Source organism: Pezoporus occidentalis, unplaced genomic scaffold (assembly GCF_034315485.1).
Source record: "Pezoporus occidentalis ecotype Australia unplaced genomic scaffold, CSIRO_AGI_Poc_V1 ctg8, whole genome shotgun sequence".
Classification (NCBI taxonomy): domain Eukaryota; kingdom Metazoa; phylum Chordata; class Aves; order Psittaciformes; family Psittacidae; genus Pezoporus; species Pezoporus occidentalis.
Window position 1 is genome coordinate 9,331,684 of NW_026916158.1, and position 134,887 is coordinate 9,466,570.

At 44.2% G+C, this 134,887-nt stretch overlaps 1 protein-coding gene and 1 long non-coding RNA gene across 5 annotated transcripts; both read right to left on the reverse strand.

Moving 5' to 3' along the window:
• Positions 1-2,239: 2,239 nt before the first annotated feature.
• Positions 2,240-78,662, reverse strand: PLD1 (phospholipase D1). 3 transcript variants are annotated; one of them, XM_062603276.1, is made up of 28 exons: positions 78,496-78,662; positions 69,127-69,343; positions 49,481-49,666; positions 49,037-49,164; positions 48,610-48,755; positions 47,670-47,778; positions 46,032-46,097; positions 40,141-40,199; positions 39,568-39,660; positions 36,888-37,040; positions 35,968-36,117; positions 34,581-34,664; positions 32,771-32,852; positions 29,830-29,940; positions 27,945-28,151; positions 27,061-27,274; positions 26,029-26,142; positions 23,868-23,996; positions 23,407-23,525; positions 23,149-23,262; positions 17,337-17,447; positions 16,522-16,610; positions 13,304-13,417; positions 11,820-11,869; positions 10,731-10,865; positions 8,262-8,415; positions 7,749-7,863; positions 2,240-7,188 (listed from the first exon to the last, which is right to left on the reverse strand). In XM_062603276.1, exons 3-28 carry the CDS (start codon positions 49,632-49,634, stop codon positions 6,964-6,966), a joined length of 3,225 nt encoding a protein of 1,074 aa, XP_062459260.1. In that variant the 5' UTR covers positions 49,635-49,666; positions 69,127-69,343; positions 78,496-78,662; the 3' UTR covers positions 2,240-6,963. The 3 variants fall into 3 exon arrangements, with proteins under 3 accessions (XP_062459260.1, XP_062459262.1, XP_062459261.1); XM_062603278.1 differs by lacking the exons at positions 69,127-69,343; positions 78,496-78,662 and adding an exon at positions 66,849-67,016; XM_062603277.1 differs by lacking the exons at positions 26,029-26,142; positions 69,127-69,343; positions 78,496-78,662 and adding an exon at positions 66,849-66,983.
• A 6,830-nt stretch (positions 78,663-85,492) lies between these two features.
• LOC134155715 (uncharacterized) lies at positions 85,493-106,117 on the reverse strand. 2 transcript variants are annotated; one of them, XR_009961693.1, is made up of 4 exons: positions 106,025-106,117; positions 92,391-92,534; positions 88,223-88,319; positions 85,493-85,698 (listed from the first exon to the last, which is right to left on the reverse strand). It is a non-coding gene; the product is annotated as an uncharacterized LOC134155715 (long non-coding RNA). The 2 variants fall into 2 exon arrangements; XR_009961694.1 differs by lacking the exon at positions 106,025-106,117 and adding an exon at positions 94,761-95,474.
• Between the last annotated feature and the right edge of the window lie 28,770 nt (positions 106,118-134,887).

Below are 134,887 nucleotides of genomic sequence, written 5' to 3' on the forward strand. Positions count from 1 at the left end.
GCAGAGCACCACACAGCTCCTGAGCAGCAGGCAGACAGCTCCCTGGCTTTCGCTGAGCACCAGTAATCTCCAGGTAATAGAAACCTATGAAGCCATGATAACATTATCTCCCTGACCTCCTCTCCTTTGTCCTCAAATGGGAACTCACAAGATGTTTAATTATCGAGATCAGGCTGAATGTGGAAAGATTACTCATCAGTGATCCTGGATATAAACAGTTTCCTTTGCAGAATAATTTCTTCTCTAAGGACTTCCCCTCCTCCTCTCCAAATTAATTTCCATCCCAGCCATGAGCCTCAGTAGAAAATCTTGCCATCATAATTTTGAGCTAAATATTCTGAGTAATCAATCAAAGCAGTGGAACCAATTTTGAAACTGTCACTTTTAATTTTTCCAATGAAGAAAAAAAAAGGAGTATTTCACTCAGTGCAGTTATGACTTACTCTCTTAAAACCTTCGCTCCACTGCATCAGTGCTTCAGAGATGTACTTGAAAATCTGGAGGGCCGGCACAATTGCAGAGAAACTTAAACAGATTGATTTTTAGCAGTGATAAGAAACCTGTTTCTTCACATGCCCTTAGAGCTGTCTCACAAAACCTTTTCTTTCTTTTTTCCTTCCCTACTTTCCTCCTGTACAAAACCAACTATAGCATATTAGTAATTTCATACACGCAGAAGGCTGGCACTCACTAAAAAGTTGACATGTTATTGAGAGTTCAGTGCATAAATGCATGGCTAATGAAGGCCCAAAGAGTACATGTGCTCAGTGCTGGCATGGAGGAGAGGATTTCTCTATCCTCTGACAAGGATGCCTGTGGACACATCAGCAACAGAGAGGCTGAGCTGTGGTAGGAGGTAGGAGTAGCCTCCATACAAAATTTGCTGAAAAAAATCCCTCCTGGAAAGAACAGGTTTATTAAACACATCAGGAATTGCACTTTGTGTTCAGAGTACATGTGGGCTGCACCTCTGCTCAGCAAGGAGCCATCCAATTAGAGGCTTTGCAAGTAGTTCAAGTGAGTGCTTCGGCTACAGAAAAGTCAAAGGGAGTTCTGCCTTGGCCAGAGGCAGCATGGTCCCGCACTGGTTTGTGCCAGCTACACAGCCTGTAAGCTGCTGTGCACTTATGTTTTTAATGGGCTGATGGATGTGGATGAAGTTGTGCCTGGTAAAAGCACTGCATGCCTATGCATGGGAGAGGGAACACAGCAAAAGCAGCAACAGTGCCCTCAAGCTGAGCCCCAGCATTACATAGAAATGGAAAGGACCCTTTCTCCAAACTGATACCTACTTTCTAGATCAGGACCATTTCTAGTTTCACATTAATTTCACACCAAGATAAGCTTACATTGAGAGGCTATGGTCTCCTGCTCTGCTTGCATCAAAACCAAGTGATGCCAGCAAGCAGGAGACAGCCAGGGATGCCTGCCTCTGCTACAACTGTCACCCTCTCACTGGTCCTGCTGCCAGTGGCCTCTCTGCACACAGCAGTGCCTGGCAGGTCTCCGCATCCCTCCTGTTGCTGTTATCTCCCCTTGCAAGTCCTCGTGAGTGTGACGCAGTGAGCATGTAATTAGCTGTGAGATGTCGGAGCGGTAGCAGAAGCTGACAGTGTCAATCAGCAGCTCCCCGAGTTCTACCAGCACACCCCTGCCCTGAAGCTCCAGCTCTGTTATCTTGGTTTATTGTGTTTATCAAGAGCACAGATTGGATTTGGAAGTTCTGAAGATGCGGAGAGCCCTTTGGCATTTGAGGAAGGAGATGAGAAACCGAAGAAACACAGAAGTTAATATGTTTTCAGCTTGCAAGAGAGCTTGGAAATGCCACTGATGCGTTATTAATCTCTCTCACCCTGGAGGACAATAGTAATCTGCTTTTTCCTCTATGCTGAATTACCTTTACTGAAAGTTAAAGGGGACAGTGGCAAGTTAATTCTGTTTTGGAGACAGACAATTCTGTGCCTTTTATAGTGCTTTTGGATTACTAAAACTCCTTTAAAACAGGATTTTAAAAATCAAAGAAGTCCAATTTTCTCTTTCTGTGCTGTTTCATTCCAGCAATTTCTCTCTCCTAGGACAAATGACTCAAGTCTTGCCCTTTTCATTGCAATTCTGACTCCTTTTCCATCACGTCTTGTCTGCTCAGACAGCACTGCTAGTGCAAGATACAGAACTTGGCCCACAGGCAGAATGTGCCCACAGTCCCCAAAACAAGCAGAAATGAGAGCAAGGCTAAACATTTTGATATGATGATCAGTTGTATTTTCAGTCCATTAATACACATTCATTTACCAGATACAAATGGAGTGGAAAGAAAAGCAATTGTTAGCAGAAACAAGGACACAAAACTCAATTCCAGCAGCCTTCACAGAAGGAATATTCAGTGTTCACAACCGCACTCTTGGAAGGTAGAGACGCACAGAGACATATCTGAAGTGGAAGATCCTTTTTTGTTGATTAGTTTAGCTAGACACATGATTTAGAAAAAAAATCCAATCCCAACAATTCCCAGAACTGTGACTTTTGACATTTTTGCCATTTCCCATGTGTCAGGAAAGAGGTAAGTTGGAATTGTTTACATGGAGGAGATTTTAGGAAAACATACTGGGAGGGAAAAATAGAATAATCACAAATACTGGAAGATATAACAAGGAAACAGGGAAGGAAATTAAAAAAAAAATAAGGGAAAGAAAAGAAATTCCAAGAGGATCATGGCATTCAGTGGTCGATGGATAGTCTGCGGGTCTGTTCCACTTTGATATACCTTAGTTTTGCATGCTTAATTTGATTCACTGCTATGGTGTTACACTCCTGGTTCAAGGCTCGATTCTGCAAAGCTCCTGCTTTCAGCAGTACCTCAGCTGCACAGAAGGTGTTGCTGGTTTCAAGCCACAAAATGTGAGTGTATTCCCATCTTGCAGGCCAACCTCTGCTCCTGTACCTGGTCTGGAGCCCACTTGCTCTCCTCACCTTGGCCACCACTGCACTCTACAGACCAAGTCTTTTCTGCCAGAAAACCACTGCAGCAGCTCTGCAGCCGATGGACGTGTGTCAGTTTAGACCAGCAGGGATTTGGGTCTTTACATTCGGCAGGAGAAGGAGACGGCATTAACCTAAAGGACCATTCAGACTTTTATTTCAATGTTCCACAAACGCAATGCACAAAGGACTTGTTACATTAAAATAAAAATAGAAAACCACATCCGAGCTTGATTGTACATGGGTGTTTCCTTGGAAGGAAAAAAGATATTGTAAGTTATTAATATCAGGGTCCCAGTGAGGCAAAACCTACACTGAGGTCTCCCCTGAGGGACAGCACCAGGATTGCAAAACTACGTTCTGAAACCTCATCAAAAGAAATGAAAATGGAGCATTTCAGGTTTAATCTAGCCAAGCTCACATCAAGTCAAGTGACAAACTGAGACCAAGAGACCAGAAACTGAGCTGAGCGCTTAGCATCTGCCATGGAGCACTAGAGTAGTCTTTCTGCAAATCATTTTCCAGTGAAGTTCTAACATATGATGATATTTTATCCCTTGTTTTTTAAACCATCCACTAACTTTGCAGTGGAACACTTACCCAGTCCAGCAGCTGTACAACAAAACACATTTTAAAATATCAGACTATTAAAAAGACAAGGAGTATGAGTTCTCAAAGTGGCATGTGTTAAGGAATAAATTAAAAGGAGGTTATGAGGGAGGTGGTCTACTCAGGTTGAACTACAAAATAAAGACTGAGCCTGGGAGAAGTTCTCATTTCCTATAGATCTAACAAACAAATGCCACAAGAAACAGTTCATGTTCCTGGGTTTGCTAGTGCTTGAAACCACATTGCTTGTTACAGTACTGTATATTTGCGAGCGATCCTCTCCAGCTTGAAGGTATTAAACCCACACTGGTATTACAGACTAAGTAGTAGCGATTGTTTAGGTGCAGAAATTAACCCTGTCAAGGCGCTCAATCTCACAGGCTTCTTAATATAAGAAGTAAACCTCTAGCTGACAGGATGCAAGGAGCCAGCTTTGCACAGCACAGCCTATGTGTGCAAACAAGCGTGCCTTCACTGGAAATGGCTCTAGCCCCAGCATTTGTTTGAGGTGAGCAATGCCACAACCATGGGGGGCTTCAGTGGCCCCTTGAGCCCTGGGGGATGCCAGGCTCTCTGCACTGTGCCAAGGCTGCCTTGCACACCTTGCCAGCATTGGAACATTACTAAATTCTTGGTATCTGGAATTTAGCACCAACACATGGATGTTCAGTACAACTCCTCTGTTCCCACGGAGGGAAACCTCCTTCTGGACACAGAGCCAATGTGAGGCTTGTCTGCTATTTTAATAACAAAAAACCTTAATTAGCACCTTTTCATACATAATCAGCCAATTAAACCTCTCCTCCATGGCTCTGCCCTGTTGCTTGGGACCAGCATCCATCATGCTGTGGGTGGAGTGTTGCAGAACTTGGGTGTTTTTTTCCCCAAAGGAGCCTGGCAGAAGGGGACTTAATGCCACTGGAGTTATGAAGCCCCAGTAGTTATCTACCTACCACTTTAAGAGACAATATAAGGATAATTTAACACTTACAAAAGTCTTTGCTAATATGAGGATGGAGACAATAAGAGCACTTAGAAGATGACAGGAGTCTTGCACTTCAAGGTTCACATGTAGGGGTGGCAGGGTTGAATGCTTCCTTTTCAACTATGAATACAGATCTGTGTGACTTACAATGATTCTTTGACAGGCTGTAATTGTTTCAAGTTAGCAGCTTTGTTCAAACTAAAACAGCTAAAAACATATCAGGAGAGGAAAGCTCTGAACTTGCACTGATGTAAAATTACAAGAGAACTTTGATCTTTCTTGATTGCAAATGGTTGGAGCACATATTGCTCTGGTTCTGCAGGGGGTGACCCCAGGTCAATTTTTAAGGGAAAAATCAAAACTCAAGGGAACCTACTTATCTGCTAACAGGGCACTAGCTAAAAGCACCAACCCCTGGACCAAAGATCACCACATAAAATGCTGCGCATGCACTTCCATCACGCTAGCCAGACCACAGATGAACCGACCAGAAAGGAGTGTAATATGCAACTGTATCTACAAAACATAAGTGTAAAACAGTGGGAACTGTAGGAAAGGGCTGGAAGAATGCCTGGAGTTGTTACTTACTTGGGTGATGCAGTAGGTACAGAATTATCTGGTTCCTATTTACACATCTGAAGACACCAAAGGCAATCAGCTAAAATGTGCCAGCTGTGTTTTAGGAATAGCTAGGCAACTGGTGTGATTCTTTTCCAGTTAAAAAAATGAGTAAGACCATAGAAGAGGCAGGAGAGATAAAACCAAACTTGCTTGTGAATTAAATAGTTCACCTGGTCTTTTGACTAAGGATTGTTGGGCACAGGGTTAAATGCAGCTAGCAAAGGGTTTCCCCCATACACCACAGCAGCCGAGGAGCTCAGCCTCCCACTTTTCCAGGTACGACTCTTCACTAGGCATTTCTAACAGTCCAGTCTCTTAGTGTTTGACATGGCACTGCTGACTGCCAAGGAACACCTCTCCTGGGATTGCAGTTGGAGCTGGACATGAAATTGTGAGACATGGCTCACTGCAGGTAGAGCAAAGACCCAGGACAGCACCCACCACGTGAGGTCCTGAGTGGCGGCGTTTTGCCTAGGGATGCCGAGTGAAATTGCTGCTTCGCTGCACGGCGAGATGCAAAATATAGGTTTGGAAATTGTCTTATAGAAATGGAAAACAGGGATGGGCATGCCGAGTTTTCCCTGTGCTTAGGAAGACACATCCTGCATGGCTGAGCTCAAAGATTGTGGCTGGTCTAATAACAAAGTAGACCACAGCAAAGGCTTTGCTAACTGCTTCCCTTCCCCCATATATACATCCCACCTACGAAGCAACACGTCTGCTCAGTTTGAGCATGGCATCAGCTCTAGCTTAATGGCCTTTCTCTTCCTTAAAAGGGAAGAAAGGGATGGAAAGAAAAGCCTATCTATGTACTGCAAATTAAATGCATGAATGGAGGATGCAGAGCACAGAGCTTTGTTCGGCCCATGCTGAGTTTCGAGTTTCTGTCCCATTACAGGCAGTGGCTCGCTCTCTTTAAGCTCCAGAGATGATCTAAGGCTTGAGTTTAAACCTTGATCCTCTCCTGGAGAAAGCATTCACACTCAGTCTCAACAAACTGATGTATTACATGCCTGCAAAGGCCAGCAAACTCTGGTGATTTTCAGCAACTCCAGCTCCATTGAGGCTGCCTTTTACCAAGACCTAGGCAGTGCCATGCACTGCACGTGAGGACTGCTGATTGCTGTAGCTGTGATAGAAACATTTGGGGTTTTCCCCCCAAAGGGGAGGAAAGACTGAAATGCTGATTCTGATACAAGATTCTTAGTCCATTTCCATTTAAGAAGTGAAACACCTGCAAGTGGTAGGACAGCCCAAGGCAGCACCAAACAGCACTTCCTGACAGCATCAGAGTTGTATGACATGCTCTGACGGCATATGAAAGGGGCAAGATGGGGGACTCCAGCAAGCCAAGGCGCAGATACCCGAAAGCCTTAGAAGCACATGCAGCCCATCATTCCTGCACAGCCACAGCACAATCACAGTACGTATGCAACCACAGTATACAGCTGGCAGTAGTAACAACAGCAACTGGGATTTGTTTCTTATCCTAGGAAGTGGCCTGCATCCTTTAGGCACTCAGAACATGCCATAAGAAGTAACTCCTTCAGAGGTTAAACGTCTCATCTGCCATGATTTCTAAGTCTTTCTGCTCCTCTCCTTTGCTAGTGTTGACTTGCTTTGAGTTCCTCCACCAAAATCCTTAAGAAGGGCACGTTAGCTTGGTGGAGATCTGTCACCTCCCTCAGCAATAAAAGGCTTTCCAAAATCCTGTAATGTTCAACAACTTGTCTCTAGAGAACCAGAGTTTAAAACATAAAGCAGTCTTCTTAAGTCCAAACCTCCATGGGTACCATGGACTCCTTTGTTCCAACGGAGGGAAGCAAGTACTCTTCCTCCAGAAAACGAAAGGGGAATTGTACTAAAAACCCACGAATCTTTTTCAATTCTTCTGCTGCTTTTGCAGGATCATCATTTGCTAATTTGGGCTTGTTGATGAAATCACGCAGTTGGGTTAAATTATTCACCTGATCACTGGGAAGGCATCGAAAAACCTGATCAAAACAGAAAATGGTATGTCAGTGCAGGGGAAATACTGCAATGCAGAGCTCCTGAGAAGGACCAAAACATCTAATACAAATTCCCTGGGATGGTAGTGACTTAATTAAGAGCCTGGAGAACATGGAGGGAAGACGCATGTGCCTATCTGTGATACGGCTGGAGCAGGCAGAGGGGAAGCTCCAGGGCTTTTTCTTATCACTGCAAAAGCTCATTAAAAAACAGAAGTAAAATTTGCTTCTACTCCAGTTATGCCAAGTAGAAGCAGTAAGTACACCACAGCCACTCACTGGAACTACAGCTGATATAAGTAAAAGGAGAAATCAGAACTGCTGCCTTCTTGGGCTGCTGCCACATTTCAAGGATGCACAAACTCCAGTGCCTTGTTCACAGCTCTTCCATCTGACACTACTCATTCCTTGAAAACACCTCTGAAGGTCCCACCCCAGGAGCTGGACCTGCTGCACTTGCTCTCCCTGTGCTGCTTCTCCCATTGGCATCTGCTGCTGCTGCATGGGAAGGAGAGAAGGGAAAGGCATCATGTTCTGTTCCTCACCTTATCAAAGATGGTGGCATTGCGAGCTGCTGTAGAAATCCACACCTCCTTGAAAAATCTGTCACACACAGGATCCTGGTGTTCCGGACTGAGATCAGAGCCGCCAAGGACAACCCTGAGAAGATAAAGCAATTGATGCTCATGGAAGCTCAAGCACTGGGTATTCCCCCTCTTGAGAAATGCTAGGAGATGAAAAATTTCCTTGGGACTTGCCAAACCCTGTGTGCTCCCAGCAGTCTCCTGCTCCTGTCCCTGGCAATAGTCTGTCAGCTGTAATGCTGCTCAATTTTCTACTTCTTTTCCTGGGCAATAATTGTCCAGATGGAAAATGGGGAGGGAGAAGCTAAAAAAGAAACCCCAATGAAACAGCAGCAGAAGATCGGGCTAAATCCAGGGCAGGCAATGCTAAACCTGAGCAGGCAGCAACTCTTTTTGTCTGAAAGGCTACTGGCAGGCAAAAGCCTGAGCAAGCCTTGCCTGCATGCTGCTCACTGCCAGCCCTGTGCATCCCACCTGAAGCACCGCAGCCGGAGGGACTGGGCAAACTTCCCAGCGCTGTAGTCTTCCCCATCCATCACAGAGGGGACGGTCTCAGTGTCCTGCACGATGATGGCCATCTCGCTGTCCCTCTTTCCCAGCATGCTGCGGTCATTGATGTTGGCAGAGCCTGGCAAGGGGGAGAATAGAGCACCGGTAAGGCACCACAGCTGCATGGGATGCTCCTGCACACCCTTCATCACCACCCTTTGCATCTCTTGTCTCCATGGGGGACCATCTATGGCTTCACTAGGTAAAGCCCTCACTAGAGGTCTTCCTTGTGGAAACACAGACCTTGAGAGCCAGGATTTGGGGAAGGGGAAAAACCTCCAACTAATTTTTGCAGGCTTCAAATGCTCCAGGTTTGAAAGAAGATTAAATCATAGTCAAGCTCGGGCCCTCGTTTTTAAACGTTTACTCTCTCTGAAACTTCCCAGATACTTTTGCTGAAGGATGCCACAGCTTTCAAAGGGCTTAACTGCATTTGGTTTGGATACTAGGTTACCTGACACAGGATGGGCTTCATGGATAAATCTGCTCTCATCCTTAGTAATGTAAAGAAAGGAAGCTTTTCATTTTCATTTGTGAAGGTCATCTCCTTGCTGTGGGCTGCACATCTGCAAAGGCAGCCTCCTGTCCTGCCAGGACCACAGTTTGTGTCTGCAGACACAAGAACTCAGGCACCATCCCTGCTGATGCAGCAAGGCAGCAGAACACCCCAGGACTCTGCAGGACTTTCACACTACAAGAGATGTTTCTTCTCTACTCCTTGCCCTGTGCTTGCTACCGCATGCTGTGCAAGACCCAAATGCCAGGAAGTGGAGGTGTGCTTTCCAGAGGGTTGCAAAGGGGCCCCCTTCCCCAGTGCTGGAGACCCATGGGTGTCCTGTGCACAGTTCCTGGCTCACACCTTGAGAAACAACCACTTCTGTCCCCAGTGCTGCTGGAGGGCAGCAGACATTTGTTCTGTTGCATTTCTACTGCATGGCTCTGCCCATGCCTTTTGGGGGGGGGGGTGTCCCTCTCCAGAATGCATCACCATGCTCATGTAAAGGTTTGTATGTACTTGGCCCCGCGTGGTGGCTCCAGCCCTGACTCTGCACAGTGCCGAGAGCTCCCCTTGCAGGACCTGACACCCATAGCATTGCTCAAGAACAGGTGAGGCTTTATACCCAAACCAGTTTCTGCGTCTCATGTAACCATCAGAAAGAAAGGGACTGGGGACACCACAGCACTTGCTGGCTCCAAAGGAACCACAAGATGCAGCCAGCAATAGGAGTCATCAGGTCATTAACCCACAGAAATGACCAAACAGCCCCCAGCTCTAGAAGAGACCCTCAGGCACTAGGTAGCCATTTAGCCTTCCCAGTGACTGAACTGACTCAAGAGGACTTCACCCCTCCCAGAGGAAAAATGAGCTGAGCCTCTCTCTTGCACAGTGGTCCCATTAGCATTTTATTTCCATGCACAGTCTTTCATGAGTGTTAAAGGGATGACACTGCCTCCCCATCTTCTCATCAGCTGGCACAGATGCAAATGTTGCATAAAAATCCATCCTCAGGCTTATAGGTACAGAAAGCAGAAGACCTGTCTCAGCTCCCTCTCCCAGATCACAGTTGCAAAGCCACTGCTCCTGCTGCAACACTGAAACCACTTCTGAGCTGCTCTGTGTACCGGAGATGAGACCTGACCCCGCAACAACGGAGGAGCAGACCTAACCACAGGTCATCCGAGACTACAGCTGAACTGCTGCATTGAAGGAAGGAAGTATTCTGAGTCCTACAAAATCTGGTATTAAATTATTTTTTGGCAAAGTTCCTGTTGCTGACACAGCAGATAAAAAAAGGTTTCTTCAAAGGAACAGGCCAAAAAACTGCTTTTCTGCTGTGATATAGAGCTCTGAGCCTGAAGTCTCTTGTCTTTGCTGCATGGTCTCATAATAAATAGGGTAAAAAAAGAGAAAATGGATGAAATGTTATCTATTACTTGTTATAACATATTTCGCCATTCTTAGGAAATGGAGCTGATAAATGACACATGTTGCCCAAAGCTTCCAAGTTTTACGGCACATTCTGTTCTTTAAGGAACAGATGACAAGTCTAAAAAGTCTTCCTGTTAGAGCAGTTTGATACAAGACAGATGGACAATATTCCCTGCACTGGGATTCTCTTCACTGTTACACTGAGATTCAAAACCATTTTACAAAAACAAATTAAATGACAGTCCCACAGATCCTTTCCTCCCTCCTACCTACCTTCCTGATGAACTTACGCATCTGGGCTTTGGGTTGTTTTTTTAAACAACAAAATATTTCACAAGAAAGAAATCACAGCATAGAAAAGCACACAGCACCACAGCCTGCACTGATTACGGGGCAGAGAAACGAAGGGTCTAATGCAGATATAACTGAGTGTTCCAAACCCCTCCCACAGGCCCCCTGCTCACCGATTATAACTGTGTTGTCATCAGCAATAAGCAGCTTGCTGTGAACATAGATGAGCTCTGTGACTAGTTTTCCTTCCAACTCAGCATATGTTCGAAGTCCACAGAACGATATGTAGTTTATCCACTTATCTCCAACTGAAAATTAAACAAGATGAGGGATGAGGAAGGTGGAAAAGAGAAGAAAGATAAAAGACCCATATAAATAACAATTCACTTTTGACTTAAATAAGAAACAGATAATGGAAATTAGTTCATAAATAGACTTTACAAGCTGCCTGTGGGCTTCCTGCGCTGCTCTGATCCACTGCCTGCTTGAATACTTCCACTATGGCAAGAAATGACCCCCGATCTCCCTTGTGCAGCATGCCAAGTCCTCACAATTGATCCAAATGTCTTAAAATAACTGGACCATGCGACTGCCCTTCTGCAAATGCTGCAGAAAGGAAGCTGGAAGCAGGTGTTTTGTCCATGCACAGTATGGAAATATGTCCTAATGTACTTCTCTGCAGTTCAGATGTATGCAAACACCCAGAAGGAATGAGGCATTATGTACACCCCTGGTATTTGTGACATATAGGTTTTCATAGTGCTCTGATTTCAAGCTGGCACCCTCACAGCAAGGAAGCAGCTCAGAAACAGCATCCTGCTTAGGCAGGTTTTCCCTCTTTGTGTTTGACAACTGACAGAAACACACGCAGGGTGGGATTCACAGGGGAGGCTGAAGGCTTGTCACTCCCAAAAGCAGGCCCCCAGGACATTTTTCAAACAACATGATCCTGAGCAGCTGCAACCTCTGCTGTCTTCTCCCTGGGGTCCTCCCCTCCTCCAGATCAGGGCTGCATCCAAGCATGAAGTCTGACAACTGGCCACAGCTTGCATGTTCCAAAAGACCTTGCCATGGGATAACAGCAGAGGGAGGTCATTCACCAGCCCCATGAGCCCATAGCACATGACGCTATGAGATGCCCCAGTCACAGCAAGCCATGTTAATAAGAAGCTGGAGAATCTGATTTATGTGTCATAGACATAGACACTGAACAGCAGCATCCCAAGACTAAAAAACATAGAGGAGAAAAATAAAGTTCTTACCCTCTGTCTTCAACTGGCCCAGGATTGAGTTTTCTCCTCGGCACATGGTCCTGGAAAGAAGGTAGGCAGCCGTCAGCACCACCGTGACTCAAGGCAACAGCATATGCTGAAGCAGAACCAGGCAAGGTAAATCACAAACACAGATGCCTCTTAAATACCCTGTGCAAGCAGAAGAAACACGGTGCTTCCAGAACACACATTTTCCCTGAATGACTGTTGATGTATCATGGACTGCTCATTTCCTGTAAGAGCTCGTACCAATCTGCACAGGAGCTGGGGAGCATTTTTGCTTTCTAGAGCACACCTCGATGATAAATGTCTTACAAACAGGGCTGCTACTGTCTGTGCCACAGGTCTGGATGTGAAATTGCATTAAGAAAATAACATGTGCAGAACACCAGGTCAGGGAGTTTGCATGAGTATGGCTGGGCTGGAAAAGCCACAGCCTGCATCTCATTCAAAAGAGCCCAACCCATGGGCAATTTCTCAAGACTTGTGGCTGCCCTTGCAGAAGAAAGCTGAGGCAAAAGGGCCTAATTAGAGAGACATGCTGCTTTCCTTCTGCTTGTGTCTCCTGTCCCACTCATCCTTCTGGATGTCTGCTGGTCTGCAGGGATCCTACTGCACAAGGAAGATTTCTTCTGTCTCCACAGACATACCATAACACAGAAGCTTTCCAGTAAAACCATCTTGCCTTGGACCATTTTGCCTTTCTCTACAGCCCATTTCTAGCACAGGGCTACCTGGCACCACTGTGTCTCATTCCTTCCCATGAGGCTTGCAACTAGGCGTGCATGAGTCCCTCAGACACATCCATGCTGGAGCAGGGGAATGACATTGGGGAATATGCTGTTGCTAGCAGAGCCAGGCAAAGTATTGGCCAAAAAGGCAGATTTGGAGACAAAGCCTGCCTAAGGAACCTACAGAACTGCAAGCTCCATTCTGGCTCCAGTGGTGATGGGGATGCTGCCAGAAGGAACTGTAGCAAGCACCATGGGAAGTGCCTACAGGAGAGCATGACTGTAGAGTGGGAGGGTAAAGAGCTCAGAGATGAAGAGGTCCTGGTCTGATGAGCTAAAATGAAAATGTTATGCCACACATGGACAGTAACTGAGAGTCAGGAATTGGTGGGTTTGTGTAAAGGATTGGGGAACCCATTGTGCCAGGGCAGAGTGGGATTTCCCCAGATCTGTGAGGGTGTTTGCCTGCAGAAAGCGCTGGGTTTTACCCACCGCACTTCCCCAACTCAGCTAGCATTGCCTCACCTCCTGATGCGAACCCTAAGGCTGGCAAATGCATGAGCTATAAGTACTAAATGAAAGCTATAGTTTTCTGCTTTTCCAAACACTGTGTACATGGGGACAGCATCTAGTGTGATGCTGCGTGGATGGATGGTGGCTGGAGCCTTGGGCACCACCTGCAGCAAGCAGAGGTGACGAGGGAGGTCTCTGACAGCCTGCCTGCAGCAGGGCTGCCTGCAGTACCTGTAGTTGAAGTGCATTATGGCCTGCAGCGCACTCCCCCCACCAGTCGAGATGTCTCCTTCAAACCCAGGCAGCAGCGGGATCACCACGTACACTCGGAAACGCTTGTTTTCCCTGAAAAGAGAGTATGGGGGAATATTAGCCTGTAAATATTACAGCTTCCTGCAAGGTGAAGGCCTCCTGTTTTCACTTTCCTTGCACTAACCAACTTGGTTTTCATCCACAGCTACTATGCAAATTTTAAGAGAGCAAAAAAGTATGAAGTGTATTTCCAGTTACATATCTTCATCACCTGCCAGCAGTACTTCAGTGCGTGTTCAGGCTGCCAGGAGGAGAAGCAGATAGCAAAAGAAGCTAAAGGAAGAGAAACGCATTTTCACCAGAGTTCAAGGGCATAGTGATTGTTTTACAGATCATGTCTGTCACTCATTTGAGCACCCGGTAGCCCAGTCACGGCAATACTGCTTGAAACTGGTGTGTATAACTGCCTAAGATTACAAAGCTATCACAGGCAGAAAACCGAAATCTAACATGATGTTCTCACTTCATCCTGGTTTTTAGAAGCCAGAAACATCACAAAGGCTGGAAGAAGCTCAGGGCACAAGAAAAACATTTATCACTCAAGGAAGGCAAGTATATCACTAATACATCACAACCCGCAAAACTCATTCCCAGATTTCCTCCAGACTAAGCCGTACTCTATAACCATGATCTGATTCAGAACAAAGGCTGCAATTGTGGCACTGCTTGGGGCTTTTCTTAAAGCCCACCTTTGGGTTTTCTTTGCTGACAAAAGCTAGACGCATCTGCTCTGCCAGCGCTTTCCAGGCGCCCTGGGGTACTGGCAATCCCCTGCCCTGCGCATCGGAGGAGGATGCTCTACTGCAGGGTGCTGCCACTAGATGGCAAACACAGTTTAACCAGGACAAAACCATTTCAGCAGCAGACTGAAGATAAGCCAGTTTGCAGCTTTTGGTTAAAGTATAGCTTCGTCGGGCAAGTCGTGCCTGTGAATTTAAGGGCACGGGAATCATGAAGCACTGGGGTCTCATTTGAGCTAGGAGGGAGACAGCGAGGGCTTGTGTTTCTTTTATTTCAACCAGTGCTTCCTTATACTGCATGATGCACTGTAAACTAGCCTCAATTTGTCAGCTGACCCCAGGAACAGCTAATGAAGTCTTAACTGCACACAAGAGACTTTGAAATGAAGCCTGTTTGTATCATGAAAAAGATCTACCAACAAAAGCATTCCCCAAAAAGCAGCTTGTTTCTCCAAAGCCCAGTGTTTACTGAACTAGCTAGAGCTACCCATGGAAAAAAAACAATACCACAAAAACAAAAAAGAGGAAACCAAGAACAGAATATTACTAGCTACATCAGTAGCAAGTATTTGGTCTAGAAGAGTGAGAAGTATACAAGCTTTACTAAAGACCTTAATTTACAATTAAACATCTGTGTGTCACTTACCCTGTTTTCCCAGGGCAGTTGGAACATGAGCATGTTGATGATGACACAAACCATTTACGTCTGAGTTTACTTTTAATCTTGGGCAATACCAAGCACTCTGGAGCATGCAGAATTTGAATCTTATATTTAGTGAGATCACCAACATTATGCTGGCACAATACTGGCATAAAATTGGAGTAATACAGATGTGAGCATCACATCTGAAAATGGGTCACTGAAGAATTGGTGTGACTCCCTTTTGTGCCAGACTTTTTGACATCTGGACAGAAAGACACCCACTACATAAGCTTTACATAACAGGAAAATCTTAACAGATTACCTGAAGAATTTGCTGCTACCTCAGTAGCACTGTTAGAAGCAGGCAACAGATGCAAAGGGCCCATAGCATGAGCTCCCAAAGGCAGGAAAGGCAGTCAGGAGTGGCTTTCCAGGAGGACACCAACCAGCACAGAGATGCTGTATCCGGCTGCCTGCAAGGCTCCAGGTTGCAATAAAAACATCCACAGCACCATTTCCAGCAGCACTGGCACCACTCCTCATCTACCCTGTGTAAGAATATCCACCCCATCTTTTAATCCTTAGCTAATATCAATTATTTGGGCTATGCACTGCAGCTCAGATTACCAGCAACTCCACCCTGTTACTCTGCCCTGTTGTTAATGCCATAGCAGATAACACCCATGCTCTCCCAGTTTGAACAGTGCTCCTCTTTCCACAGTGCCTCTGAACAAAGCCTGGCTCATGGCAGCTCCTGTGGCCTTGAAGATTCTGCCTGTTCCCTGGTGACTGCATGTCCTGGGTTAGCTGCCTCTACCCAAGTGGGAATTTCCAAGCTCAAGTGTCAAAGAGAGAGAAATTTCTGTGACTCTGGAGAGAATACCTCTGGGAAAGCATTCCCTGCATAGCTCTGGACAATTACAATATGGAAAAAAACAACAGTTCCAAGAAATGTCTCCATGCATGGTGAAAAAGCATGTGAGAGATGAAAGAAGTTCTGTGTACCAGCCCAGCAAGGCCAGGATACAGGTTTAGACTATGACATCAATGTACCTTAAAGAGCAACCTCACACAAGGCTGTACAGGATGGAAACAAAAACAAGCTTTAATATAAATTAATTTTTATATTTTCATTAATTATTAATTGATAATTAACAAGTACCTGTGATAGTAATGTTAACAAGGGGTTAAGTGTGCTGAAGTAAAAGGAGTATCTAGAACATGGCTGGATCTGATCCACCCAGGAATAAATGATGGTTCCCTTGCAATGGGGGTTGTAAATACCCTCCAGCACTTACCAGAAAAAGTTGTTCAAACAATAGCTGAGCCCCACAGTCAAATCCTTGAAATGTGTTTGCTTCCTCTATCTGAAGCCAATCCTCTCCACAGATAATTTGAATAAACCACAAAACCTAGTTCAATCTTCTTACCCGATAACTTGCCTTACCACACACACAGAGTTCAAGACTGGCTGGCTATGAAGCAAAGGTGTGTCTGAACCAGAGTATAAAGGACTCGCTTTTAAGCACGTTCCATAGTTTAAAATGTACTTGCACCACGGTAAGTCCAGAAAAAACACTTTGTGGATGCAAAGAAACCACAAGAGTCTCACTGCCGCAAATGCAAGCAGATGTTGGACCACACTGGTTCTGCTCTGGGAAAGCTATTGTACAGTTATGTTCATTAAGATATTATTTTACACCACACCATATAAATACACCTGGAAGACTTCCACTGCCTTGTTAACAGGTTACCTGTGAGCTTTAAGAATCCTCTGTGCAATCGCATCCCCAATCTTGTTCCAGACAACTTTGTCATCAGCACAGCTAATAAAAAACTGGTTCTGCAGGAAAAGCAAGCAAAGTTACTGTCAGACACCTCAGCAAGGAACAAAAAGATATTTGCACGCTTTATTTCAGACCAAGAGCCACAAAAGATAGCTGGCTTGTGTGCCACTTCAGGGGATGCTTTTCAAAAATTATCATTAAACCATGTGTGCCTGTGCTCACTTAGAGAATTAATTAGTCCTTATTAATCACACTCCTTAGAAAACTCATGTAACAAGCAACCAAATAAGAGGCTTGGGGTGGAGGAAAAGACAGAGAAAAAGAGGAGAATAAGCATCTCCAGCCAGCCAGCTCTGAGAGTCACTCCAACATAGGAGATTCCTTCTGCTCAAGGCTGTACAGATGCAAGATCAGCTCTGTGAGTGAGATGTTTGGGCTTGAACAGGGGACACTGCAAAGCCATGGAGGGCACAGAAGACTATTGCACAGGCCATGAAAGTTGCTGGCAGTTTCACAAACAGGCTTATAAAACAGATGTCTACTTTTTTCCACCTTAAGGTCAGATGGCTGTCAGGGTACATACCCATCAGCCGGGTTCAAAGACCACTGAAGTTAATAGAAACAGATCCAAAAATTCAGAGCAGATGTTGTATTAATGTCCACGTGTGTCTAAATTCATAAAAAATTAAGACCAGACCTCAAGAAGTAGCATCACCCTCCTGATGGCTGCAAGCCATACCCAGAGCACCAGGACGCTCCTGCTTTCCCTCATTGCCACTCACTTCTATATATATGTAGTGCTTGCTGTTTTCTATCACACTGATATAGGCATTGTGGATAGACTCCTCGTGGTATTTAATGCCAGCCGACCAGTCAGCAGCAGAACGGATCACCTGGAAAGCAAGAGATGAACACCTTCAGCTCTGTCCCATCCAGGACACCATAGCATTGCAACTGAATTCTTTAAGAGGCAATGCTCTTCCCTTATACCATTTGCCTCTCAGGATTTCACTAGTAAGTTAATATGTACAACAGTTACCATTTATACTGCATTGGTAATAAAAAGAAAAGCTGCTCAAAAATAGTATTAATACTTAATAATGTGGTGATTAAAACTTAAGTACTCTGTTCCATTGCTGTGTTACTGCTGTCCCACCTAGGCAGCTCTAGATGAAACAGAAGTAGCACAGGAGTTCTGTTCTTGCTTAAGGTCTTATGACAAACTGCTTTTAAAACAACTACATTTTGAAGCTTTAGGCGTGCACATCCAGTGATCTCCTGTACAGTTTCCAGTTGGGGCAATGTCTTTTTCCCACAAAAAGGCTACATCATTACACAGTCTGATAAAGCAGGACGTGGCTTTGCCCTGAGCACTAGAGGTCACTTACTATTTCTGCCAAATTCTTGCATAAGCCATCCCATTTGCTATGATACAGCTTTAAAAATTCATGGCAGTTTGGCTGCTCATACTTAACCATTAATTTTCACTGTAAGTCCCCCTTCCAAGTAGATACTGCATGATGCCCAGGGCACATTCTCCCGTGCCTACTGCAGTTCTTGTGCAAGAGAGCCAAACCAGTATGAGAAAGAACCTTTGTTCATGCTCTCAGTCAGACTGAGCAAGCCCCACAGCAGACAACTTCCCATCCCCAACAGCCAGAGATGCCACAGCATCTCCCTCTCTGGTGCTTTGAGTCAAGAAGCAACCGCACTATGCCCCGAGTGACATTTTCCTAGATGGAAGTGTAGTTTTTAATTAAGTGAGACAGAGCACATGCTCAGGGAAACTATTACTCATTATTAGTGTCTGTCTTTAAACATCCTCAAGACAAAAATATTGAAACATTAGCCCTAAAAATAGCTTTCTACAGCCATTATACCAGCACTCAGAGCCAGTCACACACAGGACAAGATCCAAAGGCTGAGAGGATCTGTGAAACGCATGTGTCAGTATGTGCAAAATCCTGCCCTCTTTCAGGACGCAACATTTTTCCCTGGATATTTCTCCAATGGATTTCTTTTAATTCTCTGTGTCCAGCTTCTGCTTGGCTCCATGTTATTCTCCCTGTCCCCCTAACACCCTCACCCTGAGCTCTGCTGTCATATTGTCATCACCAGTAGCGTACCAATAGATAATAGCCCTTTGGTCCAGGTGCTGTATGCCTGAACCAAACCAATCTTCTTGTCTCCAGAGCATCTGTGGAGGAGGCACTGGGGGGCACTGCTGTCAAGTACCACACAGCTCTTGAGCCAATTCCTTTAACTGGACAGAAGGAGCTTTCTCCCACAGGTCACTGAAAAACAGATCCTGCTACTCTTGCCATTTAGCTGCTGCCTTGGCCAACAGAAGGGCACACGCTGCAGCCTCCCAAACTGAGCATCAGGCTCACAGATGCTCGAGGGAGGGAGCCAGCCCAAACACAAGGGCCTTCACAGCCTCTACTGGTCCCCAACAGCTGCCCTTTGCTTGCATAGACATATGCAAGATGATGCTGCTCATGCCTGTGTGGTTTTATTCACCTATTTGGTTTGTAAAGCCAAAGCTGCATTCTCCCACACACCTCAGGCTGGGCACTGCTGAAACCCCACCGAACACCACAGCAGATGGAGCTCCTGAACAGAATTCCACTGTGTGCATTAATAAAGACAGATAAACAGCTTTTCTGGGTAAAGAGCAGTCTAATTCTTCTATACACACAGCTCAGCGTGCAGCATGGACAGGAGCTTGCAGCCCTTACACCTTCACCAGCACAGCCAGCAATGAGCAGCTGCCTCCTACCTGCCTCTTCCTGCTGCAGTGAAAACCAGGGGCCATGAAGCATGTCCCTGTGGACTGGGTACCTCCAACAAATACAATCTGGAATTGTGCTTCAGAAAGCTTCCTAGCGTGCAAAGTACTGATATTTAATCCTTTTTGCTAGTTAACTTTGCACTCCAAAGAGCTGCTTCTCTTTTTTTAAGATAAGCTGCTGAGCCCTGCACTAAACAAAGTAACTTCCACACCCTCATTTACTGCAGCAAGAGCTGAAACTGCTGTGGATGAGGAATAAATGTACTTTTCTGAATTGGGACCTTTATAATACCAAAGCCCCTTGCTTTAAAAGACAACTTTACTGTGAGGAGACAAGTTTATTCTAAACCAGGGATGCCACCTGATGCAACAGGACTATCACTCAGGACCATCCCTTTCCAGCACTATGGCTTCCCAGCGTATCATCCACCTGCCCTTCCCTGCCTTCCTCTTCATCCCTCCACACATCAGCACCCCAACTGCTCTTCACACCAGGCTGCCTGGTCTTACAGGACCATCACACCACAACCATGTACCGTGGCTTGTCCTGAAAAGCTGGCTCAGCATCACCCAAACATCTTGCACCAGGTACAACAGATGGTGTCCCCATGTTCCTTCCTCTCCTCTTCCTCCGACCTCTCAATACCTCCGCGGAAGGCTGTGCCAAGCTTGTCACCTCTAACTTCTTTTACTGATACGACAGTAACAATTCTGATGTTTGCTGTGGGCTAGTGCATAACTCCTGAGCAGTGCAAGCTCTCATGCAGACTTCAAAGAGGTAAGGGCATTAGCCACTGCCAGAGCATTAAATTTTCATTGTATTTGCATCAGGAACTGGATATTGCCTCACATCACATCTTTTGCAGTGCTGGCTTTGGCCGATAATTGCAAACCCTGGAATGGAGATAGATGGAAAAACCCTGACATTGCCTTTAGCTATTTGACTCTTGCAAAAAATCAATGTGCAATCACTTTGCTATTGCGAGCAAAGCCCAGAAGTTCAAAGGAAAGAGGGTAAAAGACCATGTCTGACTAACCCACGGAGCTGCTAGGCTCCCTTCCTTCTTCCCAGCCTGTACCTCCACACTGTTTCCCATGCACACTGCACTCATCCTCCCTGCCCTTGTCAGGGCCACTCCTGTGGTCCTCACTTGCCTGAAAACGCTTTCCTGCTCCTCTTGTCTGATAGAGAGCAAAACCAGATGGTTCAATGAGGTCAAAATGTGCTGCTGACAAGTCAGTGGCTCAGTCATTGCAGCAGTGTTGCAATCTCCAGATACTTTGTGTTTTCCCTTCCTCTGATCTGCCCACAATTGAAGACAGATTCCAAACAAGCTCAGAAACAAGAAAAACAGCAGCCAGACTTTCTTCAATCACCCCACAGCCAGGGACAGGCACTATATGCTGGGTTTTGCTTCAGGACAGTAAATTCTACCTCTAAAGTCCCTACACAACACCAAAATGGGAATAACATGGGCACGGCTGTTGGCCAGCCAAGGGATTCAGTATCAAAACAATATTGTTCTAGTTTTTCTGGATAAAAAGTTAGTGAAAGGTTTTAGGGTATTTCTGATTTCTGCGTTGCACTGTACCACTGGAAGGAGACATGAGCACGAGCAGCCCTCTGGCCCAAAACTACCATATTGGACAGGCAAGAGGTTGATACTCCTGTGACTGCAGGAAAGGAGAAGATGCACAGGGACACCTTGATGCACACCCCAGGAGCTCCAGAAAGAGGCGAACCAGGAGAAGGAATATGTGTGTGTAGATCCAGTCTTTCCCTCTCACCACCTCCTGTGGCAACCAAATCTGAAACCTTCATCAGGAGAAGAGCTCGAGCCGCTCACTGACCTGCAACAGGGACTACAGGGATGCTTCAGGACACTTTCATCATCTGAGGACCGATGGAAACCAGGCCAGTGTGAACATTACGGAGAAGACTGCCAAAATTACAGTATGTGCAAGCAAAACCATGGCTCAGAGCTTGAGGAGATCATCCAGAAATCATAAGCAAGCAGCCCAGAGTCAAGGAACCTGTATCCAGTGTCAAGGAAGACTGTACTCGGGCAGGGTGCACCAGCCTAGACAGAGGAGCCACCCTCGCCATTTCCACCATGCTTGGTGCTGCAAATGCTCTTCTTTATTGTCTTCCCTCATACTGAGAAGGCTGGTACATTGCAGGGCAACATGTTTTCAGACTAATATCATATGGTTTTATTTATCTGTCTCTAAGCAGGACTGGGCTACCCTGACAAGTCTCTCAAAGCTGCAATTTGACATAAATTAGAAATGAGCAAGGCAGTTTCAAGTGAATAATCTACAAGACAAACCTGCTCTCTTTTTGCTTTTTATGGCATCACTGAAACAGCCCCTCATTTCTGGGAACATATCAGTTATTTGCATTACCCCAGCAATGCTGTGACAAGGCTAGTTTTCAACAACTCACCCACTACTCAGCACTGGTGTATGCAGCATTTAACAGTCATTGAGTTTCACCCTCCTTTTCCACAGGCTGATGCCCTGAGCCAGCAGCTTTGCAGTATAGACTAAAGGAAAGCTGGACCTAGACAGTGCTCAGTTCCATTTCTCCTTAAGGAACTGCTTCCAGTTCTTAATCAGTAGATCCTAACTTTTTGTTACAGCAAGCCCCACAATTTAGAAGCTGAGGCTTATGTTGTGGTTAGAGCATGCTATGGGGACACAAGCCTCCTCACATGCAGGAGAACAAAGTTTCCCAAAAAGCTGGTGTCACAGTCGCAGCTGGGTAGCCATTTACAGCCACAGAGAAGCACGAGGATGCCTGAAGTGAGACTATTTTTCAACAAGCTGTTTAACAAGGATTGTTTTGGAGGCCGGTGTAACACACCCAAGATCCACAACAAGATCCCTGGCCATTCCTCACATTACGCGGCTTGGAGCAGACAATGCCCTGGCAGCCCAGAAACCCAGAAAAATGTGTCTTATTACACCAAGCTTCCCCAAGTGTTGCTGATATCTGGGTAGACCACTTTTTACAAAGAGAAAAGGCAGGCATCTTGCCTGGTTTTGGTCTAATTGCTCTTATTTTGTACATCTTTCATCCACAGAGACACACAATTGTTTTGCTGCTTCAGCATAACTGTTTTGACTACATTCTTCCATGAGTCCATGTGTCTGCTGGGTAACAGTAGTATTCAATATATGCACTCAGTCTAGCTAGCTGTGTTTTTAGATATAGGTATCTCTGAAACTATGACTGTGAGGATGATTGTCACAAATGAGACTGTGGGCTGAGTGTGCAGAACTGCAAAGCACCCACAGGGCTGAATGGTTCCATGATAAAATGCAGATGAAGTTCAATGCAACATCTCTGAGATTCCACTTAATGCTGGGCTCTAGGTGACCACCAAATGTTCAACTGAAGCACTGGGGGCCTGGTTAGACTGCTCTAAGATTTGAGATAAATATTCAGTGGGCAACCTCAACCCATCAGGCCTTCCCAAAACATAAAATATAAATGTTAGGCATTAGAAGAGCAGCAGAAAACAAAATAGCAAATTACACAGCCATACAAAGTCATGGTGTTCCCATAGCTTGAGTACTGCTTACAGCTTGGTCCTCTTACCTCAAAGGTGGAGGTATAAATTAATGCATTTCTACTGAAAGTTGCATTATTTTTACTGTAATTTAGGACGTGACCACCTATGCTGTGTAATTTTATAATTTGAAGTTCTGCAGAGGGTCTGTCAGGCATCAACATTTCCTGCTGGAAAGATGCAAAACGGGCTGTCTTAGGAGAATGTGAGCAGACAATCAGCACCCACCTGGACTGTGGCATTAACAGCCTCGGGCACCTGATACTTCAACTCATTAGCAGTCTGCTGAGATTTTGGCAGCAAGAATGGGTAGGACAGGGATCGGTATTTGGGCTTCATAATCTGCCCGGGGAAAAAAGAAAACAAATGCAACTTGATGACACTGCAACACAGCAGGATAACATTAAAAATTAAAGTGGAGGGCACGTGGATGAGGCAGGGGCTGTATTCGTTTCTGTGTCTCCAGCAGTGACGCCCACACCTCACCTTGGTGAAGTTCCAGCGCTGGATGAAGTGTCGGGCAACATCCCGCGCTGCTTTGCCGTGTACCACGGAGGAGATGTCATGCCAGGGCATCCTTGGGGTGGTGTATCTGTCAATGAAGTCTACAGGATAGGACAGCATGTTTAGGCCTTCTCAGAAAAAAAAGACATGAATGTGGAAAAGCATGGCATGACCCCCTCAAACGGAAGCTTCTGGCACACAGCACTGAGGGCTGTGCAGAATACTCATCATGCAATCACCTGCAGTCCAAGTCCATGGACCGTAACGACATAATTGGCCCTAGAACCTCTCAAAGACAGTTCTGCTGCTTCCTCCTAGCAGCCAAATCAAAATTGTCTCATTACCTCTGTCTCAGTAAGAGCAAAAAATATGGTTTGAGGCTGAAAAGATGCAACAGAGGGTTAGGGGGAATGTAATGATTTCCACGGTGCAAAGCCACTTACCAGCAAAAGGTTTGTCAAGTTGAACCCAGTCTTTAAAGACAAAGTTGCAGTAGTCTTTTCCATGCCAGAACCTGGTTTCCCCAAGCAGCTCGCCAACACCTGTCTTCAAGCTGCGGATGGATCCTTTATCTGTCACAGGCAAACAAGACAACAAATCCACACTCCAAAGTTATGTCTGTCCATCTCACACTGCTGGTGAGAGATTCTCTGCGATGGAACAGCACTTGTAGGACCTCCCAGTCCCAGTCAGCTGAAGCCGATTTCGCCCTACTCTTCCTGATGCTTTCAAAAGATGTATATTAGTATTTTTTTCTTCCCTATTTTAGAATTTGTTATACCATCAGAACTGGTTATATATAGGAGTCTGTTATGGAAACAAGAAGCAGATGCTAAATTCTCCATACACTACACTGAAAAACTCACCCTATAATCATTTGTTTTTTCCACAGTCCAATGAATGACACCTAAATGTGGCAGTCCAGTCCCAGCTGTGACTGACCTCAGTGGATATATGTACAGAAACATCAAATAAATTATCCACTTAATATATCTTACAATAATAATGAAGTAATTCCAACTTCCCTGCTGGAGTATTTACAACTTTGCCTCTGTAGGAGGGTATATCTCATCTGACAGAAGCTAGTCTTTATTAACTAGAATGAAATTATTTAATCATGTTCCTTCACTAATGTTTTATTTTGTATTTCCAAGTAACAATGTCATCTTTTCATACAATTTTACATGTTAAACAAATGGATTCTGAATTCCAAACTGGTGATTAAAAATAGTCTAAAATATTCCGTCCTAACAGGATCCCTCTTCTACAGCGCATATCTTGGTGCAGAGTGAATTTTTTTTCCCCTCTATTTTTAAGGAAACCAAAAAACATTGGCCTAGACCATAAACATTTAACTAGCATTATTTCCTGACCCTGAGAGCAGTCTTCATCTACTGTACCAAATACTACTGAAATAATCACATAGTAACATGCTAGCAGCAGAAGCCTTCTAACTCAACCACATTAACAGGTAACCATGAAAACCCCTTACCACAACCCCCTTTCAACAGTCAACAAAATACACATTGGCAGCAGTGCAACAAGACTGGTTCACACAAAGCAAGCCCTGCCAGCACTGCTGTAACTCCGCTGAGCTAAGCCAAGCCATGCCAGAAACACCGTGCAGCAGGTAAGCATCACAGCTGCATCAGGAAGCTTGAGTTTCTAGTGAGAGTCCAGGTGGAGCTGGGGAATCACTGACTCAGCATGCTCAAATGGGAATGGGTGGGACAAGCTGTGTGGCTAAAACACACTTCATGTACTGAGCTTTGATGACTGTATGCTGACTCACGAATGAGCATGAGGTGACCGCAGGGGAGACCACAATTAATTTCCACAAAGCAAATGCTTCTCTTCCTTGTTACCTACCACTACTTTGTAACCAGTATTTTACAATTGGTAATTAAGGCCTTAGCAGAAAACGTTAGCATGAGGAACGCGTCAAGTAACTGCCCCTCACCCCATATCAGAACTCAAAGGGATCCCTATGAGGTACTGAAACAGGCCCTTTCAACATCAGTCCAGAGATCAGGACAGGACAGTAGTTAAGAGAAAATCCTTTCTCAGTTAAGTATGCTTTTATTGACTTTAATGAAGGACAAAAGGGAAGGCCCAAGTCTTCCAGCCAAACATAGGTCTGTCAGCAGACACTTTGCTGTGTCCTTTCTCTGCATGTCTTCCTGCATTAGGTTTAATTTGAAGTACCCATTACGGAAGTTCCAAATTCCAGTAACAAGCCCCTTCCTTTGCGGATGAGAGCTGCTGAAATAATCATAGGCCAGAATCAGAGCTATTTCCTTAACTGTTCCATGGTGTTATTGCAAATGTGTTGATTTGTTCGGGGTTTGTTGCTGTTGTGGGCGTTTTTTTTTGTTTTTGTTTGGTTGGTTGTTTTTTTTTGTAATTATTATTTATTTATGCTGCAGTTTTTGTAGCTTCTGGAGAAGACTTCTGCCAAGATGTCCTCAGAGGGGTGCTGAAGATGCTGGGAAGTCAACAAGCAGCAAAGGCTGATCCTGGCACTCAACCTAACTCTCACCATAGTTATAACACAAGCACATCAGCAGCTAAAGCCTGAAGGCACCTCTGCCTTCTTTCACTTACCCTCCCGAGGCTCTGTGAGCCCCTGTTTGGATTCACTGTGGTGATGGAAGATTTTCAGATGGGGCTTTAAACTCTGGATTATATTTGGTTGACTTCTAGTGGGGTTATAGTAACCTGCAGGAAGTCGAGATGCTCTATTCACGGCAAAAACACATGTCAACATTGGTGCCTGATCCTGTCTGAAGACACCTTGCATGTCAGGAGCTCAAACAAGATGTCAGTTTGCTGAAACTACAAGTGACCAATAGGCAAAGGACCAAATTCAAGACCTAGCTGGTTTTAAACCAGATATATTGAAGCAGTGAAGCCATTGATATGTCCTGAGCCAACTGCAACCAAGGCAAACAATGCTCCACCGAGGCTTCCTCTGGCCAGAGGCAGGAGGAAAATCTGCAGGGGTTGGTGGAAACTCAAGTAGGTCCCCATCACAACCAATATACAGCTTTAAGAATGGAGGACTTCAGGGAACAGATTTCAGGAAGTACTTCATGCTAGAACAAATGTCAATAGCAAAAAGTAATTTTAGCTCTGAAGTGGTTTTTAATGTGGAGAATTAAAAGCTGTGTTCAAATATTCAACTGTTGAATAGTATCTCCTCTCTAGTAAGCAGGTGAAGTGTGAATACTTCCATTTAAGTGAACTGATTTAAACCTAGGTAACAGTGGCCTATGAGAGATAATCATATTCAGAAACTGGTTTGCTTGTTATAATAAACACAAGTTGAAAAATTAAAGAGTGAATTTTCCAACAATATAAACATTAGGTGTCATGTACACTACATCATGTCATCTGATGATTTATGACAATTGCTAATTAATGAAACTCAAATCAAAACTTTCCCTGTACATTTTGCAGTGACACAAATTTATGTATTGACAACAGTTATTATTCGGATAGTTAAGAAATTCATCAGCTTTCCTTCCTTACAAAAGAACACGTTACCCTAGAAATTATGTGAATCTGCATGCACAGGCACCCACCCACCTCCACTCACGCTTTATTTATGTTGTTTAGTTAAAAAACATTACTTACTTGATTCACTGTCGATGCTGCTGACGCTGTCAGCATGGTGCATGCCGTGTTTATGGAGGTGCTTGTAAATACTGAACCTTGAAAACTTTTTGGGTTTTCCTACTCCTTTCATTTTTGATGTGTCTGGGGCATCATCAGCATTTCTCTGGAACAAGGGGCTTTCGGGGGACAGAGCTTGTGACTGCAGGGGAACATGTTCAGACTCTGCTGCAGACTTAAAAGACACAAAACATTGCTGCAGGTGATGTCTGGACAGGTTACCCTTTAATTACAGCTTATCATGTAATATCAATACTCGAACAACCATGAGCCAAATTTTGCCCTGTGACAAGGACGTATGTCAGTGGGAACTAGGAATGCTTGAGAGGGAGTCTGTACTGAGGAGGCACTCAACAGAACAACCCAGTATTACTAGCAGTATTTGATTCCATAAATTTACTCTAGATTACTACTCCCCTTAAAATTCTCATAAACCTAAACCTCTCTGAAATTTTAGAGATATGCTGTTACATACAGACCCAGGTTAGCAGAAAGTTCAGCAAGCATGGCACCTGCCAAGGGCTCAAGTATCCAGAAGTTCAGGGCACTCTGCAAATGCTTACCATGCATTTATAGCAGTTTGAGTATGAAAGCAGCCTTCAAACTGTAACTGCTACTCCAAGCCCCAGAAGCTCAGCTGTGTATGTGCCCTAGTAACAGCTGGCCAGCATCGAGCCCTCAGGAGTCATTCAATGCTCAGACACTTTCTCCTTCCCACTACTATGCCTCTTTAAATCTCCTAAACCCAGCCCTATGCTTAGAAGAGGAGAAGGCCTGTTCACTCCCACCGCAAACCTGACACGCAGATGTTGAGCATGGCCACCAGCTGGAGCAAGCTCACTTACTGTAAGGTTAGTTGCTGACACTGATTTCACTGCCACCATTCGCTTCACGCTGCCCACATCTGTCAGGCGGTGCTCGTCGTCATCCCACCTGCCATATGCCAAGTCAATGCCACCCACAAATGCCACAGACTGGTCAACAATGACAAGCTTCTCATGGTGGGCCCAGAGGTACACGGAGGAAGACACATGGTCTGGGTGTCTCATCACCTGGGGAGAAAAGTCAGCACTCAAGCTCGGTGTCACAACCCAATTTGCATCCCTCCAGCCAGAGCTGCCCAGCTTGGTTTTGGCTGCTCGGAATGATGGGGAGACACTGGAGTTTTTAAAGATGCATCCACACAGACTGCTTAATTACTGAAGATACATGACTCCCCCATTTCTTGGGCTCAGCCTTACTGGCAGGCAGGTGCTTCCTCATAATGTAGGTATTCCCGAGCAGCAATTGTCACTGATGTTGGGATAGCAATAGTGTTCATAAGAGGACAATGGTCAAGGGAACTTGACAGCAACAAATAAAATCATGCTTTCAGTAGAGCTGTAACAGCTGAGCTTTCAAACACAAGCCTGCTCCTAAAGAAAACAACATATTGGCAATCTGACTCACTACTTTGGTTGTTGCTGCTACATAAGTAAAATGAGAAGTTGGCTGTTTTTTTCCCCAGCAAGTTACTTGGCATTTCTTTATGAGATTCTTTTTGACACATTTATGACAAAGTGATTTCTGTGTCTAAGTATACAGTATATATATTTTGTTAGAGCCACTAGACCAGCTTCCTGGGAAAAAAGGTACAGAGTTTCACCTGGCTGCTCCCAAAACCTGTTACACAGCTAGTATGTATCTTCCAGTCTTGCTGAGAAGATGACAGTGAATAGATGCTTCCCTTCACTGTGACAACTGATCAAGTGACAATAAATCTATTATTCTAGCAGTTTGTTAGCCACCCTCATGCATAACATATACCTTATTGCTCATTAAAATGTACATCTCTGATTTCAAGAGACTAGATCTAGCCTTATTTACTGGTTTGTCTACCACAACTCATTTTCTGCTTGGTGGCAGCACAGCAGAGTAATAGCACAGGACAGTGAAATGCTGTTCATTTACAATTGTCCACACTGTTGACAGTATACGCTCATACCGTGTAGTCATCCATTCCCTGGCTGCCTGAACAAGTCCTCAGGTCCTCTGGGAAGAGCTGATCATCTTCCTGCACCTGCTCCAGTATGCATTTATGGTTCATAAGCTCCATCACGCAGCAGGACACAGTGCTGTGGGTGAGAGCTCACCTGGCCTGTTGGCATGACTCCTTAGCCATCACCTGTGTTGCTGTTCTTTGGAGTGCCTTTCTGTTAGTAGCACATGCAAAATGCTGAGCCCCCTTGGCCCCTGCCCAGCTGGACCTGGAGCCTGCTGGTACTGCCAGAGATCTGCTGGTACTGGGTATTTTCCTATGGATGTCCCTGCCCATGGCAGGGGGGTTGGAACTAGATGATCTTAAGGTCCTTTCCAACCCTAACTATTCTATGATTCTATGATGGGAACTCAAACATCCAGCGTTGACTCTTGTCATCTACATTTGAACAGAAATGCTGAAATGAGGCATTCTCAAATTGTAACTTTCCATTTGATGTAACCCTATTAGCTTCTCACATGAAATATGTTTCTTGTAAATTAGATGAATAACCGCTTTGGCAAGTCTAAACTAAGCAATTTTATGTTCAATTATAAACAAAAGAAATGAAGTCGCCAGATGTGGTAATCACTCTATGTCTTCTCAGACTATTACCACTGTACCAGTTCACACTCATTTCGGTGTGAAGGTCAGCACTATCAAGAACAAACAAATGCAAATGTCTTTCATACAGCTGCTCAATGCAGAATTACCTTAATGTTTGGATGGAGGTGCATAAGCGTCCGCTTGCTATATTCACTGTTGATACCTAGGGCAAGCTCCACCTCTTTGTACAGCATCACAAAAATCCTCACCCCTTGTTGCTGTCAGAAAAGAAGAGAAAAACATGCTATGCAGGTATATGAATGGATACAGTCCAATTCCAAAGTGAGGAGAAACCATGGTGACCCCACAGCATGCAAGGACCCATACTTCTCAGGAAAGCCTTCCAGCTCAGTAGCTGGATTCAAGAGCTGAGCTATGCCAAAACCCACAAGAGGTCATTCTTACAGTACCCCCTTTTAAACTTCCTTTGAGGTAAGATTTTGCAAACATGATTCACTCCGCATTTAATCATGTGGCACACATCCACTGAAGCTCAATTTTCTGCTGCTTCATGTTGCCCTGGGGTTTGCTTGCAGTTGAAAACCTCTGCAGGACATACCAGTGCAGTTATATGGACATCTCTCTCCTGAAGGGGATGCAACCGGCCCAATGCCAGTAAACAAGTTCTTTCTGCTGGTAGAGCTAAACAAGCTGCTGGAGTACAATGAGCAGTGCTACAAGGATGGTCTTTTAGTGACCAGAATGGTATCCACAGTAGGATTTCTAAGGACACTTTTAAAACTTCCAAGTACTTCCCAAACCTCAGCACGCGCTGGTCACACACTGGGACACTTTCAGTAGCCATAAATCAGCATGATTTAAAACCCTGCAGTGGAGTTTGCTAGCTGAAATTTCCCACAACCTTCTAAGTTCCTACTCCCATAAAGCTGCTTCTGAGAGCTTAGGCAGTCTCCAAATTATGGATGTTATTCTGCTCTCCGCTGCACCCAGAGAACTCCTAGGCAGCACCATATATACATAAAGGACAGCCTTACCACATACATAGACACTAACTTGCTGACCATCCTGTCAAGTCAAAGAAATGCCACAAGTGAAAGATCTGGTAAGTATTTCCAGAAATGAACCTTAAAACACTCCTCACTCTTACAAGGTATTTATAGGAAAATCATGTCAACATGACAAAGATAAATTCTTCCACCCAGTGGGCATGCCCCGTGGCCGTGTTTCATTTGCCAGAAAATGACTACTTCCAAATCAACAACAGGCACAAAAACATTGTATTTTTTAATAGGCATGTGGAGGGTTGAGGACTGTGCTGGTCTGGAAGGGCAGGGTGTCAAAGCCTAATTCAGCTTGTTCACCTGGAATCCTGCCCTTCTACCACACCAAGAGTTCAAGAGTCTTCCTGTCTGTGCTTTGCTTTCTGACTCACTGCTTACATGGAGCAAACTACCATTCCTAGCACTGGTGTTATCACAGGTCGGGTGAACAACTGAAGTACAGCTCACATTCATAAACACTTCACACTTGGATTCTCTGTCTGCCTCATTTGGCTCCATGAAACATGTTCTCTACAGTCTGGATCCAGATGCGTTATTGGAAAGCAGAGTACAACCAGCAACAAAATGAACTGTTCACTGAGATGAAAATGCTTAAAGAGAAACAGAGCTAGCAGATCCTTGCTTATACCTTAAAGTGCTGCGCAAGAAAGAAAAGCATGTAACAGCATAGAACTGACCAAGAGAAGCAGGAAAGGCATCAGGTCAACAGCAGGTCTGAGCTTTTTCTTGAGGAGGAACAGCAGAGGAAAAATTAAAACAGAAGAAAAAAGCCTTATCAAGTTTATACGGTAAGCATTTGCTTACTTAACACAAGCATGTATTAACTCAGATACACAGCAATGCAAGTGGAAGTCCTAGTCTCCGAACCATATTTATCACATTCCTGTTAATAAGCTGACCACCACAGTCCAGCTCTGGGGAACATGATGATGCCTGTATTTGTACATTTTCTTTTCCTCCTGCTTTGCTGAAGCCCTTTCCTCACTTTTCTTCTCCATAGTAATGCACCAGGGCCCTCATAACCAGTTGCCACCTGAGAAGGGACAGGGAGGGAGGACACAGCTGATCTGCCTCATCTTAGTGGCCACAAGAGCCATGAGAATACAGAAAGGGGTGGGTAGGAACAAAGAAAACCAGTAGACATACACATAGTAAAGAACAACTACCAAAAGAATAAAGTATTTTCTAACCAGAAGTTATCCCTCTAAATAAAAATAAGACAACATAAAAACCTTTCAGGCTTTGGCCTTATACGCTGCACTAAAATTTATTATTGATGGTAGCAAAGAGCTATAGCATGAAGAGCTTTGGGCAGCATGGCCCTGGCTGAACAAAAGCAAGAGGGGCTCCACCAGTGGTAATGGGGCTGGAAAACATCAGGATGATGTTTAATGTCAACAGGCACTTCTTTACTACAGCAAGGAACAATGGGTGAACAGGCAGAACATCAGTTCTTTGGTGTTTAGTTTTAGCAAGGACCTTTGCAATCTGTCAGCTATGGAAAACCCAATGAGGTAGCTATCACGAGATAGCATGAACCTCTGAATGAGGCCAAGTGACTTTTTGCTAATGACACCCTGATTTTCTTGTCGGGCTGACAGCTGCAGCACAGACACACAACACATGGTAACAACAGAAAGGATCTGCACAACACAGCAATGTACAAAACACCTACCAAGAACCACCACAAAGCGTTTAGTCTTTCCTGTACCTCTCAATTACATATGCCATGTGGAGAGCACCGGATAGCAACAGGAGCTGGGGCAGTCATAATGCAATACTGAAATGACCCAAACCTGAGGACCCAAAGGAGCAATCAGAGATCTACCCTATTGCCTCCAAGCTCTTCCAAACCCAAATAGGGGGAGCAAATTAAAACAGGCCATCTGAAATGAGGCTTGGCCAGCTTTAACTCTCATCTCCACCAAAATAAATGGTGAAAACACTCCAGTCCACTATGATCCTGTAACTGCATGGACACATGGGGTTTTCTGCAGGGTAAAGGTTGCAGCTGGAGCTCACTTACTGCTTTCCGCTTGAGGATACAGTCCAGCCGCCAGCGATTTCCTTCCACAACAGGTCGTTTCATGAAGATTTCTGGGCTGAGCCTAATAAAAAAAAGGGGTGGAAAATACCACGTCATGTGCAGTCTGCAAACAAAGCACTGGCCTAAATAATCATCTTGGGAAGCAAAGAAATCAAAGTTGATATAGAATGGATGCAAAGGCTCATGTCCCAGACTGATAGATTCTCCACACCATGCTCTTTGTATTTTAATAACAGAGCATTATAGAGGGCAGGGGGTGCGTCCAGCACATTCGCCTTAGTATTCAACACCACCTGAGACCAGGCTTAACACTGATATATAAATCAGGAAACTTGGACTCTATAAAAGAAAGATACAATGAAAGAAAACCCCAAGATAGATTTGAAAGAAATAATAGGCATAAAAAATAAGGTGGGATTTCACCTCTCCTGGCACTTAGGCTATCTGAGTAGCATAGCTTTGTGCTGGATTTTCCTGGCTGCCTAAAGACAAAGCAATATGATCTCTCAAAAGGACAATTTAGTGATTCATAGCTTTAAGGAATACAGGGTATAATTGAGCAATCTCCTCTAACTCCTGCAAAGCAAGGTGACAGAATTTCATTCCTTTACTTTTGTAGTGAGCATGAGAACTTGTGCTTGGATAGAGCATGTAGCTACACCCTAAAAACATGCTCTGACACCAGGATTTTTATCTTAAAATCCAAGTTTCAAATAAGTTTTGGAATTCTAAGATACATTAACAATTGTCTGAACAAAACATTAAGCAAAAGATGATGGGTCTGAAACACTGTGCTCTTGCATTGTGACCTGACGCTGCACATGGGGGTGCAGTAGCATTGGGTTTATATGTGGTCATGTTAGGAAACAGGTTTACCCATGTAAATGCTGACCTTGTGTTTAATTTTCACATAATAATTGGCACCTAAGAACTAATCCTCCCAGTTCCAATGGTCAGTGGCTTAGTAGCAAGAGGTTCATTTTACACGTGGACAAAGATGAGCACAGAAATGTGCCCAAAGTTAAAGAGGAGGTCTGAGCCATACTCTGGCAGCCTGCCCTACTATCCCATCCACAAGATCCAGCCTGGCTCAACCAAATTAACCTCCCCAAAGGCAAGGCACAGCCATCATCCAGCCAAGAAACTCTGCCCCAAGGCTATGAGTTCCTGCCTCAGACAGGAACCAGAGCACTGCACAAACATCCTGAATTGCTAGTTAAGAAGCAGGCAGAGCCATGTTCTTAAGCAGCCACATGCTCCAAAGGGGTGACAAAACTCCCCCTACATTGCATGGCTCATTTAAGAGCAAAGCAAAAATCACACCCCTCCCAAGATGCTGGTATAAGGCTTTCCAAGACAGCAAGGAGGTGCTGAAAGGAGGATCCCACGCAGGATCCTATGGGAAGAGCACTATCAGAGGTGTTCCAGTGTCTACATTCTGTTCCCTTACACACTGAAAAAAAAAACTGTGCCCCTGGGCTTTGCAGCAATTTACACTCCTGATGAGCACCTCAAGCCATAACATTTGCAATTCAGGTGGTGCCTTCATGCAGTTTCAGGCCTTTCCCTGGAAGGAGACAACCAAGCTGTTGATTTCAAGCATGCACTTTTGCTGCCAACCTTCCTGAAAAGGCCTTTGAATACAACACAAGGAGATGTTTGGGTGTGCTGCCAAACCATCTGGCCGCACGGCTAGTTGCCATACTGTAGGGCCTCCAAACAGTGCCGCATTGTTGGGAACATCCCAAGAGAGGCAGCCGGTCAACATCCAAATTACGTAAGTACAAACCACCAATCTGTGATGAAAATTTCTTCCTTAGCAGCTTCCATGGCATTTGCGACATCTTCAAAGTACCACTTAGCATTTACATACCTGTAAAAGCAAACAGCACATAGATTTGTTTCCCCCCACTCTGTTAAACAAAGTCCACAGCTGAAGACTGATGGGCTTCTGTGTAATGCCATTTATATTCTCTTCTCAGAAGAAAACACAAATTTAATTTCAAAAATCAGGACAGCATGCAGGGAGAGCTTCATGCTGCCTTAGTAGCTTAATGAAACAGCATAATAAGAGATTATTAAGTGCCAGTTGGTACTTCTGCGAACCGCAGACAATATTCTTGGGGTTTGCTTGATGTGTGAGCTAGGTAGGGCTCTCAGGAAAGGACGGTGGAGTGGTGTGTGTTTAGATTTACAGAAACAACTTGCGCAGTAGCTGCTGCAAGGCAGAAGCTGCAATGAGACCACCGCAAGGATTTGCGTATAGCTAGAATCCAGTTTTTGAGGTGATTCTGGGAATAGCTTAGTGCAAGCAGGTTACACTGTGGACGGATGGATTTCTTGTGTGATTGTTTTGGCATGAAGCCCAGTCACCCTTAGACTATACCCAAATTTGCTTTCGCTGATTCTCTTTCGTTGCAAAGCCAGTCTGCAAGACCAGACTCTGATTATGTTCTTTACCCAATGAGTGATGTTCACACTAGAACATTTGTGGTGCCTGGAAAGGCAATGCTGTGCTACAGAATGAGAATCAGCATTGTCAATGTAGCAAGAAGGACAAATCTTGCAATTTAGAGCATGAAGGACATGAAGCGATGATTGGTTACAGAGGAGCACAGGCAAGACAGGCTGCAGCACAGCAGCTTTGGGAAGGAGCTATGGAGAAGGGAGTGGCCAAAGAGGCAGAGGTTTTCAACAGCACCTATGTTACTCTGAGTTTATAACCCAGAGAACAAAAAACTCACCCCTTAGAAAGTAGGATTTCTAGAATTAGAAACTGTGATAAAATTGAAGCCAGGAATATCTTCTGATGAAATATCAATTCTGATAAGCATTCTGCCAATTATATGTGCATCAAGATACCACTTTTATCCTTACAATAACAAATGCCCAGATGTTCATATTCAAATGCAACCTGATGTTACAAAACGCATTTAGCTGCAATGCAAAGCTGTAACAGGATCAAAGCACTCCTGTCACCAGTACTGCTGTTCCATTCCTGGTGGAGGAAACCTCATTTTTTTTGCCACTTATCTAATTATCAGTCTCTACAGCTACTGAGCACTAACAGCTCTACCCATCGGGCAGATGGTACCACAGGCAGGTGTGTGCTGTTCCTGCTGCAGGTAACAGCACCCAAGGCACTGAGCTGGTCACAGCCTCGCCACAGTCCTCACCACTTGGCCAGTGTGTTCTCCCGCACGGCTGCGTAAGACCCGAAGCGGTGCTCTGTGAGGAAGTCCTTGCCGTGTTTCCGAATAAACTCGTCTATGCCTTGCCTCCACCACTGGGCATGTCTGTAGCTGTTACACTTCAAAATCAATGACCTGTAAAACAGATGACGCATAGGGCAGGATGATGAAGCCATAAATATTTAATTGGGCTGCTCCTCACTGCCTATACACATTGATAAACACACATGTAACAGTCATATTTTATTTAAGCAAAAAGGATTTTGATTTGTTGTTCTGTTTGTTGAAGAATACATCAGCACTGAGCTGCTCTGAGTGACTACCACAGGATTGCACTGCCAAGCATAAAATAAATAAAAACCAGATGAGATATAATTAACAGCATCATCTTAGCTCAGAGGGCAGCTGGATCTAGCTAATGCTGTATTTTTGAAAAGATGAATTTATACTGTACACTACCATAAAAATATTAAATATCACTTTATCCGAACTAGCATGTCTTTTCGGTAATACCCCAGCTGGGTTGTAGAACACATCCCTGCTTGAAGCATAAAGGGAACAGAGCACCTTGAAAATTATTGTACGTAATTGCTGCAAAACAAGACTGTGCAACTCAACAGGCACCGCACCCCCAGGCCTGAGAAATAACCATAAGGATGGACAAACAGCAGCTGAGGCTCCAAATGACTTATTAAGACATCGGAAATGATCTGCATTACAGGCTAAAGCCCCAGCAGGTGTAAACACACCAGCAGTGGCCTAGGCTCTGAGCCCTGCAGGAAGCTGAGCTGCACCATGTCAACCCAGCACACCTTGTTAACCCCTCTTGGAGAGCAGCATCGATTCCTATTTAACAAAAGCCAAAGCAAACTGAAAAGGGCCTAAATAAAGTCTGTGTTTCTTACCTAGAGAGATTGTCGATCTGCAACCCGTATTTTGTTTCCGTTTCTTTCTGGCCTATCTTAATGTTGAATTCCTTATCCACCAGCAGGACAAATGAAATGGCCCCCGAGTCTGGCTTCATGTACAGCAGGAAAGAGTCCTTCACCACCAGCCACCTGTATGGGCACAGTAACCAGGTAACTTGCATTCAGTGCGAGTCTTCAAAACATGAGCCGTAAAAAAAGGCCAAGTGCAAATAATTTATCAGGGAAAGGAAAGCATTCAACTAAATGGCAAAATTTTTTTCCAGGGGCTCCCTCAGTTTTCTAGAGCAGAAAAGTGCCTATTTTATGAACTTGGGTAATGAGTTTGAATTCAACAGAAGACTTTTAGAGTTATTTACACGATTCCTTTTTTACAGAAGTCTTTGAAAATACACATTTCCTTGTCTAACAAGAGCAGCGAGAACCTGCCTGCCCACAAACCTCCCAGTCAGGTACCCAGCACAGAGCAAGGTGCAACAGGAATCTTCCACCACAGATCTTTATTCAGCTTGCATGCTATACAGAAGCTGACATTTCTAACATTAAGTATGATGGCAGGATCACTTTCACTGCTATCAAAAGATACAGAAAAAGTCATTTTGGAAAGCTTTTATTGCCAAGCAACATGCATCCTGTTAGAAACACATGATGAGAGATGACCGGCAGGTTTTACGTAAATACTTTAGCCTGAAGGCAACTCTGCAAAAAACCCCACATTTTTTTATTGTGAATGGCATTTCTAATTTTTAATCCCCCTGCAGCATCACTGGGATAACTGGCCCCCTCTGTCCCACAGGTTTCCATCACCAGACCTTCACCTCATTCTTCTGCACACTCAGAAACACACAAAGCAACAGAAACCACCACAAAAATCTGTTCATTCTTGTACATTTAGTAACAGCCTCAGTTCCTCACCTGCCTCCAGATCCCATAGTTTTTATTTTTTTTCAGGGCCCTGAAAGAATTATCCCAGCATCACCTCTCATTTGGTGCCAAAATACCTCCCCTCTCCCTAATTTGGCCCATAATTTCACCATGGGGTACATTTCCCCTTTTTCTCCCAGGCAGCTCTGCATGCAGAGAAGCCCGTACCATGCCTGTTCACAGCATCACCCCACTGTCCTCCTTCACATCTCTTTCCACAGCCCCCGTGGTCATAAACCACCCAACCTACTATAATAAGTGAAATGAATTTGGAGTATATAAAACCCAACGCCTGCAGCAAAGCTGCTGTGGGAAAAGGCTGGCTGCAGTCTGCCTCATGCTGAGGGGGGAGCTCTACTCCAGCTTGATGTGCCCTAAAATCCTTCACTTAACAGTAATATTTCCCAGAGAGGGTTATTTATTTGCTTACATATTGATGCATACACTGTCAGGCCTGGCAGGCATTTTTTGCCCCTCTTGTGTTACTCTGCACACAATTCCACTCAAATGCTTCTCCCATCCAACTTTTAGGCGCTAAAGGAAAATCAAGATCCATCCAAGCTGAATATGCTAGTGCCCCACTAAAGCTTGGGCTCTGTGTAACATAGGGAAGAGTTAACTGAGGGGTATCACAAGGAATAGGCTGCTATTTCCATAAAAGAAAGAAAAAAAATTTTAGACAATTTAGTGATGTGACCTGAAAGAAGGTCACCTTTTCATCTCCTTGTGCACTCATTGGAGAGATCTTCTGTAAAATGACATTAAGAAATATTGGAAAGACTGTGAAGAAATAGGAACCTTTCTTCACAAGAATGCAAAAATATTTTGTTGGAAAACAGGATTTTTTTTAGATAAAATTAATGAGAGCCCATTGCTGATGCTAAAATCCAAAGGTGGATAATGCTCAGGGAAGCTCTTACAGACCAAGAAATTGTTGCTGTAGGGCAGGTACGTGCTGTTTGTTTTTTCAAAAGGAAAGATTTGCCCAGGAAGGGCAAGCTCAGGAAGGATCCCTTGTGATTTTCGGATGCTAGCTGGTAACACACATACTCCTCCATAGCACACACCTCTCTGTACCGCAGTCCCTGGGGACATGGAGATCCAACACAAAACGTAAACATATGGGGACAGTAAGTCCTATCTGTCCACAGCAGGAAGGGACATAGCAAGAAAACACCTGCATTTAAGCACCTGCAGTAATAAGGAAGAGGTGACATACTTAATTCCAAGGTTAATTTCACCAGACGAGCTCCTTGCTGCTACAAGCCACGCGTGGTTTAATCCAGCTACAAAGCAGTCCAAACAGTGTTTCAATTAATTGATTTTCCTTCTGTAAATTGAGGAAGGGAAGCTCAGAAAACCATGCTGGAATCTGGCCAGGGTGGCGTCACCAGCCACTTCCCCTTCTGAAGGCAGAGCCCCTGGATGCTCCCACAGCAGGGAAAGCTGGGCACAGACTGAGGGATTATTGCCATTTCTGCCAGCTCGGGGCTGTAGGAAATTCCAATTTTTCTATACGGCAGTCCCTCCTACCATCTCCAAAGCAGAACAAAAAACCTCACTAACCTCCACACAGGAGGATGAGGGGGGCACCCTTTCACCTAAAAATCCGTGGCATTTGTAAAAAAGCAAAGGTCTCCTCCCTCACAGAGTTTCTGGTTGAAAAAGGCAAATGAGCATTTTCATGTGCCTGAGAATGACACAGTATTGCCATCTTTGCCCATTCCAGCAGTACCTTTTGGACCATCGGTAGCACATCCTCCCTTGGCCACAGCAGTTCAAGCCAGGTATGCGATGGCCCCCAGAGCGCTTCATGATGAAGCCTTCTCTGCAAGGACAGAAACACAGTCAGGATGGGTAGCACAGCTCACCTAGAAATGCAAGGGTCTCTCAGATGCTTGCTGAAGCCCCCAGCCTCCAAGCGTAGGGATGGCTTCTGCTGCCTCTGTGCCATGCCCTGAAAGCCGGTAGAAGGGCAAAAATACCCCACCCCACCCCCAGAAGTAAATAATACGGATTTTAGAAACGCAGGGGCCTGTTTTATAGCACAAGCAGAAGCACAAGCAGGCTTACAGGTCACAGAGAGGGAAGGGGAGAAACAAGCTGCAGCCCACACCTCTCAGAGCAGCCCGCCCCCAAAGCCCTTTCTCAAAGTTGTAGTATTTTCTGTGTGAACATCAATAATTTTTTCTATCCAGATGGCAAAACATTCCCCAGTCAGTTTTCGGAAAGCTATTAATTTGAACAATATTTACTTATAAAGCCATGTCCTTGGTGAATCGTAACCCAAAGACAGAGCTCAACTCACATGCCCTTTGGTCCCAGGTCATGGATAAACGACAACTGGCTTACTCCAACAAACTCCATCTGGGGAAAGAGAAAGAGATTACCCTATCTTTCATACTCTGAAATCCACAAAAACCTTTGTTTCATCAAAATGACTTGTCATAAAGACAGAACCTACAGAAGATCCTGAGCAGAAGTAACTTAAGCATCTTTAGATGACCACGTAGCTTGGCTGGGCTGGTTTGTTTGCTAATTTTAAACATGGTTTGGAGAACACGTTTCAGGCAACCAGGACAATCAAGACAAGTTTATCACAAGGACCCAAAAGCATCCTCCATCCTGGATCAGTGGCTGAAACGAGGACTCAAGTTTGACACTGTTTAGGGGTCTTGTGTGAACTTGGCTGGCTGCCTGAATCCTCTCCTCTCTTCAGTAACCGTCACAGGAAGGCTGGAAAAGGAATGACCACATGTCCCCAGGGCTGGGAGCATCCTGTTCCCTTCGAATCTCCTACCCCATGGACACACACCACATGGGGGTTCAGCCCCTCAATCCACGAACATCCTCCAAGATGCAGCAGGTCACTCCCACTCAGTGCTGTACACATGCCACTGCCCCATCTTGTCTCAAAAGCCAAAAACCCACAGGAAAGCCACAGCGGGTTAGGAGAACATGTTCAAGTGCACTCTCCATGACTTCTACTGGTCTGCACAGAACTCCAAAGTGGGCACAGCCTGGGGAACCTATGTGCCACACTATCAGCTTTACCAGCATATTCCAGCAACCTGCCTCCTTGCGGCTCCTCCTGCTTCAGCAGAGATTGCAGAGGAATGTAACAACAAGCAAAGCTTGTGAGAAAACACAGCACCATTACATTCACCTCTAAAAATAGGACACTAAGGGATTTTGACCAAGGAGGCTTTTCTTGGCACAGCAGGGTGCTCCTGACAGTCTGCTGGTTGCTAGCCCTAGCCCCCATTAGCAAGGAGAAATGCTTGCCCGAGGCATCCTGTGCAGGACTGTGTGGGAACAGTCTTGAGAAGGAGCTGTCTCGCATGGCAGAGGCTTGTCTGCACCCAGGCACTTGTAATTTATTACTCATAAAATTGTCCAAGCGCAGAAAGGTGCTCAGGGCAGGGTGAGGGCAGGAGATGCTCTCCCCTTTGGTCAGGCAGCAAGCCAGAGGGAACCCTCAAAACATGTTTTGACAACGAAGCCTGCTGGGACCAAACTTCAGGATCCAACCCACACTCCCAACCACAGCTGGGACATGAGACAGCCTTGGGGCCAGCCCCACAACAGCTCAAGTGCCAGAGCCCAAGGAAGGGGTGGCCAACGTGGCCACTGTCACCTGCCCTTTGGCAAACCCACCTCAGGGACCCCATTGGAAAAATACGACTTTGCACAGGAATTACATGGGTGGACCCGTAAGTCTCAGGTATTTTCAAACACTAGGTTTAACAAAGAGTACCAGCAAACTTGGCACAAGTCTGTCTTGCAGTTATGGTGAGGCTGGCTCAGGCTCCCTTCCCAGCGCCATTACTTTTGCCTCCCAGAAGCAGCAGTAGGACAGAAGATCCTTCCTCCTCATGCGCTGCTGCTTCTGGAACCTTCCCAAACTTCTCACATCAATAAAGCTATGGAAAAGAACAAAAGACCTATTTTTCTCCTTCAAGTAGCTCAAGGACATAAAATAACCTCTATTCAGAAGAGGCAAATTTAATGCCCTAATTTTTGGTTGACTTCAGGCTGTTTTCTGAAAGCAAGAAGTTATTCCATGCTTTTACCAACAATCTTGCTATCACCTCACCTATTACACTCTCTGGAAAAGCACCTGGTGTGACATAAAAACATTTCAGCTGTTTCTGCAGTGATGCTTAGGGATGGGGAGCATCTGAAAACCCAGTGTATCCTACAAGCTCTTATCAGAGGTCCCAAGTGAAGTCTCAGGCCAGTTCTTTGCCTAGGATCCCATTTTCATTTCTTCAGAAAATGCCTGGCATTCCCAACCAGACAAATCAGGGAACCAGACATCTCTCTCACAGTGGGCACACAAAAAACACCCGCATATGACTGCCAAACCCCTTTGAAAACGTTGGCTGCAACCAGAAAGCTGGCAGCCGTTTGAGGAGCACTGCATGCAGAGAAGTAATTGTTCTCAAAGAAGTGAAGAGAAAAAACAGGATAAAATATTACTCACAGAAACAGAACTACTACTACATTAAAATGAAAAAGACTGTCTGGCAGCGCAGCAACCTGCTCTCCAGCCAAGGAGCCTTTGAAATGGCAAGGATGATGACAGCAGCCCATCCAACATGTTCATCAGGCAGCACCAATTAGAAGCACTGGTTTGTAAAAGTACAGAAACACTCATAAATAAATTCCACCAGTTAGAAGGAAGAGTCCTCAGTGCAGTGGAACATATCTGATCAAATGATTTATTATTATTATTATTATTGCCGCATTAGCTATTTTTACTGTCACAGTGCCTTTCATCTGAGGTGCTCATCATTCACAGAACAACTGAGAGGGGAATGCAGAGCAGCAAGGCACTTTCATCTTCCTCACATCTGAATTCCTGCGCTGCCCAGCTGCCTCCCTAGGGAGCTGGCATCCCACTCTGGTTTCAGAGCAATTGGCAGCAGAATATTTGAAGTATGAGATAAGGCCCAGAGAATGCAGCTTCAATGACACTGTCGTAGCAGTAAAGATGATAATAATTTTAAAACAGGCAGGCAGGAGTGATCAGCTGCAGAAAGACAAGCTATGAAAGGTGACAAACCAGCTGCAAGGTGCACAAGCCATGGTTTTAAACCATCCCTTTCCACCAGCAATGTTGAGCATGCATGATCTGTGTAAGCAAGAATTGCACAGCGTATCTGTGTTTCAGGAAGAATTCAGCAGCTCTACATTTTGTTTTCATTTTGACTCTTGTTTTTAAATTAGTGGGTTTAAAACCCCACAGAGTTGCTTAGCACCTGTGGCTAGCAATAAAATGGAATTACACCGCTCTTCAGAACAATGCTGTTCAGCAGAAGATGCCAGCTATTCCGTACACAAAAGAACTGGCTTACACTAAATATAAATTAAGAAAAATAAACATGCTAAAGTTCAAGTGCAATAACTAAAAATACTGAAGAGTTGGGTGGGGACCTTTGCAATGTCTGCAGATCCAAGTGCCATATCAGAGGCAAAACAGCAGCCACTCTCACATATCTACACTGCTCTTACACTGTGACTGCTTTCACCTAAGATAAGGTTTTTACACTCGCTAAAGCTCACACAAAATGTTACAGACATGCACTCTGGTTCAACTGAATCTCATTTTTTATTTTGCTTAGGCATCTTTCAACTATTGCAGCTCATACCAAAAAATGCTGCAAAACAGATTTTTATATGGAATACAATCAAGCTCACAGGCCCCCTTTTCAAATGTTTTTGGGCTATATTCACTCAGTTTCTATTTCTCAGAAAAAAAGCAGGGACAACAAGCACACTGAGAATCCCGCATCTATTTTAACAGCAGTTGGCTTGAAGCACCTCAACCCAGAAGTACTGTAAAAAGGTTTTGGAAAGCACTAGAAGACATGAGATTAAATCATTAGTATGATTTAACATAGCCAGAAGGAAAAATAAAAATTACATTATAAAGGCTATGAAGTCTAAGGGTCTGATCACAAAATATAATGCATCTCCTAACTTATTCGTGAACTCCACACAAAATACTGTTACAACAAATTATGAGAAATAAAGGGAAACATGAGAAGGCTGTAAATTTTGTCAGGGTTACCCAGTCAAAGCAAGGGGCACTTAGTACGTGTCTAAATGATGCTGCTTCGCTAGGTTCTATTTCCACAGCCTGCATGAGGGTCACCTAGAAAGGCTAAAGATGTACAGCCTCAACGATTTCATGTGGCCACCATAGACCTGATCCTGAATCCACCAGGGACTTCAGGTCTGCAAAACTGCTATAAGCTCAACTTGGAGGCTCAACTATCCCAGTGCATGGCACATCCTTGAGGCAGTGTATAAATAAAGTGGTGATCCTCCCACTGACAAATAATACATTAACCACAAGTGCAAAATAAAAGAATTTAAGAAGTGAATTAATTAAATGGTACAGGTCAGGTGTAAAAACAGCTCCAAAGAGATGCGACTGAACCAAGCAGGCTTTTCATAAGGACCAAGGGTTACACACCAGACAGGTCGCAGCTTGCCATTGAAACTCCATATCTGACTTTACAGAGAATTTAGGATTTAAAAAAAAAAAAACAACAAACCAACCACCTTGGTGCACGGATTTGATGACAGGAACATATGGCAATCAAAATGCGCTCCAATATTAGGACAGTCTCAGCATGCATCAGTGTCCAGGCAAAAGACTTCTTAACCACAGGAAGAACAAAATGAGGGCTTTGCTCTAAGGAGGACAAACACAGCTCCAAAGGAAATGCCAGAAATCTTCACTTTTGTCCCTAGTCTGAGAATGGTGGGGCTTGTTTCGGTGGTTTTTTTTTTTTTTTTAAAGAAAACATTCTTCTCCCTGTGCTTTCTTCCAGCATTGCCTGCAGGATCTGCCACACTTAGTAACGCTGCCACCAGCAACAGCAAAGTCCTCACTGAACACAGCCAAATCCAGTGAAAGCCAACAATAAACTGAAAATGTATGTGCAAAATGACATCTGTCTCTGGACCAGGAACAGAAGGGCGATTCAGCACAGGAGGGATGCACCCCACAGCTGGCTGGGCAAGGCAGGACTGCCCATCTCCTTGCCTGGCCCCTGCCGAAGCATCCTGCCTTTAACAAGAGCCTGGTCAGAGGATCACCCAGGCTCTTACACCGCAGAAACTCTCCAAAATATCTGAAACAAGCAACACCTGCCTGAGAGTGACAAGATGGATCCACACTACAAAATAACTCTCCCCCTCTTTGCATATGCTACTGATCAAAATTGCCAAGTTATCCCCATCCTGTCCTCAGAACAAAAGATTACTGTTTTCCACGTGTAAACTAACACAGCTCGTGCTGGTTTACATGGGCTTAAGCTCCACACTGGACTTAAGCTCCGCAGCCTGTCCCCAGAGAAGCATTCTGTAAAGGGCACAGTTACCTCACCCCGAGTATGAAGATTTTTTGCAACCCAAAGCACAACAGCCAGCCCAAAGTGTGCCAGCCAACACTGAAGGGACTCTTCACCCCATGTAACAGGCAGTGCTCAACAGACTGCAGTAAGAACACACAGCTTTCTAGAGACAAGCTGCCCAATATCTCTATACAAGTGAAATCTGCAAAAGAGCAGAACAACCTACCAAACAACAACAACAGTTAAAGAGAAGAACTGGCTGCTACAGAAACCATAAATTCAGTCTACATTTCTGGCTTGTTTGAAAACCAAGTGTTCCCAGTTATCACTCCTTGCTCAGAAATGTCACTAAGCTCTGTAGCTACTCAATGCATGCATCAGGTTTTGCTGATAATACAAAAGACAGAGTAACACAGTCATTATGCAGCCAAGAAAAGGGGAAATAAATTACCATCTCAGGGAGATGTTACAGCTGCGGCTGACAGGTGAGGAATACTGAAGAAATATTCTAGGATGGCTTTCAAAGGAAATATTTTTTTCGCTTAAAATAGGCCTGAAGTTAGATTTGACATCTCTCCCTGTTTCAAAAAGACTATTGACTTAGGGAAATAAGCCAAATACCATCTCTCCCTTTGGAAGTGACAAACCACCTGCAGAGCTGAATGGGTATCACTCATACACACTCAGCATCGCTGTGGTCCAGTTGTAGGATTCCCACAAGGAAATCGGGGGGTGGGAGGGGGCAGGGAGGAACTTGAAAACTTTTTTTCTTCTGAAATCTCTAAAGTAAATATTCTTTAGGCATTTAAGCAAACTAACCGCTACTTACCGTTCCATGGTAGTTCCTGTACATTGGCATTTTTAGGATCTTTGTCAAGTAGTCTTCCAGCTGTTTCTACAATTAAAACATTGAAACTTTACAAAGGAACAGGAATTTTCAAGAATAAAAACCCCACACAATCCAACTGTATCATTAGGAAGCAATCAAGAAATCAGACACTTTTCAGCTTGAACGGATAAATACATCATTATGTGCTCATGGAAGATTATAGCTGCGCAGCATAAACAGTTTGATAACAGGTTGTTTACTGTTCACAGACCCATGTATGTACCTTCCACCTTGGCACCGTCAGCTTTCTTGACTGAGCCCAAGCTTCAGAACAAGCTTAAATGCAAAAATCAGACCCCACTGTTTCCACCCACATGAATTAGCGTTGTGAGTAAACACATCCTCAGGTGCCTATTTGGTTAAGTAAATTTTTGGTTAACCAAAACACCAGGTTCAGGGGCGAGGAGCACGGTGACCATGCTGCCCTGTCCCAAAGCCACAGAGAGGGCAGTGGCTCGGCCACTGCTCACTGGAGAGCCTGTCCTCCCCAGCCAGGAGGAGAGAAAAGAAGAAACCATTACAGGAGAGAGAACCTTCACCCATTCTCATAGTAACTGGACAAAGAAGAGATTAAGCTGTTTACCCATGGGAAACTGAGCAGAGTCCTACAGGATACAAAACAAACCAAAAAGAAATGAATGCCATTGAGATCTTTATCCTTTTCAGTGCTAGCATTGCAACACTGAGATATCCAGCTGGTATAAATACTGCAAACACCCTCATGGTACAAGTTGTGGGATTCCCACAAGGAAACCAACAGAGGGGTTAGGATCTTTAAAACACTTTTTTTTTCCTCTTTTAAACTAACATCTCTCTCCTGAAGCTTCCCGCACAGTGGCACAGCCATGCACAGCAGGGAGGGTTATCTGCACTGCACACCCACAAGACAACCTTTTGGGGCTTGAGGCTTCAGTGACAGAAAGCCCAGAGAGGAAGTGAAGAGCAGAAAGAGAGTGATAAGCACAGGGTGAACAAACAGGGGATTATTGTACAGGCTCTTTCTTCCTTTTTTCTATTTTTTAATTTTCTCCTCTCCAAACAGCAAAGCTGCAATGAAGAGGTAGGAAGACATCCGCCCTCTTCATAGAAGGGCCCATCTGTTAACATCTGATGAAGTTACATAGAACACGTGTGCCTCAGCTAAAATTACCCACTTCAGCATTGAAAGCCTGACTGTCATCTCCTCTTTCAGAGGGGAATAGGACTGAAATCTCCCAGATTTTGATGGCCGAGGGGCTGCTTCCATCACGCAACTTGACTCTGAACTGCCTTTTCTATCTTTAAACCGGAACAGGTGGGAGGCGGGGAACCGCCATTCTCAGCATCGTGGTTTTCCTCAACTGCAGAGGAAAACTTCGTCCATATGAACCCTGGGAACAGCATCTTCCTCTCTGCATGGAGGAGGATTTGGCATTCTGGACTTGGCAAAGCTTACGTTTGTCAAGCAAAAGACTTGAATGGTAATAAAACAAGGGCTTTGGCAGCACGCAGCTTTACAAGCAACCTGCTTGGCACCTCCGCGCCTCAAGTTTTCCCAGTGCATTGCTCTGGCCCCTGCACACGGTGCCGGCTGCTTACCCTCCTGCTGGAGAAGTGCTCTTCCCGCACCGTGCTCTCCGCTGTGTGCGGCAGACTTGGCATCTGCCTCGGTTCTCCCCTTTTGATGGATTGTCTTCTCACTGTGTGACTGGAAGGAAAAGAAGCCCCAACAAGTCTGAGTGCTGCAAGCGTGTGTGCACCTCAATATGTAACCATTCTTCTGCAACGTTTTAATTTTTCCTACCCAAGCTCTTAAAAACTGAGATGGGAGGGCAGGAAAGCAGAAAAAAAAAAAAGCAAGAATGGATTCATTTGAGAAGCCAGGGTGCTCCAACTGGCTCACAAACAGAAATACAACGCAAGTAGCAGAGTTCGATTTTTGAGGGTCCCCCTTAGCCCTTATAAGGAAAGAGAGCCTAAATCCTACTTTTAGAGTGCTATGTTCCCCCAGCCTTTAACCCCTCATAATTTCATCTGTCTTAATATCATCTCCCCACACTTCACCACATCAGAAGGCTCTTGCTGACCTACACCACTTTCTCTTCCCCATAACACTTCCAGCTACCTTGAGCACCAAGACCAGCCTTGGCAGGGCTGACCATCCATACCAAGGACCCCTGTACATCCCACATCCACCCCACGCTGGCAGAGAGTCACAGTACACCAACAATTTTCATTAGCACAACCCTTCTTCAGCTTCAAAGCAAATTCAGCTCTAAAGCTGATGGTCTGGGACCCAGCATGCTTTCTGCAGAAGGAAGAGACATACCTGTACCACTTATATTATAGCTGCTAAATAGGTAGAAATTAAATGTCTTTATTATAGCTGCTAAGTATTTGTAGAGACTGAATTCTCCTGCCCTGTTCTCCTTATAGCAAAGTAAATGGGATCAGTGAAGCCAAAGCTATAAGCTATTAAAAGAGAAAAGAAGATCACATCTCCCCAAAGCTGATCACAGCCAAAGGGCTCCACACTCACCTCCTGGTCGGGATAGGGATGTGCACAAAGGCTTTGTACCTCAGCAGCTCCCTGTGAAACTCCTGGAAGTGCTTGAACTTCCTTTTCACCTGCCAGGTGAACTCTCCATGGGTCAGCTCGATGGTGTAAACATTGGGGCTTGGTACCTGCCGAGGAGAATCCCACCACAGGAGATGCAGCTTTGAAATAAGTCATTTTCCTGCAGCTGCTCATCTAAAGAGCCCTCATTCATTTCTACTTAAGGATCACTGTCTCACCATTTCTTGTTCTGTTTCATTAGGTTTTATAAACAGATAGGTAACCTCTCTTAAGTGCTTTCTGAGACACAAGCATTCCTGCTTCTTCAGCCCATGAACAAGCACATGCAAAATTAACCCCTAAACAGCATTTTAATACAGTTCTGCAGAAATCAAATTGAATTTCTGACCTTCTTTGTGGAAGTAAAGCGTTCAACTTCCGACACACGCACTCGAACAGGACATCCCGTGAGGTACGCCTGCGTGCCTGGCTCTTTGAACCCATGGGTGTGATAGATGGCAGAGAAAGGAATACACACTGGAAGGAACACAAACCCCATTAGTTCAACAGCCTTGTAATGATCAAGGAGGCCATGAAAGCCAGCAGATAGCTGCAATGTTTTAACAGGGGAACATTTACACAGCAACATAAATCCCACTAAAATATACCAGGTTTTATTTAACAGCTTAAAGACAAGCTTTCACAGAAGGGACTTGACGAGCTGAAGTGCTAAAGGCCTCGTGGTCCTAGAGCAGGGTCAATGGTTGGTAAAACCACTGAGGTATGCTATCTATTGACAGATACGGTATATCCAGGCAGGATGGGAGGTGAAAACACACAGGCATCAACTCACCGGTGCCTTTTGGGTCATTTAGCACCTCCGATTCAACCTCCTCCCCATCAAAGTGGAGGTCCCTGGTGTCCAGGCTTTCGATGATGTTGCTCATGTCTGCAGCAACTTTCTTCAGTGTTGATGTAGTGGCATGGCTTTCAGCTCTCAGTGACATCTCAGGGACTGATGCACTGGAGCCAAGAGGCACTGGGGAGAAGGAAGAGGCAGGCCTGTCATCACTCCCTCTCCAACACCTTAGCACAGCAGAGCCGAGGGAAAACCCTGGCAGTGCATGGCCCTGTCTTCCCTTCAGCGCCTTTACCCTCATTCATCCCAATTATCCCCATCCAACACACCAGATACAAAACACCCTGCCCTGCAGCTACAGGAAACCACTGCCCAGAGCAGTGAAAAAGCACAGGTAGATTCAGGCTACAAGAGAGAATTTTCCCCAGTGCCAGTGACCCCAGGACTCATATCCATTTGTACTTTAAAATACAAAATATGTAATATTTCACTTCCCACCTACGAAAAAAAATTGCAAGGGCTTGGTTGTGGCTTGGGAATACCTTCACATATTGATTTCAAAGGGAAAGCAAGGAAGCTTTTACAGCAACTCATCTGACCATCTCAGCTAGCTCTGCAATAATGACAATTCACCAGGAAAAGCACAAACCATAATAATGCCTGGCCAAATCCAAGACATAATCCACATGGCATTGTGTTTGCCAGGTTAAGCTGCGCAGAGGAAAAAGCTCACTTAGAAAATCAGTAGGCATTTTTTTTGTGATTGAACTAGCAATATGAATGCCTGGCATTATTGAGATTTCCTCTGTTTCTATGCATCTGACACAACTGCCCATGATATCTGCATGTCTTGTGCTCTCCCACAGCTCCATTCTCTCAGCAGGCTCAAAAGTCACAGCCATGAAGGCTCCTGTGAAGGGAGCAGAGCAGGGTCAGGAGCATCCGGATGCCCACAGAAAGCCTAGGAGCACAGGTGGACACTGCAGCTCATCCTTGTGCTCACGCCTCCAAGAGACCCCCAAGGAGCTCGCACCCTGTACACAGCACAGGTGTCTGGAGGGGACCAGCCCACCCCCCTTTTGTGATGGGGACAGTGGGCAGTGTGAAGGCTGTAGCCTGCTCAGGGCAGTCAGACAGTGACAGTTGGAGGTGTTTGGGCACTGATGACTACAGCACTTCCCACCTTCATCCCCACCCACCCATGCCAGGAGCCTGACTCAGGACAACAACAGGGAACGAAGAAAAGGAAGAAAAAAAAAAAAAAAAAAGGATAAAATCCCAAACACGCTATCAAGACATGAGGCACGTCCATGAACACTGGTGCAAGTTCCCAGTGCTTGCAAGGATTTCCAAAGCTGCTTCCTCCTCCTCCAGGCTCTGCAACTCACCATGCGGCTGCAGACCCAGCTGCTGGTCCTGCACATAGCCAAGCTCCAGCTCCTGGACACCTCCGTGACAAAAAGCCCCTTCAATCTTTGCTGTGCTCTGCAATAAACATCACAGCTCGACAGCTACACTGAAAAAATGTGGATGGGACAAACAGGCAATGCTTCACAGAAGCCAATACAGGATGCCCAAATATAAGGACGCCCATTTATACTTGTGGAAGCTCTTACATTGTGTAAAAGAATGATTAAGAAAGAAAAAAGTGTGACATTTCTGATGTTAAATTCTGCAGAGAACACTATGCAATTATTCTTGAGTGAGGTCCATAGAAAGAGCTGGATATGCTGTAATTTGGAAATAATGTAACATTTTAATAATTCATGTGTTTAGCTGCTTTTGAAAGAACATTCTTTATTATCATTTCCTCTTGAAACAAGTACATAGTTTTCTAACGACATAAGGTTGATATCATGTAAGCTCAAAAACATGTTAAAATGAGCTGTCTTCACAAAAAAAAAAAATATATTTGCATATAGACTTGAATCAAGAAAAATTGGGTCAATCTCTCCTTATTATACCAAAGCAAATGCAGAAACACAGCTTCACCTTGGCAGTGAGGGCTCTGAGGGTGCTGGTGGCTCTGCCACCTTCCACAGATGGCTGGGAATGCCACTGCAGCACAGGTGGCTTTAAGACCAGACTGGGGCTCACTGGGCTGGCATGTCACTTGAAGAGATCTGCCTGAACAACTCATGTGTGTTCTCCTAGGTACCTCATTCCCCTTCTGTCTGGGGAGAGCAAAAAGGGAATTTGCATTCATCCTTGCAGGTGGAGCTGTACTGAAGCATGGGACTATTAAGGTACTGATGCCACCCAGCTTGCACAGCCTCCCTGCAGCAGGAACTTGTCATTAGTGCTGCCCCACACTGCCCTCACCGCAGCTGGATGGAGAGCCAGTTCTCATTGTCAGAAGTTTTACACTTTACCTATTACTAACAACATACTGCAGGGAACGTTAATTACTCAGAGCACACAAGGTACATTTTTATTTCCTGCTAGCAGTGAAGTCATTCCACCAGATATAGACTGGCCCTGGGTGTTTGATTTTCTCCCTACAAAGCAGGCACACATACACAGCATTCCCAGGAGGGAGGCCATGCTATCAGGCCTCCCAGATAACCCCAAGAGCAGTAGAGGGGAGCCCAGAGCTGCCACATGCCAGGCAGTAGCACTTCCCCACTCTGCACCTATTTTATTTCCTACCCCACACTAAGAATTTTTATGGCCACCTAGCTGGAAATAAAGCAGCACCTTGCTTTGTATTTCACATTTGGAAACAAAACAGTTTGCTTCTTTTAGGCTGAAGAGATGCTCTTGCTTCATGGAAACTTAATGTGCTTTCCAGAAGACAAGGAAAAGAGAACACAAACCCAAATACACCTTGTACGTGATGTGCCAGCAATTACACTTGAAGAAAACCTGCAGACAAATGCCACAGCAACAGGGCTGGAGGAAGAGCATGCGGACAGGAGCCAACACGGATAGGATGCCCATCCTCCCTCCTCCTCCTCCCCTCCGTGCCAGGTACAGCCAGGCTCCTCTTGTCAGATTAATTGACGCAGTCACTTAATGGATAAACAATTAACCAGTGTATGCAACGATTATTTGCTGAGGACCACAGCAGTGCTGCATAACTGAGGGCTTTTCTAATTATTCTTTTAAAAGCTGTTTTCACAGCTGCCACAGACAAGCCGTGGGATAAAGCAGAGTCCAAATTCAGTTGGACCCAATTCAGACCCAGCAGCAAGATCCCCCCCTGCCAAGATTCAAGCCAGATTATGGCCTCAAGAGGGAAAATGTGACTTGCCTCCAGCTCTGCCAAAAGCCCCACAAATCCAGGCAGCAACTGAGCTCCGCTGTCACAGCCGGCCACTGCAGAGCCAGAAGGCATGGGACAAACCCAGCCCTAGGTAGGGAGGGGTCAGACAGAGAGATGGGACATACTATGTCCCTCTGAAAGCTTCTGCAAATTGCTTTATACGGCGCTGCTCAGTAAGAGCTATTTAACCTCTTGGCCAGAGTTTCCATGAGGACACTGTTTGCATTCCCATAGGCAAGCTGAGGAATGTATCCAGGTTAATGTGCAACAGGCTGGATGCAAACACACACCAAGCACAGTTATCCATGATTCAACTGCAAAATAGATGTGTCAAGGAGGCCCTGCCTATCCAGCGCCACTCACTACCTGCACTAATGATGGGCTGGAGAATGGGCTTATAAAACTTGCTGATATTGTCAGCTTTGAAGGCTGCAATTATGCGAAGGACAGAGAGAGCACACATGATACTGGCAAATTGCAGGAGGGTGGAAATAATAGGGTGAAATATATTAGAAACATTTGTTACATTTCAGTATTTGGCTGTTGCCATCCAGGAGAGCAAAAAAGCAGCAGACAAAAGCAAAACCTGTGCCAAGATGCACAAACAAGGCTACTGCAAGCCAAAAAGGAAGACACGGTGCAGAAGACAGGAAGAATCAGATCTAAAGCACTTGACCCATAAGAACATAGTGGTAGGACTGAGAAGGAAGAGACTTGGATAAAACATGACAGCAGTCTGCAAGCCGCCTGTGAGCAAGGCAGAGAAAAGATAATTGCTCTGAATTATAGGTTCAGAGCAGAGACTAGGGACAAAAACCCTGTCTAACAGCGAAGGCACAGGACTGTTCAAGACTGTAGTCCCCAGGGCTGGAGGTTTGTAAGGGCAGGCTGCCCCTATTGACCTTCCCAGGGCAGGGGAGGTGGAACATCCAACCCACTTCCCTCCAGCACCCACATTCCCAAACCTGCTGCCTGGGCAGCCAGGAACTGCCTCAGCAACCTGCATATTAACAGAGGGAAGGCACTGCTCCAGTTTTATCTGGCTCAAACTCTCTCCAGGCAAAAGCAACAAGAAGGAAAAAAACAATGAGGAAAAAAAGTCATCTGTAAAGAACAGCTTTGGAAAAATGAACAAACAAGGAAAAGGGGAGATCGTAAAAAAGGAAAGAGGAAAGAACCATACTAAAACCCCTACAAACTCTGCTTGACACCACCTTTGTCCAGCCTGGTTTTCAGATTAATTACTTCCTCTTCCAAGCATAATTTAACTCTCTGCCTCCCTTCACCGGGCTGTCCCCACAGCACACGGGCCTCAAACCTCTTGAGCTAGCAGAATATATACATTGGGAATAACGACTGCATCAAGAGTCAGTATTTCAAAACTTAAGGAAAACAACTATAAAAATCAAAATTAACTATATTAATCCCTTAGCCCCTGTGAATGTATTGCAAACCCCTAGCTCAATCCTGCAACTCTACAAGCCTGATAGCTATTTTTGTTATTTGGCATTTCGGTTATGCTTTAACCTCCAGTTTTTACTTAGGGGATCATATAACAATCTCAGCCTTCACTTAAGGAACAGTGGTTTTACACTTGCTGCACAGGAAAATAGAAGCATAGCTTTAAGGACATGGAAGCTGGAAGGCAAAAAGAAAAAAAAGCAAGTTTTAGTAAACATTCATGAACAGTTCTGTGCTTTGAAGACATTCAAGTCCTGATGTGAAAATATATGCAGCTGGTAATAGCACAGACTACCTAAAGTTTGGTCAGCCTAATTCTCTTAGATGTATGGTGCCAGATCTGCAACAAACTCAGATAATTGCTGCTCCTTAATGAGGTTATGATGCTGACGAGCACCACGCAGAGCTACGAAACCACAAAAGCCTTCATTTGGGAAAGAAGGGAGGAGGGAAAAGAAAATACATCCAGTAAAACTAGGCATTTCCTGCTAATGTCTCCCAGGGTTTGACGCTCTACATCAACTCCCATCCCCATGGTGAGAAGCACTATAATCCCTGAAAATTAGCCTCATTCCAGTTCCCATGACATCTCTCCCAGTACAGTGACCTTTTGGCAAGGGCTGCAACAAGTGACCTCCATTCCCATACTTGGTTTTGTCCTGCAGGCAGTGCCAGTGGCTGCACCCATGCAAGCCTCGCTAGCTGCATGAGCAAAACATGCGGGCTCAGGCTAAAACAGGTCAATGAGATGGTGTTATTAAAAAGGGGAAAACCGAAACAAAACAAAATCGAAACTTGAGCCATTAATTTCCTCTCTCCTCCTGCTGCTGCAGGGAGCCTGAGTGGCATACAGGCAGTGGGAGCCCAGAAGAGATACTACGGAAATCCTACACACAATGCCCACAACAGCTGTTTGCCCTGCCTGGCAGTGATGGGTCTTTTCCATATAACTATTCCCTAATTCATTACATTTTAATCCTAAAATTAGCTTTGGACACTCCTGCATAGAGAAACACTCTTAACTGACAAGAGCCCTTTACGAGGAATTATTTGCATCCCCCAGGAGGAGACAGGCCTGTCATCACCTGGATTTACTCCCTGGCACACCTTTCTTCCACAGTCCTGGGCAGGTGTCAGACATCCACTAAGCAGTCAGGAAATGTCCCCCAGGCTCAGGTCCCCACCAGAACCTGCAAAGAGGGTCCTGCTTATCCAGCCCAAGGAAACCACATATGCAAAGCACACACACACTGATTTTGTTTTCTAGTATACCCTCCCCTGCTACCTAATCAGATTCCAAGGGCTCTTGTAGGTAACATGCTGCATTTCCTAAGTAGGTAAAAAAAAGTAGGGGATCAAAAATGCTCAGCAATGACTTAACCCTGCTCTCAGGTTCAGTACATGGAAGTCATTTAGCCAGGTGAGCAAGTGGGCAGCATGGCACATGGAGACACCTCCTGAAAAGATGCCCTTCTGGATGCTCATACTACAGTGACAGAGCAAGGGGATTAGAGTTTATTTTTTAAAACACACAAACCAACCTGTGAATAAGAACCAAAGCACTGCTCCCACCCTGGAAAGATACTGAACTAGAGAAGAACTGAAATGTGACGTTTATTGTTGATTGGGACTCGCATTCAGACATCATCCTGGCCTCACTTCCTTACCTTTGGCTCAATCTTGATAAAACAAAAATTTTTCAAAACACTGTTTCCAGTGTTTCCAGCTCACAAAGCTCCTACATTTAACAGCAATACCTGTAAAAGCAGGAACCAATTTGCTCTTCCCAATAACAACTTCAGCACAGTTCCCTGGTTCCGCCTTATTGATTTCCATAGTCCTTTCCATGTGAGGCTTACTGCCAAGCCACCAGCCTACCCAGAGGAAAAACTAAGTCATGGGAATCCACACAGCTTGTTTTCAACAGGTGACGAGATGCTTTAAGACTGAGATGACTGGAAGTAAGTGGCAAGACTATAGAAGTCCCTGCTGTGATATCAGTAATGGGGCATAGCTTCTTCTGCCCTTGTACTGGGTTCTGCAGCATCCGTCCCACAGCATTTGTACTAGAGAACCACCCAGGCAGGCCAAGGGAAACTATGAGGTAGAGGGCCTGGTCATCGCGGCAGGCAGTGCTGTGATTGTGTGGTGACTAACCCACTGCTGTATTCAGAAAACCCCTCCGTGCAGGATTTTTCCCCACACCCAGGACCGGCCTGAGCGTCAGCCGCTTCCCAAGGACTCTCATTATTTGCTTTACATAACAGTAAAATGAAAACATAAACATCCACAGATGAGCACTGGCTGCTGATCTCATGCTGACATGCTGGTTGCTCTGACTCCTGCTTCCCTAGCACAGGGCTCCTGCTCTCCCCTGCCCAGCAGGGCACTCGGAGCACAGGCGCTGCTCCTCAGGCTTCCACTGGAAGCACAGCCTCCCACTGGAAACCAATCATTAGGTATTTATCAGTGATTAATGGCAGCCATTCACATACTTGCTCATCGCCATGTTTTGGATTCCTTGGGCATGGACAAGAGTGCTGTACATCCTTTGGGCAGCTGCACTCAACCTCTGGATCACCATGAACCCTCCATTGTGTGATGTGGTCATGGCACACACTCTGCACACCTAAACTCAGGAGCACTGCACATAACAGCCTTGAAAGCCAGCACAGGGGAAGCCCACAGCCTCCATCACCTGATGATCTAACCAGATACCTCCTATCACTGTAGCTGCAGATGGGGAAAGGGAACTGTGTGACACCACCTTGGATATCAGCAATATCTCGGCAGGCCCAAACTATACAACAGACATGCTACAGGGAACAGCCAAGGGAATCCTGGGCTGAGGAAAAAGAGGGACTGGAAAAAGTACCTGCTTCAAGGACCACAAACAGTAGGAAGGTGAAAGGATGCAGCATTTCAGAGCACTGAGACACACATAGAGCTTGGCACTAGGAAGGATCATGAAAGCTTTATAAAAAAAAAAAAACCAAAAGCAAGGAGCTTCCCAGGGCAATAGCATAATGGAAGGTAACCATCTCCACAACAATCAGAGGTGACAAGGAGTGACAGAGCACTGGAACAGGTTGCCCAGGGGGGTTGTGGAGTCTCCTACATTGGAGATATTCAAGGCCCGCCTGGACAAGTTCCTGTGTGATGTACTCTAGGTTACCCTTCTCTTGCAGGGGGGTTGGACTAGATGATCTTTTGAGGTCCCTTCCAACCCTTGGGATTCTGGGATTCTGTGACCACTGCAGTGCTCAAGGGATGGTAAGCACTGCTGCTGCTCTTATGATGAACACATCATATGCACAAATAACAGGACGTATTTTCATGATCTAAACGTATAGACATCTACAAGGCTAATGTCCTGTACATCACTCAACACTATTCTGGTTATGTCCCAGTGCCACATCTGCTCCAGCAGCCACCACCTGCCAAGCCACATTTCCGCAGGGAATTTCAGTGGTGCAGAGCCAAGTAGGCATGCTGGAAGGCAGCCCAGCACCTCCATTCCACAGCTGATAAATGCAAACACGGTTCTTCCCATTACTCCTGCCAGCCAAGCTAAACTGGGGAAAGCACTGCAGCCTGTCCTCAGGAAGGGATCTGGGAGACTGCAGTACGGTCTCTTAGCCATTTCCCTCAGCCGTGCTCCCAGCAAAGGCACTTGCTCCCACCAGGAGCTGCTCTATATGAAGGCAGAGAGCACAGCTTCCTGTCAGGAGGTGACTATCCCCACTCCAGTGGCAACCTTGCTGCTAATTGCCAAGCTTCCGTTAAGTGAGAACATGATTTTAATCTTCTCCTCCCGCTGTTAAAAACCACATGCAAAAGTACATGAAGATGCTAAATTTTTGTCAACTCTTTTTGTGATTTAGTCAAAGAAATTTCTGCAGGTATTGCAGCAACAAGGACTGAGCAGATTGAGACCATGTATTTTTACTAATAATTGACTGCTTTAATAAAATGCTGTTTATATTGTCTTGATTTTTTTGTTTGTTTCAGTGGAACTCTTCAAACAATTTACATTGCAAAAAACAGTTGGCATGAGCAGGCATTTATAATGGAGCAGGAAGGTAGAACCATAGTGCAGGACTCAGAGTGTTCCCTTATGAGGAGCAGCAGCCAAGTCTGGATCCTGGGTCCATGTGTGTTTGCATGGTGCCATCCCACGCTGATGCTTCCTGGTAGCATGAATCACCCCTGCCACCGCACACACTGAACATTAACCTCTGCCAGGCTTTGCTTACTGTGCATGCAGCATGTCAGGGATGTACTCTGGTAAGCCCAAAGCATGTGATGCATGTCAGATTTACAGAAGTGAGAGGAGCTGCAACACCATGGGGACACCACACACCTCCAGCCATCCCATCCCTGAAACACTTCCATACCCTACCTGCACACATGGATTTAGCACCTTTCCAAACTGAACCTCCCTATATGATTTTTTTTTTTAAGCAATGCTTTTAAAGATATTTCCTGCATTCTGGCTAATAAACTCCACAAGAATCTGATGTCTCCATCCTTGGCTGACTTCCAGTCTACCCCAAAAACTACAGCGCTCAATGCCCTCGCCTCCCACCGTCGAGCTGAGACACCCAGCATCACATGCTCATTGTACAGTAAGGCATCATTCCCAAACAGGCACCAACAACACATGCCAGAGAAGATGACAGGCGGGTGCATACCTACTACTGTTCTGCATTTCCAAAAGCAGCTGCTTACCTACAGCCATGGTCAACAGCAAGCATCGACATGGGCAAACATCAGCCCTTGGCCGCCCTTTCACATCCAGAAATCTCATTCATCTGTGAATCTAGGATAATATTAAGGACTCCCAGAGACCTGTGTTTCCCTTCTCCCTGGCCAGCTATAACAAATACTTGAGAATTTCTAGTTTGCAAGAAGAAAACAGTTGGCTTGGGAAAGTCCCCAGGGTAAATGTAAGAGAAGCTGTGAGCCAAGATCAGAGGGCAAAGGTGGTATTGTCCTCAAGACTGCAGCAGACTTCAGGCGGCTTTGTAAACCAGTTTGTCCCAAGGAGACCCTCCACAGGAGATTCATAAGACCCTCCATAGGATGACAAAACAGCACCCAGGACACAGTGTACTCAAATTACTGAAAAGTTAACTTTTCTATACGCTGAAGTGTTTAATTCATTATCAAAAATAAGGATGAGTGAGCAGTTCCAGAAGGTTGGTTCTGATTTCACTTGACATAACTCTGGAACTATGGCTGAGGTTTCAGATCAATACCTGGTGAATCAAGATCAAACCCAGGCAAATTCAATACAAAATTGCTCACTATGAAGAAGTAAGTTGGAAAGAATAGCTCCTGTGTGGTTTTTGCTTAAATACAACTACACACCTGCAAATTTATGCAGAACAGCTCATTTATACACATATACAATACTGACAGCTTTCTTAGAACAAAATACAGACCTTGAATGTATTTTATTCACCTTTCGGGGGGGGGGGGGGGGGGGGGAAAAATCCACATCCATCAAGCCAGTACAGAAGCATGCTGATGGCACAGTGAAAGATCGTGCTCGTGTCTGAACTCAAATCGAGCCTCGGCTGCCTCCTCATTCCTCTCCCTTACCTATGTACCCAGACCTCCAGCACCTTACAAGCAATGCAGGTGTCTGGACAACCACAGACACCCTGCAGCTTTTTCTCATTTTGTGAAACCTCCTATGTAGGATTTTTCTACACGTTCCTAGAGGAAATCAGATCATTAAGGTTACAACGTACAAGCTGAACACTCCAGACCTCAACACAATATGGGCAGCTGTGCACGATGAACCAAGAAATATTACTTTTCCCCCCACTGCTATAACTTCTGGAGCAGCGCTGCTCAGAAAAGTGTCTGCAGACAATTTTACACATGTACAAAAATGCCATTTGCTAGAACGAACAGCAATAGCTTTGGGAGAGAAAAAAAAGACCCTGAACAGGCTCAGGCAGCAGTTCCCATCTTGCTGGTTCTTTCTCCCAGTGAACAAAAGCGCTTGTTTGCCATAACTGCTGCCAAAACTCAGTGGGACCAGGGCTATCCACAGAAATTTCAAAGCCACCATGAGTCATCGACTGTTCTATTCTCTCTTGGCAAGACTTAACGCTGGGTGGGACACTTAAAAAACATTAAAAATCAATTTGCAGGAAACCTCTGTCATGGAAAAACACACTTCAGAACATCTCATGGGGCTACACAGACTGCTACAAAAGAGAGGAATGAGAGACCAAAGCATTTCTTTACTAAAAGACTACAATGCATAGCCTGCTCTTCAAAGTGCTTCAGCAGCCCTTTAGTTGTGACAGAGAGGACAGATAAGCTTTCTGGAAGACCACAGCACCCACAGGTGCTTCTCACTGCACCCAAGAAAACACCAAGCAAGGCAGATTTGTGTTCTTCCTGCAGAAAAGTCAGCTCCATCATGTAACTGCATCTTACTTGAACAAAAAGAGAAAATGCAGGCCCAAAACACCCACTTGTTTTACCTCGTGTTTCATATTCAAAGTTTGCTGAGACACAAAACCTTTTCTTTTGTAAATAAATGAAATCAAAAAAACAAACAGTAAGGTTGCCTTTAGCCAGGTAGTGGGGCACAGTTAGGAGGCACTGCCACAACCACAACACCCCAGGTTACTGAAAGTGTTGGAAATATGCAATTAATTACACTTGCTGGTTTATTTTTTTACCCCAGGGATCCCTGGAGGCTGTAGGCAGGAGTCAGCCCAGCTGATGGTGAGAGTCTGTGCTGCGAGGTGCATCTGATCTGAGAGTGATGCAGTTACTGCGCATTCAGAAGAGGGCTGTGTTCTGGCTGAGGGACACAGACTTGGGTTGGGGAGGGAAGCACAAAAAACCCTCCCAAAAGCCTGGCTGGTAAAAAGGGAGAGGTTTCTGGGAGGTGGCTCAGTGACACAGAGGAGCACCAGGACATGCCACTAGCAGAGTCCTGACTAGAGAAGAGCCGAGACGCACAGCAAGACAACCGAAACACCAACTGGCTGTGAATCACCCGCTCATACAGGCTTGGACGGAGCCCATCAGAGCGCTGCTCTGTGGGACATTGTCTGCCTGATACTGCCTTTTGTCTCTGCCCACTGGAACGCTTGTCCTGGAGAAGAGCGGTCCCTCTGTGCCCAGACCACCCTCCCCAGCCGTGGGGAAGGAGCTGTAAACAGCCCACAGAGCTGGGGAGCAGCACCAGGATCCCCCTGTGCCTGCTGCTGGCCCTGGGGGAGCCCAGGAAATCACCAGGCATTTATCAGTGGGTTTATCTTATTTCACATTCCCCCCCCCCCCCAAAAAAAAAAAAAAAAAAAAAAGAATCCTCGTGTGAGGGCTGCACCTGAAGGTTCACTGCAATGGCAGAAATAAAAATCAAAGACAGGCATCTGGCCTGCTCAAAGCATGACCTGGAAAATGCAATCAAGGAAATTACAATTTCATTCTTCCGTCAACAGAGGTGTAAACCAGAAACGTAACTCCCTGCACCATGAATATTCTGAATATTTGCTGCTGCCAGTATAGCATAAAGAGGACTCCACATTCCAGGAAAAAGCCTCTCTCTGTTGAGTAAACCTTCAAACATTGATAATGTTTTTCATCCTCGGCTCTGCACCTCCTCTCCCTGAGGCTTTCCATAGCCTACCCCAGCTTGCTCAGGGTAGGCAACAAAGGGATGCTCTTTCTCTTCTGCAGAATGTCCAGCCCATCAGTAGTCACATTGCCTTTTTATTACAGACTGCCTCCCTGAAGAGCTGGTTCCTTAGGGCAGAAGACCATTTCATATTTTATCTATGCCTTCTCTACCAGAAAGAAAAGGGAGAAAAGAGGAATGGGTAGTGTTAATACATTAAGATAACCAATACAAACCGGCTACTTCACTGTCAAATCCTACTAGAGATGTGGCACATTTTGACTGCTGGAGCTCCATACGGTCAACACTGCATCCTCAGACTGCAAAGGGGAAGTTTTAAGGGAAAACAATTGCAGAAACCATCAGAGGTGTGAATGCTGCACATGGCCAACTCTGGCTTCAGCGCCAACTCAGACCAGGCATATGCCAAGGAGACACTGACAGGCTCGTTCCCACCCAGCCCCACTCTCAGATACATTTTCTTGGCAACAAAGCAAGCACATTAGCCTAATAATCACCTTGAGATAGCAATCTCGATATTAAAAACTTGCATCCGTTTTTGGCAATAACCCCTGCCTACTTGTTGCATTGTCACCCAGCCTGCCATGCTGGCACACCACACTCCCTGCCGGTGCTGTGGCAAGTTCTTCTGGTTGTTGCTCCATTCCCCTCCCTGACCCCTTTCTGGCAAGTTTTCCATCAACTCTTTAGACCTGTAATTTAAAAACAGCTCTGGCTCACACAAGTTTTTATGTTCAGAGGCAGAATACTCCTCCCTGCCAGGGTGCGTGGCTTCTTCTCCTCCCCTGGCGAGGGGACTACACATGCTGGGGGGACACCTGGCACCCTCCCAGCTCCTTTTGGGGTCCCAGTCCTCCAGTGTGGGAGCAGCAGCCACCAGATGGCTTCTCCCCCCCTCCCTGCACCAGCAGATGGGTGCCTGGGGGACGTGGCACCCCAGCGCAGGCGAGCTGTCTGACAGACATGAGCCCCGCTCCCACTTCATTACGTAAACCCCCAGGTTTTGGTGTTTATCTGCTTTAAGGATCTAGAAAGCACTAAATGCCATTGCAGCAGCCGTGGGCACAAGGAGAGAGGGATGTGTGAAGCACTCAGGGCAGTGGCGATAGAACGCAATGCCAACCCCGGCAATTAGATACCTCCCACTGTTATTGCATGGAAACAGAACTCCTAATCCTGAAGACACAAATATATATATATACACACATATATATAATCATGCATATATATGTGTATATATAATTCATGACGCAAATCCATATTTCCCTCCTGTTTGCTGCTGGGGGTTTGTTCCTCCCAGGCAGAGGAGCCAGGATAAGGGTGCGTATCCCCTGCCCCAAGGACCACGCTGCCTCCTGTCACCCTGGACACCCTGTGCTAAGCAGGTGGAGGAGCAACATGGCAAATATTTTGTAAAGAAAAGCTGGCAAACAGAGTTGTTTTTTTTAACCCAATCCCTCCACCATCCTCTGCTTTCCAGGGTGTCTGCCCATGTGGAGCTGGTATGTACATCTGGCAGATGCTCACAAGTGCATGAAAGTGAGTGGCAGGGCAGGGGCACCTGGCAAAATATCTGTTAACAAATTTTATATATATATATATATATAAAAGCAAAAAATTATAATATATATGTATCTACATCCTGCAGCTCAGCAGGGCCAAGGTCTGGCCCCGCATAGGCGGCTGCAAAGGACCCAGACAGTGTACCAGCTATACACACGACCCAGAACTCAGAGTGCAGAAAAAGCATGGCAACTAGCACCAGGACAAAAAAAAATCCTTCTTTCTGGGGGGAAGACAAAGAAGAAAACCCAATTGCAACTTCTGTCAAACGCACGGCCATGACGGAATCTCAGCCCCTGCAGGAGGCTTTCCAGGGTACAGGGCATGTGAGAGCAAGTGAAAAACACATCACTGATTGTCAGACAGACAATAGGAGGAAAAGGCACGAAGTGTTCCCTCTTGCCCTCCTCCACCTCAGCTAAAACCAGGTGGTTACTGACATCAGACGCTCTAGCAACTCAACACACAGAAGAAAATCAAACTGCTTCCTCAGATCTATCATATTCAGATTTAAGGCCACTGTACAATGCTTGCTCCCACTCAAACCTGGTTGTATTGTTGTTTTTTTAAATGACTTGATACAAAGTAGCTGTTCCAATGTGAAATTCAGGAACCACCTGTTTGCAACAAAGGCAACAGAAGGGTGCTTCGCATAACAGAGCACACAGCTTAGTTATGCAGTATGCCGGGCTTCAGTCATTCAGGAGACTGTCTCTCCTTTTGTGTGTTCTTTAGGTAGAGATACAGAAGATAAACCTAGAAGTCTGTATGTACATTAATAACTGATATCTTCTGTATGATTTCATTTCAAGCGATTAAAAACTGTGGCAACACCAGCAGTTAAGTGCATTCCCCTGACGTTTCTTTCCCTGAAGATTTGCTAACTTGCTTTAAATCAATTACCAGAGAAGGAATTACTGTAAAACCCCAAGTTAAGTTCATAACTACCAGATAGAGGAGGTGCAACTGCACTTGGGCACATGGCTTATCAAGGAGGAGATTTCTCAAGCCACTGCTGGAGAGCAGACCCCCTGTAAAACATGAGATCTTTCCTTTACCACAGACACACCTGCAGTCTAAAGAACAGTTCATAAATTACAGGGATAACAATGCCAAGTTGGCATAAGCATTTACACTTTGCTACTATTAAGAATAGTAGTAAAAATTTCTAGGTGAGGCATGGGATTTCAGCCCGCTTCAAGGAAGAATGATTTCACCAGAAAAGATTACCTACCCAGTGCTTATAACTTCATTTACATATATGTAAAACACCATCTTCAGCAGTTTAAGCAAGCTGCAGTTCTGATCCCAGCAAACTCTTCCTCAGCTGTGAGAGCTCAGGAGATACCTGCCAGCAGCAGCAGCATTTGTGGCAGGAGTTCAAGCCTCTCAAAGAGCATCACGGTCCCCAGGAGAAACCACTTTAATAATTTTTTTCCCCATAAGACCAGAGCCTCAACACTAGCTTTCAATAACCCTAAAAAAGAAGGATGTTCTGTATCTGGACAAAGTGAAAGGTGCAAATGGGTATTGAAGTGAGACCCTACGATCTTCTCTAAGTAGGAAAGTTAAATCTCAGAAAAAAAAAAAATTAAGCAGATATACCTCTCAATAAATTTTTGTTTAATCAACTGAACCATAGGTTACAGGAACCCCTGGGAGTTTTAATAGGTCTTTTCAGAGGGATATCCCTACCCTCGACCCTCTCCCCCAGGAAGCTCTGACAAAGCCTGGGGCTGGCCCCTTGCTGGAGGGGAGGAGAGGGCAGTGCAGCGCCAGGGCTTGGCCCTCCTACCCAGCTAAACTGTGCATGAAGATGGTCCATGGGACACCACGACGATGCAGGCACTGCAGGTCTCCCACATACTGGGCCCTCAGCCCTGGGGGAGGCCAGATACACTTTCCCACCACAAAAATACTGATTTCAGCTGCAGTTGAGTGCAGGGAAGAGTGGTTACACAATGGAGGAGACAATCTCACCCCCATGAGATGCCCACCCCAGCTCACTGCCCATCTCCTGAGTAGGGATCAGGGATCCCAGCATCCTTAGGCAGCACTCAGCATCCACAGCAACATCCTGAAGGAAGGGACTTACTGCATATTCACAGTGAATATAGTACAGGCAGCAAGCTGAAAAGGAAGGGTAGCCCAGGGCCCACAGGGCTATAATTAATAATTAAGTGCTTCCCAACTTCTGGCAAAGCTCGGCAAGATTTGTCCACAAGACCCACAGAACAAACACTCCTGCGAGCATCATGAGAAGAGGTGGTCAGAAAATATGTTCTCTGGTTACCTGTGAGCCTCTGGCATGAGCTCATGCTATCAAAAGCCAAATGGCATGGGAGGGAAAACAGGAATTCTTGAGCGATTAAAGGCACTTGAAATGGATTTCTCACCCTGCGAGCTGCGAACACAGGCAGCTATGGAACCCAACAGCATACGCAAACAGAGAGCATCTGTCCCAGCAGCCACGGGTGCTCCAGCCTTGCCATGATATCCCATTACTTATGGTCTTCCACCAAACGTCAAGCCAGCAGAGCTTCATCCATACAATTAAACTATCAGTGTCTGTCCCTCAAAAGCCACACAACTCTACTGGCTTCAAAGGCATCATGCAGATTTACTTAAAGGAGGAACGCTGGAGATCATGTAGAACCGGACACATAAAATGTATTGTCCTGTGTACAAAGAGCCCAGGTCAGCCCTGACCGTGCAGGCAAAACGCTCCCAAAGTCAAGGGAGCTGGACCAGCTTGAATCATTGCCCAGGCAGACCTGAGGCTGAAGATTTCCAAGGAGCAGCCTCTTAGAAGAGAATTGTGCCAAATAAAGAAAAATAACAACAGGGAGGAAAGGCTTTCATTGCAAGAAAGGGAGCCGGCAGCTCGTCAGAACAGGTTATGACAGCTAGCTGCCAGCACTCTCAGGTTTTTCCAGTGTCACGAAACGGCAGATGCTAAAAGCGAAAAGGCAGAGGCACAGTTTCACCAGCATTAAGAATACACCGACCAAACGCATCTCCAGGTTCACAACAAATGTAAAGCTTCCACCTTGGAACTCCCCGATGCAGAGCCCCGACGCCAACCCCAGCCTGGCACTCGCCAGCCTCGCCAAATCCAAACCCTCCCATTTCAAAGCATGAAGAACCAGTAAATCATCCCAACTATGTCCTGTAGGGCTGACGAACACCTCCCATCGGCAAAGTTTGCCGCCCAGCCGCAGCGAAGAGTCCAAGCACGGAACTGCTAAGCGCGTTGTAGTAAAGGAACCGCCTCTCCGTGCCCCGAACCGCCCCAAGGCCGGACACAGCGCGGGGAGATCATCGGCCTCCGCCCGCCCTCCCGCCGGGAACCGAACCGCCACAACAACAGCGGCGGCTCCGGACCTCGCTGTACCAACCTCCTGCCCCCGAGGAAGCGGGTGCCCCATGACTGCTGCAGACCCAGCGCGGCGGTCCCCAACGAATCGGCGGCCCCGCAGCTGGACGAGCTTCCCTGCAGCCCAGCTCCGGCCCCTCGGCTCCCGTTCCCGGGCGGGCTCCCCACGGGCGAACCGAGGCGCGACCCAGCCCACCAGGCACTCCAGCCTATGAGCGCTGCTAAGTACGGGGAAACCACACCCCGCAGTGAAGGAGAGCGTTGGGATACTCGGCAGGAAGGGTGGAGGGAGAGGTTAGGATGCTTTCATGGGTTCTGCCCCTTTTTACCGTCGGCAGTTCTTCGTAGAGAAATGAAAAATCATAATCAAGAACTAATCCATTAACGCCGAGAAGAAAGTCTGTGGGTTGTTTTTTTGTTTGTTTCAACTTCCTATCCCTGCAGGGACAGGGGCTCAAAGTGATTTCCTCGTGGAAATGCCGCTCTCACGGGGAGCACGGTCTCCCCTGTCTATGCCCTTCTCACTGAAGCCCAACGACTTCAGCAGGGAGAAGTCAGTTTCCCTGCCCGCCACCAAGAATCACATTCAGCGAAGGGAACAAATGAAAAAGTCAGTGCAAATTAATGATTAATTAAGTGCATTTGCAACGTTATTTTTAGCATAAGACAACCTAATAATTACGGCCACATATTGTTTGCATCTGAACAGTGCTTGCCTGCATATGCCACATTTTTCATGTTACTTCCCATACTCCCTTTTTAATATGCAAAGAAGCAGATTTTTTTAGCGAGACAGAGAGGAAATTTTTGTGCTTACAGAAGCATTGAACTGACAAGTGGAGAAGCAAAATTCCTCCGTACACTACACAGCTCTAGCACAGTCTTGCATACTGGCATGCTGGTAAAATGCCTGAAACCTGTCTCCAGTACTACAGCTTCCACCTGCAGCTGTGCAGGGGATGTCTGGGTGACTTTTTCCAGTGAATTCAGTGCTCCCACTTCTGTCCCTACAGCAGGATTTCAATATGGCTGTTATGACATTTTTCTTCCCTATAGGATTTTTTCTCTTTTTTTTTTTTTTTTTTTTAATATCAAGAAACAGAAGCATGGTCCTCAAATGTGATAAATAACCCAGATCTGGTCACTGCAAATGCAGAGAGACTCTCCTCCTCTCTATTCTGGCAGTGCAATACTGAAGCATCTCCACATTCTCTACCAGAACAGTACCTGCCTAGTGTATGGGCACACCTACAGCACATTAGTTCAGCTCATTTACACTGGGTTTACTATGACTTGGCTTACAAACAGCCTACTAAAACCAGTGTGAGTGATGAGCTTCACTTGTAAAATCAAGCTCAGAAATCTAAGGTGGTTCCCAACATCATTGCAACACAGCTTCCTTCAGCTCATGGTGATGAGCTCAAACACTGCTGCACTCGGCATCTGTGGAGAGCTGAGTCAAGGTGGCTCACCAGTGCTGGCCGTACTGAGCAAGGAAAAAGACAGCCAGATATCTGTAACACTCAGTGTCATGAGAGAACAAAACAACAGATGTGGAACTCTGCAGCAAAGAATAGGGGCAATGGGAAATATGGAAAGCCACCCTATATGGCACCACCTTTCCACCCCAAAGAGCAGTCAAAGCCATGCTCAAGGACACTTCACCCCACACTGCAGAGAGGTTTCATGATAATGCCAACATATGGCATGGGAATCAGTGGAGGGATGGCACAGGAAGCATCCTTCATCTCTGCTGTTCTCTCCAGCCTCACCCCTGCTAACCCCACAGCTGCCTCGTGCAGGAAGCCAGTGGGCTGCAGGGAATCTCCACTGTCTCCTAGCTCTCCACACCTCGCAGCACACACTGGCACAGAGAGGGAACATCTCAGATGCAGAGAAGAAAAACTGTCTCCACAGACAATCCCCTGCCCACCTGCCCACTGCTCATATCAGTGCTCATCACCTATGGCTGGCCTAATTCTGGCAAATCTTTACAAATCCATAAACCTTAGTTCAGTTTATACATACTTAATTTCTCTGCTGCTAGGTTGATTTTGGCAGCTGCTGTGAGCAGGGCTAGACCAGTAGCAGAAGAGAGCAGACACTCTCCATGAGCATTTTGTAGCACAGTAGCACAGTTCCACTCTCCCAAGGACCATGACAGAGCAGGTTCTCCATTCACAGTCATCACCTCTTCCAGGAGAGCTGCAGCTGTGCTTGTGTCTGGTAGTGATTTGCTACCCTTCCCATAACCTCCCCTGTCCCAGGGGCAATTCATAAAGTGGATACTTGGCACATACCTTCAGAAATATCTTGAGCTCTGAAGAAACAATATTGTCTGTCAGGGGTTTCCTTGGTTTTCTATTCCCACCTGCTTTTCAGTCTTCAGGAATTTCTGCACAGCCCTAGGAGGACACACTGCTGCCACAGGGGTGTGAGATTTTCTTATTTAACAAGAGATGCTACTGCAAAGAGCCCGCTGTATGGCAGTCACACAGGGATCGCTGTTGCTGCAGTCTGTAAAACCAAGGTGTTAATATTAGGAATCTTTTTTCATTATTATTTGGTTGCACTTCATTCATGGTTTTTCTTCTCTTTGAATTTTTCATTGCCATGCCTAATGAGCTGCCCAAAAGTGAGATACATGAGGCATGAAGAGACATCTGCAGAAGGGCTTTTTTAGGACTAAGCCTATACTGCTGCACACCAAACCCAATCTGGCAGCTGAAAGGTAAACCAGGAAAAGAAAAAGTTTTTTTTTGTTTGGTTGTTTTTTTCTTAATAAAGACCTCATCTTCAATCTTGGTCACCTTTTGGCATCACAAACAGGGGGAAAAGAGGGGAGCAGAGGGACAGCAGCTGCTAGACACTAGAGAAATGACAAACTGCAGCCTCAGAGTGGGCAGTAGACAGCATGTGATGGCACAAGGAAGCCATCAAGTTCTCCAAACCTCTCAAACCGTTTTCTCGCACCCAGAAAAGCACTCCTCCCTTTCATTCAACAGCAAAACACAGTTTTGCCCATGGGCTGGACCGCAGGAGGGCCCTCAGCAGTTTCAGCAGAGCCATGACAGGAATCTGTCCAACATACTGAACATGGATGACATCTAAGTACAGGGGTTTGCCTATAGGATTTTTCTCACCAGGTTGCTTTTCCCTTGTAAGATGAGCACAGCTACACTAGTATAAACTCCAGCACTGTGTTATTTACAGTATTACAAATAACAGGCTATATCCCCCAGCCCAGTGCTGCTGAACTGCTGCACTTCAGCTGACATCGTTCTCAATCAATCAACACATTATTGTTAGGTGAAATGTCAAAGACATCAAAACCAACCAACCAAACCATTAATTGCTTCAACTGAGCACTTTTATTATTGTTTCTCATGCCTGCAGACAACATGCAGGACCTTTTTCCTCCTTGTATTTCCCCTTTAGCTGCACAGATGCTCCCTGGCCCCAAGCGTGAATGACACTCATGCCTCTGCAAAGCCATGGGGACCAGAGGGGAACTAGGGGGAAAACTGCAGAGTAGTTTATCACTGCATTGGGAAGGAGCCTGCAGAGCCCCAGGGGAGGGATGAAGGAACTGGCTCCATCACATGGCAGTGAGATGACGGCTGGCTTTGGCACCGCATGAGGCCAAGCCCCAGCATGGGACACCACTGTACCTCCTGCTCCAGCACCCTGCCCCCAACCTCTGCTGAAGCCATACTGCTGCAAGGCAAAGGGTCTTCAAGTGATGGTGGATCTACTGCTCCTCTGCCAGGTTTTCAAGTCATCATTCAGTTGCCCTGTACTACATGACTCTGAAGCTTTCTAGGACAACAGGGCCATGGTACTCTGTATACCTGACTAGGAACTGGAAGCGTGTTTGCTGTAGCCATCTCAGAGCTGTGCCATGAGAAAAGGCCTGAACATACTCCCATAAGCTACGCAGAGGGATGTGGCAGAATAGTGCTTACTTCTCACTGCCAAAGACCCTAACACCCACAGCAGGCAGTGGGGCCCCGTGGATGTGTGCACCAGACACCCCAGGAAAACTCCATGGGCTGATGCTAGGGCAGCCACTGGTGATGCTGCCAAGGGTGGAGCAGCCCGGAGATGACCTAAAGTGGGTCAATTGGCATTAAACCACATGCATGCACAAAAAAGTGTGTTTCCTTGTTTTGTCCCTTAAGACCAGTATTCAAATAAACACTGCAACACACATACACGTTTGTAGAAATCATATTGTGAAATACTTCTTCCCCCCCCCCCCGCTTTAACGACCACAACTGTCCTTCTAACTTCGGAAGAAGAGGCACAGGAAGGAAGTTTTGTTGAAACACACTTAAACATGACACCCCCGCTTGGCCTTGGTGCCTCCTGGGATTTGTAGTCGTATCTGTTCCCACCCAGATTGCTTTTCCTGGTGCAGCGCCACAGCACAGTAATGCTCCCCACACGGCACACAGGAGCTGCTGCAGCCCCATCCCAGACCTCCCCACCTGCACTGCACTAACTAAAGACCCCCGGACTTTAGCTCCTACAAGACACCCGGGGGGCTGCTCACAATCCAAACCTTACTGGGTTTGGCCAGAACATTTCAGATTTCTTTCACACCCTCCCCCTCTCTCAGAATTCCCATGGAAACAAAAACAAAGCTCTCTTTGTTTGGGTTTGATTGGGTGGGGGTTTTTACTTTTCTCGATGGGGTGTGATGAATGAAATTGGTAAATGAAAAGCTAAAAAACAAACCCCAAACAACATATGCATGGAATGAAACATGAGGCTCCATTTCTAGCTTGATCTTCCCTGCAATGGTGCATCTCTGATCTCTGTCGCCCCTTACGAGCATCAGGGGACAGAAATGGGCCTCAGAGATAAAAGAATACATCATTTCTTTTTTCGAAAACTTGCTATTTGGCAGGAAACACCCAAACCCAAACCTTCCCACCCGTTTCGTCATGGCACATCATTGTGCAGATACCTGTATGCCACCGTGTGGCAGCTGCCCCATGCAGCCCGCTGCTGCAGGGCTCTGTACAGCTTTAAGAAAAACAAAAGGGGAGAAAAATGAAAGGATTTTTTTTGCAGCAATTCACAAAACTTAGAGCAATGCCAAGCATGTCAGTACATGAAGCACAGTACCGAGAGGAAGGAGAGAGTGCAAACCATCTCCTTATGGTGTTAAGCTAAGACACACACTGCTTTTCTATTTAAAGCCCTACAGTAACATGAATGCCAGGTTTTAGTGAGCTCAACAAGTCCATCTGAAAACAATTCACATGCTCCTCACTACGACAGGATCTGGGCACCTGACAGCTTTTAACGCATTACCATTCCCGCACAGCAAGATACAACCCACCTTTACCTGCTGGAGAACTGAAATCCGCACCTGGAAAGGCTTTGGGATGGGAACACTGGCCCACAGGGTGCTCAGTGCTGCTGCCCCCCTCCCCTTTCACTCTGCCTGGGAAACAATGCTGGGGGCAACCCTGGCTGTGCTGAAGACAAGGGTTTTGGTAATAATGATGGTACCCACGCATGTCCTAAAAGCCAAGCAATCCTGGCAAGGCCAAACCATCCTTCCATCCCTACCAGCGCTCCTAAACTGTCTCCTGCTAGGCAGGAGCAAGAAGAAAGCAAGATGCAGCCCAGAGCCAGGGTTTGGGGTATGCCTCATTTTCCTCTTGTCTACCTCAACAGAGCTGTTTTTAATGTATTCTAAGATGCAGTTAATGAAATAGTTAATTACACATTTTATCATTTGTCCATAACAGGTTGCCAAGTTGGTATGTTATTATTAGCAACAGGAAAGAAACTAACTAAAACATTCTTGAAGTATGTAATGAGCACTTGAGTAAGCGACAAACGTTTCTTTACTGAGGAATCCAAGCAAGACATACTCCACCCATTTTGTTAACAGACAAAGGCTTATATAAGCTGGATGTTACATAAAATCCTAAAATATGGACCAGAGAACTCCCCCACCTTTGGATGATAGCGTGACTGCAGCCCACATATACCTGAGCTGACACTGAACTAACTGAGCTTATGTGCAGCCGATGGCCAAGCCTGGAGTGGCACAGGCAGCCGCATGCTTACATAGCCCCAGGCATAGGTTTGGCTACAAGTCCGGATTTGCCCTCACACTTCTCTGGAAACAGCCTGTACAGTACCACACTCCAAGCAGCTTGATCATTACTGTGATGATCAAAGAATACATATCCGTTGTTTCATTCTCTCGTGTGACACACCAAGTTAAATGCCGTCTGATCCCAGGTTGTCATCCCAAGGAACTATAACTGATGCTCAGGAAAGGGATGCAAGTGGGGCATGGTTATGAGGAAACTTCTCCAGGACTCTCCCTGTCTCCAGTGTATTGCAAGTAAGGGATTTTCTAAGACAGAAGTGCTGTCTTTGCAATTTCAAGGCACCTGGCAGCTATTTATTTCAAGAAGTGATGCAGTCAGGTTTCGAATTCATATGAACTTTTAAACTTCTGCAATACCATGCAACAAAAACCCCCACAATTTACCATACGTTATCTGTGGAGAAAAGAGAATCCACATCTTGCAAGATCAACTACTATAGGTAAAAAACCAGGCTGTCCTATGAGTGCAACCTCCTCATAGGTCTTGTATGCCTGAAAGCCTGTCTGTCTCAAGACAAATTATCTGCCTTGGTAAAGAAATTCTTTTTCTCCCTAGACACCTTGCATCCCACCTTAAAATGCACTATTCCAACAGAGACAATAGATTCTGCCCACACCAATGGTTACTTCCTAGACACGAGGTCAAAAAAAGACTCAGAAAAGAGGATTTACAATTCTCTTCACAACCCAGATACCCAATCCGCCTCCTAATGCAAGTATCAGATGCAGTTTCATGAGAAGCCAAGGATACTTATCTGGCTGGGGGAAGAGTAGGGGGTGAGAAAGATCTTCAGACACGGAATTGTTGGCCAGGCAGAGCAAAGTGTATCAGGAGTTACTCCCTGGACTACAAGGGTGCTATTCATTACAGTAATCAGTTTGCTCTGCGGTACTTGCAGAAACATACCAAGGCTGTTATGTGATTCTGCCTGACTTACTTGGTGTTTGTGATTTGCCTAACCTTTGCTCTAAATAAATTGGAGCCGCACAGAGGGAATTTTGATGCAACTCCCTGTTTCTAGAGCATCCCCTCTGGCTGCATTCTACAGGCTTTCCTGGGGTTGTTTTAAGGGAGAGGCAAACAGAAGGCAGGCAGGGGTAGAAAATAAAGAAATGAAATGCCAGCTGTCTGGCCTGCAGAACCCCCCCAATCAACCAACCAAACCAACCACAAAAATTAGCCTGGGTTTGGTTTCTAGTGTGTTATTTACCTTACTTCAGAAGTACATCCAGATGACATAGATAAGGTAGTGGTGACCCCTAGTGCCCTCTACAGCTTCCACTGTTATTCCCTGCATTGATATTTGAACATGAACAGAGAAAAGAAGCAGCACCTTCCAGATCTGTTCTTCATTCACAAAGTCTCACTTTCTCTCCCCTTTCAGAAAAAGGATTTCATTTCCTCTCCCTACTGTCACTGCAAGACATTTGCTGCAGCATCCCTTTGTCACTGTTGTCTAGGAACAAAATTAAACAAATTTACTTTGGTAAGAACTTATTATATTCCATTGACTCTTTATCATAGTGCATTCTTCCCTGTGAGGGTGGTGAGGCACTGGCACAGGTTGCCCAGAGAAGCTGTGGCTGCCCCATCCCTGGCACTGTTCAAGGCCAGGTTGGATGGGGCTTTGAGCAACCTGTTACAGTGGAAGGTGTCCCTGCCCATGGCAGGGTGATCAGAACTACATGAACTTTCAGGTCCCTTCCAACCAAAACCCTTCTATGAATGCTTATGGAAAAGAAAGAAGAGCCTGTTTTGCCAACTTGAGCTTGTCAATAGCTAAGAACAGTCATTCAAATTCCTGTGAACAGACCTCTGTCTTGTCTAAAGTGTATTTTGCAGCTCCAGGGTGCTGAAAGGAGTGAGTCTTTCCTGTGACAGCCATTGGTATGCACCATTATGTCAAAACTCTCTGTTCCCGTGACTCAGCCCGCATAAGACATACCTTGCTCGCTGAGCTGTGGGATGCTCATTGGGGCCTTTTGCTGCTGTTATCGTGGGGGAACAATACCTCTTTCAGAAAAAATCTCAAGGCACCTTCTTGCAGATTACTTTGGGATGCAGGATTTTCCTTGAGGAAATAAGTCATCTTAGCATAAGCCTGAAAGATCTTTAGCTTCCTGATAATGGAGGGCTTTGGACATCTCCCCTCTTGCACAGGCTTCCTGCATTGCTGGGTTTGGGTCTATGCCCCACCACCACCTCCTCGGGTGCATGGCACTACCCTGATGCACGTCTCCAGGGGACAGGGCTGTGCTTTCCACCATCTGGCATCTCAGAATTTTGCACATTTAACAGGATCTTGTCACCATCTCCTCAGCCAAAGAAACCACCGCTGACTGTCCCCACGGCAACATTTCTGTCCTCGAGAGAGCAGCAAACAGCCCTGTGCACCCTTACAGCCCGCTGCAAGTTTGTCTAATGTCTCTTCACCACCACACCCCTCATGCTATACCACACCAAGGCTCCTCCACAGAGCCCCGGTCCCCAGAGCTGCCACCAATTCACACTCTCGCTGCTCGAGTCCCCTGACTGGTTTAGCACTTCCCAAACAAAAAGTAATTAGCAGCTTGGCATCAGGGAGGCCTTCCTGGGGCTGCACTTAAACCCCTGAGTTCTGCATGGGGCACAGCGTGTCTCCCATCCCACACACAGCCCGTGCTTGCCCCATTGGCCTCGCTCCCCCAGCAGATATTCACAGGCCACCCCAGCTTGCAGCGCCATTACCATGCAGCCAGAATCTCCTTCCGCTTTTGCCAGCCGTCATCACGTTTCTTCCCCAGAAACAACTTCCAGGTCTCAGCCAGCCCTTCCTCCCGCCAACATCTGACCTGATTGCTCATATCCAGAATTCATTCCAATAAAGTCTCCAGACTTCTGCAACCCTCTCCACCCCTTCAACCAGGAAAACACCACCACCCTTCTCCCAAAACAAGCCCTTTGCGGGCATTTATACCCATGACTCAGCCCAGCTGAGGATGCAGCAGTCAGAGGTGAGTCTGGTTGATGTTTCTGCAACAAGTGTTTTACTCATTGCAGGGCTAGGCAGGCATGCTATAACTAAAGTGACTCTTCTTTTTCCAATTTCAGTATAAGTTACTTATCTTCTGGATAAATATGTCCTGGACATAATAATGTTCTGCTTATGTGTCTATTCTCTGAATCATTTTCCCCTGGTTTTATATCTCTAGGTGCACATGTTCACTTGTTTAAATCAAAAGCAACAGTTTCTGAGTTGAAGTTCCTCCTAATGTTTTATTTTTAAAGTAGGCTTCTAAGGGGGGTGGGGGGGATAGGAAGTGTGCTAGTCATTGCATAATATTAATTTGGTTTTATCTAGTGTAAATCTCACTTGCTTTTCTTGCGTGGTGCTGAGATATCTTCTGCTACTCATCGTAGCATCAACTCTGCATTGCTCTTGTGTCTCTGGATCCGGCACTGCTCCAACCCTCCCACTTTATTTTCTTTCCCCCCTCTGTTTCATTAAGTAGATGCAAAAATCTCATCCTCTGAGCCATTGGCTTCTTTCACAATGTTCCATGCTATTTCTCCTGAGTTCCTTTTCCTTGTTAGCTTTGTTAAACACCATTTTATCTTTATTGCTGTTCTAAGTGCTTATGATCCCATATGGAGAGGGCACTAAAAAATATCTCTCTGTATAACACACACATCTCTCTATAGGTGCATTTTTAAAAATAGTTTATTTCTCTCTATATTCTCATTTTTGCTTGCTGCTAGCTCTGTGTATTCCAATTACACTCTGCATCCAAACCAGCTCTGTCAGTCTTACATGTCCCTGTAGCTACTGGTAGTATTAGTTCTGAGTGTTTTCATTTAAACTCTGGCTTTGTTCACTCACACTGCTAAAATGCTCAAAATAAGATCATCCCTTTAATTTTTAATTATCACATGAACCAGCTTTTTTTTACATGCATTTGCAATCAATATGCTATGTTCTTGGTTCCTCAGATCCTTGTTTGTATTATTGAAAAGTTATTCTTGTGAAGTGAAATTGCTTTCTTGGATGTCACCTGAATGACAGAATCCGAACCAGACAAAGCTGGATTTGACACAAACCAGCAAGTGAAACAGTCCGTCATGAAGTAGAATCATCATCATTAAAAAAACCTTTATTCAATACTGGAGGTTTTTTCCTTCCAAAGGCTACACTTCTTCAAGGAAACTAAAAATCCTGTGGCTTGCCTGACACTGCAGGTCAGACCAGATGATCAGAATGGTTTATTCTGGCATTCATACTTAAAAATATCCAGGCAAACTGGAACCGCATCATCTGGTACATAGATGGTCAGGCAAGTAAGGCAGTTACTGCTTCTGATCTTAAGTGCTCTGAATCCACCTACAGTCCTACTGAGACACTCACTTCTCCCACAGCAGCTAGTAATGCAGCTGCTTTTACTTGTTTTACTTTTTATCTGAGCTCTGTTCTAAATTTCAAACCTTTCCTGTTCACAGCTTCATTAGAAAACTGGCCCAATACATCTTACACCACTTCACTTCCATCTTCCTGGCAACAGAGACCCATTGTTTTACCATGATTATTATTGCATTAGTGTCTCCCCAGCTTCTGACTCATGTAAATCAGAAAATGACTCAGAGGAGTTTGTTCAGTGCTCCAGAGAAGAGGAGCCAGTGCCAAGCCGGAGCTTTCAGACTTTGCTCCTTAACGTGCTCAGTAGTGAGTGCTTCCTCTGAAGTCCCTGTGCTGGGGCCATGCAGCTTCACAGCCAGATGGCTCTGTCCTCTGCTGCCACTGCCCTGTCTGCTGTGCGATGCTGCACACACCAACTCCCTGGTGGCTGGAGGAAAGAGGATTTTCACGTCGTGGATTTTGGGTGGATCGCAACAGGAAAAAAATGGGGTTGAATGAATCATGAAAGTTTCGAGACACCATGAGCTGGAGAAATCCACAGGCTCTGCAGGGGAGGCAGAAGGAGCAGCAGCCAGTACAGCTGAATGCAGTGGGGTGAGGTGACCAGCAAGTTCCCCAGAGAAGGACCAGACACCCCACTACACCACACAGCAAAGGAGTGCACACACACGGCAAGAAAGTGCAGGCTGGAGCAGATGCCACAATCCAACAGAAGACACACACACAAGTTTATTTTCCCTCATAAATCCATCAGGAAGCATAGAACTAGTCTCCAAAAAGTTATTTCACTCTTTGACAAACACAACTGCAAAAGGCAATAAAAATGCTCTGTGCTGCCTTTGCAGAGTTTAGACTAAACTGAAAGCTGCCATCAGTCCCAGGTCCTCAGTACTCTGCTCTCAGTTTGCTCAAGCCCTCCACTGAAACCAGTAGCATAATTCACTATTCGTCTTTCTTTTTTTATCCTGAATCCCAGTCATTTTGCACAGTAAAACATGTAAAACCCTAGTCTGCCATAGAATCAAAACTAAAAGAGGAAGAACAAGTGAAAGAAACCAAAACCCGTAAGAACTGAGGAAACACAAAACCTTGTATACAGAACCCAGCAGAGGCTATGCAATCATTTTATTTGTACTCACCAAACCAAGAGCTGCACAGACCGCAAAAGAGCACTGCTGAGGGTATATTCTCACTTTTAATTCCATCCATAAACCTGGGAAGACCAAAGTATTACAAATCACAGCATACTCAGCAAAGATACCCAAGTGTACAACACAGTATGAGTCGTTGTCACATGGAAGACTTTTTGAAGGAAGTAACTGGACACAAGTGTTTATCTGAGGTTTGGGATCACTCTGCTGAGCAGCACGGTATTTACGTATGTGTACTGCAACGCCCATTTACCTAACTAATCCATCAGGTCCTCTTTCAATGAGACAAATGTTAAAGGAAAAGCACTGAATATTTCTGCATTTCATCCGGGTTTTGTACTCCCTCAATCAGTGTTCCACTATAGATTTCTGAAAATCATTAACAAACACATAAAGAGCACTAACAAACAGCAACCAGTGACATGCAGACTTAGAGGTGTCAGTCATTATTAAACCTTTAAATGAAAGTGTCCATGGAGTGCCACATTACCCTGTTTTACCCTTTGTCACACTTACTGAGGGAACGTAAAGGTGAACCAGAACCAGTTCTTCAGCAATTTAATTGTAAGTATCACATACAGCAGCCTGCAATGCATACCCAGAGATGGGCCACTCAGTATTTACTTTCTTTAGTTTTCAGGTTTCTTTGTTTCTTAACTTTCTGTCACTCCCTAATGGATACCCGGATACCCAGTTATCTCAGACTAGGCAAAGGAAGGTCATTGCTGTGAGTTTTCTGGTAGATGAATGACATGAATGCAAGATGTTTGGATGGCATCTGCTCCACAGTCACAGCCCCCAGTTTTCATCTGGGGACACTGGAGGTTTCTGTTGTCATACAAGAAGGGCTGGCATTTATTTGGGGCCACATCATCATTCCTGCCAAGTCTCCAGGCAGGTCCTTATGGAAACAACCAGCATCTACTTGGAATTTGCATTAACATTTCACTGAAAAGCTGTTTTGGAAGACACCTGTTTCCAAATCTTTGGGTTCTCCCTGTAACCAAACATCTCCAGGCTGGTTACGTGAGTGAAGGTGGCAGCTGAGCATGATTCAGAGCTGCACATCTGTATTTAGTATTGACTTAAGTAACTGAGGGCTGCTGTGAGCAAACTGCCCATCCCAGATCCAAAGACCCTTATGTTCTGGCAGAGCCATTCCTTCTGCATTTAAATCAAAACACACTTTGGATTCAGGAATGGAGTTAAGCCAACGAGGGAGAGGAAAATTTTGCATCACTTTCTCCTGCTGTTAGTGGAATTCCTGAAATCACACCTCATGCCAACAAGTACCCTACTGAGCCAGCCTCAGCAAACTCCCATTCCAGCCAGCCAGAACTTACCTGGGTCTGAACTAAATGCACTGCAAAGTCCCCAGAAATTATGTGACGTGCCATGCTTGGGTGTTAATCCATGGGACGCAGCCAGCAGCATGAAATCCCAGCATCATGCCATGGATTCAGCTATTTCTGGAACCCTTCTGAAGCCTGCAGAGAGGACTGTAGGACCACTGCTCTGCGAGGCAGTTAACCCACATGATGGGTGAAGTTAAGAGATAAGCAAGTGAAGATACACCAGCAGCAGTACAGTATCACCCATCACGGCTCCAGCTCTGAAGTGCTTCCTCTTCCCAACATCACACTGTAGGACCAAAAAGCAAGCAGTTCATGGCTTTTCTCTTTTTTTTCCCTTAAAAAAAAAAAACAAAAATACCAAACACCACCCCTCCCCCCCCCCCCCCCCCCCCAAAAAAAACAAACCAAAACAAACCACAAAAAAAACAGTTTAATTTTCATTGTTTTAAAGGTAGGAAGAAGTGCCTTTTTAGCTCAGAGCAGTGGCAAAAAAAATCGCATCATACTCCTGCATCTAACCATATTAAATGGAAAGAAAAAATCCCCTGCAGTTTTCAGAGAACCAGGCAAAACCAGGACTCTAGCCAGCCTCTCTCCTCTTTAACAGATCCATGCTTCAAGGGTATTATACTACTCTAAAAAGTGGGTGAATAGAGGTAGAGAAGTAAGGGACTGCACAGTGGCAACAGAGGCTAAGGTGCTTCAGGATCGCAAGTTCTAGCTCAAAATGCCTGACCCCTGATACATTGTGCTCATCCGGTGTGAAACCACTTGGGTATTTTAAATGTGCTACAACATCTTCACAGGGTAGTTCTGCTTTTCTTCTGCTGCTTCTGGTGCCACTGTGGCCCCAGGGAACCCACGTGCACACAGCATCCTGGTCCCACAGGGGACACGGCTGGCCTGGGGGGGCTTTCTAAGAACAAACTGGGGAGGGAGCACACTTGTTCCCCATGATTGCTGAACAAGATGTGGCATATTTAGGTGTCCAAATACTGATTTTCTTGCAAACAGCCAGCAATTGCATGGCCCCTTCAGGTGGTGGTTCCACCACTTACCTGCATTTTCTTGGGTGCCTCTCACCCAGCCATCACATGCCATGATGCATGGCTACTTATAGCCAGTTGCCTTATTATTTATTATAAATATTCATCATTGCATACTATGTTCACTGAAATTACAGCCTTTCAGGGAAGGGGTAGAGAAGGTTTGGGTGGCACCAGTGGCTGAACTTCAGCAATTAAAACTTGCTTCATCGAAATTGAAGCATAATGAGCTTTCCCTGCCAGCAGCAATTAGAAACAAGCACTATCAGATTACTTTCTGCAGCAATAGCACTTTGTTATTGTCCTTCCACGAGGGGCAGGGAAATGTCATCAGTGGTGGGGGTGCGATACCTGTCACAGATCTGCTGTTGGCAAATAGGTATATTTCTTATAAACTCCTCAGAAGCGCTGGATTCCAGGTTTTTGAAAGATTGTTTCATTTTTACTCTGAATCGCTTTTCCATCTTCTAGTTCCTGACACAGCAACTTTTGTGAGGCTAAACCTGCACAGCGAAGCTCTCCTGAAGCTTCATTTAGCAATGACAAGGGATGCTGAGATTCCTTGGAAGAAATCTGTGTGAAAACCCTCTAGAAACAGAGTACATTCCAGTGGGGGAAAAACACAGGCAAGGGTAAGTTTTATTGCGTTTAGGTCAGTATTTATATTAGTGTGAGTACTTTGAAGGCCAGTATCTATTTCCACGAACTATTGCTATCAGCAAGAAGCAAAGTCCTCCTACCTGCCTTAGATGGGGAAAAGCATGTTATTCTTGAAACACCACTCTGACTTTTCACGTTTGCACTCCAAGTCCCACTATGTTTTTAAAGCCCTGAAGACATGATGCTGCTCATTGCCCAGCTCCTTTGGCTTACTGGAAACTGAGCCTAACCTTTCTAGATCGCAAATGCAAGCCCCGGACCTTTTAATCTGCTGATGGTGTACTTGCTATCTGATTTTTGGGAGGCTCCTCATGACTTCAGACACAGTCAGGAGCCTTTTGATGACTTTCCCGGCAAACTTTAGAAGGCTCTCATAAAAGGAACACCTTTGACTTCAGGTTGCAAAAGACAGAGATCACTTCAAGAGATTACAGCCTCCACACAAATAGGCTTGTTTAGGGTGGTACCACTATTAATGACTTTACTGACTGAGACAACACAGCAATAGTCTGGGCAAGCACTGGTTTTAATTAGGAGTACTCAGGCTTGTTAAGTGACCAAGTATGGTACTGAGTCACATCACATGAAACGGTATGGAGACTGCTTAGGGCCATGCAATTAAGTCTTTGCTTTTAAGACCTAAGACTGTTCCCCTGGGAGAAGGAAGCCAGCAGGGCATGTGGCATCACAGCAGGCTGTTCAAGTGGGTACCACAAACATGTCTGATCAGAGGCTAAAGAGGAGGATTTTGTGGACTGCAAAGGACAGACATGCTGAAATATTACTTCAGTGGAGACACATGGCCACAAAAGGCATTTCTTCCATTCTCACACGGTCCCTAAAAACCTTAACACTGGCAGCCCTTTAAACGCTACACTTTAGTTTGGGATTTTGTAATTCTATGTAAGTGGAAGCAGTGCCTTCCTACAGTGACCTTACAATGCTCTCCCCCTAACTCTGCACAGAGCTCTAAATGAGTAGACACTGTGCTGAGATGGATGTGGAACAGTAGGAGCAGACCTGCCTTGTCCCCTGTTGCCCTCCTGCCCAGGATGCCCACTGTAAGCCACTTGCTCCAGGAGACCTCCTGCCTTTCTTGCTCATTGCAGCTTAGGGAGGAGGAAGTGACGAAGCCAGTGAGCCTCGGTTCCTGGTTTGGGGGAAGATAAGATGTCTTCTGGGAAGTGTAGTTCCCAGGAAACATGAATCCGCAGCCTTCCTCAAAAGGCAAGCCAGAAAAGCTGGCAGCTTCTGACTGTTTCCATTGCTCCACTGTAAGGGAAAATGTGTTGAAATTAAAAGAGGGAATTTTTTTATAGGCAACCCTGTGTGGAAATAAGCAGACTGCAGTCGGAAAACTCAAACGCGCTCAGGAGAATTAGACACAAGGAGGAAAATCTTTCTGCCTTGACGAGAGTTGGAAAAGAGTGGTATTTACTGAACTTTGCAGTCAAAGGGAAACTAGCCCTGACATTCACTGGGAGATATGAAGGCTGCTTGAGAAGAAAGCATTGGCTGGCCAGAGACCCAGGCACAGCTAACTCCTCATGGTTGAAGGGGGCTGAAAATATTCTTGCAGAGTTGAAGAAAGGAGCTTTGCAAAAAAGAGTTGGAGAGTTTGGACCCCAACCTCCACCTGCCCAGCAATGGCAAATAGCTCCTGTGCCTGCTGCTTTTGCCTAGGAATGAGCCTTTGGGGCAATGCATGCTGCAGAGCTGTAAAACAGAATCTGCAGATGCTGCTAAAAGAACCTGTTGGTATGAACTAAGGATTACTGACAAAAAGTGTACAGCAGTTGTTTGTGGTTTATGTATGTTACCACAGAGCTTGTGTACTGAAAGAGGTGAAGGAAGTGTTTCTAAGGATGACTGTGGAGAACTGAACACTGCACAGAAGTCAGGCTGATAAATCAAAGAGCAGACAAAGAGTTTGCCCAAAGTTTCAAATACTGTTCTGGGGAAAGTGGTTTATATTCTCATTCTGAAGAATTTATCCTTGTTCGTAAGAAGAAATGCAGTCTTCTGGCTATGCAAAATTCAGTACAATATGTTCTGTGGAAAGTTTGAATGCAGTATCTAAAAGTCCTGGAGTCCGCTCCATCTCATTAATCACTCCATCCACTAATGAATTACCGTTAATTGCCCTGCCCAAACACTGGCACAGCCACCAGCCATGCAAACCTAGACCCTTTGCTCCCTGGCTCTTGCAGGAAAGCTGTATTTATACACACACAACTCAGCTGTGGAGGCCTTGGTTTGGTTACTGACATTGGTTCACATGTGTCTGCTTCAGCATGTCCTCTGCAGCCTCTCTGCACTTGGTCAGAGGGCTCTGTACACACAGAGCCATCTGGGAAACTGCTGTTAGTTACCCTGCTCTCTCTGGTTTGGGGCACAGCATCAGTGAGAGTATTGCACTTACAAACTGAACACTAAATAACTGCAAACAATAACCGGCGAAGACATTTATGAGCTGAGTGGGACCCTAGGACAAAAGGATTGTTGATGGTAGCTCACTCATTACCATCTGTACGTATTGGCAGTAAAGCTGACACCAGCAGTCAGAATCACAGTCTTACAAAGGCATCTTCAACATTACTTTCCACTTTACAAATTTAATTAGCCCTTTCTCCCTCAAGCAGCACAATACAAAATATGTTTCCAGGTAAAGTAGCCATTTTCTAGATAGAGAATTGGAGAGAACATTAAAGCAAAAAAAAAAAAAAAGAAACACAAACCAAACCAAACAACCCGTGCCTAAATTAAATCTCCTGTTCTCATTTTCTACATGGACATTTTGGCAATTACTCCTTCTCCGAAAGGAGCAATCTTTATGTTTAGTGCCATAATTCATGGTCTTCTAAACCAGAACACTGATAAATGAATTCCTGAAAGATGGAGTTTAAACCAAATCCCCACATCTTTCTCTGGACCTGTCAGGCTGGCATAAGTTTAGAAAGCAACAGTCATATTTTCTTTTTCAAGAATAAACTGTTGTGATCTCTGGTTCTTCTTCCCCACAGCCGGCAGGTCCACAGGGCTCTCGCTTTTTAGGGAGGGGACATTTTGTATTATAGGAGAGTGCTGAACGAAACTCTAAGTATGATAACAACATGTAGCCCAGAAGCACCTCCTGGCCAAACATCCCAGAAATCAGAGCTGGCCACAAAGAATTTGGGTTGAAGCAGCAGCCAAGTGGGACAAGACAAGGCAGAGGCAAGACAAAGCAGAGGCAACAGCTCTGAGCATCCTGGTTAAGTTGCTGTTGAAATCATGGTTTTGGAATGCCTGTAGCCAAGTCTAGAATGTTACCAGATAAACCCAGCCAAGGCATAGATAGCAGTGCCCAGCATAGCCTGGAGCACCCTTCAAAGTCTGGGTTTCAGCAGGAAAAGCTATTAGTTTGTATTGGTACATTGATTTCTGCATGAAGGTAAACTGTGCTGTTAATGAAACCCAGTGCCTGGTTTCCAGAAGAACCTGGTAACTGAGTAATTCTTTTGGTTAACTGTACTACTCAAATAGAAACTTATGGATCTGATTTCCTTCTGTTAGGAAGCTGAAAATTAATCAGACCAGCATACAAATGACAAGATTGAATGAAGAGTTTGGTTATTTTACCAATAGCTCAGCTTGTGTTTCCCAGAAAGAAAATGTTTCATGTGTCCCATGACACCGTCCCACCACGTAGTTTTCCTGGGGTTCTGATTTTCCCAATATTTTGATGCCCATCCCCAGTTTCTGGTGACCAGTTAATTATTGAGTATATCATCTCAGTGGTAGCATTAATACCTTCCCTGTTCAGTAGGGTAATATTTTATGCTTAAAGTGCATCTGAGGCTCAGGAAACCTTACTAACCTTACTTCTGAGCCTTTCTGAATACTTAGCAGGATTTAGGAAAACCAACATATATAGAGAGGGTACCTCCTGCCCTGAGCTGCTGGTGGGAAGAGGCAGATGAAGAACCACTGTTGACTCTCTGAGCTCGAACCAGCTCCTCTCCAAAACAGCCTTTCTCTGCCATGTCCAGAAGGTGCTGAGCAAAGGCTGTCATCCAGATGTTGCAGATGCTCAACAAAGATGCTCCTCAGATGAGCTGGTAGCTTCGTGCAGCTCTGCTGCAAGAGGTCTAAGGTGCAAGAAGACAGATACGGAGTTAAGGCTGACCTCCTGAGCACATAGCTTACCTCTTCATCCTGCAAGCTGGACTGAAGCTTTTCTTACAGCAACACCTGCTCTGGGTTTAAGGACCCCAAGTGATAATGGTTCCACCATCCTCACTCAGAAACCACTCTCCCTAATCCTTTCACCTACAATAATTCAGCTTTCAAAGCTGAATATTCCTGTGTCAGCCTTTCCTGTGAGATCCTGTTACAACTACTTTTTCATGCATAGGGACCTGCTCATACCTGCTTTCCCCTCACTGGGTTGCATTTGTGAACAAATCATGACTCTACTGCATGCACAGTTCCCTGCATATAATTCCGGGCGTGTGGACGGTGTTTAAACTGGAAGCATGGAAGTGCCTTATGATATCATTGGATGCAGGGCGAACAGGACCAGGCAATAGGCCACCCACCAGCATCAGCTCACCCCATGGGCACTGCATGACCACCCTGGGAACACTCTGGTTTTGCCCTCCAGTGGTACAGGGACAGGAAGCACACAGGCACATTTGCCTTCTACAATAAAAGCATCACCAAACGGCTCCAGCTCTGTCTTTTGTCGATAAAAAGGCAGCCAGAGAATTGCCCTCTCCCACAAGCCCCAGCGCGCAGCCCATGAGATAATACAGGCTGGCCTTTTCTCTGCAGCTGTATTGTTTCAGTGCTTGGAAAATAGCAGCAGGCTGAGCAATGAGTCATCTGTCACTAGATGGGGTTAAAGTAATTTCCGTTTTCTGTTACCATGGGGAAATCAACGTCCTAAGATTTTGTCCTTTCTCCCACTCAAACACGTGGGAGTAGAAAGCCTGAAACCCAGCGGGGCTAAACACTTTTTTGGTATTTTTTATATATCCCCCCCCCCCCCCCATAAACAAACTTCCCTCCATGGCCTTGCAGCTGACAGTCTGTTCCCGGAATTGTCCGGCTAACAGTGTCATTCCCCTTGGATTGCAAAAAATTCAGAAGCAGAGTTTAAGTAAATATTTGACATTCATATAGGAGTTGCTTCATGTTATCACTTGCAAGAGGCTCTGCTGCTTGTAGAGTTTTACATGTACATTTGAGGGGCTTATAAACTTGATATTAATAAAGTAAATTAAACTAGCAGGTCACCCAGCACTCAGAATATAGTGTAGAACAGAAACAGGAAAGAGGAAATTGCAGTAAATACCATTTAAAAGCCTTACTAATGTATAGCTTATATGAGTAGCAGCATAGCAACATCTAGTGTTGATCAAGGATATAGCTGAAAGTTATCATCGTACTTCATTAATGGCAGTTTGATGAAATCTGCAGACAGGTTTTTCCTGAACCAGCACCCCACCAGCCAGCCACAACCTCAGCGTCTTCTCCCATGTGTTTCATCACCTGTCAGTTCTTCATGCTCTTCGTTAGCTTTGCAGAAGTCATCTAGTAACGCTCTCGGTCTGTCTAGTTCATTATGAAAATTATCGTGGTTGTATTTAAGAGCTGACTTAATAGATCTACAGGTTTAAATGCAATTCAGTGCAACGGTGGCCAAAACTTTTAGCATCTGAACTGAAATTAAGAAAGCAGTTCCTACCTGACAGCTGATTGTGTTACCGTGTCGTAAAATCCAGGACCAATTAAACACTGCTGTCAAATTGGTAGAGCACCCAAAATTACTCCTTTCCCTAGAAATGAGCATGCAAGTGTAAGGCTGCAGCGATAAGTGGTATTTCAGAGGTATTTGCAGGGTGCATTATGATGAGTTTAAGATAATCTATAGAAAAAATGGTTGGGGTACATTTTGAATCTATCACCATATCCCACTGTAGACAGTTTAAAAAGACACCTGGTGCTCAAAGTTAAGTTCCTTGCTATTTAGCTCTTTTGTAGTTACGGATTACTACGGAAACTAGTTTAGTTTTGATTAGCTAAATTTAGTGAAACTAATCAACCTTAGTTTAGGTTTAATTATTTTTAGTGGCTTCATTAAACTCTAGCAGTTTTTTTCACATAAGCAAGTCTTTATATCAGGGCTCGCTGAGCCTTACTTTAATAAAATAATTTGTCTCCTTAGATTACAGCTCCTATTACATGGAGTTTGCTTCATCTTCAGCAAAATAACATCCTCTGGCTTTTCTCAAACAAAACAAAATTCATGAATGGCTGCTTTCCAAATCTAGCTCTGTCTTGCAACACCCTGTGAACAGATTTTTGCCGCATTTAAGTTTATTACATGATCTAATTAGCATGACTGTGTAGGTGTGTGGAATGCACTGGGGGAGAGGAAAAATACAACTGTACAAAATGCTGTTGTACAATTTGCTATGGGGACATGCTTAATAAAGACAGAGACCTGGATCACACTCTGAATACTTTTCAGCAGGATTTTGGAGTGAGCACTTATGCAAGGAAAAAGAAAGGGTGTTCAAATCTATAGCAGGGGCAATGCGTCAGGAGTGAGATTTTTGTGACTTAAAAATACAACTAGTTTTAAAAAGGTATTAGTTCTATGCTCACATTTGTTGGTTTTGGCTCCATACAAAACAATTCAGTAAAATTCAATGCATGACTGAAAGCGTGGACTGCAAAGTTGTCAGCTACACTGTGAAGATCGCTCTTCATTGGAAAATGAAATGCAATTTCTTATTAATAGGAAGAAAATACAGATGTTAAGCACTCCAGCCATGAGAAAGACATTAGGGTATTTCAAATGTGCAGCCAGACCAGAGATCAGAATTCTGCTTCATGTTATTAAGACATTCACAATGCCCTAACCAAATTAAATAGAAAGCTAAGTAACAAAACTATCAGGCTTTCGCTGTTCTCCATGCATAAAATGACGTTTTAAAGTTACGTGTGATGTTTCAGAGCCTTTAAAGGGGTCAGGCACTAGGCGCATCTGGCATGCTGATCTTCTCATTCAGGAGCATGAAGTCATCCTGCGAGTTACATTCCTGAGTCAAGAACGTGTAATTTTCCACGTCACTTTACTGACTTGCACGCTGAACTGACATTATTAGTAATTTCATTGAAGATTGGACATATTTAAGAAAATTGCAATTGTGTTTTAATTTAAGTAGAAGTGGAATGGTGTTTGGTAAAGAGCGATGAAGATATTTGGATAAACACACTCCACACAGCCTGCTGTACTATGCCATAAATCAGTTCAGTGCTAAATCCCACCTGATGGGGTCAACTGGGTACTAAAGGATCTTCAGAGGTGTAAGTTTAATGGTAAATTACCACCTGTTAAATTCGTCCCTTTGCTTTCCCCAGCTGTGCAGAGGGGATGTTGTTATCACAGCAGCTCAAGGAGCCACCACTGTGCAGGCTGGTTTACCCCAAAGGGTGACCGTCCCTTTCAAGTGTCCTTTAGGAGGATGGGGATGTGCAGTGAGGCACGTGGCGGTACCCAATGCCAGCCTGGCTGGTGGCAGCACTCCAGCAGGGCGGGGGGCCACAGGTCTGAAATGAGTTTGATGGTTATCAGCAGTGTGCCTCGGGGATTGCATTCTGTAAAGTACACAACACGATTGCTTTGGATCTTGCAATCAAAATATTTGCTGTGGCAGGTAGGGAGAAACAGGGCTCCAGTCTGATGAGCGGTGGGAGGCACCCAGCCCTAATCCCTTTGAAATCAAGGGCTTTTCCCCTGCGATGCCCAGGAACAGATCCTAGGAGTGACCTGCAGCCTCCAAAGTGCCTCTCAAAGCTCTCAGTGCCCTTATCTTTCCCATTTCGAGCAAAGACACCAACAGCATTAGCTGTGCCATTGTCTTGGTTTCAAGTTGCAAGCTAGAGCTTATTCCCTCTAAATTTCTTTGTTACAACCACAGTATATCAGCAATAACTCTCCCCAGGAAGAAGGTGGTCCTGTTCTGGAGAACATATACATGTATTGCAGAGGCTGCTGGCAGCCAGGGGTCTGGTATCATTATACTGTGATGGGCAGGTCAGCACTGGAAACAACAACCCCAGTTGCTGTCAGCAAGTTTCTGTCTCTCTCTGCACTGGGAAGCAGTCTGTCCTCTTGGGAGGGAGCATGAAGGAGTAATTCAGAAATCACAAGATGGGCTTTCTGCAGCTGAAAGTAAAGGGTAACTAGTCTGGAAAAAAAACCCACCCAAACATATTCCTGAGGGTGAAGGGGCCTTATTTACCACACTGTAATACCTTCTGTTTCTGTAGGAACATCTGAAGATAAACAGAATAGTGCTTCATTGTGCCAGGTAAACAGCTCTCACATGCCATGTCTACAGTCTCTAAGGACCTTCTGTTTATTATGAACAGTCTCTGCCTCAGCTTTAGCTAAAAAGCCTTGCTGTGAATCCAGGAGGGAGAAGCTCACAATGAAAATGAAGAACTTGCATGATGTTACCAAAGGAATACTTACTGCCTTTGGGATTATAACACTTTTTTTTCCTGGAAGTTTTACCTTTTTCCCTGCTATTTCTTGTAAGCCCTAGTTCTTCAGATGGAGCGTTTGCCTCACCAGTGCCGTTTGAAATGGAGCTTTGGTAGGCAGAACAAAAGCATTATCAAAAGAAAGATGATAGTGAGGCTACAGAGACTTTAAAAAGTCAACTATGTCTGAATTATTTATTTCCTAACTCCTTAAACTCAGAGAAATGCTTGGAACTGCATGAAACTAAAGTGAAAGGCTTCCTGGAGGCTTTTGGTAAGATTTAAATTTGCTGTAAATATTGGTGTGTGTTGATTATTAGCATGACCTGAGAATTTTTGATTTCACTTTACAGGGAAGACTCCAAACTTTCTCAATCTGAACATAATTTGGATTGCTGACGGGGTATAATTGTAAATTATATCCCCAAGGTTATGATGGTGTAACAGAGATCATTGCTTAGTTCTTCACTTGTGTTCATTTCCTCATCTTTTGCATTTCTAAAGGGATGTTGTAAGTGATGCAATGAGACAAGTACAACAGCTTTACAGGGTAAAAGCTCAGGTAGGCATGGGACCATGAAATCCTAATCCTCCTCACTGAGAGCATGATGCATACCTGGTGCTTCCTCATGAAAACCAGGTGGTAGCACAACATAAAAACCAACAAGGTTTTCAGGGATGAGATCCTGTAGCTACAAGGGTTAAGAGGTGCTGGTGGCCCAGTGGTATCAGGTGAAGAACTGCAGAAGCTGAGTCAAAATAGAGGCTGAAGGAAGAGTGAGTCTTCTACTCTCACCAGAATGGTCAGAGGGGAAGGTCTCCAGGGAAATCCTTCCTTTGGTTTTCCAGTGGACTTGATAATATTCTTGTAATTTGGATGGTAATGATTTAGTCCTAGATTTTACACCAATGTTATTCCCACTTCATGGCTGGTAAATCATGAACCTTTTTTTTTTTTAATGCAAAAGGAAAGAGAAAACTTTTGTTTGTGGCGCTGTCATTTTTGATGTCTTCATACCAAGGATTTCACTACAGCACTTTATGGCTTTCCTACCCTTCCATCAACCTTGGGATGTTTATTTTTCTTCAAACATAGCTGTTTGCAGCATGCTAACAAGAACTGAAGCTCTTAACACCTCTATTCGTTTACTGAAGACATCAAAGCCTTTTTTTTTCCCCACAAGCCTTCTTTGAGTTGGTACAATCTGCAAACTGCCATGTGAAACCAATGTGTGCTTTGCATAGAGCAAAATAAAACCACAGAGCACTGAAGATACAGATATTTACTTATCTGAGATTCTAATTTTAGCTCTGCTTCATCTCTCATACTCAGCTTCTCAAGCTATTTGTTCCTGACAGCCCTGCAATTTCAGCAGGCCCTCCTATTGCCTTCAAGCTGGGTGGAAGAATACAACTGCAAACATGGGCAATGGCAGACATAGCAGCTAATCTAAAACAAATATTTTGTAACATTTATGAGCAGATGTATTTCCTTGTTTTCCTTTAAAGGAAAGCAGCACTAAATTTTTGCTTTGGGTCCTGTCAGCTTTCGGTTCAGACCCAGGTGCTGCTGGGCAATACACAGCAGAACTGACAGATGTTGGTGGCAAATTAAGTAACAAGATCTGATGAAAATAATGTCCTAAGAAATACAGAGGGATCCTTTTTACGGATTTCCTAGATGCATTGAGGCTATTTTAAGGCCAAACAAACTCCCACTCCTTACAGCGTAAACAGGATTACTCCTTGTATGGAACATAAGGCAGCCTAAACATCACTTAACATCACTGGTATTTTCAGTCATACTTCAAGTATTGCCTTGCCCCAGACATGTATCCCGTGTGTTCAGAGCCTAATGGCAGTCTTTAGAGAGCATCATCTATTGACAGTACATCACAGGAAGTGTCTCCGAGGGGGACAACCTAAAGTCTCTCCATAGAGGAAGACCTACTAGAGTGGTACCAACAGATCATCTCCCCTAGGAGTTATTCAACTGGGCAGCTATGGTACGGACAACAGTAGAGGGCAATAAATGAGGACAGGACAAGGACTAAACAATAGGGATTTTATTCTACAAGGAAGGAACATGTCCCAAGCTGTGGTGGCTGAAGATTACAGAGCAGGCAAATGCCCAAGGCTTTCTGGGAATTGGGAAGAGTGACGTGCAAGGTCAGTGGGGGTCAGTAAGGCAGACCTGTGTGAACAAAGTACAGGTAATGAGAAATGCTGACTCCATTGTCTGGGGAGGGATGATACGTTAAGGGCATTTTCAGCAGCATACAACTTACTTTTCAATCACCTGGCAGTGGGTGTAGTTTCCCCCATCACAGCAGCGGAAGACATGCTGCATGACCTGGTGCAAGGAGGAGACCCATGCAGGAGGGGCTGGATGGGAAGAGGATGTGCTGTTCAGCAGCTCTTAACCCTGAAAACACCAAAAGATGATGCAAGGGGCAAGCAACACAAACCATTCTCCTTTCACCAACTCTGAACCAAGCAAGAAGTGCTGGTACAACAAGGTGCAGCCAAAGGAGCTGCAAGCATGTGGAGGACAGCAGTTTTGGCCACTTCACTCTGGGTGCTGCTGAGCTTAGGTATTGCATCTACTTCAGCAAGGCAGGGTTCAGACTCCCAGAGGTAAGAAAGGAGCAACTGTTCCCCAGTCCCAGGCTGCCCCTCCATTCTCAGCACTCAGGTGTCTCCTGCAGAGCGCTTTCAGAGTCTTGCCTCAAGAAATAAAACAAAACGACAGAGCCTTAAATTAAAAAAAAAAAAAAAAGGTTTTAAGCCCATCCAACTTCCAACTTTGGGATAGAGTGTAAAATTTCCTGCCAGAGAATTTAAAACAAACTGGAAGCTGATCATCTACTCATTTAAACGATGTGCCTGGAGCTAAACCAGCAAGGCTGAATAATCTCTGCTCTGCTTTCATCCTTCTTCAATTTTTTCTTTGTTCCATCAGCCACATGTGCTTTAAGTGTAAATTGAAGTGCTCTTAGCTGGAAAAGCAGATTGTGAAAAGGGCTTGGCCCTCGTCTTGTAATTCAGCTTCAGTATTACAATTACTCTTAATAGCACTCTTATTTTGTTGTATTATTTATTCTGGCTTAGAACCCTCTAGGATCCCCTGAAGGCTTTTTTTTTCCTGGTGGATTTAGCCAACATCCACTCATGAATCCAGATGCTTTTGCTTTTATCCACGGGAATTTAATGGTATGGATATGCCAAGATTATAACTTCAGGCTCAGCCTCAAGCAAGTATTTTTCAAATTCCCTAAATCAAAAATGGAAAATGCCATGGAAAACCTGGGCCTTACTGCATTTACCATGCCAGAATAGAAATCAAACCACAGGACAATATTGCTCAAGGTTCTGGATCTGTGCTGATAGTCTCCTCCATTGCACCAGAAATTGCAGCTGAGATCACGCTGTTTGCTGTGTTCTCGGACACAGATTCTTGCCTTTAGCACATCTTCAGCTCTTTCCATTCAACCACCCTGAAGTTAGGAGCAAAGATACATGTGGGTCCAAGATGCTTACATTGGAAAAAAAAAAAGATTACTCACTGCAAGCTAGAGTTACTGCTGGTGTATTTAAATGAAAATGTGCCTGTGTATGTCAGCTCATCATTACCACAAATACTCTCCCCAGTCAAAACTGGTTCTGAAATAAGGGCAGTGATGAAATGTATGCTGTCCTGATGGGGACCAAGTGAATAGCACAAGTGTCTGCTGTGCCTTTGACAGCACTTGGGAAGAATAACCAACCCCAAACTTATTCCTTCTCCAGAGGGACAAAAGCAGAGTGAAGCAGACATTAAAATAACCATAATAACCTTCCTTTCTGTACTGCCTGGGGTTTCCTTCAGGCACTCCCATTTGCAGTGTCCTGGGTTTCTTCCCTGCTCCCCATCTGTCAGGGGGAAAATCCTGATTGAATTTGCTGTGTAGTGGTAAGCAGAGCCAGTGTGGATGGTGGTGCGGAAGGCGTCCCCTGCGGGGATAGCCACATCTTTCCAAGTGCTCAAGGTACCTTAGGAACACAAGAACAAGCACAGGAGATGCATAGAACAGTTTTCATTGGCCTTTTGGCAGCAAACAGTAAATATCATCTGTGGCCATGCTGTGCACAAAAAGGATGCAAGAACTCATTATGCTTGAGTCCACACAAGGCAAATTTTAGTTTTGCCTCCAGTTCCCAACTGGCTTTCAGTGTGCATCACCAAGGCTCTGGTTCTGCCCCTGCTCAGCACAGTCCTACCCCTTTTGCAACCACTCTCTGTACACAGAACCAGGGAGAAACACAGGGCACCTATTCCAGCCTGGTAGAGAAGAGCCCTTTCCGCTCCTCAAGAGGCTCAAGCCCAGCAGCTAGTTACTGCTTGTTTGAATAGCATTAGCTCTTTACCTGCAGAGTTGTTGGATCAAAGGAAATTTAAATTATTCCTAAAAGCTCTTCTAAGGCTTCCCCCAGCACGGAAAAGCCTCTCAGCTGGCACACAAGATAGACCTGGTTCTATAGCAAACCCCTCTGGGGCAGGGATGTGCCAGGACAAGAAGGAGGTGTGAGAGCCAGAGAGAGCATGCTGAGGGCTGAGTGCCCAGCACCAAGACAGCCTGCACTGGCTCAAGCAGCAAAGTTTTTTACCTACTTACCCCAGAGCTGAGCTCAACCATGCCAAAATTCTGCTGCGTGGAGCTGCTGAGGGCAGGGTAGGTGGTAACTCAGTGCAAGGGGCCATGAGTCAGGGTGCCTAGTCAAGGAGTCCCTATAGTGTAACATGCAGGAGGCAGCAGGGAAGCAGCAGTGTTAATTTGAATGATACATTTGAAGGGGAAAGCACTGCTTTTGTTAGTACCATGGATCAAATCTGCTGAGCAGTGCTTGCAGAAGATGAACATTAAACATCCCACCAGCACAGTAGCTCTGCCAGCTCCTATCACATTTTCTCTTTTATAATGGGAGACTTTGTATTCAAGTATGCAGCTTAAATTTTAAAGGTCACCCACTGTATGTAGATGTCATATGACAAATCGCGTAAGTATACCTGTTCCAATTTATTCTTCTAGTATTTTTAACAAAACATGGTTTTAATGACTTTGCCCTCTCAAAAAAAAAAAAAAAAACAAACCCAAAAAACCCCCCAAAACCCCTCTATTTTTCTTTAATGAGATCATGACACTCAAGCTACTCATTTTCCTTACCATCACATCCGCTTTTGGACACAGAATAAAGGAGATTGAATAGAAAAACAGTTGGCTTTTTTTTTCCCCAAATTGGAAATGAAAAAATCCAAAAATACTGAACTCTTCAGTTTTTAACTTGTTTAAAAAAATTCTCCCAGCAGGTCAGAAAAGTGATAAAATGTTTTTGTCCCTGTTTCCCTGGGAGGCTGGTTTTGCCTTCGGCATACTGAGCATAATGGGTGCCTCAGTGCAATTTGCTGCTGCCATTGCACTTCCTCTCCTCAGCCCATACTGCTACTGCTCGATTGCTGGGATTGCTCAGACTGGATACCTGGGTTATGCAGTCCTGTTCTCCTTTCTCTACACTGCCTTTCCAGACTTCTGCAAAGACCCGCAGTGTTCTGAGTGGTACCACCTCAGCCTGCAGGTACCGGCAAATACTGGCGCTGTGCTTGAGTCTGGCTATGTTCTGTGCATCTTTGGCTTTTGTGCTGGCTTTTGTGAGACTGCTCCAATTTGGACATTTGAACATGAGCATCGGTCTTGACAGGGTAGGTTGATGCCACTAGTAATGCTGTTAAAGGCAGCCATGAAGGTGGCACAGATGTTCAAGGATAGATGTTGAATGCACTCACATCAGGATCAGTGGCGCCCCAGAACCATGTGCATCATTCCATTAAATTACTTTATAAACCAGTAACTTGGCCCTTTGTACCCATTACATCCCAATGCTGCTTCGAGTAAAGGGACACAGCTTTAGCATACATAGCCTGGGCTTCTGAATTTAAAGGCTGGGCAAAATTTTATGGAAATTGTACAGTTTGCTTTTGACATTGCAGAAAGCAAAACCTAAGGGTTTGCCTTTCTGCTTTTTCTTAAGACTGTGAATGTTGCACTACCATTAATGCAAGGAGACATTAAAACCTGTGCAGACATAGACTTGTTACCTGAAAAGAAAACAAGATGTGAAAAATAATCATCATCCAGAACATACCATCTCTGCTCCAAACAGAGCCATAGAGCCTTAGGCAGCAGCACCTTGGCAGTGTGGGAGGATGAGAGGCGAGGACAGAAGGAGGAAAAGGCCTTTGGGTGACACAGAACATAGCCAGAGCCCAAGGACCAAGAGGCATAGCATCAATATCCAGCCCTGACATACCTCCAGCTCACACACCTTGGAGGACTCGCTGCTGGCTCAGACACTGGCAAATTTTGCTGTGCTGAGGAATACCTTACCTTCTGTGCATCCAATCCCTTTTTTTTTGTTTTCCTTCCCTTTCACCTTTGTTTGAGGCTAGTCTTGAATCCCACAAAAATAACTGTGTTTCCATGACAACAGTCCAGCAGTGGGCTCCTCTAGAGCATCTGAAGAATCAAAACATGGCCAGTGTTTCCTTCTGCTCCAGTATCACACCCCACGGTATGATGGCCCCATTCTACCACCTCTCCTCATGCTGAAGTAGATTGCAGACTGCTTTAGGCAGAGCTCTGTCTGCTTTGGCATTACTGGCATTTACTGAACAATACGTTACACTGCACAAGTGATGTACAAGCAGGTATCAGACCACAGTACCAGCTTATGGCAGAGAGAAAGGCCAAGAGGGTCTGCAGTCTAAAGGACTGGACAGCTGCTGGATTTTGTAATCTCCTAAGCTTTATTAATAAAGATTCATACATTTCATGCCCTCCATAGTATTTTACAGAGGATATGAAATGATCCTTTGTTATTCACAGTCACTGCTTTCCTTCCAATAAATTGCATTTCTCTTACCTTCTTTCAGCAAAGCCCTGCTGAACCCAGCCCAGCAGAGCATTCAAAGGGCCTCACCAAGACCAAAAGCATCCCCAAGATGCATCCTCTCCTCATGCAGGGCAGGATACCAACCCATTTGCAGAATCAGGCCTTGCTTCCCCAAGTGTTTTATCCTGCGGTATCTTGCCCAGTTCCAGCTGAGTGCCCAGCTGATCCCCTGCTCTTGAGGCTGTTCCAAAACCCCATCCCTTCCCTGTGGCACTTCTGTCTGCCCTCAGACCAAGATTTATGAGGGTTATCCATGGATGTGGTTGCAAGAAAAATCAAAAAGCTTTCATTGCAATGCCACAAGCAGCACAAAAAAAAAGCAAAATGCCTTTTGCATACCTGGTCCTTACTGAAGGAATATGAGCAGGACACTCAAACACAGACAGCAAGCTGTGAAGTAGGACCTGAGGAGGCAGCATGGATGCATGCCAACCTGACAATGGGGTTTCATTTAACAGGCGCAGATTTAAGTGTGGAAATCAAATATGAAACAGTTGTAGCCAGCATTGTCTGCATTCTTGGAGTGGCACTAAACTAGCAGAAAGAAAAGAACTGAGACACTGGCCCAGACATGCTCCAGCTGTCTGCGACTACCTCTTCCCTCCTCCCCTGAATGTAGCTATTCAGCTTGTTTTCATTTCATTACTGGATGTTATTTTTGCAACTTGGGAAAAGAATAGAAAAGGGAGGGGGGAAAAAAATGTCCTTAAAATGCTTTTGGGTTTATTTTTATGAGTTAGACAATTTCTTTCCTTTTTATCAGATATAAAGTACAGACTTTCAAAAGCTCATAAGGCCTATGGTATTATTAGTTATTTGTCTCTCAAATAAAGTCCTTTACCATAGAGGCAGCAGCATTTGTGTTGCTGTAGCTATTCATGTGAGTTGTACTTATTTGGTACTGAGCAATGTGCAATTAAATAGCCATATAAAACACCTGCAGGGTAAGCAACAGATGCCTACAGGTAACCTTAAGTTTCATGCTCTCACTTGCCAACCCTTTCAGCCCTAGCCTTATAACTCCTCATTTGCATGTGGGAGCAGGGCAGTCCCTTTCCTCCGTCACTGTGGGTAGGTAAACAAGAGGCACTCTACCAGGCGCAGAGCAAATCAAGCTTTTAATGAGCTGGTTAAAAGCCTGATGCTGCAGATCACTTAACGGGAGTGCTTCTCAAAACCCACCGCAGGGTCAGCCCTTCCCCAGCCTCCCTTCCCTGCCTTCCTCTCAAGAGCACAGCTTATCCATTTTTAATGTTAAAAAGAATTCACATCCAAGATCTGATAATTTATTTTCCCTCTTTTTATGCCAATTTTGCTTGACAGGGAAATGCACCAAATGCACCACCCGTCTGTCCGTCCCCTCCAGCTGGGGACAGTCCACCCTATGAAAAAGTTAAATATTTGCCAAAGAGCCAGGATTATATAGCTTCCCACTGAGCATAGTGAGAACTCTCAGTCTGTGCTGGACTTCTCTGGAGAAATCTTCCCTCTGTTTTAATGTTGATACACTTCAGCACAAGAGCAAATTTTCAATGGCCCTTCAAGGGAAAAGCAGAATCAGAGTGTTTCTTGCCATTTTATCTATCTTCCTCTTCAGGACAAAGGCATATATGCTAACCCAAGGGCTCCCAATATTTTGCCCACTCCTGCAGTATACCTGGCAGAAGAAAGTCCAATGTGCTTTAATGTTGTTTTGTGACATCCAAAGCAGGTCAGTAATTCTAAATTTGGATATTTAAGCTCCAACTAACATTTCTGAAGTGCATGTGCAATAACAGCTTACTACATGCATATCATTGCTTCCTAATGAGCGGCACTGCTTTAGGGAATCACGTGGATAGGGTAAGAACCCTATCTTTACCTTATCCCACCCAGTTCAGCAAGCAGAGAGCCCTTCCTACCTCCTGCTCCATCATGATCCTCTACTGGGCCTGCTAGACCTGAGCACAACACTCACTAGCAGCACTGGAGACATCAAACTTGGTAATACACTCCACAAGAACCAAGCCAACCCTGCCTGGCAATTCTGGGGCCTAAAGAAGTTTTGAAGAAGACTGTAAGATGGGAAAGAAATTTTGGAACTTTTTTTTGAAATTATGTTCTTTCCATTTTATGGTGTTCAAATTAGATAATTCCTTTTTCATCCCAAACTGTTTCTCTTCTAGTAGTTTTTAATTTTTTGTTTAATGAAAATTAATTCTCAAGCTAGAATCTAATTTCCATTCATTAGGGGTAAGAGATGATGGTTTCGAGCAATGAGTTTCTCCATATCCAGAAAACCTAAACATATGCTCAACACCAAGCCCATGAGCAACTCCATTTACCTTAATGCATGCTTATCTCTAAGCATGTACTTAAGTGGTTTGTTGGCAAAAGCTAGAGTGCTTATCCCTTTCCAGATGACGTATTTAATATTTACCAGTAATAATCTGCTCAACAACTATAAACACCAAGAAAAATAACCCCACAACAAAACCCACACACATTGAATCCTCTCTACTCAGAGCACTTCCAAATATGATTTCTACATTACCCAGGAGGGTCAAACTGTTCCATGCTCAAAGGCTGACCCCCAAAGCCATTGGAACCAGTGGAAGGGTGTTGGCCAGTTAACACCAGTTTGGGGATGGGATCCCCTGTGAGCAGAAACACCTTTCTGTTTTTGGCACTGTGGCTAATAGAGATAACAAAGACTTTATGCTGACATTAAGAAAATTTGTTTTATGTATTGACATCCTGTTAACCTCCAGGGCACTTAAAGGAAGCTATTAATTTAATAGTTGCGTCAGAAAGATATGGTAAAACATGTATTGCTGAGCAACGAAGGAAATCTCCAAGCCTAATGTCAGCATTAACACCTGCACAGGACAGCACTGACTGCAGGGATCTCTGTACAGATCATAAATTTAAAGAATCTGCCCTTGACAAGGAGAAAGTGCTCAAATCAAAGTGGTAGCAGCTGATACAGATTCTAGATACAGGCTTTGGTATCTGTCTCCACCATGTCCTCAGCAACAAAGTGCCCCTAGATACATGTCCTTCCAGTTTAATTTCATACAATCACAGAATGGTTAGGGTTGGAGAGAACCTCAAGATCAAAATGGATGGATTAATCCTCTCCCACCACCTGGAGGTAAGAGGCTGCACACAGTGTCTTATCTCACCCTGTTGTCAAGGGTTCTCAACCTCTCTCAAGAACCAGAAAAGTTACTATTAAGCCTGAGCAGTGCCTTAATTGTTCTGCAATTATATTTGACTGCAGACGGTACCTTTCTTACTATCTGACTTATATCATGCATATATGCAAAGGCAAAAGTGGAAGGTAGTGGTAAGACATTTACCTAAAATGAGATGAGTGACCTGAAAGTATAGAAAGATATAAAGGCCCTGACTCAACAAAATAGTTCAGCGCATTTTATAATAGCTTTCTTCTTGAAGTGACAAAGGAGCCAACAAAGAGAGGTATGATGTTGGACCTTGTTCTCACCAACAAGGAAAAGCTGGTGGGGAATGTGAAGCTCAAGGGCTGAGCTGCAGGAACCATGAAATGGTGGACTTCAAGAGCCTAAGGGCAGCAATAAGCGCACACAGAAAGCTCACTACCTGAACTTCAGGTGAGCAGACTTTAGCATCCTCAGGATTCTGCTTGGTAGAGTACCATGAGATAAAGCCCTGGAGAGAAGAGGGACCCAAAAGAGCAGGGTAATATTCAGTGGTCACCTCCTCAAGCTCAAGAACGTTGCACCCCAACAAAGAGGAAGTCAGGCAAAAGCACCAGGAGGCCTGCATGGATGAACAAGGAGCACCTGGACAAACTCAGACACAAAAAGGAAGTCTACAGAGGGTGGAAGCAAGAACAGGTAGCCTGGGAGGAATACTGAGAAATTGGCTGAGCAGTCAGGGATCAGGCTAGGAAAGCTGAAGCCCTGAAAGTATTAAATCTACCCAGGTCAAGGGCAACAAAAAAAGCATCTGTAGCTATGTCAGTGGTAACAGGAAGACTAGGGAAAATGTGGGCCCTCTATGGAAGGAAACAGGAGACCTGGTTACCTGAGACATGGAGAAAGCTGAGGTACTCAACGAATTTTTTGCCTCTATCTTCCCTGTACAGAGCTCCAGACACACTGCCCAAGTTGCAGAAGGCAAAGGCAAGGACCGAGAGAATGAAGAAACACCTACTGTGGGAGAAGATCAGGCTCAAGAACATCTAAGGAACTTGGAGGTGCACAAGTGGGATTGAGTGCCTCAGCAAGTTTGCCAGTGACACCAAGGTGTGTGGTACAGTCAACAAACTGGAGGGAAGGGATGCCCTCATGAAGCTCAACAAGGCCAAGTGCAGGGCCCTGAAGCAGGGCCGAGGCAATGCCAAAGCACAAATACAGGCTGGGCTGAGAGTGGATTGGGAACAGCCCTAAGGAGAGACCTGCAGGTGTTGATTGACAAGAAGCTCAACACAACCCAGCAATGTGTCCTCGCAGTGCACCACCTCTATTCATCTAGTCTCCCCATCTGTCTCCCACGCAAACATCCTTTCCCCAACTCTACTCCCCAGTCTTCAACCCCTGGCTCAGGGTGAGCACCATGCTTTAATCCTTTATCCAGCTGCTTACATTTTTCATCCTAACAAGAAATGGAAAGTTCCTTACAGCTTCAGCCAATTTAACCTCCTAAGTTCTCTTTGCCCAGAGAGACAATAACTGTGGTTCAAGCCAAGATACTATCTCTTCCAGACAAGGGAAGTCTGGCAACCCTGATAGCTAATGACCTACGTAAGCCTGTGTTACAATTTCACTTTCCATAATTCAACTACAGTTTTAAACTGTGCGGAAATGCTATATAGTATTTATGGAAACATTAATGTTACTTAGATTTTGGAAACATTAATGCTGTTTTCTGTGGTATTGGTTAACCATGGTCTTGAACTATCATTCACTTGATAAAGTTTGAGATGCTTAGAGACATTTCTACCAAAATAGAAAGGAATAATTTGTGAGGCATTTCAGAGAACAGAATCACTCCTGAGTGCGGCTTCCCCCTCTCATCTGGCTGCAGTCAGTGCAGGTGTCCATCTGCACACAGAGCAGATTGCAGAATTAAAGCCTAAACCTATATTAATTTGTCAGGCAACATTAGAGTGGCTGACTGTTGGCTCAGCTGAACCGAGTGCTTTATGGCGGGTGATCAGCGCACTCCTTCCCAATAACCTTTTTTAATCTCTTGGGTTTCTAGTCAGCAGTTCTGCTCATGAGGGCAGCAAGCATACAAAAACTATTTTCTCTGCAAGTGTTATAATTTATTTCAATTCAGCATGCTTCCTTATTGAACTGTCGTTGTGCACAAATGAGTTTTCTGAGTAATTAATACTGCAGATAAAGATGTAGTAATGAAGATGCCACATAAGATTCTGCTATAGCAGATCCAGGTGACATTACCAGTCTGCCACCCTTTTCCAGCCCTTCAAAAATATGATGTCTCCTTGGCAGGACAAACCAGGACCTAAACAGAGCTACAGAACTGAGACACAGGGTATTTTGCTTGTTTAAAAACAACAACAACAAAAATACCCCCCAAAAAAAAACACACAAAAACCCCCACAAAACAAACAAACAAACAAAAACAACCCCCCCCCCCAAAATAACCATGAAGCTTCACTGCTGGTAACAACCAGGAAAGCAAAATTAAGTGCCATCAACTCTTATGCTGACCAAAGCAAAGGAGACCAAGCAGCCCTTCAAAATATCCCAGCTAGTGTATGGCTATAAATGGTAGAGCAGGAAGGGTGATAACAGTGTAAAGGTTTGTGAAGGTAAGGACAGGATCCAAATGCCATTGATAAACATTCAATGAAGAAGTCTGACCAGAGACCACTTGCTCCTTGCACAGATGGTGGGGTTTAATACTGATAATACATCATGTAAATAAGTGAAGCCAACTAATCCTTATACAGGAAAAACACTAAGGAAGCTGTGGTTACCAAATAATACAGTGCTTACAGATTTTACTGAAAGCTTGGAAACGTGAGCTTAAGAAACTAGCAGTTAAGGGACATATTTTTCAATCACGTAAAGTGCAATTGTGTTTCTTTGTGCACAGAGAGGTTATACGAGTTCACATTCCCTAAGCCAGGCTCAGAGCATGTCTGGTTCTGCTGGGGTAGACATGCGGGTGGTTCACCGCCACACAAGGCTGCCCGCCTGGCTGCAGCGCTGGCTTCTGGGCAAATCCTGACATTGCCATCCCACTCCAAGCTTCTAGGTTTGACTCGCATTGGAAAACATCAGACATTAACCCAACTGTGCAGGTACTAATAACAGAGAAGAAAACATCATTGAAGCACCCCCATCAACCGTTTCCTCCTCAGGACACCTGATTTATTACTGACAAAGTGCTTCCTGCAGTGTGTTAACATCCGACTTGACTGCAAATGCCTCTCAGAAGTAAGGAGCTGTTCATCTCCACATCTTTTACCTTCGGGGCAGTTTAGGTTAAAGTCAAACCACATGAAAGGAGACAGTGTTTGCCTGATTTTACAGCTCTATAAAAATCGCCTTTTTATCAAATTGGATGGAAATTTTTGTAACTGGCTCCGATAATTAATTGGAAACTATTCCAAGAACAAATAAGTGAGCATGCCACAAACTGTATAAGGAGGAAAGACTACAGAAGAAATTAAAGGAAGAAATTTTGGCGGCAAAGATCAAAGAAAAGGCATTAGTTAATAGCCATACTTTCTTATGACAAGAAGAGCTCCCTTTGAAGGCAACAGCTGATGAATAAAAATCTGATGAAGCTGATCCTTGTAAAGTTCCTTTGAAACAAGGTACATGTTCACGCTCCGAAAGAAAAGCAATTCAAAACACTGGCATTACTATGCATGTCTGCCAAAATCTCTTTTAGTTACAGTAACTTCCCTATTGTCTGAGTAGCCTTCAAGGAGAAAAACATGCATCTACTCCACAGATTAAATAAACAATCCCATTAAAAAGTTGGTGCAACATTTTCTTTTTCAGGCAAGTTACAGCTATGAGATTTATCTCAATCCTACTGAAATCTTTAACTTGGGCTTCAGTTCAGCTAATGATTGGCCAATTCATGGAAGTTCAGATCTGGCAGAAAACCAAGATGCCAAGAGGGCTGATACTAGAGTGCCTGGCTGTTACATGTCTGCCTGCTGGGGTGAATTCTCATCCACTCCAGTGACATTGAGTTACTGGGGTCTTCACACACAGCAGAAATCATGTACTTCACAGAAGTCCCAAAGCCCCAGATGTTGAGCTATGCAACACACAGAAGCAAGAACAAAAGGGGAAAAAGCAGGTACAGGATAGTAAAGTTTGAAATCCTGGCTCTCTCCACAGCTCAGAGACCTAGAAGGAGGCTTTAGGGTGGCACTGGCTGAGAACAGTCCAGTGCCCACCTTGGGTGAGTGCTTAAAGCTGCCCTTGGGGAGGACTAAGCAGATCATACTCTTCTTTTAACTCCTAACTGCTAGCAAAGGGACTGATGATGCCAACATTTACTGCAGGCTAGAAGTTAAGCCAAGCAACTGAGAAACACAAGTATTATACCCTCAATTTCTTGAATGGGGAGGGTGTCAGCAGCAGCTGAATTCTGTTTAAAGAGTAGGGAGGAAAGGCTGTTTTGGGACATTGGTACCTCTGTTCTTATCAGAAACCTCGTCTCAGCTTCAGTAATGACTATCTTCAGCAGAAGAATAGTGCAAGGTGAGAAGTTCCCACCTTGAACCGTGGCACTGCTCTTATCACCTGGTGGAACAAAAATTATAAGTAGAATTGGCTCTTATGTGCCCATCTCAGAGGGCTTAAATAGATCCTTACAGGATTGTTTCAAAAGGGAAGTTGACAGACAGAATTCTTTCCACAATACCAACATCAGCTATTGCCTTACTGTTTGTCTCTCCTGTCTGCGTTGGGGCTTTAGCCTGTGGAACTAACCCAATCTATCTGTTTTCCTACATGCAGTGACTAACTGGGCTGAACAAACCCTTAGTAATCCCATTTCTACCCAAAAGTGAGATGTGCTGAACCCTGAAGGGATCCACTTCCCAGCTGACTGGGGGCATAGGGGAGTTGATCTCATGAGCCTCTAGGAAAATTCCTCAGGCTGGAATGCCTGCCTTGGTTGAACTTGCAGTTAACTTCAGCAGATGTGTCCTAGCTACCTTTTATAAGTGGAATATAACTACACAGAATGGTTTCTTCAGTGCAAAGGCAGTTTAATGATTTTTGCCACAGTCCACAGCTGTCTGGGCTGCTGGCACTGGTACAGAAATGCTTTAGTCTGAGAAAATCCTCAGAAAAAGAACCTCAGAACAAGGGCAGAAGGTAGTACAGTTCAGCTTGGATTACCTCACTGACTGATAAAACTCCCAAAACAGCTGCATGATGTAACGAGAATATAAAATATAGCTGAAGCATGTGCAGATATGGGCAGATCTGAAGTGACTGTCACTGAAGTGACAGATCTGAAGTGGATGGGTGCCGTGCAATAACTTCCCAAGAAGTCTGCTTGTTTTGAGACTTAATACTGTCTCTTGGTCTGAATCACAAATGCACCTCTACTGTCTTCATCTTTCCCCTCTGTTCTTAAATGCACTGGTGTTCAAGGATGAGGTGTATCATGAGATACCTGAGTCACGTTAACAGCTCAGTGTCACCAAAAGAGGCAGAGCTGCTTCCAGCCAGATTTTCCTACAATTTCCTTGCACCTTGCCTGTCTAACCCCTTGGCAAGATGATTCAGCTTGCTAAACCATCCAAACTATTTAGTCCTGTGCTTTCAGAAGGCTCCTGCCCTACCCACGCTCCAGCAAAAGTATGCGACACGCATACAGCTGGTGGACTGGCTCCAAAACAAACGCAGCTTGGCTAGCATAAGACATACAAAAAGCTAGACAAATAATACATACCTCAAGCACATTTCCCTACCACTGTGGGATTAAAATCCCTCCCTGCATGACTAGCCCTTTTCTCTGACGCTTGCTCCTTTTTGTGTCTGCAGGAGATCCCTGTAAAAAATGAATAGTTTACTATGAGAGCATTCCTGCCTCTCCCTCCCTCACCTGCCTGCTTCTCTTGAAAAGATCAGAATGCCCATTTCCCCACACCCCATTCCTTTTTCCTAAAAACACTTGGGAGAAAACCCATTTTTATTTCAAAAAATCAGCCTCCTAACATTTTCGCCAGTGAGGTTTGATACGGCATATCAATAAGGCCTGGCACCCTCAGGCCGCCTCCAGCACTTTGTCTCCAGATACCCTAGGCAAATCGCCAAAGTTCAGTGATGCTTTTTGTTACCCCTGGACTAGGTGCAAATGCTGGCTTTCCCTAAAAATGTAAAGAAAAGAAGAATTCTTCTTCAGAAGAAAAACAGGCCCCAGATCCCAAACAGAGTTTGAGCTGCACATGGCTGCAGACACCCATTACTGAGCTCTGCCATGTGAGACTTCCCAAATTATCACAGGAGGCTTATACGTTTTATTTTATGGCGTGTGCCATCATCATCCTTCTTCCCAAGTGGAGGTTTGTTTTTGCTGGGAATGTGTTAAGTCTCACACATATTGCTGTTATTGTGTGGCTTTCCCTTCCTCTCACAGCTACTAAGCTCAGGAAGTCCTATATTCAGGTAATAAATATTACAGACTGAATGCAGTCAGGTATAGCAAGAGTATTAGAAAACCTTAGATAAACCTTCAGTGTCAGACATCTGACTGTACTCACTGGGGGCCACTAACATAGGGGCTTGGAAAAAGAGAGTAAAAAAGATGGATAGATTGGGTTTTATTAGTCTACACACACCAAGCAGGCACCAAAATACGGGGCTGAATTCATGAGGCTATCTAAAAGCAGATGTGCAGAAATAGCTCTGTGCTGAAGGATTCCCACAGATAGACAAATGCTGTGTAAAAATACTACCAATAAAATCCAAGTGAAATGTCTGTGTTGGATACACCGAGCTCACATCATTAAGTAACAGTGCTATGAGGTTAGTGTAAAGAGATTCTTTTGTTTCAATCTAAACTGGAAGAGATCTTTACAATTTTAAGAAGCCTGAAGGACTCTTTGGGAGACTCAGATACTAATAGCTCACTACAAATGTAACTACTAATTCTTTGTTGTGCTCTAGGCTCTAATTGACAGCATTGATAAAGGATCAAAGATTACATTTATCTAAGTCACTTTTGTTGTCTAGTCACAGTTTTTGAGGACAACATTCAGATTTCAAGTAATGTTTGCTAAATTCAGAGGTTTTGGGGACTGAACTTTGGGGTAAATATTCATCATACAGCAGGGAACAACTAAAACATGAATTTTAACTTCAAAGTCCATTCCCATTCCTCCTTTCCATGGCAATGCTGTTGAGATTACAGCTAGGCTATGAGAATTCAGAAGGGAAAGCATTTTCTTCATTTCCCCTCTAGAAACATCAAAGAGCAGAGGTGACTTTGTGCTCCACAGTGTCTGGCCACCAAACCCTCTCCCAGATGATCCAGGAGGATGACAAACAGGTGACAGGGCAGCTGGCACAGTGGTGGAACACCAAGAGCATCATTTCAGCAACTGCGCCAGCAGCACAGCCCACCAGATCAGAGGAGAAAGTCTCACTTGCTGTGCCCCACACTTCAAGCCAAGGTGACATTGCATCCTCTAGTGTCTTGGAAATTGTGCAGGTGGTCATGAGGGCAGAAATACATCCCATCTCACAGTAATTAATATTGTAACTGTGGAACACATGCAAAGCTGCAGAGATAATTATTCAGAATTTCACATTCTTGGTAGGACAGTTGTAAGCAATGTAGATGTGTTTGTTAAACCCTCCCCAGTCATGCCACAGTACTATTTTCTGTAGAATTTCTGAGGTGAAAACTCCTATTTGGCTATTATATGAACATCAGCTGCAAACATATGGAAACCCCCCCATAGCACCACAAGTCCTTCAAAGCCCACAACTCTAATTAAACAGGATGCCTGTTCCCAACTGAAGCAGAAGGGCTCTGGCTCTCATGCCAGGGAGCTAACAGGGCCTGGCTGCCAGGATGGTGAGACTCACAAGGCTCATCTGCGCTGCATAATGAAGTCCCACAGAGGCACTTGCTTGCACAGTAGTCTCTGGACACAGTTAAAATGTGAGCTATGTTTTGCTGGGGATTACCATGTTGTTACTGGTTCCCCTGACAGCATCAGCTCCAAAGTGTAGATACAGCCAAAGGGAACCCTTAAAAAATCCAGATGCACTCCTCAGCTTTAATGAGTTTTCCTTTCCCCAGAATATTACTATACATCTTCTACAGTGACAGCCATGAGCCAGATACTTCAGCAGAGAAGAGGATCAGTTTATTTGGTGTGTGCTTGCATTCTTCAGCTGAATACATGAAACCATGAATAGAACACTTGGCTCTCAGTAAATCTTTTAATGGATACTATATGAATATACTACACAGTACATAGCAGCCTCTTGCCATCTAGAAGGTGACTTAATAGTTATGCTAGTAAGGAAAATTAAATGCAACAATAAGTATCTTGACCCATTAAAAGGGATTTACAGCAAACCATAATAAAGTTTTCTACAAGATGTGACCCTGGACTGGTTCAGATAACCTCTTCCCCAGTACACCTTCCTTTAAGCACCAGAAAAGAGCTTCCACATTGACAAGGGGTGTCTAGGAAAAAATAAACAGACAAGGAGGCATTTATATGAAAAAGCACTTAAATAATCTAATCTCTGTAGCTAATTTAAGAACTCCTAGGGAAAGAGAAGGTACAGATAAGAAATCTTAATGAGGTCAGGTCAAAAATCAACACATGATCAGCAATCAAATGCTTGCTGACTGCTGCCTGTTCATTATATGTGATGAGTTTGACAGTTTCTCAAGAGGAGAGACCATTACAAAAATGGTAAAAAAATTCCACTATAAAACCCACTGAGCCAGTATTAAAGTCTTCGTAAACAGTGGAAGTCTGGTAAAGCATTGTTAGCCATCACTAAAGTATTGCTAAGCAACCCTTTATCCTCCTTAGGACTGGATTAGCTTCATCATGGCAATAACTAACAGCCCTTCATCCTTGCTTGCAATGCTTAGCTTGAAGTGCTATGTAATTTTCTTTGAAACTCAAGTGACAGTTGCCACTCTAATTCCCAGCCCCTGCCAAGGCGTGGGGGGGAGATGCATGTCTGCAGGGAAACCTGTCTGCAGCTCCCAGCAGCTTCAGAAGCCAGGCTGCAGGGCACAGCAACTAATTCATCTTGAAAGACAAGCAATATTTATTCACTCTCACCCTTTAGTTCTTTGCTGATTGCAATCAGCAGCTGTTACCCCTCTTTAGTATTGATTTAAAGCAGCCCAGCCTTACTCTTGCCCAAAGCTAGAGTTGCTACCGTCAGAATTTCTACTAAACCTCTGTTTAACTGCAGTAAAAGACTGAAACCAAGAAACTTCTGGGAATGGACCTCACTCAACTATTGCTCCAAGTTAACAGCTTACCTCTAGGCATTGCTAGGATTTTCTGTCTTTTTTTTTGTATGCCATTTACATCTGTATCATCTCAGTGAGACTTCCAAAATGGTCCTTCCTGGGATATTAGTAATAAATCACCTAGCAGAGTGAACTCAACCAGCATTATTAGCTCACCCAGTCTAGCCAATCTCCAAAGGAAGACAGGAGTAATGAGGGACTTAACCTGCCTCATCCTGTTCTGAGCCCCAGTGTGGTGAGGGGTCAATTAGAGACCAGCACCAATAAATTGATACTTCAGGAAAGCCAAGGAGCTTAAAAAAAACAAGCTACACAAGTGTTGCATGTCTTCCTTCCTGTGGTCACAGGTGCTGGGTGAAGCAGCATCCAGCAACCCATCCACTTTCCCAGACTACAGCCACAAAGGGTGGGAAGTTCCCAGACACCTTCCCAGCCTTCTTTTGTCTCATCTCAAATTCATTCTCAGATTAGCATAGCTATACTAACAATAGCACTCCTAAGCCTACCTGTGCTTTAACAAAGGTACAGCTGCTTTTTCTTTAGTCTAACAGATGTGGTCTGTCACCAGCTAGACCCACAGTGCAGCTTTAATGAGTGGCTAGAGCTTACTCATATAGCTGTCTGCTTCAGTTGGTAAAATAATAATTTCCTGTGAGCTAGAATTACTTGTTTACTCCAAAAGTTCAAGTCTAAACCTACAAGAGATGTCTGCTAAAAGCAACTTTTATAGCAGAAAAAAAATCGGGTAGTAAGAAACTTTGCTTTTTAGTGAAAACATGGTGACATTACAGAAACACGTCTTCAGATATTGTGGCTGTGTCAGCCTGACCATATCAGAGCAGGAAAAAGGTGCCATCTAAATCAGAACAGATAATGTATCTATTATTTTTGATTTAAGAAGAGCTCAAAAAATTGATGCCTTTTCTCAAAGACTAATGTCTGGGGCAGATGGCATCAGCTCACATGCTCCTATTCACAGAGGTAAATAGGAGCATGTGAACTGGTATGTTCTTGCAGGATTAGTAGGACTACCATTAACATGACAATCTAGGGGAGCACATCATTTAAGGAATTAATCTCTCAGCTCATAAAGGGTTGTTTTTTTTCCCTTTGTTTCCTGAAAAGGCAATAAACATTGACAACACATAAGATGGTTTAGTTTTGTTACAGCAAAAGCTCCAGCTGCTCCCCAAGGAAGGGGAACCAAAGGTAATCCCAGTGGGGGTACTGCCTCACACCCACAGCACCTCAGCTCTGCAACCAGAGCCATCAACAGACCCAGACCCAGGAAGACATAAGCAGGTCTAGGGGCCACTCAAGAAACCCAGCCAGGAGCAGAAGGAGATAAAACCAGATGAGCTACAATGTGCATATAAGGTGCCATCCAGGAGACAGCTACTTATGGTGTCAGTCCAAGCAGCACAGGCAGCAACAGGGCTCCAAACCAGCACTCCTGCAACATAGCTCAGGCAGAGGAAAGAAAAATGAGTCCTACGCTGAGCTTAAATAGGGTCCAGGGCCTATGGTCAGGGTGTGGGTGAGGTCTCAGGTGTGGCTGCTCAGGCCCATTAAGTCCACATGAGGCCGTGACACATACATCTGTTGATGACATTAAACACTGTGCATGAAGCCATACTGATTTATTCTGAAGGCAGACAAGAGTCACATATCAGAGCTTCTCCCAGAATGTCCCCATGACAAAGTCCCATGGCTCTGCTGCACCATGAAACACTGGGCTGGCAGCAGGCAGTGGCAGTGCAGTCAAACTCTAAGGATATTTTTTTTTTTTTTTCCTAAATTCCCAAATTTCCCAGGTTAATGCCACCTCACTCAGTTTAGAATCTAAGCCTCCTTCAGTTGGTTTGGCTGTCTCACACACCCTGGGACACAGCTTAGAACAGAAATGCCTGGTGATAGGCAGTCAGATTTGAATAAGTGCACAATAAATTTATTTTTCCTAAAATCTGGCATGTATAGACAGTGTAGCCCACCCTTCCTTCCATATCTTCCCTGTCTGGGGCTGAGTCTTCTTCTTTATCTTCAGTGAGCAGCTCTGACATTCTCCAGATATGCACATGAGGTCATGCAGAGACTTTTTGGCCAAGTACCCTGCTTATCCACAACGCTTGCACGTAAAAGAGGTTGGGGACATCTTCCCATATTTGAACCAAAGGGAGAGCTTTATCTCTGCAGGAGCCCCAAAGACACAATACAAATGTTTGCCTTACACTGTTTTGCTCCTTAACAGCTCCCTCACAGCTTTCAAGGGAATAGATTGCAGGGCTGTGCCAAAACTGGCAGCTTCCTGGAGAATTTGGAGCAGATAACTTTAAATAGGTTGAAGGTAAAGAAGACACCCAGTAAAACATGAGTCACAGTGAAATGGAATACTAAAGCAGAAGACTGAGGAAACTGTGTGCTAAAGAAACGTTTTTTTTGGCATAGCCAGGCTGGGGCTTTTTGCAAATAACACTGATTGCTAATTAAACTGCTCCTACTCTTTATATTTCCTTTTTATAAACTTGCTTTTCTCTGATATAGAGACAATGAGGAACTCGCGTTTTCCTGATGTGCCACTCAGTGAAACTGGTGGAAATGCATATAAGACATTCCCTTAGGAGAATGGGAATTGTGGGATTCGGAAAAGAGCCCCAGTCACACAAATGGACTTTCATTATTTGGTATGTGAGTTCATTATACGTGGGTTCAATTATATTTCATCAGTGAAGAGAAAATAACCTTTTCATCTAATGTATCTAGTTGAGTTGAATGCTAAGCACATCTGACACAGCTTTTTGGGGAAAAAAAAAGAGAAAACAAGAACAGTAGCTACGTGAAAAAAAAGCCAAACAAAATGACTCAGGCATCTCGGCGCCTCAGTGAGTTCTCTTTTCTCACGGAGCCATCGGATAAAGAAGTGAATGAAGTACAGTAGCTTAACATGCACCGCATGAGTGTGTGCAGTGCCACATTTGCTGATTTACTAACTCGTTTTGTTTGAGGGGCACTTGAAAGGCTTTGACATTTACAGCTCTGTAGGCAAATGTGAAAGGAAAGAATAGATGCTGTATCTCCAAGCTCCCAGCTGCTGGTAAACGTCTACTCAAAGTGCCAGCAATCCACATGAAATCAGGAGGCACTCTCAGCCACAGAGCTTCCCAGGTTTGTCTGTGAACACTATTAGAGCAAATATGTCAAAAGTCAGCAGGGTTAAAAATGAAAATCGACCTCTCGGTGAGATGTGAAGTCTCTCAATGGAAAGTTGTAATGCCTTTACCAAGTTTTCTATTCAAACGCAGTGCAAGCTGGATTCAGAAAAAGAGCCCAGAGCCTGCAGTTAGCAGCCATGTATCAGTTACCAAGCATACATCGGGTATCCTAAGATACTTAAGTCAAAGGGGTTTTAGGATGCTTTCCTGAACTTTAATTGCAAGGACAGTTTTGTTTCTATGTGAGACTCACATTATACAAATGTTTATTCTACTTTATGTCCCCTGCTTCACGAAGGCCTTACAGCTTTCAAGGACGTAACACACACAGACATACTAGGAGCAGGACATGCAAGTCTCCTGAAGTTTCAAATACTGTACTCAGCAGTGTTATTTTTCACATGTATAGCTGTTACATTTTGATTTGTCAAGCCCAAAAGCTTTTTCTCTTTCTGAATCAATCAGTGGCACCCATTTTTGACAGTGTGTTTTTTTTGAAGCTCTTCAATTCAGCCTTAGCAATCTTGGTGTTGGATTTGTTGGTACAGCATAATTTTTCTACTCTGCCATGAGATGAAGCCTCTGTTTGTCTGCTGCTTGCTGACAGGCAGCACTTTAAGAGTCTGAAGTTGTCCCTAAATCCAGTTATTCTTTGTCAGTTCTTCCTGCCTATTTGGTAGGACCCTGCCTATTCGATTAGGATTTTTCATCCACATGAGGAGTAGCATGGCAAAAACTGAAGGAAGCAAGGGAAGAAGCAGGGTGGTGCAGGAGGTTAAATGAGATGGGGAAGAGGAAAAAGCAAAGATAGCAATGGAGTGGGAAAGTTGTGAAAAGATACAAAGGGAATACAATTTTTAAGACCAGCAGGGAGTGAGAGAAAGATCATGACAACTGTTTTCACAAGAGGGATGGTGTGGTGCTCTCTCGTAACGTATAGACTGTGTTCGAAATATTCTCTACACATTTTTCATGCTGCCTTGCTCAATTGGAAACCTACATACAGGATAATTGCCTGTGTTTTCTTCCAATGGACCTCAGAACATAGCGGAAGAGAAAAAGGAGAAAGTCATATGCTTGGATGTAATCCACAATTAGAAAGCACTGCTGGTCCTGTAGTTTAGACATGGTCTGTTTTAAACACATTCAGACAGACAAGAAACGGAAGGCAGCCGTACTCTCTGCCATGCTAATCTGGAGAATTAATCTGAAAGATGTTTTAAACATGGTTTCAGAGTTCACTAATAATATCCATTCTTCCGATTACACTTTGTCCTCTCCGTCATCTCAGAGACTCATGTGAAAGACAAACTCCTAATCAAAAGTGTATGCAAATTTGCACTCCTCTTCCACAAGCAAGACCTCTGCTAAAACCACTCAACTACAAAACTCATTCAGCCTTCCACAGACTAGGAATCATTAAGATCCATTACTTTCTCTTGCATTCACATTCACAATGCCTACAAAATCAGTGTTGGAGGGATGCCATGGGGTATACAGGCATGTGTTCACCATCCTTTCCCTTGTCCCATGAGGAAGGGTCACTGCATGCTGAAACAGCTGATCCCTGGTTTTAGTTTTTCAGCCTCACAATCTGGTCACCACCCCCTGCCCTTCCTGTGTGCGGTGGCTCTGTGGAAGGTAATTCCACTTAACTGGTAACTTCTGGGGAGCATCAAGGGTGAAATTCATTCGCTTCCTTAAAACTGCCAAAACAAATCCTCCTGTTTCCCATACTACTGCAAGAGAAGACAGCAGAGGTCTTTGGGAAAGTACATGGCTCTTGTAGTGCCAGATACAGCACTGGTGAGTTGTTATACTGGAAAGTGTTACAGAAAAGTAGGGTATTTCATTTATATCTACATAGTATTGTTTAACAAATAAGGACAAATTCCCCAGAATTGTTTGCTGAAATATGAATCACACATAGCTTGGATTATTGTTAGAATATTCACTTTATTTCTCTTCTTAGAGGTTCATATCTATCACGTCTTATGCTCAAAATATTTTTAATTATAAAAAAATGCTGTCAACGTATTCTTTTGAAAACTAAAACAATGCAGTGGAAGAAAGGCTGCTTTCCTCATTTCCCAGTGCATATAAATGACTATTGCCATTCTGTGAGAATGCCTTTTGAACAGTCGATCACTGCCACCCACCATGCACACATCGGTTCTGATTCCCTCCCTGCACAGATCAATTCCTTAGGCTTTATATTTCTTGAAAATCTGACATTTTTAGATTGGAGATAAGGTCAACACCGCATTCCTTGCCTCAGATGATGAGTTTCTAGGCTTGATTCATGTTGACTTCTATCAGAAGAGAATATAAAATAGAATCGTAACAGGCCTGCAGAAAAAATAAATTAAGCAAAACAAATCATTCTTTTCTTCTGCTCTGATGCTGGCAATAAACATCACTGTAGCTGTGAAATGCAAATGTGTAAGGGCTTTCACTCACTGACAGCAGACATCACATCACCAGAGAGATGGCCTTGAGATCCCTGCCAGTCGCAGTCGCAAGCCATCCCTATGGCAACTGAAGCAGGGGCTGCATGGAAGAGTAATACTGGGAAAAGGCTTACTTAATATTCTCTAGCAGCTGAAAATAACAGAAAAGTCAGCACCACAGGGGCAGCCTGGTTTCTGCAGATCACATCAAGGGCTTTGTCCCCCACAGGCAGTAAGGACAGCTACAGGGTGACAATTCAGCTGAGCGGTGGGGAAATACAACTTGACGTGCAGGGGTCTTGGCCTTTGATTATCCTGGCCCAGATTCTGATTATAGCACAGTGACCTTAATCTGGCTCACATATACAAATTTCCTTCCCATTAAAAGGAAAATACAGAGAGAATCCTGAAACTTGGGCACTGAGGAGGCAACACACCCAGGCTGAGGAGCTGTCTGAATGCTATGAAGCCCATGTTCTTCTTTCCAGACATAGTCAGGGGACTAAAACTGCTTCCAACACATCCTTTTGCAGTTTGCTTTCTACCCCTTAAGGTAAAGGCCTTTTCAGAACAACGCAAAAATGCTGAAATGCTCCACAATCTCAGAACTTCATGAGCAGGAAAAGAGCAGGTATGAGGGCAAGCGCAGCAACTAAAATCTGTTACAGGCTGATGTTGATGCTAGAGGTTGCTGTTGAGAACTAGAAGAGTGGTTCCACCATGTCATGCCACCACTCTTCAGGGAACAAAGGTCTACCTTCTTTCCTTGTGCCTTCAAGCTCTTACAGCCAGTAACGGCTCTACGGATTGCTTCTTTCATGTCTCCAGTTCAATTTTGAACAACAAGATCCTACATGGCCCCCTTGTTTTATCAACATGTACCTCTCGTTTTTGTATTTTTCATTAGGAATGATTATAGAAAGGTGAGCATCATTAAAAAGAGGAGAAAGATAGCAAAATTTATGTGTTAGAAGCAGAAACAACGGACAGGAATTAATTGAACCTTAATAAGGAAACTGTTAGTTGCTCTAAATATCCTAAATGGAGGCTTAAATAAGGTGGACGGTCAAAGTTACAATCATGTTTCAATGTCACTTGTAGTAAATATCAATAGGAATTAGCTATTTAGAAGCAAGACAAGTTTAGCTATGGGAAAAATCTCCTACAGAAGAAAAATGGGAAGAAAAAAAGAAGAAAAAAATCTATCAAGCTGAAGCATTTGAAGCAATTTAAAATCAAGAAGTGAGATCAGAAATGTGCCAGTCACCACTACTGCTCTGGAGCTGTCCCTCCACTCACAGAGCAGCACTGACCCAGCAGGAAGGCAGCTGGCTGTGTGCTTGCCATGCTCCTAGCTCAGCCTTGCTTTCTGCAGGCTGCAAGAAATCATGGAGAAATTGCGACTGGCCAATAATGAGAGCAGTTGAGAATAAAGTACTGAATTAGGTAAGGAGCCCAGACACATTACAAAAGGAAGCGGAGAACTAGTGTAAGTAATCTTCAGTGAATCACCAACTGGAGCAGCCATGGAAAAAGAGTTTATTATCTGATAGTTACAAGTGTTGGGGAGGGACTGGATCACCAGAGGACATCTGCACAGTGTTTTCATCAGCCTAATTGTGCCAACATTAACATTAGCCAACAAGAACTGAGCTCAGTGTATTAAATAAACTTTGCCAGTATTAACCTGTTAAAACTCTCTGCTTGACTGAGCCAAGTTCTTCTTCAGCCCACCTGGAGCAGCATATGGCGCCACCAACCAGATTAATCCTTTTAATCCATACATTGTGGCAACTTGTAATGAGATACGGAGTTTTCCACTGATTCTAATTCAGCCCTCGTCAGTCATGGTTTTCAGTCACTGCTGCCTCAAGGAAGGCTTTTCTGAAGTTATTCCCGTTACTGTTGTGACTTCATTTCCTCATAGACGTGTGATTACCATCGTGGTTGGCAAATTGGCTGGTAATGTCAGCAGAGTGTCTGAGGCTGAGTGGATCCCAGAAGTGGAGTGTGAAGGCTCCAGGTCAGGACACAAATAGCAGGATAACACCAAGTGCAACTCCAGAGACATTTTCCAGCAATGGGTCTGTGTAGGCTCTCATCTTTCATGGGAGAGCCATGCATCTCTGTGTCTTTTGTTACATGCACCTAAAGGTGCAACCTTGGCTTGGCCTACCAACCCTCCTCCTCTCATTTCAGTGATAAGTAAAGGTGTGCTCACAGGGGACAGAAAATGGAATTAGGCTTTTCTGGATCTGTGGTTTTCCTTCTCTAATTGCTGGTTTATAATAAAGATAAAAAAAGGTCTTTCTTCTAATAGCAGACCACAAAGCTCTGCTGTAAGCTGAGGTCAGAGAAGAAAATGGGGCTTCTCTCGAGTAGAGAAATTATTCTCAAATGCCATCTATACCTGTTACAATTTAGTTCAGTGGTCTCACACAGAGGTGCAGCCTGCGTGCAGCCAGACACCATTCACAGGAGAAGCCTTGGGTGTGAGGACCAGCTTGGACAAACTTAGTTATCAGTGATGTTAAGTAGAGAAGGAAGTCGGCAAGGAGGAGAAGCAAATATTGAATCTGACTTCACTGTCCTTCCCAGAGAAACAGCTTTCTCCTCTGTGGCCAGGACTGGCACAGGCAACTTCCTCCCTGAGTCTTGGTTTTCTTGGCAAAAACTGTTTTATTGAGTAATTTTTCTCCCAATGGGTCCAATCCCTGACTTGTTTCAAAAGTATTTGGCAATATCTTTCTCATCACCCTTTTTGTTGCCTCTGTGTTCTCGGGCTGCTCATGGGGTGATGCATTGCTGCTGGGTGACATTTGCAGACATGTTACTGACAGGAACAGAGAGCCACAGTGATTTCCTGAGGTGAAACTTCCCGCTAATCTGTGTGTGTCTGTGTTTGTGGATGTGTTGTTTCTTATTTTTCTTTGGCCTTCATGTGATGTCTCAGCTGTACAAATTACATCACCATCACGCTGATATAAATTCCAGTTATTCGCACTCCAGACAACCCTGCTGCTCATATCTCAGAGCTGGAGCTGAGGAGTTTCTAATGGTCTTGCCCCAGATTCAGGTACTTGATCCAAGCCAATCATCTCTCAAAATAAAGGGCTATGTATACAGATAATTTTGTAAACCACTGAGTATACATGAAGGAGAAAAATCTGAGTTGTATTTTCAGGTGACAAGTTTCAGACTTAATTTAATCTCTTTAAGTGAGCCTTCAGATGATACAATTTTCACTTTCCTTGAAAAATGTTCCCACAAAGGATATGTTTTATTCTTGACTTGACCAGGGCTCTGGTGAAACAAGGGTGGTGTTATGGGAGGCCGATATCACATAACTAGGGGTAAGAGCAAAAGCTTTGTACATTGTCTGATGTCCAGTGAAAAGCAGTGAACAAAAAGAGTATAAATGTCAGATGCTGTATGTAAGCAGTGCCAGTGAGCTGACAAGCTCTCCTGTATAGCAGCTTCCACAGCAGATAAGCTATAAAAAGCCTTTAAACTGGAAGAGGGACCCAGTTCTCAGCAGGAAAAATAAGAGGACTCTTTCATAACTGAATTCACTGCACAGGTTTATATTTAAATGATAAATCAAGTTTAGATTTATATGTATCATGTATTATATGTCTTTATACAAAAATCTAAGGTGGGGAAAATGGCAAAAACAATGACACTTTATTTTTTAATATTTGCAACACAATTTAACATGATAAAACCCAGTTTCCAACCCTCTGCCACTTTGCCCCACATCTCTTCCAGTCCAACCCCATTAATCCCCACTAAACTCCTCGTCTCAGCCACAACCCTGAGGAGCCCCTGAGACAGACACCAAGACACAGAGGTTAAATCACACAGAAATCAGAAGTCACCTCCTTGGTGAACTTGCTAGCTGAGAGACTCATTAAGACATTAAGGACAAGGTGTACTAGGAAAGTCAGAAAAGGGTCAGTTTGGGAAAGCCAGAAGAGAGTCCCTCTAGGTTTATGTTGCTTGAGCATGGCACGGCTGCAGCATTTTGAATGTCTACAAAACTGCTGGGTCTTTAAGAAAACACTGAGCTGGTGGCTGAAAATAGTGAAGAAAAAATGGAAAAAATGATATATTACCATGGTGTATAAAACTATTGCCAGAATAGTATTGACCGAACTAGTATTAAAGAGTATTGAACTATTGATTGACAGAAAGTATAAGCTTGGACACAGTGTAAGACACAATATGATGTGCATGAGAAGTTACATTCATGGTCTGACCATCACTAACTGCACGAACAACACACTACAGCACCCACAGCCACTAAGCCACCAAGCCACCATATATGCTGTTCCATGCATACTGTCTGGATGTAGTGTGTGCCATTAAGAAAAATGACAATAACAATAATAAAATTATTAATATACAATAATAGATTAAAATAACACACTTTTTCACATGCAGACAGGTTGGTACAGAATTAGGAAAGTAAGCTGAAATATTCAAGTCTGCCAGAGTGAGCTGGTGGTAACAAGATGAGGGCTAAAAACTGCCTTGGATAAAAATCGTAAATGCATTTCACTGCATTCTTCCAGGAACCAAGGCAGGCTGCGAATGAAGCTGCAATAATCAAAAAAGGCAGTATGGAAGCTAACAAGAAGGTGCTGAATGAGAGCTGTTCTATGGCCATGTTCATTTGTAACTATAGTTACATGTTATAGTTTCATGGGTTTTATTGTCTGTACATTGCAGTACAATGATTTTTCTATGAAAATAGAACATCAACCTGGAACTGAAAGCCCAGAGAACTGCAAACATGCTCCACTAATGGCACTGACTGTTTAGAATACAAACTACATTTTTGCTTTGGCTGCAGATCAAATTGTGGGTAGTTCAGGTCATTTCTCTTTCTGTCCAGACAAGTCTTCCATTTCTAGCTAGCTGTTGGCCTTGCCATTTCCATCTCAGAGTTGCTAATACAGCAATGTCTTCTGTAAAATGTTTTAGACTTACTGTCATTACTGCCTCTGTAGTTTGTCACTTGCAGCCTGTTGCTCACATTCTTTCCTTTCCCATTCTGAGAGACTTTTCATAACAGAGATGATGGGCCAAATCCATTTTCTGACAGACAGCTTGTCATGTTAAAATTCCCAGTGTCATGATTGTCATCCATTTCTTCTGAGTATTATAGAAACCTTAGGCATTCCTTTGAATGCTCGGTCCTCAGACCCTTGCATGCACTTTACCCAACTTGGCAATGCAACAACAGTCTCAACACCCTGTACTGCCATTATGGCAACAGTACTTTAAATTAAGAAGAGAATTCAGTACTGCATCAGTAGCGGAAAAGAAAAAGACTTGTTTTCTTAATTTGATGTGTGGTGTGGGATATTGACCTATGAATGAAGGCCAATAAACTTTCCTTCTTTGCAAGTAGAACTGTTATTATTTCATTTACTGTTAATTATTTTTATAAATGGAAATATCATAGAGGTAATACGGAGAACAGAGATATTACAAAAAGGCATAAAGCAAGTATATATTTTTTTTAATGTTCTTAATTAAAGTTGTAAAATTTCAGACTAGAAAATTTCCACTTGAATGACTCACATTATTAAGTACAGGACTGTATGTTCCCATGGCTCAGGAAACTTAGTAAATATATCATTAGTGGTCCACACAGAGAGAATTAATAGTTTGATGTTGGTGTTCTTATTTTGAGCAGCTTAACGCAGTAATGATACAACTGCCTTTATTTTTCCATAAATGTTGTTGTTGCTCCTGCCACAGTATATTGTGTGATCAGAGATGCAAAAGGAAGGAATTCACATGATTGTCCATAATTCAGATTAAGACTGGCTTTCCATACGACCACACTATGGATGGCTGAATACCTTATATGTGTATATGTATGTGTATATATATATACACACATAAAATGTATATGTTACATATATATAATACATAATAAAAATATAATACATGCTCTGTAACTTTAACAGGCTCATTTCCTTGAGCCTGTATGTTAAAATCATGCAATATTTTCCTGCTTTTTTTAATGGAACATGAAACATACCAGTAAGAGAAAAAAAAAAAAGATATTAGGCCTTTTGGAAATTTTCTGTTCTAGGAAGAGGTTAACACTGTACAGCATAACTTAAGCCAAGTCTTTTACTGGATCTCAGAAGCATGAATATATGGACCTGTGTGAGGTGCAAATTATTGACTCTGCCTATCTACAGGTGCTACAATTCCAGTCTATTGATCTGTTGATACATGTTTCATCTTAAGAACTTGGTCCTCATCTACTTGGATATTAAAAACCTCATTATATCACTGTCCCTCTAGGTGCAATAGTTGGTGAGGTTGATCCACTGTATGGTAGCTCCACACTGCCAGTAAGTTAATGCATACATTCAGGTGTAGTTTCACATGATACAGAAAAAAAAAAGATCCCACTCTCCAGCAGTGGTGACACTGCTGTGCTTTAATAAGCTTTGTTGGATCTGAGTGACACCACCTGGGACCTCCACCCCACAGCCATGGCCCAGTAGCTCTATTTAAGCTCAGCCTGGGGCCTAGAACTATGTTGGAAGGCTACAGGTTTGCATCTTCATAATGCTGCTACCTGTTTCCAACACTTACTCATCTAGACTGCAACCTGGAGACTGATTGCTTAATTTCAGTTTGCCTTGCTGCTATGTGTCTACCTGGCAACCACTGGATCTGATCTTAGCCCTGACATATGGACTAGCTTATTTACCTGCGCTCATCACAGTGACATTGCCTGATGGTCTTGGACTCTTTCTTGGTTGAACCTGTCCTACTCCTCTTGCTCAGGTACTGTGGGAATGGCCTGTGGCTGAAGAGGTCCTGCTGGCTATGCTGTCCCACTTGGTATCTATCCTTAAGGAGCAGTAGGCCCTTGCTTCACTGGAAAGTAGTCAAGAGCAAATATTAATGTAAAAAGTAGCTGAGTGGGCATAAGGTGGTGATAAAGTGATATTTTCTCAATGCAATCCTTCAGTCTCTGACCATTTTAACCAAAGTTGGTGCCTTTATATTTAATAACTGTAAATTAATTTCCTTTATCTAAATTTCTCAAGTCTTCCTTTGAACCCATGTAAAGCTTTAGCACCCATGGTGTCCTGTAGCAAGTTCAATGACATAATATATGATGTGAAGAACAATATCATCTTTGTTTTGAACCTCTTATCTGCTATGACACCCATCACTTCTTGAAGTGACTTCATGGAACAAACAGTTCATATTTACATTCTGCATGTCACTTTACACTGTAGACTTCTATTGTACCCCTTTCTTAGGCATCTCTTTTGGGGGCCAGAGAGTCATAGCTATTTATTCCATATTTGCATACAAAAAGGGGTGTAGCCAGGAGTGTGTGTGCTCACCCTTCTGCTTATTAGTACTGAAATTAAGATATGAGGGATGCTTAAGAATGTGTGCTTGCATGGTTTTAATAATTCAGTATATACATATTGCTATGGGTTTAAAGTCTCACAAGCTCTGTTGTGCTAAGCAGACTGAGAAAAGTGCAACAGCATAGCTTGTCTACAGATGTCTTGGCAGCCCTGCAGAGCAGTATTTAGGGAAGCACCTGTTTCTCCCCAGTCAATAGGGCTGCTCTGTTGAGATGCATTGTTCCTTTCTACTGTCACTATGTAAGTGAAAATAATTTAGAGAAGAAATAGCACAGTTTTTAAACTTTAATAATTGATCTGTAAAATGTAGAATCATTGTTTTTGTTAGTAATTGGTTTCTGGTCTCTACAAAGTCTTCCAAGTGGAGGACACACAGGGTTTGCAATTAAAACTGAAAAGGGTATAGGCTGTATCGGACAAAGTGCAGCTATTCCATTGTGTTGCCATACATATACCAAGGTCAGTTTATGGAGAATGCAGCACAGACCAGATTTTCAAGCTGGATACTGAATAGGTTGGAAAAAAGCTTTTGCTTTGGGAGCTGCTGTATGCTTAGCTCTTGTTGGAGCTTGACCTTAAAGGATTAAGAAAGACTAATCTGTACAGGCCAAACTGTTCCACATGAACACATGCATTGGGAAGGAGGTGATGGGAGATGGGTTAGCAATCAGCAGTGTGCTCCCAGTGGGGACAAACAACACTCTATTCCTGCTGGCAAAGAATGAGGAGAGGCAGGACAGATCTCTGTCAGCCTGTGCAGATTGTGTGTCATAGTAAATATCCACTAACAACATTCCAATGGAAAAAAAATAAGACTTGGGAAAGAACCTATTTGCCACTGTAAATTTAGCTTCATGACTGAGCTGTGTCACATGAGCTCAACAGATCTCACAGCCTGAGGCTGTTGAAAGACCCCTTTTTCCAGCGACCTTATAACTGTGCAAGTTAAAGTAACTGCTTTCTATTCCTGTTAGTGATGACCCACAGCTCCTAAAAGGAGTAGGACCTTTCGCCCTGCTCCACTGCTGACTGCTGTTGCCAAGTTCAGACTATTAGTCTGTCTCTTCTGAGACACTTCAGATAAAGGAGAAGAATATCCAGTGACTGCTAGCATGAAAATACTTTGCAAATGTGCAAACAACTGCTTCCTGACCCTGGTGAGCAGGGCTGGTTTTGAGATATTCTGCAGAAAATCCTGTGGATCTGGAAGAACTGTTGCTTCCTTCTGCTTCATCTGACCTGCATTCACTAGCCCAACTAGCATACACAGGAGGTCAGAGCCATGTTATGATGCTGAAGGTGAACGCCTGGTTTTTGTTAGTTAATAGTAGCTAATGATGAGGGGAAAAAAGTGCTATAAACAAAACAGCATCCATGGCAACATAGGCATTTACTCTTGAACTTGTTGAAATAGGAATAATTAGCTTTTTTATTCAGTTCTTATATTTTAAAAGCTTACACAGGCAGATGTGGGTGTGTTCTGACAATAATCAGCTGAGTCAGAAATCTTCAAGGAAGCTTGTAATAAAGTTCTAGGAAGGACCTTCCTCTCTTACAGTTAAGTTTTTATATTCAGAATGCGATCTGAATTGCTCAGCTCAAGGCTTGAGCTTTTTGGGCTATTATGAAACAGTTTCATGCAATTGTTTCAAATGAAATGCTTTTCCTACTGCCTTTGACAATAAAAATTAAGGTACCCAAGCTTTCACTTGCTGGAATACATGAATGTGTAAGTCTTACCAATCTAATTGGTTACAGCACTTCCCACCAGCGAGTGTGTGCTACCAGTCTGGTTATATGGTCCTTACAACTATACCAGATAAAGACATTTGTTCTGTTTTAGAGTAAAAAATGAGCACAAAAATCAATTGGTTCATGTTGGAATAGGAAGTGAATACATACTGATGGGTTATAGCCTGGTTCCTCAGGCTGCATTCTCCTTCCCCAGTTGTTAGGTGGGCTCCTTGACTGGAAACCAGGTGGAGACATGTTGGGAAACATCTCCTTGCAAAGGCTACACTTCTGCATCATCATATTAGGAAAACAAGATTACAAGACTCTTCCAAATGAAGGGCTTGTTCTGAGAAACCTACACTTAGGGTCCACAATGCGAATTCACACTTTCAAATGCACTAATACACCAATGGCTGAAAGGGCTAGCAAAACTAAGAGCAATACTGCTAGTATCTACAGAGCAATTTGAAGTATACATCTTATTGTTTTCAGAGTGCGAGATCTGCATTCTCAGGTAACTGAGGATTCTGGAAGTACACAAATTAAATTTGGGTTCAGGACTTTGGCTCTGTACTTCACTGACCTGAATAAGGTAAAAGAGAGTATGAAGAAGGTCATCACTTGGCTCAATAAGCTTACACAGCTCCTTACAACCTTTATCATCCAGGCCTCCTTATCTTGCTCCATCTGCTCCAGTGATATTTTTAGTATACATTCAGTGTACAGTTTTTCCAGTCTGGCTGCCTGACCCTTTGGTCTCCTAACAATGCAGCTGCAGTAGAAGTGGTGCATGCAACGGCTGCCAGTGAGTGGGATTTTTTCCAGATCCCAGAATAATCCCCGAATTTGGCCAATCCTGTCCCCTTGGAGCTGTTTTTTAACAAGTCAGGCTGGGAGGTTTTCTCTGTAAGGTTCTCTTAACCTAGAAACGGCTAGGCTTTGAAGTTAACACTTCATTAAGATTAACTGGGGAAGTTCACACCTCTGCTGGGAGTTTGTCTAGCAGACTCTGTGAGACAGAAGTCAGCTGATTTACACACTGATGCCTGGCTTTGTAGCTGTAAAAGCAAGGGCAGAGGCTGGGTTAAAGAACAGTGCAAGACCTGAAAAATGACCCTGCTTCCACAGGCTGGGCTTCTCCTGATCTTAATACAGTGAATGGATGCTGGTGACAACTGTCTTGAAATTGCACTACTATTTTAGGTGCCAATCTTGAGGCATAAATGACTGGGGATATATGATTAAACCTTATATTGCTGGTGGTGGATAAACAAAGAGGTAAATTTTTCCATTTGGCTACTCCTGCCTGGCATAAGCTGATTATTCACAGCAAGGCGAAGAGAAACTGGGCTGGCTCCTGCTGACCCACAGGCTGTGTCCAGTGAACTGTGTGCATGGGAGAGGTCTCCACAAGGATGCAGGGGGAGGAGGAAGAGAGCTGCGTAGTTCTGTCTCTTCCCCTTGTGTCAGGCCACATGATGGGAAGGAAGAACCCTGCAGCATGTCAGGTCCATCAGGACCAGGAAAGCTGACCGTTTTAGTCTCTGGACTTGGCAGTGTTAGGTTTATAGTTGGAGTTGATGATCTTAAAGGTCATTTCCAACTTAAATGATTCTGTTATTATTCTTGGTGCTTTTGAACCTGTGGTGTTTGCAACAAGCAGAAATCTAAATTGGAAACAAATGAAGTCTGGTTTAAATCTCTTGCTATGGAGGAAGTTTTTGAAAAGCATTATCTGTCAATGTGTTTTTTTATGGGGACAGAAAGAGGGACCCTCTCCTCTCTGCCCAGGTCAGTGTCCTAGAAAAGGAGCACAAATCCATTCAATTGCCCTTGCATCATATTTGTGAAGGAAAATGGGTTGAAATCTCTAGCTGCATTTCCATCCTCCCCAGCCCTGACGTTGCCAGCTGCCCCTTGGTTGAATCTTGATGTATAGTTTGGTGTCATGTCTCAGTGCAGATTCCCAATGGTCTCAGTTAATGTGCCAGACCTTAGGCTGTGCGGTGCAGACAGGCAAGATGTCAGCCCTACTGCGAAGGCAGCAGCCTACAGCAGCAAGGCAGCACAAGTCTTCATGGCTTCCTCAGCTCTGTCTTCTTTCTCCTTGTGATGATTCTCTTGGATCAGTAAACCTTCAATGGTTGATTGAGGTCAAATAGTCATTTATTGAGGATTCTTAGATGATAGACAATCAGAGCTGGGATGACCCCAGGCAAAAGAAAGCCTCAAGTGGATGCTTCACCTATACATTATCTCAAAAGCTATGAGTTTGCATACCTCTGAGGTACACATGATCAGCTGTGACAATGTGTTTGTCCTAAGCAGGCCAAACAGCTGTGTCCAGTAATGTCTTAGAATCACCAGTTTTTCTGATGGAGCCCTCCAGTAGAACAGCACAATGTTAATACCAGCACTTGGGAAAATCTGTGATGAAGGCTTTTTAACTTGCCAAAGTACGGAGAAACAGTGTATCAAAGCTATGGTAGCAATGTGTAGAGCATAGTAAATAGGTCAGATCTTTGAGCGGGTCAAAGTTCATGTTCAGAACAGTTCTTGCCCATGATCAATTTTCACTCTTAAAAGCAGATGAGTTGCAAAGTCCTATACAGCAATGCAACCACAGCTGAAATGGTTTAAGTGAACTCTTCAATCTAGCAGTGATTACCTTCCACAGTAATGACAGTGCAGCACTTTCCATAATACCTCCTCAGAATTTTAAAAGGGTTATGATTAGCTGTGATATGACAAAATAAACAGTGGTGTGCAGTGTTTGCACAACAGCTTTCATACTTACTTCTTTGTGCAAGATAATCTTGCGGCCTGAAGCTAGGAGAAACATCCCTTGTAGCACAGTCAGCTTCTTTGATACATCTTTATCTTTTTACTGTGTTTATTGCTGGCAGAAAACAAGAGTAAATGTATAGATAAACTTTATGGTCTTATCGTCTTGGCTAGAGGGGTAATCCTGCCTCTATTCATGTAAACAGCTAAATTCCTTCTGATTCCATTTGGGTCAGGGTTTCATCTCTTTGAGTACGTTTTTCCCCTTCTATTTGCAGTCCTTGAAGTAATTGCAGACTGCTGTCTACCACCTGCATTCCACCAGGCACAGGGATTGCAGCTGGAGGCCCAACAGTGAGTGCAAGGACAAATTCAGTCCTTCTAAACTTTCAGATCTTTAGGCATTTCTGGGGCAGGGAACATAGAGGGATCCATGAACCAGGGGCTGAAAACACATCAGAGGGAGCAGATGGGGAAAAGGGGCAAGTCTGCCTGGAAATTCATCATCTGTGGCTGCTAAACCAGGCACAGTTCAGCTGCGCTACCAGTGAAGCCTGAAGGCTTTTATCTAATGTTAGAGACATAGCAATGAGCATTACATCATTACATCTTGGAGTTCTAGTACCTTAATCTTGTTTCTATGGTACCAGTAGCTGGAATCTTCAGAAAAATAAAATGATACAATCAGACAGCCACTGTCCTACTTCTATGTGTAAGTCCTCTGTTGTGTTATCATGGATTCATCTCTAGTAAGGGTGTCTGTAGTTCTGTAAAATGGTCTTTGGTGTCTATGGCTCTGAGAGGTGGAAATACAACATGTACATTTGTAACATGTATTTTTTTCAAAATAAGTGTTTTACTTTTCAGGACAAGTGTTTGTACAGATGAAGGTTAAGATACTGGCTGTCCCGAAACTGCAAATCTCCTCTTTGTTTACAGGTCAGATATAGTTGAGACATCTACAGCACAAACCACCCTCTCATTGACCTTAGCTTGCCAGTGCTCGCAACCATGATCCAATTCAATGGAGTCTGGGCTAATGTAAGTCCTTACTAATTTGTCCATAAGACTCCAGGTTTTCTTAGTGTAGCAGGAGGCCCTGTACAACCCACAGTTCCATGGGAGTTTTAAATTCTCCTTCTTGCTTTACTACCATCTTCTATCCAAAGTTATCCTGGGAACAGCTTTCAGCAGTGAAACTACTCACATGGATATATCAAAGGGTCTTTTTATAGAAGAAATGTTTCGCTACATAAAAACAGTAAGAAAGACTGGCTTTTTAGGAGAAGTAGTGAGCTTTACAAGTACCCCTTTTTCTTAATGATTATGGATGCTAACAGTACCAATAATGATTGCCACTGCCTTTGAGATTCTTTTTGTGTTTTGGTACAATACCTTCAATTTAGAAGAACTGGAGATCATGTCGTTGTACCTGTAGCTCCATCGCTTGGGAACTGAAGTACAGCTAATTTTAGAAACAAGTTAGCCAAGTGCTTGAAGGAAGAGGTCAGTTAAGGATAAACAAAAAGTAATGTCCTACGTAAAATGTCCTTGGAAATGTAGGTTTAGCCTCTTGAATTTGAATTCATGAGCAGCATCTGGCTCTTGAGTTAAGTTTAATCATAACTATTCGTAAGTGAGGCTGTGGGATTTACTAGCCCAAGCTGCGTTAATAAAATTAAAAGATTCTTTCTGGCCTGCAGGAGAAGACTTTGATCAAGGAAGAAGTGTCCTGTGTACACAATCTATCAGAAAGACAGCACTTGTCCAAACAATATCCTTGGAAGCATAATGGATTAACATTTTGCTTTTAGACTCCATGGTGAAAACGGTCTGTAGAATTGCTTACAGGTGTTCCTACTGGGGCAACCACAGATGCTTGAGTTAGTAGAAGAGTCTCTTTCTGTGCCTTCTGTCTGGTGGGCAGTAACACACTTCACTCAAAGTTCTTTCAATTTATGGGGCTACAGCAGAACTCAGAAATATGGCAGAAAAGTTGATTACTCTTTCTTGAAGATCAGACAAAAGGGAAGAGTACTGCCAAACTGACATGACAGGTTGTCCAAACAGCCTTCAAGATAGTTTTCTTATTTCCAATTGTAAAGAATGAAAGCAGTGGTGAAGGAGGCTAGGATTTCTTTTTTTGGCTCAATCAGCTAACCTAGACAGGTACGTCTGAAGTCAGTCAGTTAAGTAGCAAAATTCCTGGTTGGGGCTCTTGGAAATCATTGCAGAAGCAAAGCCAGATTATTTTGATAGAGCTTGTGTTATCAGAAATAGTCTGGAAAGAACATGTTAAGATCTGGGTTTGATTTATTCTAGGAGCTAGGGTTCCAGTTCAAATCAAAATTGGGATTAAAATGGACTAGAGTATTAAGCAGGAGATTTCTAGCTTCAAATGATAGAAAGAGTGAGAGATCTAGCTGGCTTTGGTGATAAGCCAGGTTTTTAAATCACCTTGCTTTTTGCACATCTCCTCTTACTGTTAATTGAAGACATACTGTGTCACATATATGCAGCATAGATTTCTATTGGTAACATGTCCTTATCCTGAGAAATTACATTCTTTTCCCTGTAACTGAGACAAAGAAGCTCCTTTCTTTGACCCCTGACATCTCCCTTCCAGGTCCTGTCAAACAATCTGGGCCTAGTTTGAATTCCAGTGATGTGGAATAACCTGAAATTTTGCTTACCTTAGTGAATGAAAGTTTAATTCTGTACATCTATGTCTTATGCTGTATGCTAGTTTGTTAAAGGCATTTTGCAACACAGCTGATGAGGGATTTTCAAAAATACAAGAGAGATCTGTATGTTATTTGTTTTAACTTTTCCTTTCAAGTCTTTTTTCATTAAGATCCCAGATGACTGCACACTATTGAATGCAGAATCTGTTTAATCTAGTTTTAGCCTTCCTTTTCCTGTTTTGCTGTTTACTTTTCGTTCCATGCCAGTAGCTACTGAGGCAATACTGTGGGTCCTTTATTTGTTTCAGGCATCTTGGAATATGTGTTGGCTTTGCTCTATGTGTGCATGCATGAGAGAGAAGGAATAAACATATATGTGGCCCGTTAGTTAGTACACTTAAATTAATGAAGAGCAATCTATGAGTCTCCTTTTTCTGAGAATTTGGAAATACTGAGAACGTTTGCCATGTAGCCTTCAAAAACTTCCAAAGCAGCTATAAGGTCACAGTCTAATACTCCCTTCTGTATAATCACGTCTTCTCTAAAATATTTCCCAACTTGATCTTCAGTATATGGAACAGGAGGGCAGAGGGGGAACAGCAGTGTTTACTACCAAAGTGCAAAGACAAGGAAGAAAATTAAACCCACAAAAAAGCAAATCTTTTGATCTCTGCTTCATTTTCCTCATTATGAACCTAACAGCAGTTATGCTTTAACTAAACACTGAGTTTATGGACCCATGTTTCTGTCTGCAGATAAGGGAAGGTCAAGAGGAACTAAGCTAATGCTGTCTTTGCTCTTGCAGATTTTCCTTGAATTGGGACACCCAAACAAGTCAGTGGCAGTCTAAACACCATGAGTGATTGAGGTGTGTTGATCCTTGTAGTAGGTAGAATATGATCAAAGATGTCTGCATCTTTGTCTACATGTCTACACAAACTTGATAGGAAAGAGCCCCAGTAATACCACAGGTAAGGGGCCTCTAGGATCCATGAAACTTGAAAAAAAAACCCACTGTAAAAACAAGAATAGCAAAGAGCAGCAAAAGTAACCCAGTTTGAAGAGTTTGGAAGGAGGTGTAGGAAAAAAAAATGCGGGGCTTTATAAGTCCTTTTTTTTTTCTTTTTTGCTCTTGAATTATGAAAAAACCCTCAGAAGTCAGAAAAGCTGCAAATGAAAGGAGGAAGGAGGTCCTGGAGGATGTCTCTGCTCTGTAGGAAAGTGCCTCTCTCAAACCACCCTCTAGAGAAGGGAGAAGAAACTGCTGTTTCTTCTTCTTTTCAGAAGGTTTCTCCTTCTGTTTCCACAAAATAGACTCAATTTTACCCTATCTCTGTCTTCATAACTGAGCTTACTGATTCTTACCCATCAAAGTGGTTCCTTGTCCAGTTGATAAACACGTCTATCATTCAGTAACTCTACAAAGAGATCACATCCTCTTCATCACATTATACAGACCTGCTTTGTTTTCTGTAAATCCTAACAGTGAGCTGAGTTTGCATGGTGTCCTGATAGCCTATCATTCCCTAAAGGATGTCTTGAAGGGTCATTCCAAAACACTGACCTGTCAATCTTCATCCTCCAAGTGGGGTGACTTAAATCCTCAGAAAACTCATATGCACCAGAAAGGAGTTGAGGTATGCAATGAGAAAGTCAAAGAAAGACCAAAGGTCCCAAAGAAGAAATAAAATATGACCTAGTCTGTAACTAGCACTGACATAATCTGAGGAAAAAAAAAATCTTCCTTTCTTTCTATGCTTTCTTACAAAGCACAGAAAAACACTGTAGACAGATTCTACCCTCCCTGAGAATACTGAGACATAAACAAACATCCTGGTACTGGATATTAAGGAGAATTTACATTAGGGCAATACCCAAAGGGGAATAGCTCAAACAGGTGTATGTATTGAAGAAGAAAGGCATGTCCCTTATTACGGCTGGTCATTTATAATTGAAGTTCTAAGTACGCAACTAATTCTGAACTAGTTCAAAATAAAAGGAAAATGAAAAAATAATAGTTCCTGATAAGTCAGTGTGCTGGCTCTGAGTGACATTGGCTATGAACATGCCTGGGTGAACAGCAGTGAACTGAATATGGAGATTGTGCACTGACAGGTCATTTCAGACAGTCCTGCAGTTAGGCAACACTCTTCACCCTAGGGAAGTTTCTCTTCCAAACACTTCCATTTTTCCACATGGACTTTCTTTCAAAGATGTTGGCTGTTTTTAGCAATTTTTCTTCAGCTTTACTCTTTTTGAAGACTCTGGGGTGTTTAGGGAAGCTGCTGTATTAATTTTCTCAGATGTTTTGAGTTCTGAAAGGGTTTCACCTGCAAAGGATTTATCCTGACGAGGAATTAATTCCAGAGAACTGTATATAAAGTGAGGGATTCTTGGTGGTTTCTCAGACACACGAGCAATTCTGAATGGAGATCTGTTAGGGTGTTCTGGGTATTTGCATGTCAGCATGCAGAAAAAGCAAGCAAATGCAAATGAATGTTCCTGAAAACGGCAGTGGAAAGCAAATGTGGTTTTTATTTTTTACGCACCCTAAGGAGACCTTCTTATAAGGATCACGATAGCAAGAGCCCAATACCAAGAGTCAGAAGTACTAAGCTTCCAGAGCAGGAGATAACTGGCTGGTTCACAGCAGTAGAATTGGGGACCCTTCCCTCCCCAGTCACAACTGTACCCCAGGCTAGGACACCAGCTGGCACTACCATCAGCTTACTATGGGCAGTATGGTTCACAAATATATAAGACAGCTAACATAAAATAGACGAACCATTGATACTGTCAGATGAGAGATTCATGATTAGATTTCATCTACGGGAGATAGTTTGTGGGCAGGGTGAATAATGGACAGATGGAGAATTTACCAAGTATCAGGATAAATAAGTTGAGCAGAGTGGAGGGCTAACAGGCAGCAGAGGAACTAGCAGAGTTCTCAAAAAAGGACAAATAATGGATAGAGGTGGCCAAGATGAGGGTGATGAGGCACTGGACCAGGTTGCCCAGAGAAGCTGTGGATGCCCCATCTCTGGAAACATTCAAGGTCAGGTTGGACGTGACTTTGAGCAACCTGATCTTGTTGAAGATGTCCCTGCTTGTTGCAGGGGGGGTTGGACTAGATGACCTTTGAAGGTTCCTTCCATACCAAATTATTCTATGAAGTACACAAAAAATATGCAGCTTCTGCTGTGTAAAGACAGCAACTATTTATACTTGTCTACCTACAGCAAGCTAGACCCCCATGACTGGATTCTTCTTGCTTAGACTCCTCTGAGACCCTTATTGTTTTATTTTAGTTGTATCTCAACACCCAGAAGCATTTAAACCTTGGAAAACTGCTTTAGGTGGAATTTAGCTGCATATATCTGACTGCAGGAAGCCTTCCTGAACTGCAGTGTGTGGTTTGTGCACATATGCATGTGAGTGCATGCATGTGCTCATCAGGGAAGCAAAAACAAGGAACTGAGGCAGCAGACACATGACTCAGGGTGTGTGTGAGATTGGTAATATGACCCCAGTATTGCTGGATTATCAGCAAGTTTGGATCTTCATTCTGCAGCAATTGGGCTACCTCCCAACAGAAAATGCTGCAGGCAACATTTATGCTTAGTAGTTAGTTATCCATGGGAGCAGGTAAGGGATTAGTGACTAGGCAGGGTTTCATGGCTGTCAACAGGGTGAACACTGTAGCTGCTCAGAAGTATTTAGCAAAAGAGGAAATAATATAGCTTTTTCTGCTCTAAATCACAAGTCCCTTGCATTTGAACTGAAGGAAAATTGTCTCCCTTTGGAATCCGGTATGTGACTTGCCTGAACGAGATGTGGTTCAAAGTTATGCTGCTGCATGTATTTGGCAGCAATGTTGGTTTACTGCATTTAGCTGTCCTGCTCTTCCATCCATGCTTGCCTCAGTACTGTAGCCCACCACCCCTGCCTTGGGGCCACAGCTTCTTCTGCCATCTAAAACCAGCCATACAGATTATCTGGTTGGAAGAATTAAAAATAAACCCAAACATTTTTAGGAATGCTGCTTTTCAGCCAGATCAGTTTCCCTGCCTGATTCACAGCATTGATGCAAAACCCACGAGGACCAGCACAACTGAGAGAGCAGACCGCAGAGGTACCAGCTAGCAGTGAGGGGCAGCAACAACTTAACTGAATTGCTGTCAAAGACTGCAGCACGAACCTATAGCTGGAGCTGTAGTTTGGGGAACAAAGCTCAGTCTAACCCAATTTGTATTCTGGACAATGCAGAAACGCCACAGGTTTAGCTGGATTTTACCTCTGTCTTTGAATTAAAGTGCACAAATTTAGGTTTGCATCTTTCACCCAAAGAAATGTTATTAAGCAGCTTATTTCTGTCAATGTAATTAATCAAGAGATGGCAAAAGATCACTGTTTCATCCTAGATTTGAAACCCCATTCAACTGCTCCTCCCTGGCCTGTCAAGGCTCTCTCACATGCTGTGTGTTCTGCACAGTGTATGGTCTCTTATTTTTAGCTATAGGTGGTAGCAACACAGTTTCTCTAAAGAAATCCCACTTATAATGTCCATTAGTCTTTGAAAGCAATCGGGTGTTAACAAGCTTATCTTAAAGTTTAACTGCCTAAAATTTCTTCTGCTCCCACTTCCTTAGCTTTTATTCTCTTAATCTTTGTCCCAAGTAAAGAACTCCTATCATTTAATGGATTTATCACAAAAACATATGTACTTATTTTTCTCTTCTTTAGTAATATCTTTTGGCTTACTCTTCCAAATGTAGCATTTGCATCAGCTCACTTTGAATGCTTCCTCCAATCATAGAATAGAATCAAGTATGCTGGAAAAGACCTTTATGATCAAGTCCAACCATTACCTCAGAGACCACCACTAAACCATGTGACTGAGGACAAACTGATCTCACCTCAAGATCTCCCGTCCTAACTGACCCTCATGGAGATCCCCTCACATCTCATGGCTGCCCCTGCTTTCCCATCATGGCCATCCTCACATCCCATGGCTGCC

Bases quoted from the DNA above. Each gene is read 5' to 3' on its own strand.
- PLD1 (XM_062603276.1), bottom strand. From the start codon at position 49,634: ATGTCACTGAGAGCTGAAAGCCATGCCACTACATCAACACTGAAGAAA. The intron at 32,853-34,580 runs GTTTGTACTTAC...TTTTTTTATTAG, and splicing joins ATTTTCATCACAGATTGGTG to GCTCAGCCCAGAAATCTTCA. The intron at 16,611-17,336 runs GTGAGTGGCAAT...CTTTTCCTGCAG, and splicing joins AGCACTACATATATATAGAA to AACCAGTTTTTTATTAGCTG.